This window comes from Felis catus, chromosome C1 (genome assembly GCF_018350175.1).
Source record: "Felis catus isolate Fca126 chromosome C1, F.catus_Fca126_mat1.0, whole genome shotgun sequence".
NCBI lineage: Eukaryota > Metazoa > Chordata > Mammalia > Carnivora > Felidae > Felis > Felis catus.
In genome coordinates this window covers 95180355-95284985 of record NC_058375.1, presented here as the reverse complement: position 1 = coordinate 95284985, position 104631 = coordinate 95180355, and the positions used below count along the sequence as shown (strand labels likewise).

Below are 104631 nucleotides of genomic sequence, written 5' to 3'. Positions count from 1 at the left end.
CCTTACTCGACTTGTCAATCACGCTGGCAGATGCCAAGGGGAGGGCTGGGGGGGGGGGGGGGACAGAGGCTGCTGTCTCACGCGGGGGGAGTAAGAGCAAGAGCAGGGGGAGGGTGTGAGGGTGGAACTGAGGGTGGCTGTATGCCCGCGAGGAGCCAAAAGGTCTGAGGGGGGCACAATCAGGTCAGAGGAACAGAGGAACAGAGTTAACAAAGATTTTTCTCTTCAATCCTCTCCACTACCTTTGTGTGCCCAAGTATTAATGCTGGTTCTCTGAGCTTTCAGGGCACCTGGGAGGTTCAGTCGGTTAAGCGTCCAACTTTGGCACAGGTCACGATCTCAGTGTGGGTTTGAGTCCCGCGTCAGACTCTCCTCTGTCTTCCTATCTCTCGGCCCCTTCCCTATGTGCACCCTCTCAAAAATAAATACACATTAAAAAAAAAAGTAGGGGCACCTGGGTGGTTCAGTTAAGCGTCCAACTGTAGCTCAGGTCATGATTTCAGTCTGTGAGTTCGAGACCTGTGTCAGGCTCTGTGCTGACAGCTCAGAGCCTGGAGCCTGCTTCGGGTTATGGGTCTCCCCCCCTCTAGCCCTCCCCTGCTTGCGCTCTGTCTCTCAAAAATAAATAAAAACATTAAAATAATTTAAAAAAATAAACTGAGCTCTTGTTTGCGAATGATCACAACCACATGACTCAGATCATTAGGGAAAGGGTTTTGGAAAACGAAGTGAGGAATGAAGACTGAAAAGACCATTAGTCCAGGGGGAGTTACTCTTGCAAATCCAGATGTCTTCTGAAATTTCCCTGTGCCCACCTTCTCGGTGGCACCTGAATGAACAGCAGGCCCTACTTTTCTAGCTCTCCCTACTGGACGGTCACCTTCTCCTTTCAAGGCTCACCACAACATGGTCCCGATCTACTTCTTAGCCCATTATCTCCACATTAATGTCAGCCGAAACTAGGTAATTTCTTGCTCCCGTATTCTGCAAACCTGCCTGTGACACTTCCCCACACTTACCTGTTGAAATTCTACCCTTAAAGGCCCACTTCAAACTCCCCTTCCTGAAGCATAGCAGCTGGCCCGGAACAGAAAGCATCAGTCCTTTCTGTCTCCTACTACTTTGTAGGACACTTCCTCGTGGTACTTTTTATCAGTTCTTTGTGACCTACCAGTTTCTCTGACCCCGTACTGTCTTTCCTCCCACCGCCATGCCTGCCCACACTCCCATCTGGCTCAGTCCCTGTACTTGTATGCTAGATTCCGTCCACGTAGCCTGCTCAGTTTTCCTCCTCAGTGGACCACTCCCATTAGCTCACCAACATGCGCGGTCTCAACCACCTTAACAGGGCAGTCCACACCTGATGTCTCCAATGACCTTCTTCCTGTCTTCTCCTATGCTACTCCAGTCCTGCTCCCCACTGCTCCACTGACAGCCCATCAAGGTCACCAGTGACCTTCATGTTCTCCTTTGCTAACTCCTCTTCATCTCCGAACCTCAATGATGGAGTCCCTGGACTTCTCTACCTACAATCAACATCATGATCCTGTTCAGCTCCGTGTTCTTGAACGTTCACTGTGAATCTCCTGTCCAGATCTCTTCCCCCCGGTTCCAGACTCCTATCCAACTGCCTACCGTGCAACTCTAGGATGTGACCTGCTCCTAACACTTAGTACGTCCAAAATGGAACTCCCAAGCCCGCTCCTGCCACAATCTTCACTATCTTGATTATTGGCAAAAAAATGTTGGCGTTATCCCGGACTCCTCGCTCACACTCCACTTTCTCCTAACTGGTCTCTCTGCTCCCACCCTTGCCCCTTCACAAGTTAGTCTCAGCTCAGCAGCCAGAGTGTCCTGATGATAGGTTGAGTCAGATCATATTCCCTATGCCCTTTGCTGAAATCCCTTCCATGGGCCCCGCTCAGCCCATGCTGAAGGAAATTCCTCCTCCCCCCACAACCCCGACCCAATCCTACTACCACTCCCCCCTTGCACACTCCACTCCAGCCATATTGCTGGTGCTCCAACATGCAGGCACACGTCCACCTCATGGCATTTGCAGACACTTCCCAATGCATGGAAGGCGGTTCTTTCCCCCAGGCAGTTGTGTGGGAGGCGCATTTCAAATATTTATGCAAATAGCAACTTCAGCAAGGGAATAAACCTCTGACCCACCACCACATTCTCTCTGCCCAGCACTCCTATCCTTTGAACTCCTCTCCGGAGCACTCAGCATTTTACACACACCACACACCACACACCACACACACACACACACACACACACACACACACACACACACAGTCTTTTGTGTCCTGCCAAAGACTCCCGGAGGGAAGAGACTTTTGTATCATTCACGGCTGTATCCCCAACATGCAGGTCAGCACCTTGTATGGAGTCGAAGCACTATCAATATTTGCTGACAGGTGCATAAGGATCATCTCTGCTTTATACGCCCTACAAGAATTTTTACATGGTTAGAAGCAAACACAAGAACTTGCACAGGGTTAAGCTTTAACAACAACAACAAAATATATTGAAAACAACAGCTCAAAATAAGAGTCACATCACTGGTAAAATGGGAAGGTTTATTAAGGTTTTTCCTCAAGAGGAACAGCCAAGCCCATGCTTCTTAAGAGAAGCAATTAGCAGGAAATGTATGTCACACCTTGGGCTCCGAACCACAGGAGGCTTCTTCTTAAAAAGCCAAAGAGTTGTATCCCCCAATACCCTTTTAAAGCTCTTCTTAATGTCTGCAAAACAGAATCCATGTTGCCTTTCCAGAAAGCAGAACCAAGCATCCAGTTCAAAGTCTCCAGCTGTTCTCGACAAGAATATTTAAGCAAGACACGGCATTAAATAAATGGACTGCGCATTCAGCAAACCCAAGATAAAACTACAGTAAAAAAAATATTCATATTCAATGTAATGTCTGTACTACATTTTCAAGAATAACTTGCATTTTTTACATTTTTGGGGAATAGAAACACTAAAAGCTTGGTGGTTGGACTACCTCAAAGCTTGCATTCATTTCCTTCCCTGCACAAGATGGGCTTTTTCCAGATGCTGGCCGAGCACCCAAACCACTCTGCCCTTTTAAGTTTGGAGCTGAGTCAAGAGGGGCTATTTTAATACACATTTATGTAGCACCTTAAATAAGTACAAGACCCAAATAAAACAAAAGGTTATTTTACAAGCTATTTTCCTCCTCCAAATACCTGACAATGTCTTCACACTTTGGTTTCACAACACACATATAATTTATAAGAGCATATTTTATGTCTTTTAACATTCTACTGCGATTGCTTATCAATGAAAATACGGAGGTAACCTTTCTTTCTGTCCCTCAGTCCTAAAAAGGAAAATGAGATACGTGAACTGACAAATATAGGTGTCCCTGATGAGGAAAATGAGGCAAAATACTGAAATGGGGCAGGTCCAATGATGATGTTCATATATGGAGAAGAATAGCTCCCGACCAAGTAACCTGTCTTAAATGATGCTGGTAATAAAATAAAGATCAGCATCTTCCCAAGGACTAACTTTTCCCAAGTACATTCTAATTTCAAAGAAACAGACCCTTTCACTGAGGAGTAAAAGGTGGCCAGTCATGATGGCAGATCAAGAGGCCAAAGAGAAACTATTTCAAAGCTGTAGGGGAGAGAGGATAACATGCCAACACCCATATTTCTCCTAACATTCCTAAGAGAACTAACTCTGTGACCACGGTTTAATAAATTACAGTATTTTCACATCTTTGATGAATTTCTTACTTCTCTCCCCTGCCCGGTAGATTTCAAATTCTTGAGGAAAGGCCTTTACACCTCTTTGTGAAGCAAGCAGTGTTTATTTATAAGAACAGATGGATTGAATTCATACTATTCATTCAAGGCTTGTAAAAGTATTAACTGATACTGAAGCTCCCCCTGGTGGAGGGTAAAATTATAGATGATGTATTTACTGTTTTGTTTCTAAAACTAGATTGGGGGGAGCACTAGAAAGCCATTAAAGTCGTTCGTGCTTTAGTGGGGAAAAACTATCAACTGGGACGTCAAGCCTCCTTTAAATGATATGTTACTCATATGACTAAAGCCATCATGCTTTAAAGAGTCACAAATACGAACATACCAGTTCTTGGATATTTAGCGTATGAGAGTCACAGAGAACATCCTTGAGGACTTTGGGATTTTTCAGCTATGTAAGATACACCAAGTACATCTTAGTTACAGGCACCCTCCTCCCTGGAACCAAGACTGCAGAGTCCACAGAGGGACCACATAAAAGCGCACCCAGCTCCCTTCCTGACAGGATGCCTTTCCAACCTGGCTCAGCAGAGGCAGGTTTTGCTGAGATAGTACTGCGCCTCTGATTTCAGCAGGCCCTGTTCTGCGTGCTGCCGTGTGCCGCCGGGGCGTTTTTCTTCGCGCTTCTGACTTCATCCCAAGTGGACTGGAGAAGAGGGTCACCAAGGAGCAGACTGGAGCTTGGGAGTTATTCTTAATGATCCCTATTGATCTGGCAAATAACCACACAATCTATGTAACAGGTAATGTTTGGCAATTTTTACTTATGTGTGAGATGTTTGTCTATGATTTTAAGTCGAAAGGAGTGTTTGAGAGGTGAGTTTTTAAGCAGAGTGACTCTAGAGGACCTTAATATATGCCACCTTGACCTGGACACACTGGCCCTAACACTTCACTTACTTATTTTCGATTTATTGCATTCATTACATTTTTGGCCCCTCAATCCCAGACCTACGTGTAACTGGATCAGTAGAAAGTATCAGTTAACTAAATGTATTAGAAACTCAAACTCAAAAGAATACAGTTTCCAATTTTCTTTCTTCTTCCTTTTTCTTTTTTTTTTTTCATAATATCTTAACATTTTCTCAGGTTGGTCAGAGCTTATATTTGAAATCTTATTCTTAAATCTCAACTTAGCAGCTTATGGACTGACCACATTCCTGGAAAGTCTCAGCGAGGCATGAACACTACTTCATACCTAGTTGCAACGAGACAGTATCTAGATCCCTGAGCAGTGATGCAGACTTTCTAGGACTCGTCTCCTCCTCAGTATTCAGGGACAAGGCACAGGGTTTCCTAAGCTGGTTTCTCTCCTTTGCCAGCACCTGACCGGCCCGAACAAGCTATTGTGCTCCTCTGTGGAGAGCACATCAGTCATATATGGTCACCCTAGATTCATGTCCTCATTAAGCGCCATCTTTGTAAAAACAGAAAATTGGGAAGGAAAAGAAAAGCACCACTATACAGCCAGCTAAACTTTTGACTTAGCAATCGTTTCCACACTATGACTACTATACTATTTCACATGTAGTCGAAGCAAAAGCAAACTGACAACATTCTTGACATGCTTTTTCACTTTTTCCTACTTCTTTCAAATTCTTCAATCTATCATAAAGCAAATTTGAAAATTCTTTCATAACATTTCGTTGGTGGGCCTCTACCCAACAAATTAACAATGACAAAAGGATTCCCCTGATGAAATGACAAGCTGTGGAAGATCTGAAAGAGTAAAGTTAACCCCTGATACAGTATTAAACTTATTTTTACATATAAAAATAATACACAGTGGGATATTTTATTCAATAAGATACAATCTTTAAGATCAAGAGAGAATATACAAAACTATTCTATGTAGTCTGATGTGATTTGCTGTATAGTAGGAACAAATACATCTGGAACAGAAAGTGTGATGTCTGTTCTTAGAGAAACCAGCAATTACTGAGGGGTTTAAAGCCAAGTGGTGTGCAGGTACCAGGCATAAAAGCACATTGAAACAATGTGACCGTTATAAAATAAAAGTCTTAAATCTATAAACAATAACAAAAACACACAAACCAAATGAAAATGTACTAAAATTTAATCATCCATAAAAGCTGTAATTTAATCTGACAGTAAAACACAAGAAGCAATATTAGAGTTGGTTTAGTATATTATATATTTTAGCTTTGAAAGCCATAGAAATCAGTTATCCCAGTTTTTTTTTCCTATAAAAGACCCATTTTTCCAAAGCATTATGCACAAACAATTTTAATTAGAATATAATGACAGAATGATATTTCATAATTTTTTAAATATAAAATGAAGTCAATGACTCAAAAAGTTATCTGCTGCAATGAGTTTGAGGGGAAATTTCATAATCTATATCATTACAGATATAAAGTATAATGGTTCAACTTTTTAGTGCTTGACAGGGAGGAATCATGATAAAAAGGTCAATATGAAATCATCTGATTATAGTAGCAATATCTAACATTTGAAATGCATCCATGCTCTTTTGTATAATCATATTAGAGTCAAGTATATTTATTTTCACATCTGTTATAACTGCTATTGCAAAGGAGAAATACTATTGTCTTATTTTCCAAGAGATATACACAGAGCAATTTTTTTTCTCCAGGGAGTTTGTGCAAACCAATACAAGATTTAAATTCTTCACATAATATATAAAACAGGAGAAGCCTCTTCATCAGATTTAATTTTTGAAGGTCTGGAATGCTGGCACTTCCCAATTAGGCAACAGTTCTTCATTCCTGTAATCTGGAACATCGAATAGAGATATACATATATATACACACATATATATGTATACATATACATACACACACATATGTATATACATATGTATATGTATACATACATACATACATATACGAATATACATATACATACGTATACATACACACATACATATATATACGTGTATGTGTATATATACGTATATATATGTATATGAATCTCTTGAGGTCAGAAAATGGTAGTGAACAAGCAGATATTTAATAATATACAAAGAAACAGACTTTGGCTGATTGTTACTTGACAAATTATACTAAACAGCTACAGTAACAGGGCTATTTTAAACTCCCTTTAAAAATGTTTAAAAAATAGTTTGATTGCTTTCACAATCTGACAGTCCTGTCTGTAAAGCAGAAAACAGTGATTACTATATTTCTATCCCATTATCATCTTATTTTTAAAAGTTCCTTTTCCAAAAAGGAAATGACACCTGTACATAAAATTTTAAAATTTTTTTTTTTCAACGTTTATTTATTTTTGGGACAGAGAGAGACAGAGCGTGAACGGGGGAGGGGCAGAGAGAGAGGGAGACACAGAATCGGAAACAGGCTCCAGGCTCCGAGCCATCAGCCCAGAGCCTGACGCGGGGCTCGAACTCACGGACCGCGAGATCGTGACCTGGCTGAAGTCGGACGCTTAACCGACTGCGCCACCCAGGCGCCCCCATAAAATTTTTTTAACCATTTCAGTACTATAGAATATTAGGATTACCACTTCTTTTTTTTTTTTAAGTTTATTTATTCTGAGAGGGAGAGAGAGAGAGAGAGAGAAAGAGAGATAATGAATAGGGGAGGGACACAGAGGAAGAGACAGAATCCCAAGCAGTCCCCACACTGACAGCACAGAGCCCGACACGGGGCTTGAACTCATGAACTGTGAGATCATGACCTGAGCCGAGGTCAAGAGTCAGACGCTTAACCGACTGAGCCACCCAGTCGCCCAGGACTACCACCTCTAATACTGGACAGAAGAGAGGACACAGAAAGAGCTGATCCCCGTGTGCAAAGGTGGAAGACTCAACGTTAGTGGTACTGCTCAGTAGAAAAAAATTAGGTTAAAGAAAGAATTTCCTGAAAATGAATTTCTTCTCTCCTAGTCTTTAAAAATGGGACATATTGAAAAGAGATTAACATGCTTCAATACAATCTTGCTTAAAGGGTAAAGCCAGATAAACTGCCCTCAACATTCATGTACTCTTACTAAACATATATAGAACTACTTAAATGTACCCCCAACCTTTGTACTTTTTAAATGAGATCAACATGGCACTTCCAGTCTATAACCACTCTGTGATTTCTTTGCTCTGCAAAGTATTCCGATCACTAAAGAAATGACTTGTTATTTGTTATTATCCAACATCCACAGAGATCTCAGGTGACTTATTGAATATATTGTTAAGCTGAATTATATACCAAAGCCTAAGAATTTATGCAACAGGATGAAAGTTTTGTTTCCAGATCTAGGCCAAGATCTCTCGTCTAAGGTAAAACACAACATATGAAGGAATTTTCACAACAGGCCAGGAGACGGCACCTCTTCCCTTAAACGTAAGCTAAAAGAGATTTTCTGAGAACTGGAAATTAAACTAGGGTCAGCTAAGGTAATGGCATCAACAAGACAGCCAACTACAAGAGAGTTAAAGAATATAGATCAGAACAGGAACTGGAGTCCTCTTTTTCCTACCTGTGTACCCTTACCCAAACACACACACCAGCAAATTTTAAAATAATCACCTTCAGGGAGCTAATGATTTATAGTTATTGAATCAAGATTTCACTAAGAGCCTAAAGCAAACATTCGACCAGAAGCTATCTTTCCCAAATCCAAGTACCGAAGGCAAACCCCTGCTGTTTCCTCCTTTCTGCCCATTTTCCTCTACCTTCATTTAAGAAGGGGATACAATTACTCAGTTGTTTCCCTGAAGAGAATGATTCAACCAAGTCTCTGAGGAAGCACGTGTTAGTTAATCTGGTGCTCTGAAAGAGGTAATCTGCTCAATGGACCCAAGAGACTTACAAAACAGTGTAACCAACTCTCAAGTGGGAACAGCAGACTTTCCTCTAACCTGACAAAGTTAGTAATAGGCACATAACCAGCATTAAATTACATCATAAATCCACTTCATGAAAATATTCTTTTATGGTATGGTTTAAAGAGTTCATGAAGACAAAGCAGAAACTGTTCAGGGGATTTAATATAAATAGAGAAAAAAACCCCAAATGGTCCCACAGGGCCTGGTTTCTCAATTGGTAGGCAGCTTCAATGCTGCCACTAATTTCTCTCCAATGGTTTCACTTAATGGAAACTTAAGTGGTACTTACTACTTAGAAGCCTACAGACAAAACATTTCAAAGAAGTCAACCTATACCTATAAAGAAATGACTACCACAACATACTACCACGTATCTAGTGGAACGGCTTGAGTTAAAAGACTGACAATATCAAATTTGGGGAGGATATGGAACTCACAAACTGCTACTAGACGCGTAAACTGGTACAACTACTTTGAAAACCTTTTTAGAAGTATCTACTAACACTATCAGTTATATGGTATTAGACTGGCCATTTCATTCATATATATATATATACATACACACACACACACACACACACACACACACACACACACACACACACACAAACACACCAAACAGAAATGATGCACATGTGAATAAAGACTCATGCAAAAATGCACAGAATTACCCATATTGGTTCTTGAAAAGAACCCAAATGTCCGTTAGTAGCAGAATATATAAATATATTGCTAGTACAGTTACATGATAAAAATGAACTACTGCCATATGCAACAAGGATAATTCCCGAAAACATATTTTTAGTAAAAGTAGACATAATACTGGCTTTTCTAAATGTTAAGTTCAAAGAGACGCAAAACTAACTATGATGTTATGTTAGGAATCAGGGTAGGGGTTACATTGGATAGGAATGACTTTTTTTTTTAACATTTACTTATTTTTGAGAGACAGAGAGAGAGCACATGAGCGGAGGAGGGGCAGAGAGAGAGAAGGAGACACAGAATCTGAAGCAGGCTCCAGGCTCTGAGCAAGCTGTCAGCACAGAGCCTGATGCGGGGCTCGAACCCACAAACCGTGAGATCATGACTTGAGCCGAAGTCGGATGCTCAACCGACAGAGCCACCCAAGCGCCCCATGGTAGGAATGACCATTATTGATACACACAGGGGTGTTCACTTTGAAATAATTAATCAAATGTGCACTTCAGCAATTTGTTTCAGAATGAACCATGTTCCACTTTAATGTGGCATGAATTTAGGAGTGACCCTGGATGGCATTCTATTCATTCAAACACTATTTTTTGAATTCCCATTCTGTATCTGGCACTGGGGACACAGTGGTGAACAAAACATACATGGTCCTTGCCCTCCGACAGCTTCTTCTCACAGGGAGAAAGACAAATTATCAACAGATGAAGAGATCTACGAGCTATAGGTCCCATTTACAAGTTACAGAAACTGGAAATACCCTAACAGGTGGAACAGGAAGTGGTTTGGGTTGGGGAAAGCCCAAAATAAGAGCATAAGAAAGGCATCTGTTCTGCTTTTGGTACCTTACCTGGCTCAGAGCTGCTGCTTACTGTGGGTCTAAAGCAGCAGACATGATTTCTTTTTAGGCTTCTTCTTTTCCACTGGTGTTTTTCTATTTATCTGTCTGACCAGGTCATAAAATATCTAAATAGAAACAAGAAAAAAAGTCTTATTCAACAAACATTTGAGATCTTGCTCACAAAACAATCCTGGTTCTGTTAGATGTTATTTTGCTCTTGGATGTTGTTTGCTGCTTTGTTTTTAATGGCAGGTTTCTTAGAGGCCCCAGGTGACCTCAGGGTAAAGCAGGACTCACCAATTTACCATAAGGGAAATACATGTACTCTAAGACATTCAATATCAACCTAAGAAAAAAAAATTAGTTGTGAAAAATATGGTAGTGAAGTTAAATTCTTCATGGAATCTCCTATGCTTCAAAACATAATTATTAAGGGAATAGTTAATGCTCAACTTGAATCTTCACATTTACTTTATGTTTAGAAAACTTCAAATTCACCCTAAGTTGCAAGAATAATACCAAGGACTGGTGTATATTCTTTACTCGGATGCACCAATGACATTTTGTCATGTGTACTTTATCATTTCTCTCTAGACATATTCTCTCTTATTTTCTACACCATTTGAGAGCACTCTGCATACAATGGGTCCTGAAATGGGTGAGTATGTACCTCCTAAAAACAAGGATATTCTTATATAGCCATGTAGGTATCATGCTTACTACATTTAAGCAGGGATATGTTACTCTGTATCATCTACACTGCAGATCCCAATCTTATCAGTTATCCCAATAATGTCTTTTAGAGTACTTCCTTCTCCTCACCACCGCAAATGGATCCATCATCGGATCCCATACATGTCATTTTAATCTTTTAAAATCAGTTCTTCAGCCTTCGTCTCTCATGACATTGTTATTTCTGAAAACTGATGGCTAGTAACTTTATAGAATTTCAGTTTGGGTTTGTCTGATGTTTCCTCATGATGAGATTCATGTTATAGATTTTGGGCTGTAATAGGACAAAAGAGATAATGTGTTCCTCTCAGGATATCATACGTAAAAAAGCACATGGTTTTCGTTTGCCGCTTTTTGGTGATGTTAATTTTGGCTAAAGTGAAAAATAAAAAAAGTGTGTGACCACAATTTGAAGTGACAAATACATCTTCATTAAAACATTTCTATTAATACATCTTTTGGGTTCATTCTGGATGAAAAATGCAAGGCATCAAAGACAAAAATACAACAGTACTTATTTCACAGAAGCAGACTATTTTAATTCTGATGTATTTCTATGTTTCATAGTGCTAAGTATGCCAAAGTGTTGGAACAATTAAACAAATCAGCTGGATTTGGTTCTTTGCTATGAAATGCAAATACTCACTAATGACCTGGAATAGAAGCAAATACCGCAGAATCTCCTTACTATTACTGATTTGTGATAAATAGTGCTTTGTAGAAGTGTATCAAAAGGTCCTACCTTTTAGGGGCATTATAGGGACAAATGACACAATCTGAATATGCACTGAACATGGGCTGTGTGAATAACAATTTTCTTGATTTTAATAATTGTGTTGTGGTTGTGTAAGAAAACGTCTTTGATCTAAGAGTACAGACACTAACATATTTAGCAGTAAAGAAGTGTGATATATAAACACTGACAAAATGTTAACTGGTGAATCTGGAGGAAGAGTAAACAGAAATTCTTATTGTTCTTACATATTTTCAATAAATTTTAAAATATTTTTTAAATCATTGGTTTCCATTTCTTTAAGATGGTGCTCAGATAAAACAATTTCTATTTACTTTTTAAAATGGTCCTCAGATTAGAAGACTAAATCGTTAAAAAGAAAAAAAAAAAAAACACTACTCAGTGATTTATCCCAAAGCTGTAAGTGATTCGTTTATATTTTTTTCTTTCTGCTTTATCCTCCCCACTCCCATCTTCTTCAAACCATTTAACTTCTCTATTATCTTATTTCTAAGAAAGTTAAAAACACAGGATATATGGACAAAATGGCAGTTTGTTTCACAACTCTGAAACCCTTTAAAAACCTAATGTGGAAAAGCCACAAACAGGTTCTCCTTTGTTCCCTAGCCTCAATGAAGAAGCTGTAAAATAAAAAATAAGTAAATGGATAAACTAAAATAGTCGAAGAATCAAAACCACACGTTTGTTCATGCCAGCAGTTCTGGGTGTCTGGGACTACACTGACTGATTTTGTAATAATATCCTCAACAACTTTGGCAAACACTGCCCACCTCACAGCCACGGCTGGTTATGTGATGAAGGCAAGTGCGAACTATAGTTAAGTATTTGGTTAGATATGCTCAGGGTCCTCAGCCTAGGTTCTTGCCCATTTCTCTGAACTACAGAAAAATCTAAAGGGAACACAGAGGAGTTCCTCAAACCCTCTGTCATTCTCAGTTGGGATGTCTTAATGTATTTCAAGATTATTATTCCAGCCTCAGCAAAGAACAATTAATTCTTGATTAAGACTGATGTGATTCTGGTATTGCTATGTCCTAGTTCCAGAACATACCAAAAATGGTGTGGATAAGAGTTAAAACATACATATATTCTGATGTAGGTATCAGAGAATTAGAGGGCTACTTAGCCAAGCAGTATGTCCCCGTGTGATTTCAAATTTTTAAGTCCAACAGAAATCACTCATATATTTACAAAGCATTAGCTGTCGGAGGATAGCTGTTTCTATCAAAGGAACTCTGTAGCTGGATTATCAGGCTATAAAGAGAGAGACATTAAAAGAAACTCAAACATTATACTCTAGCATGAAATTTGTATGTCCCTCAAAAGAGTTAAGATCCTTAAAATAGCTAATCTATTCCATTTTGTTTTACTGCTTCCATTTTTGTCTAATAAAGCCTCACGTCGAGGGCTGACTGGAACAAGACTGTCCTGAAAAAGGACCTCTGCTGCACTGGAAACTGCACCCAGAGAGGTGCAGCAAGCGGCACGGGGGTTCCCACAAACATGGATGCTTAAAAGGTAAGGAACACCTCCTGTCTGCTGTGCTCACTGGACCCTGGCCCAACCCAGCCCCAGCTGAGCCCTATGAACTTGGTGGGTAGGTACCAGTGAGAGCGAGAACAGGGACAGCAAGGAGCCAGATCTCTAAGACCAATCATCCTGCAGATGGTGACCCTGCTCTACTGTTTCCCTATCCAAGCTCATGCATCAATCCTAATACTTTTTATCTCAAAGTGCTTTTTTTGAGAAAAGACTGCACTAAAACTTAAAATTTTATGAGCCACATTTTTCAAAATAACATCTGTGAAGCTATAATTCCACAACAGAGAAAGTTGAAGCCAAAAGCATATCATACTTCCTTTTTGTTTACTTGGCAGTGAAAAAGAAATGACAGGTGAAGATCTCACTAGGACTTGTTCTCCACTAGGAGGTAAATTTTAGGGCAGGAACAGTGTCTGGATGACTACTACCCCAATGCCTAACACACTGCCAGACACAGAGGCACACAATAAATGAAATTTATCAATTCTTATGTGCTTATAAAAATTGGTTTTACCTGTAAGAGCAAGCTTTGACATTCTTGGTTATTTGAAAACAGGATTTGCAGCAAGCTTAATTTTTTTGCCTGTCAGATGTTGAAAGTAACTCAGTCATTTTAAAACTCAGACAACAGTGGGGCGCCTGGGTGGCTCAATCAATTGAGTGTCTTACTTCAGCTCGGGTCATGATCTCCCGGTACGTGAGTTTGGGCCCCGCACAGGGCTCTCTGCTGTCAGCACAGAGCCCGTTTCAGATCCTCTGTCAATGTCCCCCCCCGCCCCTCCCCCTGCTTGCACTCTCCCTCTCAAAATAAATAAATATTAAAAAAAAACTCAGACAGTAGTCCACAACTATAATAACATTAAGTCAACGAAAAGTGACCTACAGAAGCAAAGGCCAGAGAGGAATAGCAAACGCACAGGATGCGGATAACCTAATGTACTCTCAACTCTCACCCATGTTGTAAATAAACTGAATTCTGCCTGATTGCCTGTGATGCCACAAATGACCAGCAAACTGGCAAGTGAAGACTTTTGCACTACTGTGGAAGAAAGAAGCCTACTCTGGTTTTTGTTTTTTTAAAAAAGCTTATGTTAAAACTAACAGATGCAAAGACAATCTCTTAAATTTTGGTTGGTTGGTGGGGGCAGGTGGACCTGGGCTGATCTTTCAGGGATCCAGTAGGGTATTGGATTTACACCCAGGCAGGCGGGTGTACTTGTTAAGCATTCCTGTCACAGCTATGTTCTCAAGATAGTGGAAAGCTTGAGTCATGGACAAAAAAAGCCTTGTGCACCTGCTGTATCAGGCCTCAATGACTGGGTGAACTACAGTTCCATATCCATGCTCCCAAAACCTCCTTTTGAGTCAGAAACCAAAGGAAAGCAGGACTCAAAACACCCAACTCTGTGATATCCATGAGGTAATAACTGTATAACATAAGTTGATAAGCTCAATAACTACTTTGATTTTTGTATTTTCCTACTTGACTTTACAACCTCTTCACACACATGTGCATAGGTAACTGTTACAATACAAGGGTAATATGACACTTCTCACCTACTGCCTTCTGGCATATCATTCAGAAGCTTAGTGGGACTTTAAACACATTGTTTAACTTAAACTTTCTCTATGCCGATAAGGTAAACATAAGTGTCCTCATTAGTCATCAAAGTGATGTTATGCAAGTGAAGGAATATGGTTTCTAGCAATTACCTAGAGTTCTGTATACACTGACAGAATCAAGACTGCTTAGAACAAAATTTTTTCTTCAAAAAACTTGGTTTTGGCTGTTAACTTAAAAGAAAGGTAACTAAAAAGGCACTTGTTTGTGCTGCCTAGCAGATGTAGGTTACCTCATTAACGTTGATCTTTGACTTTGCAGAAGATTCTAAAAAGGCACAGTTACACCACTGTCTTGCTAAATTCTGACCCTGTTCTTTGCCAACTACTCGCTCATCTTCCAGGTCACATTTATTGCCAACCAAAATCATTGGAACCTGTGGGAAGGACAAAACATAATATGAGCACTAGCATACTTGTTACTCTTCTAATTAAGCAACTACCTGTCACCAATTGAAATAGATTAATTAGGATCGTAAGCTTCACCAAGTACTTAAAGAAATAATATGTACTGTACGCGTATTGAGGGAAAGAAGGTAGATGGAGGGAGAAGAGACAGAAAAAATATGGAAGAGATCCTACTATGCTCACTTGCTAAATTATTTTAAGGCTATAATCGCAACAGTGTCATGTGGACTACTACTAATAGCTGAATTCCAAGTACAAAAATCTGAAGGGAAAGGCAGCTCCTGCAATACAGAGAAGAATGTCTCCACTGGTCCTAAGCGTGGTTTAAGTGCTTCACCTCACAGGTCCAACGAACACCAGAAGTAGTGGCAAGACAACCCAAGCGACAGGTTCTACTTCTGTATCTGACGTCCAGATTTGAAGACCAGTTTAGGTGAGATGTTAAAAAAGGACAAACAATAAAAATACAGCCACGAACCAGCTATGCCTTCCCTTTCTCCCCATGCCAGAAATGCTGTCCCAACTGCCAATTAAACGAGTCGCTAACAAACTGTGCAACGTCCTTAGATAAAAGGTGGCCACAGAACAAAGTCATCTGTGAGGTGATGGACACTACACCCAAGAAAGGACTGAAGGCACACGTGGATCTTGTGTCCCAAACAGACAATCATCACAAGTCAGGCGAAACATACTAGACCTACAGCTCCATCTTTTTCAGTTATTACACGGAATAAAGAGGTTCACATTACCCGAGTTCAGTGATTTGCATGTAATTGCCTACGAAAACAGAAGTCTCTTCGATAAATTAGTCATGGCAAAGAAGAGAACTATTCATTAGGTTACGGTTGGTAATGAGTCATATGGTAGAAATCCCTTCCGCCTACAGTATTACCCAAAGTTGAGGTCCTGAGCAGGTGCATATGTTCCCATTAATAATGAGAACACAGGAAAACAGAAAGAAAGGTACACATGAAATTTTATATCCCGATTTAGACAACTGAAAAGGAACTCTCTGTAGTTCAAAACTGAGGTAAACATGTAAAGTATGTATTTCATCTTTGCAAAAAGGTACAACAGCAATGATGCCATTCATCAAATAAGAATTCTATAACAAAAATAAAATGTACAAAATATAAAAATGCAGCTAATGAAAATCCTCAACATAATTCAAAGGAAAACACTGTAAGTAAAAACTACCAACAGAATTTTAGAAATGGAACATACCACTATGGTTCTCACTAATGTTCTCTGAACACTGTTTCTGACATAACTACCACCTTTCAAAGCTCAACTCGAGTCCCCCACTTCTTCTACCAAGTATTCTGACTCCTCTTCCTTGCCTACTGCATTTATTAACACACAGCACAATGAGCACTTTACCATACATGCCCTCCTTTTCTAACTATCTTAGCATATAATTTGCAAGTAAATTTAGAAAGTTGTAAAAATTTTCTGATCACAGGGACTCTTTTAGGTATGTGGTAGATACCCTCCAAATCCTCTTAACAGAAAAACAGACACTTTTTATTTGGCCATAGAGAAAGAGCAGTATGTCTTATAGAGAGAAATATACTTACATCTTCTGTGTCCTTAACCCGTAAAATCTGTTCCCTCAGGTCCTGTAAGTCATTAAACGTGGACTGAGCTGTGATAGAATATACTAGTGCAAACCCTTGGCCATTCTTCATATACAAATCCCTCATTGCTGTAAATTGCTCCTATAATAAAAAAAAGTACAATTATAAATATGATTTCTTGATTGAATACTAGAACAATTTATATCAGAATAATCACAAAAGTGAGCTACTGAATTTTTTCCTACACGTTATCATGATAGGAAACCTAAGACCTATTTTACAGTTTCTAGAAACTGAGGTGAATGTTCTTGTTCCCTACTTACATGACTAGAAACCATGACAATGAACTGAAGAATCAGAAGGGAGATCTTAAACCACTTTAACACGGTTTTTCTGTCATTTAGAAAACTGTATGTAGGTCCCTTTTACATATAGATCCTAATTAAATTATTTTGATGCTACTAAAGATGACCTCCAAGAAGTATTGCTAGAAAAGAGAAGTCCCAAGTACTGAATCCTTAGGGGTCTCCAATACTAAGTGGTTGGGAGATGAAGACGAATCAGGAAAGGAGACTCAGGACTAACCAACGAGAGAGGGAGAAAGCCAACCAAGTGTTGCTTCCTGGAAGCCAAACGAATACAATTTGTACATAGGATAGTGATCAACTGAGTCAGAGGTTGCTGAAAAGTCCAAGGGAGCTGAGGATACATGCAGAGGGCGGATCATGAATAATGACAGTCCACCACAGACTTGAAATCGATGTGAAAAGGGGGTTAGGATATGAGGATGATCAAAGATGATGGGATAAACGTACTGCAGGTTCCAGGGAAGTTGAAGGTATAAGAGGAAGTGAGAAGGAAAAACAAGAGGTGGTGAGTGGAGAGGGATGCTTGAAAATAAGATGAAGGCTGTATCACAGTTATTGGTAATCACATAGTTTAGGGAAGACCATGGGCGTGAATGGCTGAAGCAGCACAGAGATCAAGACACTGATAGACCGGGGCACCTGGGTGGCTCCGTCGGTTGAAAAAAAGGAAAGAAAAGACACTGATAGGCCAAGGGAAATGGATCATCTATAATGCCATATAGATTCTATTTGGATACTAAAATCACCAAGAATTCTAACTGAAGCAGCGATGGAGAGAGTGAGCCAAAATCTTCAAGGAGTAAGGAGTAATCCAGGACACGATTAATGAACATCAACTACTTTCCAAGCTTCATGCAAGGCACTGGGGACACAGACAACTAAGATACTGGAAAAAGATATCTCCGGTAAAGAACTTCTTAATTTGGACAAGAGGAAGAAAAAAGAATCCTCGCACACTTGTGGAGGTGATGAATGGGGTAAGTATTCTTTAACTTTTGGGGTGTCTGGGAACACAGGGGAATGACTGCTGATTCAGAAGCTAAGGAAACTGGGGAGATGGAATTACAAAAGGGGGAGACAGTGAGTCAGCAGATCTAAGAAAGATGTAGTTCTAATGATCCCAAGCTTTCTCCTGGAATCAAGACCCATTTTCCCACAAAAGAATGGAAACATACAGTTTAATTAGTATTACAACTGCTCCAGCCTACTTACATGCTTTTCCTAATGACATGAAACTTTATCATCTACGAAATTGTTTGGAAAATTTGTGCTAAATTTTAAACAACTTATAACATTTAAGAATAGCATCCATTTTAAAGCTTAGAACTGCCTAACAGGGAAAGTCTATATATATGTATATGGAGAAAAAAAAAATCGCTTAATGTGTACATTCTTTTGTGGCAGTATAACAGGAAATCATCAGTAATTAATAACAAAATTATACAGGAGATGACAAAGGAAGGCAATGAAAATAAGAGCAAATTCTTGGAGCTCATACTACATAACAGGCATTGTGCCAAGTGATTTATAATCATTATCTCATTTGATCATTATAAGCATGCTATACTAATGTCATTATACAATACTCATTTAAAGAGGAGAAAAATGAGGCTCAAAATAATCCTGAAGATTTTTGTCAGATTTTCTGTCACCAGCCCCTTGGAATGTTAAAATACTAATAAAAAAGCAAAAACAATTCTGATAAAAAATAGTGACTATGGTGCCAAGAGACAGATTCCTACCTTAGGTAGGAATGAACCCAGAGAAATACCTCCCTTAATTACAATTCTGGATTTAAAATATCTTTTGTTAAAAGCAGTAATAGGATAATCTTTACCTCCATATAGGGAGAAGATACCCAACACACACATTTGGGAGGTAAACCTGACATACAATTTGAGAGTGATACGTGGGTATTAAGTACATGTTGGAAGCAGTTGTAAGAAAATCTAAGAAGCCCTACTTTTAGGTAATTTCTTCTTAATCAGAGTAATTACTTTTACTTTACTCAGAGGAACTATTCAGATGACAAAATCTGTTCACTAACTAAAATTTATCAAAAAAAGAGAAAACATCCTTACTGTTCCTGCTGTGTCCAGGATCTCAAGCATACACTGTTGGCAATCTACTTCAACTTGCTGTTGGAGAAGGGAGGAAAAATGAAAAGTATTATCAAATCAAAATGTCAGTCTGTTTTCCTGCCACCTCTTCACTCCAAGTACCTATTAACAACTACAAAGCCTTTCTCTAGGAGTTTGCTATACTGGTTGAGACTTAACTTAGTGGAATAAAGAGCAGGAGGTCTCAAGCATGTTCTATTAATACTACAGAAGCAGGACCGCTAATGCGGAGTTTAGATAGTTTCTGACCACTGTAAACTGAGTAATGATTTTTGTTACTATTAGAAGGCAATGGTTATATTCTCTGTTTAATTACAATAGGTACAGTTCTGACAGAAATAAAAATGTATAAAAATATGTATATTTATATGATCTTCGAAGAAAAAGTATTAAATAGCTCAAAATACAGATAAGATTTTAGAGTAAAGAAAATTCAGCCAACTTACCACATTCAAGTTGCTAAAGTTATACTAAAATATACCCTAAATTTAATACATTGGAAAATTTTAATTTAAGAGATAAGGGGAGGGGCACCTAAGTGGTCAGTCAGTTAAGACTCTTGATTTTGGCTTAGGTTATGATCTCACAGTTCGTGAGACAGAGCCCCACGTTGGGCCTGCTTGGGATTCGCTCTCCCTCTCTCTGCCCCTCCCCCACTCATGCTCTCTCAAACTAAATAAACTTAAAAAAAAAAAAAAAGAGGTAAGGGGAACACAGAGGTGCTAAGAAGAGTAACACTGAACTCATATAGTCCTCAAGACTTTAAGAAAAAGGTACTTCTTTGGAAAAGCTGTGTGCGTTAGGTGAAATTTTATATACTGAGTTGTATTTCCCGTGTTTTATAACCTAAAAGAAAGTTGGACTAAAGACAGCAGGAACTATCAACTGTGCAGAAAATTTTTAATCAAGAAAGGATTAAAAAAAGTGTTAAATCTTCAGAACTCTAGGTACAGATCTGTTTGTAGTTACAACGTTAGACGGCAACTTGTTTGGGGGAAATTTTAGTACTGCAACACTATCTTCTAAACATGAACGTATTAACCTAAGGCCTATTTTAAATGCTTCTGTGTCAGATCAGGGGTTGATGAGAAGCACCGCTTGGTGCTACAAACTCACTGTCCTACCACTAAACGGGACTAATGTGGCATAATCGGCATCATCAGTAAATGGGCATGCTCAATGAATAATGAATGAGGTCTGCAGTTTCTCAAGGTATCTAGAACACAAGTTTATTTCCAACTTGCAGATAATGAAACTGCTCTGGCCAGTATGGCTGGATGAGCTTACTTAATTTAACAAAACTTGTAACACTATTAAAGGTAAATTCTATAACATCTAACAACTCAATCCTTTCCAATTTGTTGAAAGGTACGTTTAATTCCCTGCCTCCCTCCTTAACATACTTGGGAAATAAAGTTATGAAAATTCCCCACAATTCTAGTCTTAGAATGAAATAAAATAGTATTTTTTGTCAAGACTATTTTTTTTTCCTTTTAAATAATCTTTATGTTTTAGAACTTGGGCTTTAGGTGCAAAACAAAACTGAGCAGAAAGTACAGTGTTTCCATATACCCTTCTTCTTGCTCCTCACTGGCCTCTCCTACCATCAGCCTCCCACACCAGAGTGGTACATTTGTTAAAATCAATGGACCTACATACAGACATCATTATCATGCAAAGTCCACAGTTGATGTTATGGTTTTACTCTTGGTGTTGTACATTCTACAGGTTGGGAAAATGTGCAATGACGTGTACCCACCATTACAGTATCATACAGAATCCTGTATCTAATTTTTGCTAAAGATGAATTATCTTTAAAAGTTACTATAAAACTAAACAAAAATAAAAACAGTCACTGGATAATTTCAAGCACAAAAGTGATCTTAATTTTAGTTCACAAAAAAAAGTTGTCAAAAATATACCTATATTCCTATGCAATTTTGCTATGTTAAAAAAAAACCCCGGGGCTCCTGGGTGGGTTCGTTGAACATCTGTCTCCTGATTTTGTCTCAGGTCATGATTTCACAGATCATGGGATTAAACCCAGCACTGGGCTCTGTGCTGACATCACAGAGCCTGCTTGGAATTCTCTCTCTCTCTCTGCCCCTCCCCTGCCTGCATGCATGCATTCTCTCTCTCTCTCAAAAAAACATTTAAACAAAATAATTAAAGGGGCGCCTGGGTGGCTCAGTTGGTTAAGCGTCCGACTTCAGCTCAGGTCACGATCTCGAGGTCCATGAGTTCGAGCCCCGCACTGGGCTCTGGGCTGATGGCTCAGAGCCTGGAGCCTGCTTCCAATTCTGTGTCTCCCTCTCTCTCTGCCCCTCCCCCATTCATGCTCTGTCTCTCTCTGTCTCAAAAATAAATAAACGTTAAAAAAATAAATAAATAATAATTAAAAAAAAAAAAAAAACAGGAAAATGTGCACACTAAAGAACACCTTACTCACCAGTAATCAAACACGGAGCTTTCTGTAGCTAAGTAGTATTCTATGAGAAATAGTCTGTCTTGGAGAAACTTTTATTTATTTTTAATTTTTTTTAACGTTCATTCATTTTTGAGAGAGGGAGAAAGAGACAGAGAGTGAGCAGGGAAGGGGCAGAGAGAGAGGGGACACAGAATCCAAAGGAGGCTCCAGGCTCTGAGCTGTCAGCACAGTGCCTTACGTGGGGCTCAAACCTACAAACTGCAAGATCATGACCTGAGCCAAAGTCAGACGCTCAACCAACTGAGTCACCCAGGCGCCCCTTGGTGAAATTTTTAAAACCAGATACAGAACATCTGTATCACTTCTCAAAAACTATTTTTGAAAACCAGTTCTGTGGATCAAGTTTTAAAGCCCTAAGGAACTATTTGTAAGCATGCGTATACAAGTTTCACATTTTACCTTTCTGTAGGAATCTTCTATCGTTGGGTCATATTTTTCAACAAAAATTCCCTGAACAAACTGAACTGTCTAGAAAAAAAAAGCAGAGAAAAGTTAAGAACTTAAAAATCAACTACTCTTGAATGCTACTTACATCCTTACAAAGTGGCAAAGATTAAATGAAATTATGTGAAAATTCTGGGTAAACATGCAGATGTAAAGTCTCATTATTTTCTAACACAAGGATACATCCACAACCAAGAGGGCACATTATGAAGGGAGGTGTTCATATCAAAAGCCGTCAGCAAGGCTGCTGCTAACTCATGTTGTGAAACTATATTAAGTTTCAAAATACAATGAAGATACAAATAAGAAGGACATACCTCCTAATTTATGAAAAAACGAAAATTAACCAGTATTTAAGCTAATATTCCTTCGCATTATCTATAGTAACTTTTATCTCATGCCCTTAAAGCAATGAGACAAAAGGGTCTAAATTTTTAAGAACCTTAAAACAGTTTCTCTAATTGTGGGGGAAAGAGAAAAAGAAATTTACAGGCACTGAATTTATTAAATTCACAGTCTCATTCGAATTTCACGTTCTCCCCAGAAGTAGTTATTTTTCCCGTTTGCCAGCTGAGATTCAAATATACAATCTTCCTGATTCCAAAGACTTCCTTTTTTCATTGGAAACACTTCCTGCTCATCTTTTTCAGATTTTCTACTTCTCTAAGATTCCTGTAAACACAGACTTATGAAACGAGGTATTTTATCATGTGGTAAATAAAAAGTACAGAAGATGGCTGTGAAATACTGCCTGGACAGATTTAAAACCGGTTCTGGTATATTGTTGCCTAAAAGCAAGGAAGGGTAAGAATATGGCCTGAGGTCACCTGCACTTAATTATGCACTAGTGTAGCTTGAGCTAAACAGATGAACCAAAATACAGTAAACTTCAAACTTCTTTCTCCTAAGCTCTTGTTCTTCAAAAGAGACTCAGGACAGAATTACACCACATCTTTTATTATTTTTATCAAGGATTTAATCACCTCATCCTCTTAGTACTACATATAATTCAAATACGGAAAACTTCCTAAATCCTTTATTCTAGAACAGAGGTTCTCAAAATATGGTCTAGAGCAGATGATTAGAAAAAAAGTATCTCATAATACCATGACATACTCTCCTTGTCTCATAAATTTACAGTGGAGTTTTCCAACGGGTATGTAACATATGCTATAGCAAGACACTGGATGCAGAAGCAGGTATGAGAACCCAAGTGCTTTCTATAAGCCGTTGTCAGACACTTGCAAAAATGAGAAACAGTCTCACAGGTTTCGTGTCCTTCTTGTTAAAGCAATCCTTCATCATTGCTCTGAATCTCATCCTCTCAGTTCTCAGGGACAGCTCATTCATCCATACTGACTTCTATTCTATTCCTGTAGTTTTTCTACCGAGCCCTCCTCTTCCTTCCTTACCTACTGTCCTTTCTGGGTTAAAATAAAAAACGGAGACCAACCTTGAAAATTCCCTAAGCAGATAATAACCAGTTGGGTCATACAAACAAAGCTTAATTTAGTTTATTTAGCGAAGCTAAATTGACCTAGGGATCATTTCTTGCTTATGCCTCTGGAAATCAAAGGCGAAACTTACACTGTTGCCCAAGGTGGGTATGAAGTAACCACTAACCAATTTTCAGTCATTGAAGAAAATTCTAACACTATAACCAGTCACTGTGAAGAATAAACAGCCACTGCTTTCTCACACAATAAGCTGCTTTATAACAATATACCCTCAGCCTCATTCAGTGTTCTGGTTTGAAGGTGTCTGGTATGGAAACTGTCTTTCTGGTGTGTGCACAATAAACTAATTACTACTTCTATGATTCATTAATTTTACTTCTGTTATTTCTGAACTTTTGACACCTGTGACAATGATTCCCTTCCTCTCCTGTGCTATTATTTTCCTTTCCACATAAGCTTATGGCCTCCGGCACACAATTTGCTCTACCATCTCCTACCCTGAAATAAATATTCCCCTGAACTCCATGACCCCTCTAGCTTCACTCCCCCCCACCCCCGACCCCTTTCTCTGTTCCCTCTCATCATCAAACTTTTTCAACTATCTATAATGGTGATTCTATTTCTTCAGCTCTCATGTACTCTTCAACCCACCTCAGGACGCTTACAGCACCATAACCTTACTGAAGTTGATTTCACGAAGCCCAGCTACCTCCATATTCCTTTACTGTCTCCTTCCTCTACTTGACTTCTGAGCAGTCAGGTAGAGATCCACTCTTTACATTTAAGTATAACACACTCTTCTCTGCTAGATCCTTCAATTCTACCTACTCTTTAAAGGTTGAGAGGTACTCAGAGTTCAGTACTGAGCTCTTTCTTTCTCTAGTCTCTCCCTAGACAATCTCATTTATTCCTATGGATTTTTATTTTTGATCATTTTATTTATTTTTGAAAAGGTAATTCATGAACACAGGACGAAATACAAAAGACACAACAGAGTAGGCAGTGGTGACCAACCCTACCTACCTTCCTTTGTTCTCAATTATACAATTCCACTCCCAAGTAACCAGTGTGTCATCTGTAAGCTTATTTTACTTTGCAGGGATAGTCTGTGCATTTTATACTATCTTCCCCCTCACCTGTTTTTTTTTTTTATAAACACAAACGGTAGTCTACACTGCTTGCTACCTTATTTACCCCTAAATAATACATCTTGCATATCACTACCTATCAGTATATACAGACCCGTTGCGTTCTTTTTAATAGCTCTGTATTATTCTACTCAAAACATTAGTATTAAAAGCTTATTTAACCAGCCCATACTGGTAGGCATTTAGGTGGTTTCCAAACTCTTGCCACTATAAAGAATGTTACTGTGGACATCCTTGACCATGCTATTTTGTACATATGAACTTATATGTCTAAAGAGACTTGCTGAATTGAAAGTTCTACGCATTTAAATTAGATATCCTCATTCACCTCAGGGGTACTAATTTACATTGCTAAGAGTAACGTAATTCTCATGAAATTAAATACTGTTGATATATTCATGGCACCCCAAATCCTATCACAAGTCTCTCCTTCAAGCTATTATCTTGAGGACCCAATTTCTTATGTGATGTATTTACTTTAGCATCTCACATATCAAATGTGACATGACTGCTGATTTTCACTCTCAGATCTGCTCATTCTCCAGTGTTTCCCTTCTACTTAAAGGATCCATCCATAAAATTAGTAGCTCAACTGGAACTATGGTAGTCATCCTCAACAGCTCCTTCTCTCCTAGTCCTCACATCAAACCAGCACTAAGTTATTTAATTCTCAAAACATCTACTTTTCTCTTCTTCACTGCCATGGCCCCAATGTAAGCTCCCACAAACATTGATCTGGGGTTTGGCATTAACTCCCAACTGGTCTCCTTGTGTCCACTCGGCCTCTCTTCTAAGTCACTCCACACATAGCAAAGTACTCTCTTTAAAACGTATATCCAATTCTGTCAATAACCCCTTCCCTCTCGTCCAAAAAAATAAAACTAACTTTCAATGGCTTCTCACTGTCATTAGGAATAAGTTTCAAGCTCTTACATGGTCTTCAAGTCATGGTCTGGCCCCTGCTTCTCACCTCAATTCCCTCTACTTTCCTTCCAGTTCATTCCTGCCTCAGCAATTATGACCTTAGTTATTCAAATGCTAATTTAAGTTCATTTGTCATGGGGTCTCTCTTAACAGTCTGTACTTTTCTTTCAAAGTATCTCTCACAATTATAATAAGGTAGTTCTTTAATTGTGTATTTCTTATATCTCCTCCACTATATGATAAGCTCTGAGGGATTGTGACTGTTTTTGTTCACCGTTGTAACCCTTGCATCTGACATCATATAAGCTCAATATTTACTAAATAAATACAGCATGTATACAAAAAATACATGTTTCACTTAAGTCTGGGCTGAGGGTTAGGTAGGTAGGACTTATTCCACTGGTATCTGAAATAATTAGTCTCCCCTACTGGAATGTAAGTTCCTTAAAAAATGAGAATGATCTTATTCCTCTTTGAATCCCAATCACTAGTGCTCGGCATATGGTAGGTAGTCAATAAATATTGGGTAAGTGAAAGAATGAGTGAGCCACTAGTTTACAACTACACATCTGTGGTTGCTGAATGAATCCCCGGCCCCTATGAGACAGATACTAGGCATATAAAAAATACTGTCACCTTTTCTCATTAGTGACTAAAAGTTTTAAGGCAAGCAAATATCAATGTTCTTCCTATACTATGCTAATTAAGTTAGAGTTAGGTGGCTAACTTACCAGAGCAGACTTCCCCACGCCTCCTGAACCAAGGACCACTAGCTTGTACTCACGCATGATGTGGTCTGTTTAAATACTGACAATCTGGAAAAAAGAAAAAAACCACAAAGATCAATAAAACATGCTAAGAACAGCCTTAGAATGTACAAATGTTACATGAAATAATATGGTATTTTGGATTTTGTTTGCTTTTTCCTTTAAGGTCATCAGGCGGAAGACAGGCTACATAGCAAAACCATGAAGATTCTAACCTAAGTTTATAATGACTACTACCAGGCATTTTAATTCATTAAAGATCATCTTTGACTAGGCACAAGTCATTCGAGTCTGTTCATGTTACTTCCAAGAGTGATCAGAAAATAAGGTGATTAGGGGCGCCTGGGTGGCGCAGTCGGTTAAGCGTCCGACTTCAGCCAGGTCACGATCTCACGGTCCGTGAGTTCGAGCCCCGCGTCAGGCTCTGGGCTGATGGCTCAGAGCCTGGAGCCTGTTTCCGATTCTGTGTCTTCCTCTCTCTCTCTGCCCTCGCCCGTTCATGCTCTGTCTCTCTCTGTCCCAAAAATAAATAAACGTTGAAAAAAAAAATTAAAAAAAAAAAAAAAGAAGGTGATTAAAACTAGTAGTTGTCTTATAATTACAATCATGAACCCAATTCTTTACAAAGCTATTGTTTAAATGACGTAACATACTTTTTTGAAAAGTTCACTCATGAGCTTTAATGTATATGCTATTTAATTTGCTTAAAATATACAGTAATTCATATACTATTTTGTTCATTATTCTATTACAGCTGAACCATGTAAAATGTTACCTTGAAAATACTTAGGATATGAAAGAGTATTGTTGATGAAATTGTTAAAATTTTATAGGTAGGTATTAGCAATATACTCCATAAGACACAAATTGCTAGAAAAAAAAAGAAAAGAAATACAAACTTTTTTTTATCTCCAGTTATGCTAAAAGGTAAAAGGGCAGGAAAGAATTTCCAATGGCCATGATGGAGTAAGTATGAATGGACTTTCCATCCCCTTGTCAACAGCTAAAACAACAGACAAAATACATGAAACAACTGTTCTTTGGATGTTTGACAATAAGCAGTATAGGACTGTGATTTCTAAGAGATGGGACAAGATAAAGTAAGACCTACATCTGTCTTGGCTTTCTGCTTGAAGGCACTTTTCAGAGTGTGGTACAGGGAGGAAGAACTCAAGCAGAGACCAGAAAGTATATCAAAAAGAGGGAGACACATACAAAAAATTCTAGGAATCTGCAAAGGGCTTCACTTGAGTCTCTGGCCAAACACTAATCATAGCATGCAGGATGAAACTCCATGAGGTAAAGGCAAAGAATAAACAGGGATTTAAAAGCTGAACCACAGTGCTAAGAAAGACTGAAGTTCTGATCAGAAAAGTTCTCCCATGGGGTGCCTGGGTGGCTTAGTCAGTTAAGCATCTGACTTCAGCTCAGGTCATGATCTCACTGTCTGTGGGTTCGAGCCCCATGTCGGGCTCTGTGCTGACAGCTCAGAGCCTGGACCCTGCTTCAGATTCTGTGTCTCCCTCTCTCTCTCTGCCCCTCCCCTGCTCGTGCTCTCTCAAAAATAAATAAAACTTGAAAAAAAATTTTTTTTTAGAAGTTCTCCTTGTTGAAAAACAGGCAATTCACTTGAAATCCCAGAAGATTTGTAGACTTCTTGAGAAGCTATGCAAGACAAAAGAAAATGGAGTATCTTTAAAATGCTTAAAAAAAAATGGTCAACCCAGAATGCTAAATACAATGAATCTATTCTTCCAAAATGAAAGTGAAATAAAGCTTTTTTTTTTTTTTTTTCAAATAGATAGACAGGAAGGAAGGAAGGAAAGAAGGATGGAAAGAAAGCAGGATGGGAGGGAGCGAGACAAAGTAAACAAAAGAAGTAAAGAAGGAGGAAAAGCAAGGGGAAAATGTTCACCAGTACACACTTATAAAAAGCAAAGGAAGTTCTTCAGGTGGAAGAAAATGATAACAGGTGGAAGATTGGATCTACATAAAGGAATGAAGATTACTAAAGGAATAAAAAGTACCAGAAATGGTGAGAGTAAATCTACAAGACTTTTTCCACCACTTAAAGCAAAACTAATAACAATGTACTACAAGGTTTTGCAACACATGTGGAAGTAAAAAGTATTAACAATAATAGCACAAAAAGGGAAGGGGACTAGAAGTATATTGTTCAAGGTTCTTACAGTGTATGTGGAGTAGTATAATACTATTTGAAGATAAACTGTCATATGTTAAAAGATGCATACTCTAAAACCTAGGGGTGGGGGGGGTTCTGATTCATTCAAAACACAGCAGAAAAGAATACAAACAAGCAAAAAGAACAAAGATGAGACAAATATAAAACCTACAGAACGATACAATTAAAAGGCAACCGCATAAATGTAAATCATCTATTCCAATATTCCAACATTCCAATTCAAAGTCAAGAAAGCAAGACCTAACCATATGTTATCTTCAAGAAAGAAACTTTAGGGGCACCTGGGTGGCTCAGTGGGTTAAGCACCTGACTCTTGATTTCTGCTCAGGTCATGATCTCATGGTTTATAAGATAGGCCACTCGCGGGTACGTGGAGACTCTTGGGATTCTCTCTCTCTCTGCCTCCCTCTGCCCCTGGCCTATGTATGCACTTTCTAACAATCAATCAATCAATATTTTAAAAAAGAAACTTCAAAGATACACGGAAAGTTAAAAGTAATATTTATTGGTGACAAAGTCATAGTTGCTGCTGATATTACTACTGTGGTTTGCTGCCTGCATTCAAAATAGAAACAAATATTAAATTTCATTTCAGAAGTTACGAAAAATAAAGATTTTTTTTCCTATGCAAATGTTGGAGGCCCTAGATTATAAATCCTTATCTACTCTAAACAGCATTTTTGGTTACTCTAATTAAACTTACACTTTTTTGTTTCACATCTTTTTTATACACTTTTACTTTCTTAAGAGCTTTCATTTATATGGATTCTCAGGAATAGATGTTAGATTTTTTCAAATATTTCTTCTGCACCTATTGGTATTATACAGTTTTTCTTTTTCTTCTACTGATACATCTGCTCTTTCCACTTCTATTCAACACTGTTCTAAGCTACAAATAGTAGGGTCTAGACTATGGAAAAGGAATAAAGAAAATTGTCTTTATTCACAGATAACATGATCCTGTGCAGAATATACAAAAAAACTACCAGACTAATAAGTGAATGTAGCAAGATTTCAGGATAAAAGGTTGAGACAAAAAATAATAACTATCATATGTCTACATACAGGCAAAGAATTGAAAAATGTAATTTTAAAAATACCATCTAAAATAGCATCCAATAAGACATAAAATACTCAAGAGATGAATTTAACAGAATATGTGTAAGGCTTATACACTGAAACTACAAAACATGGCTCAGAGAAATTAAGGACATAGTAATCAGAGAGACATGCCATATTACATTAAGATGTGTCCATATTACTGTTAACATGTCAATTCTCTCCAAGTTGGATCTACAGATTCAGTGCAAGCACAATCAGCAGGTTTCTTTTTTGTAAAAATTGGTAAGATGACTATAACCTTTTTTTTGAAAATGTTAACAGAACAGTTAACAGAGATGGAGAAGAAAAAAAAGTCTTACACTACCTGATTTTAAGACATAATCCAAAACTACAGTAATAAAGATACTATTATATTGGCATAAGACAACCAGATCAGTGGCACTAAATTAAACCCAGACATAAAACCGCATATACATATTCTGTTCATTTTTGATAAAGGGACTGTAGTACTCATCCTTCAAGATACCCCCCCGCCCACACACACACACAATGATCCTGGCCTCTTGGTATTCATAACCAGAACTGTTCCCTCTCAGTATTCATATCCTTTTGTGTAGTTTCCTCCTAAGACTGGTTTTCCAACCAAGAGAATATGGCAGAAGTGACCATATGTGATTTCCAAGATTAGCTCCTCATCCATCAACAAGATGGATGAATCTTAAAAACACCCTCAACAAGGGGCACCTGGGTGGCTCAGTCGGTTAAGTGCCTGACTTCAGCTCAGGTCATGCTCTCCTAGTTCGAGTCCTGCATGGTGCTCTCTGCTGTCAGCATGGAGCCCACTTCTGATCCTCTGTCCCCATCTCTCTCTGCCCTTCCCTGGCTTGTGCTCTCTCCCGAGCATATGCTCAAAAATAAATAAACATTAAAAAAATAAAATACACAATCGGCAAAATACACAAAAGGCACTGCAGCTTGTACCATGGTCTCTGGCATCATTCACTCCAAGGGAAGCCATTCACCAAGTCGTGAGGACACTTAACTAGCCCTGCAGAGAGGCCCAACTGGAGAGGAACTGAGGACCCCTACCAACAGCTAGCACAATTTACCAAACGTGTAAGTGAGCCACCTTCAGAAGTATATCTTACAGTTTTAGTCAAGTCTTACTTATTAATTCAGAGGATTGCAGTCTCATGATACCATGAATCAGAACCTTACAGTCAAGCCACTCTGAAACACCTTAGATCCACAGAAACTAAGATAATAAATGATTATTGTTGGTTTAATCCCAGTAAGATCTGTGTCAAACTGTTACACAGGAATAGATCACTTAATATAGGGGCAAAAGTAATTCAGTATGTAAGAGTCTTTCGAGTAAGTCAAGTCAGAAAAATATGAATGTCAACTCTTACCTTTGTTCATAATTGCCCAAATCTAGAAACAACCGAAATATCCATCAAGAAGTGAATGGATAAACTATGGTATATCCAATCAATGGAATATTACTACTATTCAGTAATAAAAAGATTCAACAAGATGGATATGAATCTTTTTTTTTTTAATGTTTATTTATTTTTGAGAGACAGAGAGAGCACGAGGGGGTAGGGGTGCAGAGAGACAGGGAGACACAGTATCTGAAGCAGACTCCAGGCTCTGAGGTATCAGCACAGAGCCTGACGTGGGGCTCGAACTCACGCACCATGAGATCATGACCTGAGCCAAAGTCAGATGCCCAACCAACTGAGCCACCCAGGTGCCCCTGGATATGAATGTTTAAAACACACCCAGCAACATACACAAAAGAGTGACTACTGTATGATTCCACTTATATAAAATTCCAGAAAAGACAAAACTAAGTTATAGTGCCAAAAAATTACCTGGGGACAGCGGTGGTAGGGCAGGGGTGATGACTATGAAGGAGCATAAGGGACTTTTCTGGGTGATAGAAATGATCTCTACCTTGATTACAGTGGTGGTTACCTAGGTGTTTCCATTTATCAAATCTTATTTAAAATAGGTACATTTTAGGAGCCCTCATGCACTATCAGGTGGGAATCCAAACTAGTGCAGCCACTGTGGAAAACGGAGAATTACCACATGATTCAGTAATTCCATTACTGGCTATTTGCCCAAAGGACACGAAAACACTAATTCAAAAAGAATTATGCACCCTTATGTTTACTGCAGCATTATTTATACTAACCAAATTATGGAAGCAACTGCAGTGTTAACTGATAGGTGAATGAATAAAAAAGGTGTGGTATATATGTGTACAATGGAATATTACTCAGCCATAAAAAATAAAATCTTGCCATTTGCAACAATATGAACGGATCTAGAGGGTATAATCTAAGTGAAATAAGTCAAAGAGAAACACCACATGACTTCACTCATATATGGAATTTAAGAAATAAAATGAAGAAAAAAAAAAAAAAAAAAAACCCCAGACTCTTAAATACAGACAACTGATGGTTTACCAGAGAGGAGATGGGTGGGGAGGGGTAACACTTATGATAAGCACAGAGTAATATACAGAATTGTAGGATCACTATATTATACACCTGAAACTAACAGAACACTGAATGTTATACTGGAATTAAAATTAAAAGATACAATTTAAAACATTTAAAAAGAAAAACAATTAAAAAAAATTTTTTTTAATGCTTATTTATTTTTTGAGAGAGAGATTGACAGAGTGTGAGCAGGGGAGGGGCAGAGAGAGAAAGGAAGACACAGAATCTGAAGCAGGCTCGAGGCTCCAAGCCGTCAGCACAGAGCCCGACACGGGGCTTGAACCCACGAAATGTGAGATCATGACCTGAGCCAAAGTCGGAGCTCAACCAACTGAGCCACCCAGGTGCCCCGAAAAAAACCATTTTATTACATGTAAATTATAGCTCAATAGAATTAATTTAAGAAAATCCAATGAGGAAAAAAGGAATATTTCTCAGAATGCCAGTTACATACATAGTTTTATAAACAATGTGTTTCCCAATGTGATAGTATTAAGAAGTGGGGCTTTTGGGAGGTAATTAGGATTAGATGAGGTCATGAGGGCATAGCCCTCACAACTGGATTAGTGTCCTTATGAGTCCCACGAGTTTGCTTCTCTTTGCTCTCCACCAAGTGAAGATACAGACAGCCATCTGAAAGTTAGGAAACAGGTCCTCAGACACCTGATCTCTCAGTGCCTTGCTTGGTCTTGGACTTCCAAGCCTCCAGAACTATGAGAAATACATTTCTGGTCTAAGCCACCCAGTCCAAGGTAATTGGTTCCAGCAGCCCTTACTGACCAAGAAACACAGTAAGGATAAATTATAGTAGACTATGCAACAGACATGGTGGCAGTTAGGATTGTTGTTCTGAACCAACAAACATTTACAAAGTATTTCTCAGGTAGGTACCAGTTCTATACCAGGTGCCAGGGACACAAAATGTTTCCCATCCTCAAGGAACTCGTGGAGGAGAAAAAATAAATAACTGCAATATGATGGGAACAACGTTATTACAGAGTGGAGATTAAAGGGTGGGGGAAGGATGGAGGAACAGAGGAGAGAGCAGGATAGTTTTTCAGTGGAGGTTACATAAGAACTTAGTGAAAAACTGAATAGGAATGTTCCAGGTAAGTAGGGAAGGGCATTCTAAGCAGAGGAAACAGTTTGAGCAAACACTCTAAATCACTAAATACACAAGATCCAGGGAATACCACACGGCTGGGTGTGGCCAAAACACAGGGTTTAAAATCAAGCTACAGAAAACGGAGCAGGGTATAGAGCCTGAGATGCTTGCAAAGGCACCATGTAAGTGTCTACAATTTATCTAGTAAGCAATGGGGAGAAAACAGCAACCTGTTTTGTTTTTTAAGTAATTCAGTCAGATATATAGTCTGGAAAGATAAGTGATAACAGTATATAAAATGGACTGAAAGAACCAGAGGCAGGGAGAATAGTCAGGAAGCTACTGAAATAGCTCAGGTGGGAAATGATACACGTCTGCACAGCAGCACTAGGGCTGAAAAGCAGACTATAGTTTTCCGAAGGTGAAACTGACAGGCCTCCATAGCTGGTTAGAGGTCATTATTTAGGGGAATGAAGAGGAATCATGGATAACTCCTAGAGATCTAGGTCTGGACAAATTGGGTGGCTAAAGGGAGTTTTAAAAAGTTAATACTCCTGCCCAAAATTAAGTTTGAGATTTCTATGAGAAAAGCAGGTAGAGACATATGATAGTTAAAAATCCAAGTCCGAAAGCTCAGTAGTAACCAAAGGGTTAGAGGGTACAGATTTTGGAATTGTTTTAAGAAATGTTAGTAGTTGAAATCACAGCAGATGAAATCAACCAAGGAGAATTTATTCAGTGAAAACAGAAGAAAGTTAAAGAATTGAGACCTGAGAAAGGACCACATCTATGTAGATGGACAGGAACTTGAGGAAAATGTGATTTAGGAGTGGTTTGTGCTGAACACTAATCATCCTATACCTCTATCCTACCCTCTACTTCTAACCTTGACTATTAAACACAAGAGCATATATTCATGCAAACAAATCTACATTAACTGCAACTCCCTTCTCAGGCCCCTGGTGATTCTTAGCTGGGGACTGCTGTCAAAGATGTAAATGTATCATCTCTAATCCAGAAATGTGGAACTTTCAAGAGGGAATCCTAATATAGCAAGACTAATTTATAGTCCCCAAATTGCCTCCTAGGTCCACAGAATTTGAGGAAAGCGCTCAGACATGGCCAAATTATTTTGGGTATTCTGCAACAACAAAATATTTGGCCCCTATTCCTCTACCCAAGTGGTAAGATATTCAAGTCGCAAAGCCATTTTTCAAAAATACTCCATGTACAGAAAATTTTCTTTATACCTAACAAATACCATGGGTCATGAATGTATACAATATGCACACATGCAAATACAAAAATAATACAGCTCAGATCACACACACACACACACACACACACACACACACACACACACAAATACCCAATAAGGAATAATGTGGATTAATATTTTCTTTTGAAAGGGGGTTAGTTCTAACTCATTACTGCCAAGTTAGAAAACCACTATGTTCTTCCAAGCAAATCCCATGCCTTTTTATGGAAATCTCTTGTGCCCTGCACTCCCAACACAGCACCAGAAAATTTCTCACTCTGGTTAAGATTCCCTGACGAATAAGGAGCACAAGAATAAACACTACGCTATGTTTAAATTTTAAGTCAATCTTGAGTTCCTAACATTATAGTCCAAGCTATAATGTAACAATTTTTCCATTCTTCCTTCAGCAAAACTACCTCTAAGTTTCACAAAATAACATAATTTGACTGTCTTTGTGACACAAATCAATCCCAATTTTGTTGTTTCAGTTTTTAAATATATAAACTAATTAATTATAAGATGAAATAGTTTCTTCTATATACAACCGAACCTACAAAACAAAATTCACTTAAGGAAATTTGGTTGTGATGAGAAATTTTGAAGAAAAAAAATTTTACCTTAAAGAACAAGTAGTTATATTATTGATTATATTTAAATATTTACAGAAGCCATGAATATCTTAAAACTGACAACTGACCACACAAAGGGGTGGGGGGGGGGTAGTGAATAAATATGGAAATCATGGTAAGATTTAATCTTCTAAAATAAAAAACAATGTTCTTCATAGTACATCATAATGGAAATTCAACTTTTTTTGTAACATAAAATCACATTATTATCTCAATGCAAGAATCTCTTCCTTGATACTTTCTCCTCTTGTTCTTCTCAAGATTAGCACTCTGGGGGTAGGATATAGGAATAAAGTGATAAGACGTCACATACTTGTAAATGAAGTTTATAAATTAGTCTTCACAGTCTAAAACCAGGTACATATCCCCAGTAGCATTCCTACCCCTTCCTACAATGAAAGGAGATAAGCTCTTATAAATAGACTAAGAGGTCATAGGGATTCTCAAGATGAGCAGACAATTATAGATGAGGCAAACATTCTGACAGAGGCATCACCATCACAAGAATTCCACAATCACAAGAACAAAAACCAAAGAAAACAGAGTTAAGAGGATCTATAAAACACTGTGAAATAAATGAAATATCCCTAAAGAAACTCCTGAGATTATCAAGTCTATGCAAAAGATACACTTGGAGATTTAGGAAATAAAATATATGATCATCAAAAAAAAAAAAATCAGTAGACAGGCTGAAGAGAAAAATGGATGTAGTTGAAAAGCAAGTCAGTGAACCAACATACTGAACCTACCCAAAGAGCGCAGCACAAAATGACGGAGAGATGGAATGTATGAAAGAAAGAGGTAAGAAAGATAAATCTCAAAGTTCTACCAGCTACATCTGACAGGAAGTCCAGAAACAGAAGAACTGAAGAAATAACAGAAAGACATTTCCAGAAGTAAATTAAGAAAATCAGAAATCTTCAGATTTAAAGTGCTCAATGAATGCCAAAAATAGTAATTTTAACAATGAAAGATCCAAAACTGAACATATAGTAGTTGAAAATTCAAGTCACTGAAAGTGAAGATAAAATCCTAAAAAGCTTCTAAAGAGGAAAAATGTATTCCCCTCCCTTTGAATATGGGCAGCTTTACTAAACAAAATATAGCAAAAGTGTTATCTGACTTCTGATGCTAGAAAGGGTGGCCAGAACAGAGCCTCCTCCTGGATCTCTCTTTTGGGAGCCAGGTGTGGGTCCAGAGCTGTCAGGCTGCCCTGAAGCCACCACTTTGGAGAGACCACAGAGACAGACTTGCCTGAACAGCCCTCCCATTTCAGTGCCCCTAGACCTGTAAATATAGAAGACTTTCAGACGATCCCGGACAGCCACCTTCTGACTGCAAGACCTTAAGAAACCTTAGGCCAGATCCACCCAGCTGAGCCACTCCCTAATTCCATAAATATTCAATAGGGAAAAAATGAAAATTAAAACATAAGGCAAAATATATAAAGTAAAAGTTGACACAACTAAAGGAAAACTAGAGAAATACACAATCATGATTAGATTTTAATATGACTCTCAGCAACTGATAGAAAAGTATAAAAACGGTAATGATATACATATAAGATTTGACCAAATAATGAATCAACTTAACCCAATAGCTATATATAGAACACCACACCCAACAACTGCAAATGACACATTTTTTTTTTTTCAAGTGCACATAGATCATTTACTAGTAAGGCCATGCTGGTCTCAACTAATTTCAAAGAACTGAAATCACACAGAGTATATATACTAACCACAATGGAATTAAACTAGAAATCAATATAAAAATATAACTAGGTAATATCAGAATGTTTGTAAGTTAAACAACCCAATTCTAAATACACAGGTCAAAGAAGAAATCAAAATGGAAAGTAAGCAATTAGAACTAAGCGACAAAAAATATATATCAAAACTTATTTGTTGGAGGTAGCCAACAAAACAAGGAAAATGATTCAGGAAATCAAAAGGCGTAAGAACAAGAAATCATGGCAAGCAAATAAATCAGTAAAAATTATGGTTAGAAGTCTAATGATCACTGTAAAATATGTTTAAAAACCTGGAAATAAAACTTCGTGATTATCTCCACACTTTGGTTTGAGAGGAATTAGTAGGGAAGAGTGAAGGCATGTTGAAGTTTTTCTCTTGCTTGGGAAAATAAAAGATTCTCTCTCTCTCTCTCTCTCTCTCTCTCTCTCTCTCTCTCTCTCTCTCTCTCTCCCCAGATTGAAAAAATATAAATCTAAATGTGAAAAATGTAACGTTAACAACTACATTATACATAATTTAAAAATCACTAGAGGAAAAATAGACAAAGAAGACTTGACCAATTCAACCAGAGTTAGAAAATGAAAAATAAACAACCGGAACAAAACGTAAACAAAAGATAGTAAGAGTAAGACAAAACAGATCAGTAGTCCTAATAAAAAGAAGTCTTCCTAAATCCTAGTCTGTAAACCACACATGATAAAAGCTTATTTTATGAAGTCTAAGATGACACATGTAAGGCTTGGAAAACAATAAACTTAACTTCCATGCAGCAAATCTTACATGTTGTATGAATAGCTGGTTTTGTCCTTTGTTTTTAAGTTTATTTAATTATTTTGAGAGAGAGAAACACAAGAGCACAAGAACGGGAGGGACAAAGGGGGAGAGGGGAAGAGGGAGAGAGGGAGAATCTCAAGCAAGTCCCACACTGTCAGCGCAGAGCCCGAAGGGAGGCTTGATCTCACAACTGTGAGATCATGACCTGAGCTGAAATCAAGAATTGGACATTTAAGGGCTGAGGCCACCCAGGCGACCCTTGCGCCTTTTTTTTTCTTTTTAAATGTTTGTTTATTTTTGAGACAGAGTAAGTAGGGGAGAGCCAGAGAGAGGGAGACAGAGAATCCAAAATAGGCTCTGTGAGGTCAGCGCAGAGCCTAACATGGGGCCTGAACTCACAAACCATGAAATCAAGAGTTGGATGCTTAACTGACTGAGCTACCCAGCTACCCCACCTTTTCTTGTTTTACATACTGTGAAGTGAGTATGTAACAATAGAATGCCTGAAATATAGTGTTTCGTTTGTGGCAACTCACTCTACAAACATCTCTAGATAAGGTCATCTAAGCCCTTTGAACTCTACCTTCACAAAATAGTCCATTCCATTTCTGGGTAATCTAACTGTTAGAATGTTCTTTACACCACTGTTTCTTAGTAGTGGCCACTTACTGGGTCTCTGTCTTTTGATGCTAAACAGAATAAAGAGAATTCCTTTTCTGAAGTCTATATTCCTCAAATATTTGAAAACAGCTATTCCCCCCCCCCCCCCACACACACACATCCTCTTTTTTTAAAAAAGCAGTCTTATTTCTTTTTTCAAATGCTAAAGTTTCAAGTTCTGTAATCATTCTGGTTTCCTCTGCAAAATATCTAGTTCTTACTCTCTCTTAAGATAAAAGCATTATGTGCTAATTAGGACTATTAGCAGGCATTACTGAAAAGCTTAAAACAACAAAAAAGCAGTCTCTGTATCCCCTTCACTTAAAACAGTTACTTCAAACTTCTAGCTTCTTTGAGTATTTTCTTCCATATTTTCTAAATAAGGTATTTATACTACTATCTCTTGGCTTTTAGTTTTAGGTATTGCTATTATGGTAGATGAGAATTTTAGTGCTCGTTAACACACAGCAAAGTAGTATATTAAGATTACATGTCCTTTTTCGTAGAACTTGTGTTTATTCTGGAATTCTCTATCAACGTAATTTTCCAACCAACTTGTCAGATAACCTATCAACTTCATTCCCCTCCCCTCCCCACCCCTCACCCTTCATAGAGCTTGTTGAAATCTGTGTCAGTTGCTCTCTCGACTTGCAGATGTCTGTCAACCTAGGACTGTCTTATGTATTCGTTTAGAACACTGTGCTTCAAAATGCCTATCCACAAAGTGCTATCACTACCATTTGCTACTGCTCCTCCAGAAAATAAGGAACTTGCCCCAATAAATCTTCTTAAATAAGCACACTGTTTAATTCAGTTGAACAGTATGAATATGTACTATAGGGCTGGTAACAAGTTTTTTATTTACAGAGAAAGAAAAGAAACACTCAATTACAGATCATTCTCAGTATTGTGCCACCACTTTCTGGTACAAGCATCCAAAACTTATCAGTAACACTTTTTAAAAAAACAATTTTACAAACACAAGGTTTCTACAATTGCTTATGTTCTTGCAATTCCTTACTGATACTTCCCCACTTCTTTATATATTAAAAACGAACATAAACTCTATTGTTTTAAAAGGAATTCATCCGTCAATCATCCCCAAGTAAATCTACCAAAATCTTAAGATTATATGACTTAAGTAAAATATAACTGAGACAACCATCCCATTCATTGCACCTTTGAAATTCTCCAAAAATTCAAGTAAAGGATTAAAATATTTAATACAAGGCCGTCTGGGTGGCTCAGTAGGTTGAGCATCTGACTCTGGATTTTGGCTCAGGTCATGATCTCATAGTTTGTAGGTTCCAGCCCTGAATCAGGGTCTGCACTAACAGCACAGGCTATGCTTGGGATTCTCTGTCCCTCTCTTTCTCCCTCTCGTCTGCTTGCTATCTCTTTAAAAAAAAAAAAAAAAAATTTTAATCCAATCCTCTTAATTCAGGAGAGCAAATTTGACAAGTGGTCTTGAAAGGCTTACTATACTACTGTGGTAACCTATGCAATCATCCACCATTTCAAATTATTCTGCAAACAAAAATTTATTTAGGTATACTTTTGTGTAATGAGTATCTGTGGTTGTAGCTCCTCTTTCATTCTTATTATGTCCCCCCCCTTTCTTTTAACAATCTTATCAGGTTTGTCTTCTAGCAATCAACTTTGGCTTACCATAAGCTTGCTTTATGTTTCCTCAATATCTGCTTTTATGCCTATTACTTCATTCTTTTCTTTATTCTGTTCTTTTCCTAAGTTAGGTTGGATGCTTGGCTCTTTAATTTTCATTTTTCTTTTCTAATTAACATCTCAGACCCTCCACCAGGGATCATTTTCCTTCTACCTGAAGTGTGTCTTTTCGAAGTTGTCTTAGAGATGTTCTATTGGTAGTAAAATCTCTTCAGTGTTCATTTATCTAAAAACTTTATATTACCTATATTCTTAGCTCTAAGAGTTATTTACTCTCAGCATACTGTAGTTATTATTCTCCTTTCTTTTGGTTTCAATTTTCTTTTTCATAAATTAGCCTAATTGTAGATCTTCTGAAAATAATCTGTATTCTCCCTCTGGCTCTTTTTTTTTTTTTTTTTTTTTAAAGATAGAGAGCCAGTGGGAGAGAGGCAGAGAGAGAGGGAGAGAGAAAATCTTAAGCAGGCTCCACGTTCAGCACAGAGCCCAATGCGGGGGATTGATCTTATGACCCTGAGATTATGACCTGGGCCAAAATCAAGCGTCAGATGCTCAACCAATTGAGCCACCTGGGCACCCCACTCTCTGGCTATTTTTAAGATCTTTCATTGTGTGCAATTTTAACTATGAAGTTGGGTTTAGATTTTTATTTAACCTTTATGTGACTTCTTACATTTGTATCTTTTTGCAGTTTTATAAATTCTCAAGCATAATCTCAAATATTCTTTCTACATCACTTTTCTTCCTATGTGGACTCTGCTTAGATTTGTTGTATTTTCTCATGCTCCTCTTCTATTAGGACACAGACTAGGCTGCTATAATAAGAGACCCTAGGGTGGCTTAAACAAAATTCAAACTTCTTCTCCCTCATATGAAAGTCAGAAGGGATATAGTCCAGGGGGCAGTTTACTAGTCAGCTAAGTTCTCACATCTTGTTGCTCTACTGTCCTTAGAGTATTGCCCTCTCCCACAAGCTAAAAATAGTTTACTACCATGTACACATTCCAGTCCACGGGAAAAAAAGGTATATCCCTTTCCTTTTATAGGCATAACCTATAAGGTTAAAACCTACGAGGGCACCTGGGTGGCTCGGTCAGTTAAGCGTTCAACTTCAGCTCAGGTCATGATCTTGTGGTTTGTGAGTTCAAGCCCCACATCAGGCTGTGCACTGAGAGTGCAGAGCATGCTTCAAATCCTCTGCCTCTCTCTGTCCCTCCCCTGTTCATTCTCTCTCTCCAAAATAAACAATTAAAAACAAAAAAAACCTATGCACGCATAACTTCCACTTACATCTAAATTAACAAAACTCTGTCACATAGTCAAACCTCACTATCAGAAAGGCAGTGAAATGAAAGCTCCTTTCACTGGACAGCAAAGGATCCAACTAATACATCCATAACTTAGTAAGGAATCAAGGAAAACTAGAGATATCGAATTCTCTTTTCTTCGCTTGCATATTTCCTCTCCCCGTCGCTTTATTTTGGTTGCTTTACTCTTTAGATCATCTTCCAGTTCTATTGACTCTCTAAACTAATCTGGTATTAAAGCTATCTATTAAGCTTGAATTTTTTAATTTATATTATTTCTAGAAGTTCCCCCTTCCTTTGTCTTCTGGTAATTTTTCATAGTCTCATTCTCAGAAGCAATATACTGAAATGTTTTAAAGCCTGAACTTAGGATCCATACTGCTGGCCAGAATTCTGCTCTACCACTTAGTGACCTCTGACTACATTTTTCCTCCTGAACATTTCCTACTGGAAATGCCTCTCATTAACAAAAGAAGGGAGAGTATCATAGTACCCAAAAATATCCCATTCTCTGTGTCTCTGGGTACTGATACGCACTGTGGCATCCAGGAGTTATTTTAAAAGAGTAAATGCCTCTCTTTTAGCAACAGCATAAATCATCAAAAAGAGCATCAACGGGAACCTCTTTTTACATGTATCACCATCTACTTAGTAAAACAAATATTCTTCAGCAACTCTTATCATAGGCAAATAACACGTTTTGCAAACCACGAAAAAAATGTTAGAGGCAGTGACTAGTATTTTCTAGGTTGACAAAAATTTTTTTTCCTGAAAAGAGAAGGTTTACAGATAAGGTTTACTAATTTATGCTAAGTATAGCTAATTACATCAATTCTGTAAACTAGATACATTTCCATAAATAGAGGTATTTATTCTAACATTATTCTCTTAATGGCACTGACACATAAATTATATAATCATAATTTAAAAATTTAAGACTAACCCACCAAAAGCAAGCCACAGCTAATGAAAAAGTATGAATTGCGAAAAACCTGTAAAGCAAAACAGCATAACTATCACTAAATTTCTGATATCTTTATCCTTTAAAGATGACTTCATTTCTTATCACCAGCTGAAATGTTATGACCTTTCACCGAAAGAGAAAGTAAAATGATGTGACCAACAACTAAACTTCATAGTATTATTTACAAAGCTCCTTCCTTTTATTGTTCATCAAAATCAAATCCATTATCCCAATTTTATTTTTATTTAAAAAATTTTTTTTCTTTAATGTTCATTTATTTTTGACAGGGAGAGACAGAGCATGAGCGGGGAAGGGGCAGAGAGAGACACACACACACAGAATCGGAAGCAGGCTCCAGGCTCTGGGCTGTCAGCACAGAGTCCGACGCGGGGCTTGAACTCACAGACCACGAGATCATGACCTGAGCCGAAGTCGGATGTTCAACCGACTGAGTCACCCAGGTGCCCCTCCATTATCCCAATTATAAAGATGAGGAAACCATACTAGGTTTAACTTGGATTAAATGACTTAGGCACAAAATAACTAGAAGGCTGTCCCAATTTTAAATGCCATTCTCTTTTCAATGTATCATGCTCTGTTATATAACAACACCACAACAATAATATAATAGCATACACCTACTGAGAGTTTACCACATGCCGTGCACTCTTTTAAGAAATCCTCACAAAAAGCTTGTGAGGTAGGAACTAGTAATTTGCCCAAGCCATACATCTAGAAGAGAAGCCATGATTCACACTTAGGCAGCCCAGTTCCAGAGTTCACACTCATTAACCAACATGCTAACTTGCTTCTATACTCACGTATGTACATGGAAACTTGTAAATGCATAGACTATCTTTGGAAGGAAACTTTGGAGGAATGAAGGGATATGGAAAGAAGGGAGATTTTTCACTGTATGTCTTGCGTGCATTTCTTGAAAGTCTGGCCAGAGGACGGGTAGAGAGTACTGCAGACATGGAGTTCCATTTAAAAAGGCAGACTCAGCAAAATGAAGAGTCTAATGAAAAAAACTATTTAAAAAAGGCTAGGTGGCTGAATATTCTCAGTGAAAGGCAGTGGGAAAGGAATGAGTATAGTCATTGTTTGAACAATAAGCTAGTAAACTACCAAAATCCCTGTTTGATATCTTAAGAACTTGCTTTCCTAACAGTGGGGGAAAGCCACCTAAGGCTTTTGAGAAATTTGAGGAAAGGAAGAAAAAAAAAAGCTCGATGAGAATTGTGTAGGTTGGAACAAAGGAATGAGAAACTGGAGCAGGGAGATCAGTTAGGAGAGCAAAGAATGGGCTGGGATTGGAGATAAAAGAAGGTTAATCTTAAAGGGCATAGTTCAGCAACGTTGCTGTGAACATCAAATAAGATAATGCATATATAGCCCTGGCAAATATATTTGCCATATAATGCCTGACAAATATTATCCACTAAAAAATAACTACTACTATCGCTGTTTTACTACTGTAACTAGAGTCTTACTGGTATTTTGACAAGAATTGTGGAAAGGTAATATAAAACAAGAGTGGACAGGGGCGCTTAGGTGGCTCAGTCAGTTGAGTGTCTGATTTCAGCTCAGGTCATGATCTCACAGTTCGTGAGTTCGAGCCCTGCGTCAGGCTCTGTGCTGACAGCTCAGAGTCTGGAGCCTGCTTCAGATTCTGTGTCTCCCGCTCTCTCTGCTCCTCCCCTGCTCACACGCTGTCTCTCTCTCAAAAATAAATAAAGATTAAAAAAGTAAATAAAGTAAATAAAATAAAACAAGAGTGGACAGCACTATGAGATTAGGAATCCCAAATGAGGAGGCAGAATAATAAAATTTATTGACTTTGAATTTTATTGAAGGGTCCACAGCTCTTTGAAAACCATAAACACAGAGGGGGAAGTAGAGACCAAGGAACCCAAATTAACACCCCTGATTGAAAGGGAAGATCTTTTTGCTGGCATATCTGGATCCAAAACCAAACTCTATAAATTGTGTGAGCCTGGACAAGTTATTTGCCCTGATTGATATGCAATTTTTGTATCAACAAAACAAATCTGGATTAAGATAACTTCACTTGTTTCTGATAATTAAACAATATGACATATTTTAGGTACATATAAAATAAAATACGTAGCATGGGACAGGTTAAATGCTTTTTCCCTCCTAAAGTGAAACAAATAGAGGATCAACATTCTGGTTTGATGAAAATATTGCCACCTTAGAAAACTACTGTTAGGATCCCAGTTTATTAGTTTGTTTGCTTTAAGAACTTTAATCTATCTTAGCATGGCTAGAATGTCATGAGTTTCTGATTCTCATAAACTGTGAAGCTCTACACAGTTTCCTGCTGTCAGAGGTTGCTGGCTTTGTGACAAGAAATAACACAGGCAGCCATCTTTGTCTTTTAAAACTCCTGTTGAGGACAATCTTAGTCCTAATCAACTTCTTAATTTTTGAGATAAGAGGAAGTCAGAAAAAATATAATCAAATTATTTAAATTTTTAAAAAATGTTTATTTTTGAGACAGAGACAGAGCATGAGTAGGGGGAGGGGCAGAGAGAGAGAGAGACACACACACACACACACAGAATCTGAAGCAGGCTCCAGTCTCTGAGCTGTCAGCACAGAGTCCGACGTGGGGCTTCAACTCACAAACCGTGAGATTATGACCTAAGCCGAGGTCGGACGCTTAACTGGCTGAGCCACCCAGGCACCCTATAATAAAATTATTTAAAGTCTTGTTTTCATGAGAGATGAATCAGTTTGATCAGGCCTAGAAACTGGCCATTCAAATAAGAATAAATAACTTAATTAGGGATCTTTGATTTTGTGCCTACCGTGAAGAAATCTACAAAAAGATATAAGACTGTTGATTTTCTAGGATTTGTTTTAAAGAGTTAAAACAATTTTATTTACTCATAATGGAATCAGATGAGATTTTATAAATGAGAGATCCTAATCTGGCAATAAGGAGTTACAAATTGCTGGCCACGTATGTTTATAAATGGATTTTTTCATAAGAATCAAACATTTCCAAACATTTTTTCTGTAGGCCATCAACCCCGGGTTGATAAGCTACCATCAGCTTATACCAGGATTACTGTAATAGCCTCTCATCTGGTTTCCCCACATCCAATTTTTCCCTCTCCAATCTTTTTTCCACAATGAAGCCAGAACGATCAGTATAAAAAGATAAATTTAATCATGTTACTGACCCTCCTCCCAAATCCCTCTAGTTAAGATACTTCAGTTTTTTTCCACTACCTTTAAATACAAACCAAAAATGTTAACATGGCCTACAAGGGTCTGCACAGTTGAGTCTCTAACTCCTACCTAGCTTCACCTCACAATACACTTCCTCTCATTCTCAATGCTCCAGCCAAACTGGCTTTAATATTCTCCAGTGTGCCATGCTCTCTCCTGCCAAAGACACAAGTTGGCTGGTAAAGTGTTCTGGAAAAATATTACAGAGGAAAAGGAAGACAGAGAGTTCATAGGGCATGGAGATTTACAATTAGAAAAAAATGGTATTTGGGGTGCCCGGGTGGCACAGCTGGTATAAGCGTCCAACCCTTGATTTTGGCTCAGGTCATGATCTCATCGTCTGTGAGTTCGAGCCCCACATAGGGCTCTGCACTGATGGTATAGAGCCTGCTTGAGATTCTGTCTCTCCTTTTCTCTGCCCCTCCCCAGCTTGTGCTCTCACTCTCAAAATAAATAAACTTAAGAAATTTAAAAACAGGGGTGCCTGGGTGGCTCAGTCGGTTAAGCGTCCGACTTTGGCTCAGGTCATGATCTCACAGTTCGTGGGTTCGACCCCGCATGGGGCTCTGTGCTGACAGCCAGAGCCTGGAGCCTGCTTCTGATTCTGTGTCTCCCTCTCCCTCTGCCCCTCCCCTGCTCATGCTGTCTCTCTCTGTCTCTCAAAATAAAGAAATGTAAAAAATAAATAAATAAATAAATTTAAATTTAAAAATAAAAAAAAGTGATACTTGAACAAACACCTAGAGGCAATGGGAAGTTAGACAATGCAGTTATGCAGATCTTTGAGAGGTCTGCTGACTTCCAAAGAGAAAGAAGGGCACCCTAACAGGAGTGCAATGTGATTAGTAGGAGATAAAGTAAGAGATAGCTAAATATAGACTTTCAGGCCATGGTTAAGACTTTGGCTTTTACTTGGTGTGAGATGGGAAATCACTGGCTGGTTGTGAGGAAAGGATGACAGATTCCCACTGAAATTTTGAACAGGTATCCTGCTGTTGAAATGAAGGAGGAAGTCAAGGACAGAGGTAAGAAGAACTATGTGAAAGCAAATGAAACAACCCAAAAGATGGTAACCTGGACCAAAGTAGTAGCGGTGGAGTGGTAAGAATTAGTTATCTTCCAGATACATTGTGAAGTCAGGGCCAAAAGGAGTGAGGAGTTGGAAGGAAAAAAAAATGAATAATTAACAGAAAAATAATAAGCAAAAGATAATAAATAATAATAAGACACCAAACCACAGATCCAAAATATTCAGAGAACATCAAGCAGAATAAATACTGAAAAACTTCACCCAAGCATATATTCAAGCTGCAGAAAATCAAAGACAAAAAGAAAATGTTGCAAGAAGCCAGAGGTGAAAAAACACTTTACTCAAGAGGAGTTAAGGATGAAAATTACATCAAATTTCTCTTCAGAAATTACACAAGTAGAGAGAGTGAACTATTTAAGGTGTTGAAAGAAAAAACTCATCAAGCTACAATTCTGTATTCAGCAAAATCATCCTTCAAATGAAAGATAAATACAGATGTTCTCAAATAAAAATTCCAGTAGACCTGCCCTGCAAGAAATGTTAGAAATTCTTTAGAAGGAAGGAAAATGAGTTAGGTCAGATTACATGGACACAAATATGAACATATAAAGGTAAAATAAAATCTTTTATTTTTCTTATCATTAATTGATCTAACAGATAACAGTCTGGAATAATAATAGCAACAATATATTAGGTGACTACAGCTTATGGATAAATGAAATGAATGACAGCAATATTATAAGAGATTGGTGGGAGGAACTAGGAATACTGTTATAAAGTACCTGTAATGCCTTGTGAAGTAGTATAGTGTTATATGAAAGTGGACTTGGATTAGCTATAAATGTGTATTTTAAATTCAAAGAATTTAAAAAGAATTTAAATTCAAAAAATTAAAAAAAAATAGTATAACTGATATGGTGAGAGAGGAGAAAAATGAAAGTACATAAAATGTTCAATTAAGACCAGAAGGCAGCAGAAAATAAAGATTAAAAAAGAAAAAACAAGAGCAATGAACAGAAAACAGTTAACAACTACGGTAGTCGTTATTTTTCTTAACGTTTATTTATCTTTGAGAGAGAGAGAGCGAGCATGAGCAGGGGAGAGGCAGAGAGAGAGGGAGACACAGACTCCGAAGTAGGCTCCAGGCTCTGAGCCGTCAGCACAGAGCCCGATGTGGGGCCCGAACCCATGAACTGTGAGATCATGACCTGAGCCGAATTCGGGCACTTAACCAACTGAGCCACCCAGGTGCCCCGACAGCTATGGTAGCTATTAATCCAGCATATCAAAAATCACTTTAAACATCAATGGTCTAAACACATCAGTTAAAAGAAAGACTGCCAAGTGGGCCAAAAAACAAGATCCCACTATATGTTGCCTATAAGAAACCCACTTTGAATATAAAATACAGACAGATTAAAAGTAAAGGAGCAACGGGGTGCCTGGGTGGCTCAGCTGGTTCAGCATCCAACTCTTGATCTGAGGTCTTAATTACAGGGTCATGGAGCCTACTTTAAAAAAAAAAAAAAGAAGAAGAAACAAGTGAAGGAGCAAGTAATACCATGCTAATCCCAATCAAAAAAAGAAACAGTTGGAGTAGCTATACAATTTCAGACAAAGCAGACTTCAAAGAAAGGAAAATCATCAGGGATAAAGAGTAATATTATATAATGAAAAAGGAGTCAATTCTCCAAGAAGACATAAAAATCCTTAAAGCATATGTGCCCGACAACAGAACATCAAAATATAGGAGACAAAAACTGATAGAACAGCATGGAGAAATAGATGAATCCACTATTACACCTGGAGACTTCGACACCACCTTATCAGTAATTCAGAGATTCAGCATGCAGAAATCAGTAAGGACGTATTTGAATGAAACAATACCATCAATCAATTGCATCTGATATTTATAAAATACTTCATCTAACAACAAAACACATTATTTTCAAGTGCACATGGAACATTTACCAAGACAGACTATCATCTATAATCGAGACTACACGTCTCAATAAATTTAAAGGCATTGAAGCTTGTTATACAAAGTATGTTTTCTGACCACAATGGAATTAACCTAGAAATCAGTAATAGAAAGACATCAAAATGCCCAAATACCTGGAAACAAAATAACATATCTCTAAATAATCCATGATTCAAATAAGAAATTAAAATGGAAATTAGTATTTTGAACAGACTGAAAATGAAAATACAACACACCAAAATTTGTAGACTAGGGAGCCCAGAAATCAACCTTTACATAAATGGTCAAATGACTTGACAAGGTTGCTAATACCATTCAATGAGGAAAAGGCAGCCTTTTCAACAAATGGTGTTGGGAAATGGGTATTCACAAGCAAAAGAATTAAGCTGGATTCTTATCTTACAGTTTATACAAAATTAATTCAAATGGATCAAAGACCTAAATGTAAGAGCAAAAGTATAAAACTTTTAGAAGAAAACATCAGGGGAAAAAACCTCATGACATTAGATTTGGCAATGATTTCCTGGATATGACATTAAAAGCACAAGCAACAGAAGAAAAAAGATAAATTAGAGTACATCAAAATTTAAAACTTCTGTGAATCAAAGGACACAACCAACAGTGTAAAACAGCAACTGATGGAGTGGAAGAAAACATCTGTGAGCCATATATCTGATAAGGTGTTAATATCCAGAATACATAAAGAACTCCTACAACTCAACAACAAAAAAACCAAATAACACAAATAAAAAATGCGCAAAGGACTTAAATAGACATTTTTCCAAAGAAGAGAAGATACACAAATGGCCAGTAAGCACATGAGACATTCAACATCACTAATCATCAGGGAAATGCAAATCAAAACCATAATTAGATATCACTTCAGATCCATTAGGATGGCTATTATCAAACCAAAATAAACGAAACAAACAAAAGAGGAAACCAGAAAATAATAAATATTGGTAAGAATGTGGAGGAATTGGAACCCTTGTGCACTGCTGGTGGGAATATGGAAAACAGTATGGCAGTTCCTCAGAAGATTACATATAGAATCATTAACATATGATCCAGCAGTTCTACTTCTTATGTTCTTTATTTTATTTTTTGAGAGAGCCAGTGAGCACGTGAGTGGGGGAGAGATGCAGAGACAGAGAGAATCTTAAGCAGGCTCCATACCCAGTGGAGCCTGAGACAGGGCTCAATCCCACAACCCTGGGATCAAGACCTGAGCTGAAATCAAGAATCAGCCACTCAGCTGACTGAGCCACCCAGGCGCCGCCCCCCTCCTCCCCCCGCCCCCCCAAAGCCAGCAGTTCTATTTCTGGGTATATACCCAAGAGAACTGAAAGCAGAGACTCAAACAGATATTTGTAGTACATCCATGTTTACAGCGGCATTATTCACAGAGGTCAAAAGTGGAATCAACCCAGGTGTCCATCAACAGATGAATGGACAAACAAAATGTGGTATATGCATGCGATGGTATATACATTCCTTCCTTAAAAGGAAGGAAATTGTGACACATGATACAACATGGATGAACCTTGAAAATATTACGTTAACTGAAAAAAGCCAGTCACGAAAGAGCCAATACCGTATGATTCCAAGGTACATGAAATACCTAGAGCAGTCAATAGTCCAATCTATAGACAGGAAGTAGAATGGTTGTCAGGGGCTGGGAGGAGAGGGGAATGCGGAGTTAAGTATTTAATGGGTACAGAGTTTCAGCTGGGGAAGATGAGAAAAATTCTAGAGATATATGGTGAAAGGTTTCACAAAAATGTAAATGTACTTTACTGAACTGGACACTTAAAAATGGTTACAATGGTAAATCTTGTATTATGTGTATTTTATCATAATTTTTAAAAATATATAATTCATCACACTAACTTAAAAAAAAAAACCTTAAGTAGAGCAGTCGGCAAAGGAGGACAAGCAACAGCCAGTGAGGTAGGGGAAACCATGTGTGCGGCTTTAGAAGACAGAGAAGAAAACGTGTGAAAGAAGTGATCAACTGCTAAATGCTGCTGCTGATTCCAGGAAGAGGAGGGCTGGGAACTGACCACTGGGGGTCACTGGAGACTTGAACTCATTTCAGTGGACTAACCTAGGGACAAAAGCCCGTCTGGATTCAGGAAAGACAGAGTGAGAAATCAGAAACAACTGTAGAAAAAAATTTTTAGGAGTTTGCTAAAAGAATAGAGAAATGAGCAGTCACTACTACAAGGGAAAGAGGATTTGGGTTTAAGAGGTCTTTTGTGTTATTTATTCTATTTTTTCAGTAGGTAGACAGTCAAATACATCAAACATTTGAGAGCTACTCAGTAAATGTTTGTCCAGAAGAAACTATTTATTCTCAAGACTTAAGTTTTCCCTTGACACTAGAGGTTAGTGCAATTTTGAATCATGCTTTTTTCCAAACCCTCCAAACATTATGTCATCTTTTCCCAAGGGCATTAAAATTTTTAATGAAACTCTTCAATAATAATATTGTAATAAGTGTATAATAATTTAACTATTCTTTTGGCTGGATATGTCCAGATGTTATTATAGATAATGATGCAATGAATATTTGTGCATAAATTTTTATCCAAAGTTATCATTTTTTTCCCTGGGTTACATTCTCCAATGGATCGTTACTAGATCTAAGATTAGGTTTTTCATGGAGACTACTAGGGTTTATCATTGACGTTTCCCTCAGAAATATGTGGTTCCCATTTCACTATATCCCTAACAGCAGAGTTTCAACTTAAAGTTTTAAATTTAAGTGTTCTTAGTTTAATTGTATTATCAAAAATGCATTACCCTAAACTTAAATTTCTTTGATTAACTTCTGAAGTTAACCTGTTTTTCAGATATTTATCATTCACATCTTTTCTCTTTAGCTAACTGCCTAGTCTTTTCTCATTTGTCTTTGAAAAAAAGTTATTTTCCCAATCAATCAGTCTTTTCTGCTTATTTATTAAGGACAGCCACCCTTTTGATTATTCCAGGTTTTCCCCCTAGGTGTGTTGCTTTTAATAGTTTATCATATCCAAGTTAATTTTTGTTACTATGTTAAATCTATGTTTTCCTTTGTCATCTTCCCTTCCTAGTTCATAATTTGGTTTATAAGTGCTAAGGACTGGGTGTTAGTGGATTAAAGTAAAAGACTGGATTTAGGAATGAAAGTTCTGTTGTAAAGGGCGTAGAAGAAAATCTCTTGTGCTATCGATACCTGGATTATTGTCTGGTTTGCACTTAAATGAAAGTTTAGAAAGTTTATAAATGTATGGCCAATAAATAAGTATATAATAAAATCTGGTGAAAGCACCTAGATAAACAAGACTTGGATTCAGAACACCAATAATTAAGTGCTGGCTCTACCACTTATTAAGCTGGAAGACTTTGGACTTCTTAATCTCACTCAATTCTCATGATCTATAGTAACAGCACAACACTTACTGAGGGCTTACTATGCATCAAGCATGATTCTAAGAATTTTACTTCTGTAACATTCAAATATCACTCTACAATATTACAAACACCATTTTGCATAAGAGAAAACGTATAACCTAGACAGGTTAAAATAACTCAAAACTCATACACAATTAGTAAATGGCAAAACCAGAATTCAAACCTAGGCATTTTGTTTGATTCCAGTGCCCCCATCCTGGCTCCAAATCACTCTATTATTATTATATGGCCTCTCGTCTTTAAAATGGGAATGATACTATCTATCTCACAGGTGTGGTGAGAGGATTAAATGAGGGGATATACAAGAAAGAACTTTATAAAGTATAAAGTGGCAAGTATAAGGAACCATATTATTAAGGATTTTTGTGAATAACAAAAAAATCAGATACTACGTATGACTTAAAATTGGTTACAAACAAAACAGGCAAAAAAGGAGAACCTTCTCACACTGCTGGTGGGAATGCAAACTGGTGTAGTCACTCTGGAAAACCGTATGCAGGTTCCTCAAAAAGTTAAAAATAGAACTACCTATTACCCAGGAACCACAACGGATACAAAAATACTGATTCGAAGGGATACAAGGACCCTGATGTTTATAGCAGCACTATCAACAACAGCCAAATTATGGAAAGAGCTCAGACATCCATTGACTGATGAATGTATAAAGAAGAAGTGTTATATATGCACAATGGAATATTACTCACCCATAAAAAAGAATGAAATCCTGCCACTTGTAACAACATGGATGGAGACTGAGTATTATGCTAAGCAAAATAAAAGTCAGAGAAATACAAGTACCATACGATTTCACTCATATGTGGAATTTAAGAAACAAAACAGATGGATATAGGGGATAAAAGAAAAAGGAGGGCAAACCAGAAAACAGACTCTTAACAATAGAGAACAAATAGGGTTACTAGACAGGAGATGGGCAGGGGAGGTGCGGAGGGGCTAAATGGGTGATGGGTATTAAGGAAGGCACTTGTTGTGATGTGCACTGGGTATTGTGTGTAAGTGATGAATCACTAAATTCTACACCTGCAACTAATGTTACACTACATGTTAACTAACTGGAATTTAAATAAAAGCTTGAAAAAGAAAAAAAAAAAAGATGGTAACAAATTCCTCAAAGCATATACTGAGAACTAAAATCCTTACATACAGTAACCTGTTAAAGGTACCATGGTGGATAGCCCTTAGGCTCTTGCTTTCTGGCTGGAATAAAAAAATTCCTGCCTTAGCCTAGAAGAATACACAATTAGTTCCATAAAAATGATAGTGCAAAACATGATCCCTAACAGGACAAATCAGTTAAATATGCCAGTTTACAAACCTCATGAAAACAAATTCAAGTGGTCTTTCTTCCTCTTGGTCTTGCCACTCCTTCATCTCCGGTCAAACACCAAGAACTCGGTTTATACCCCTCCCTAAGATCTGTAATGCCACACCTACCTACCTACCTTCCTCTGTTTCTATCCAAATCCTCCACGCCCTCTGAGGTGCATTTAAAGCCCCAACTTCAAAGTTGTATCAATCGATTCGTGCCTATAGTCTTCTCTTCTTTACCTGACCTCTCATTACTTCTTTTATAAAACTACTTAGTCTCCAGTTACATTTTCTTTTGTTGAGATATAATTCACATAACATAAAATTCACCATTTTAAAGTATATAATTCAGTGGTTTAAATTACACTCGCGAGGCTGTGCAATCATCACCACTAATTCCAGAACATTTTCATTGCTCTAAAAAGAAACCCTACATCCAGTGGTAGTCACTCCCAATTTCCCCACCCAGTCTCTGGCAACCACTACTCTATTTACTGTCTCTATGGATTTGACTACTGTAGACATTTCTACAAATGGAATAATAGCATTTGTGATAATTTGTGTCTGGCTTCTTTCACATACAATGCAAGGTTCGTCTATGTTGTAGCATGTATTAGTGCTTCATTTATTTTTAAAGCTGGATAATAATATTCCATTGTATAGCTATACCACATTTTAGTTATTCACTTATCAGCTGTGGACCTTTAGGCTATTGTGACTAATAATGTTATGAACAAGTTTTTATGTGAACATGTTTCTAATTCTCTTGAGTTTATACCTACAGTGGAACTGCTGGGTCATATGGTAACTCTATGTTTAACATTTTTGAAGAACTGCCAGATTGTTTTCCATAGTGACTATACCATTTTACATTCCCACCAGCAGACCATGAGAGTTCCAATCCCTCCACATCCTTGTCAACACTTGTTACCGTCCAGTTTTTGATTAAAGCTATCCTAGTGGGTATGAAACGGTATCACGTGGTTTTGGTCTGCCTTCCTGAATGTCTCTAGCTATACTTTATCTTATGTAATGCATATTCCCCTAATTCACAATCAGCAAACGTTTTCTGTAAGGAGCCAGATAGTAAATATTTTTTTTTTTTTTTTGCTCTGCAGATCACACATGGTCTAAGTCACACATTCTCCTGGGTTTTTTTTGTTTGTTTTTTTAAACAACAAAAGCAAATACCATCTTAGTTTGATTGCCATACAAAACCAGGTCTTATATTGTAGTCTGGCAACCTCTACTTTGTGTCATAATTAGTGTTACCTTCTCTTGTATCAATGTCAACTTTGTTGAAAGCAAGTTAAGAACTGTTTCATATTCCTTCATAGTGATTTGTATAGAGCTCATGAATACAAGAGCAGAAGATCTAAAATTACTTAAACTGAACTTCTTACACAAAGAATGTCCTCAATTTAAAAAAATATATGTATCTCCCCACAGGTATTTACACAATATAAAGTACACTAGTTTTTAAAATGATTCCAGAAAGTAAAAAGTCATTTTTTCTTTTGAAATTGGTCAGCTTGACTACAAGTACCATAAGAATCAGAGAAAAAAAGTCTTTCATAACGCCCTCTGTACTCAAAATTATATTTACAGTTAATTTACTTATTAAAATAACTTTCTAGCATCAAATGTATTTTAAGGGAATACTTCCAAATCAAGTATCTCTAAATCCTACACCTACAAATAAGATTAAAATTATAGTAATATACTTCGGCAGAAGTTGATATATAGTAAAAAAAAAAAAAAAAAAAGTGAAACCATAACAAAAGGTACATATTTCTAGCAAATGTGAAAATCCAGTAATTTCAACAATTTGAATTTGATGTTCTGGAAATTATAGGTTGACCATTATAGAAGGGATTGGTTCTACAAAGAAACTCTTTGATATAGTAGAATGAAAACTAATATAAGAGACAGCAGACATAACTATTTATCTCTGAGCAAGTCGCTGAACTTCTTCGGAGCCCAGATTTCTCATCTTTACAAGTAGGAGTGATTCCATCTGTCCTACCTTTTTCACATAACTGTGAAGATCAAATGAGACAAAGTTTATAAAAGTTTTAAAAAGCACTCTACAAATAACATTACTCATATATTGTTAGAAGAATTAAGCAAAACCAAGCTTTGATTATTAAAATAAGTACAAACAAGAGTTCTCTGGATCTTCATAGATAACAAGCAATTCTCCTAATGGTCCCAATGACATCAATGGACACTACGGTGACTCATTTTTTTAAAGACTAATAGAGGAATGGAAATCAGCACAAACTGGTCTCACATTCTGAATAGCATAAAGGTTAACCAAGTGCATAAAAGTATCCAGACCGGTTCCCCAGGTCTCAGGAATCTAACACAACATTTTGCATCTTTAGCTTATTCTAGCTAAAAGAAAAATGTACTAAATATTCCTTTAAACACTAAACAGCCTGCTAAAATTCAGTGGAAACCAAACAGTAACCTCAAAAATCAAGTCAGAATCCATAGTAAAGTTTTGATGAAGAGAAAAGAAGGGATAACAGAACAATGATAATATTTAATATTCCATGCTAAGTGGTTCATATGGACCATACCATGTGATTTTCATGGCCTAAGGTAGAGTTACCATTATATCATATTATAGCTAAAGAAAGTGAGGCTAAGAAAAGTATCTTAACCAAAGATCACACAGTAATTTGCATAGCTGGGATCAGAATTCAGGCAACATGATTCCAATGCCCACATTCTTAACCTCAACTCTATGCTGTCTTCCTAAATTGTTTACCAGATTTTATTTTCCATAGTAGAAACAAAACAAGAACAAAATTTTTAAAAAGGCAAGATTTCCAGATGTGTGCTTCATCTTATTTTCTTTCCATGTCCAACTACTACAAAACTGATAAAAAGTAGTCAATGGCCAGAAGACTATACAAAATAGGGTGATGAAATGAAGCATTGAGATAACATATCTTGTATGTACTCATTCTAATATCAGCTTCTATTTAATTTTAATTCAAAATTAAGCCTTGTTTCAGCAGGTTTCTTTGCTCACAGTGGCTAAATTCTTTTAAGAAAACCCATTCCAATGGGTCTGAAATGTGCTAGAATACCTGCCTCAGAGAAGGAGCACTTCCAATATTTGAAATACTGTTTGTTGACAGAAATGACCACCAGGAAATACTTATTATCACCCAGGTCCACCCACATTCCATCAGCATAACCAACTGATCCCACCTCCACTTTCCCTACTCCCATTTTGACTTATGTATATATATACATCAATGCAAGGTCTGGTACATACTGAGTCTGCATGTTTACAAGAAATCAATATATTACAACAATCTCCTTGAAAATGCAATTCTGATCAAAGCTTTAAAATACTTCCAACTCTGAAAATTACTTTGAGTACAACATTTCTGCCCAGAAAATTCTGACTAGAAAGAAAACTAATCCTGCTAAATATTTGCTTAATAGTAGTATCTAACTCTATTTTAAAGTTAGGGCTGAATGAATTACAGCTTTTATCTTTCTTTTATCTAAAGAATATCATACAAGGAGAAAATAACTCCCAAATCTTGCATTTGACATCAATATGTTGAAAGACAGCGACCAGAGGTCACAAACATGGAAACATTTAAGGATATTAAGAGTTGCCAAAGAAGCAACATTTAATAAAAAAATTAAAATTACAAAAATAAAATGCAGGGTTATGAGAACAATCTTTAAGTTGTCATAAAAGGAATATTTCCATGATATATAAAATTTCCAAACAACCACATACACAAAATACCACAAATAAATGGAAACAATAGCACAGTTAAGCAGTGCCTTTGTCATGAAACACCAGAAAATATGATTAGAGGAATTTCTATGCAGAATTCTTTACAAGTATACCAGATATTTTCACTGAAAAACAGAATTCTCAATATAGAGCAAACTAAAAGACCGATAGGTTACCTACAACATTCATACACATTCACAATGATTAGAAATTTCTCAGTATCTAGACTGATCTTAATCCTTTGGTAGATATGAAACTATAAGAACAACAGCATATATAAATTGCGAAATCTGAAAAATGCTACATACAAGTAAATTACAAAATTACCAACTTTTTTTTTTTTAATTTTTTTTTTTCAACATTTATTTATTTTTGGGACAGAGAGAGACAGAGCATGAACAGGGGAGGGGCAGAGAGAGAGGGAGACACAGAATCGGAAACAGGCTCCAGGCTCTGAGCCATCAGCCCAGAGCCTGACGCGGGGCTCGAACTCACGGACCGCGAGATTGTGACCTGGCTGAAGTCGGACGCTTAACCGACTGCGCCACCCAGGCGCCCCCAAAATTACCAACTCTTAACATTGTGTTTGAGTCTAATGCTTTTGGACTCACATAATTTTCAATGTTCTTCAAAAATGAATTATTATAATATTTTATTGATAAAAATTTACCAATTTAAATAACTTCATATTAGTTAAAAGATACCAATCAATAAGAACGATTAAAATTCTCTGAGTATAAAAAAAACTTAGAGGCCTAGATCTGGACTAAGCTTGTTAACTGGGAAAAAGTATTTAGAGACAAATCAAAAACCACTTGAGTACAGGAAAAACATTAAGTATTACTAAAGTCTTGAGGGTCAAGGTTCAAAGGCAGATACTACAATTAAACATATATGACTAAATTTCCTAGAGGCTAAAATCTTAACATTTAGATCTAGAGCCCTGTTTCTAACAATGCCTTTTACTGGCTAGACGTAAATAACTGATTTATTTGCCTAAATCTATCTAAGGCATACTGAGCCCAGCAAACATCAAACTTAACTCAGTATCTGGATTAATACCAGGAAAAAAAAACAGTATTACAGTGGTCCCTAATCTTACAAATATCCATTATGTTGATCTACTACGAATACATGGCAGTGATAAAAGAAAATAAGACCAGTTGACTAAATTTAGTAAGACAAAAATATTATAATGCCTTTGTGCAAAGTGTTAGTTTGATTAATTTATCAATTGTATGGCCTCTAGGTAACAACAACCATTGGAAAAAGCCAAACATTTTCCCAAAAGCCAATTCTATGTTGAGAAGTGGCTCTACTCTGAGGCATGCATTCATTTTTTATTCCTTTAGTCTGCATTTGCTGAAATGTATTTACAAATTGGGCACCAAGTTCGGGGTGCGGGGGGAGGGTGGGTGAAGGAAAGAAAAGAAAATCTGAAAGACAGACACATGCTGTCTCTCCAAATCAGAACAAAACCTCTCTAGCTCTAACTGGCAGGGCTCCCCTACTAAACAGCAGCAGTGCAGTGGATGCAAACACACTGGAGTGAAAAAGCCTGCCAAATTAATGTTATGGGAGCAAAGAGAAAGAGTAGAAAAAATCTGGTCACTTATTAAAGGTTCTGTCAAAACTAGGGTAATGAAGCATACAAAAGGAAACGGAGAAGTTTACTTTCACAAGAATATCTTGTTATCAGCACACAAAAGTGAAGCAAAAAGAACTGGGCAGTCCAAATACAATTCATGAAAAAGGCTCCTGATCATTAAGAATTATTAGTAAATGTCTAAACTAATTTCCTTTTTTTCAATACCTGGCCTGGTATAAATCGTTGTGTCTGTAATCCGAGGAAAATCCCACAGCACAGGTTTCCCACCGTACTAAAATAAAATCTCAGACACATCGATCCCTTCATCATCTCCCAACCTATCAACTCCTCTCCTTCTCTCCTAAATCTAGATTCCAAGAGCGGTCATCAGTGTAGCTTAGTAGCTAAGCATAGACTTTGGAACCTAACTTCTGGGTCTGAAGTCCAGCTCTGTCACTTACTTGCTCTGTAATCGTAGGCAATGTCTTAACCTCTCTGTGCCTCAGTTTCATCATTAGGATAACAGTGCCTACTTCAGAGGGTTACTCTGAGTAAATAAGTTAGTATCTCTAGAGCATATGCTATAAATGTGCCTAGCACAGAGTATGGGCTCTATATGTGTCTGCTCTTCATCATAATTATACCCTTTTGAGTTAGTCTTTGACCAGCTACCTCTATTCTGTGTATTCCTCTGTTTCCCCCCAAATCAGCCAATGTAACATCAACCATGAATGAATCTTAAAATCTTTCATTGCAGGAGACAACACCATTATGTAACTGACATCACTACAACACATTCCTGGTCTGAAATCTCACCTGGACCTTCAGTATTGCACATCAATCCTCTTACCGATCATTGTTATACTTCCTCCCTCATTCCCTCCCCCCCTTACTGGTATCAAGTCCAGTCACTATCATCTTTTTTCCTCAAGTCCCACTCAGAAGATAAAGTCCCTCCTCACATTTAAAGGTCAATCCCTCTACCTGCTCTCTACTAATCCCTCTGCAATCTTCTGTCACGCAAGCTAGAAACATGCATGCCCATGTACAATCTGTTCCCCAAATAAGATCGATAGCTAAGTCCTGTGGATTTTACCTCCTAAATATTTCCTAAAATTGTTTACCCTTTTCATCCCTATTACTTGTTAATCAAAGCACTCATCATCCCTTAACCAAGTATTTCCATGAGCAATCAGAGATTAAGGAGAATCAAAAAACCGCAACATCAGAAGCTGAGGGAAGAGCAGTAATACTGACATTCTTTTTTAGCCTCCACCCAGCCTTACACCCCTTGAATCCATCCTCCAGTGCAAGCCAGAACGATTTATTTAAAATGCAACTCTACTGTGGTTCCCCTGCCTAAAATCCTTTAACAGTATATACCACCCTCTCCCTATGAATTCTTAACCATTCAGGTTAAGAGACTAGCCCTTCTTCCCACCAACCATGGATGTACTTCAAAAGATAGGAGAAAAAAAAAAAACTTTTTTTTTTCTTAAGACTAAATATAATTTTCTGAAGAATAGAAGAGGATCCAAAATTTGGTCCAAAAATTTCAATTCTCATGGAGTCTACGACTCCAAAAAGGTCCACTCTTCTAGAGGACTTAGGACCAAGCTCATTAACAGGGCCTGTAAAGTTCTCCATGATCTGGCCCTGGTCCATGTCAGCTTCACCAGCTGTCCCTCTATGTGGGCAGATATCAAGAATTGGTGAAGTAGACATCTGTTATTTTTGCATGTCTAGTATCCCTTCCTCCTTCTTTTGGTAACAGCATCCTGACTCTCTGTTGGGAAATAACCCATCTCCCTCACTGCAGTTTTGGTGGAACTGTCAATCAAGATGCCCCACCCTCCAGTGGGCAAAGGAGATCTCTTACCCAAACTCAAGGTAGGCCATTCAGGCAGATTTTCCTAAGAAGCTGAATCTTGAGGAGAGTGATGTAAAGGGAAATGGTTAAAGTAGATTCATTCTGACTGTGCTACGCTAAAGACGCTGTTTATTCCTGCTACCTAGGTCTCAAGCCCTGCACACTGACTGCCCTGGTGCTTCTTGAGGCTTCCTGAGGCCTGCATGCTTATTTTTTTCTTACATTCTATTATTCAACATCCTTCAAATACACGTCTTTTTCTGCTTAAATTAACCATTTTAGCCATTTGTTCATCCTTTTACTGGAAAAATATTTATTGAATTACGTGATGGTTAGTTGTAGGTGTCACTTGGCTAGGATACAGTAGTATCCAGTTACACAAACAAACACAGAATCTAGGTGTTGCTGTGAAGGTATTATGTAAATGTGGTTAACATCTACCATCAATTGACGTTAAGTGAAGGAGATTATCAATAATGTAGGGAAGGCTCCATCCAATCAGTTGAAAGCCTTTAAGGGCAAAACTGAGGCTCCATGAAAAAGAAATTCTATCATGTGGCTGCCAGAGAGTTTCCAGCTGCCCTACCCTATAAATTTTGGACCTGTTAGGCCCCACAACAACATAAGCCAATTTCTTGAAACATACCTCCCACTACACACGTGCGCGCACACACACACACACACTTATTTATGCATACGTATGCATAAATGTGTGTGTGTGTGTGTGTGTGTGTGTGTGTGTGTGTGTTTGTATCCTACTGGCCTGTTCTTTGAGACCCCTAATACACACACTTACTGGTGCTAAGAACAAGACAAAGTCTGTTCCTGTTGCTTGCAACCAAAGAACCCTAAGTACTGTTATATACATGACTGAGGACAGAGTTCACAAAGAGCTCCCTGTTTTATCCATGTGCTAATCGTTTAAGCTATGAGTACAATTTTTAAATTCTAAACCTAATGGCAACAAAAATAATTTTCTAGATTCCTCCAAAGTACAGGAATTAAAGAATGAAGGCATACTTAAGAAAGAAAGAGTGTCTAAAATAGGCAGAATGGGTAGGTTCCTTTACTCTAGTTCAGGAATCAGTATGCTCTGACCTGTAGGCCAAATAGGGCTCACTGCCTATTTTTGTGTGACCTATAAACTAAGAATGGTTTTTACAGTCTTAAACGTCTTTCTTTTAAATCAAAAGAAAATTAGTATTTCATGACATGTGAAAATTGTATGAAATGTAAACTTCAATGTCCATAAATAAAGTGGACACAGTCATGCTCATTTGTTTACATATAGTCTATGGCTGCTTTTGCCCTACTGTATTGCAACAGAGACCGTATGTCCCTAAAAACCTAAAATATTTCTTATCTGGCCCTTAACAGAAAAAAGTTTGCTGACCCCTGCTCCAGTAAAGAAATTCAAAAAAAGTATGAATTTTGGCAAATGGGCAAGAAAAGGGTAAAACTGTTAGAAAAGAAGACACAAGAAAAAGAATATATTAATTGTACTACTATTTATTGAGTATTTACCATACACAAAACACTGGGTTTGTTTTGTTATGTTTGAGAGAGACAGAGCATGTGTGTGCAAGTTGGGGAGAGGAGCACAGCGAAAAAGGAGAGGTGGGGGGGGGAGAGAGGAGGTGGGAGACAGAGAGAGAGAGAGAGAGAGAGAGAGAGAGAGAGAGAATGAATCTTAAGCAGCCTCCATGCTCTGCACAGTCAGATGCAGGGCTTGATCCCATGACCCTAGGATCATGATCTGAGCCAAGATCAAGAGTCGGATGCTCAACCAACTAGGCCACCCAGGTGCTCCTACAAAATACTGTTTTGAGCATTTTACATATTAATATTTCTAATCTTCACACCATTCCTATGAGGTAGAGACTATTATCCCCATTTTATAGATGAGTCAGAGGCTAAAACAAACTTGCCCAAGCTCAATAGATATAAATTACAGAACTGGGATTGCAACCCAGACAGTGTGGCTCTAGCATCTGTGAGGTTAACCAACACCACCATACTGCTTTACCACTGACCTTCTTGTCTATCTCATCTGCACTGCATTAATTTAATGAGTTGATTTTCCTTAGAACTGAAATATTACAAACTCTGTAGATGAATCAATACTAGAATAAATGAAGAAGTTTGTGGCAGTACATTCCTTTGAGAACATGAGAGATTTCCAAGACCTATGCCTATCACCCTTCTTAAAGATAGGAAAGTGAGGAAGACACTCGTTGGACTCAATCATCACTTTCCCCTATCCCATGCTTGAACTCAAAAGTTTAGGCAGGCTTCCATACTGAGGCTAAGATAAAGCACATTCTCTTCTCACATATCTTGCCTCATCACGACCAATTAATTAAGAATCTCTGGATGGTGGAGCTGCCTGGGTGGCTTAGTAGGTAAAGCGTCCAACTCTTGATTTCAGCTCAGGTCATGATCTCATGATTTGGGAGATCAAGCCCCACAGTGGGCTCTGCACTAACAGTGCAGCACCTGCCTGGGATTCTTGCTCTCTCCTCTTTCTCTCTGCCCCTTCCCCACTGGGGAGCACTTGTGCACACACACTCTTTCTCTCAAAATAAATAAATAAACTTAAATAATAAATAAAAGAATTTCTGGATGGTGGAGCCAGGATGTGGTTATTTCTCAAAGCTCCTCAGTTAATTCTAACGTATGGCCAAGCCAGAATGGAGACCCACACATCAGTATACTTCTCTCCTTTCAAGGAGAAGAGCAGTGATGAAAAAGAATCCAGGTAAGGGGAAGGGCAAGGCTAGAGATGGGAACTTGACAAAACCTGTCTTTGAAGAATGGAATTTTTATTTAGTGCTACAGTATGCTAGTAAAGAACATTTCTAGTCTTCTTGCCTCACCATCTGAAAACTTTATTAAAAAAAAAAAGCAGGTATGAAAACAAAAATATTTGTATATATGCATATACATATGTTTACACAAAAAAATTTCAGTAAGGGTACACAGCAAATTGTTAACTATTATTTTTTTGCCTTATCTGTACTTTTTTCTTGATCTGTACTTTATATGTTACCTGTTATTTCTTCTCATAATGCATGACTTGTTTAGTTCAAAATAATGAGCTTTTTAAAAACAGTGTGACTAAAAAGATCTTCAAAGATTACTTTAATTATACTTTGAATAGAAAAATATATAAAAAACTAGTAAAAATTACTTGGTGCTTTTTACTGAAAAGCAGTTTACTTTTTGTCAGGGCACAAAACATAAAATCTCCCTACTTCTCTGCAGTGGAGATCTATATTCTAACAAACATATTAATGAATCTTTCCCACCAAATGGCTATTACTAATTAAAGTCTTACTAATACTAATTTATAACAATACTGAGTGTGAGAAGAAAATATTTTAGATAAGAATAAAACGGAAATATTTTGAAGTTTTACTAACACAAATGTCTATCACACAGGCTAATTTTTACAATATTTACAGTAGTCTCAATTTAGTTAAAATAGCCTCCTTATATGGATTACACATTTAAATGAATTTTAAGTTTTTCATATGGCTTCCAGCTTCAGAAAACAAAGAAGTAGGCAATGGGGGTGGTAAAGCAGTACCCAAGCAATCACAGGGCTTGGCCAAAGGTCTAAAGCCATAATGAGTTAATGCTCAAACGTGTTGTCATTTGTTTGCTGTTGTGATACTTCGGTAAAGGACCCAGCTTCGTGTATATTCATAAAGCATAGAATAGAATAGAATCACCAAAGAATAGAATCTCCAACCTGGTTAAATGGTAAGCCTCAAGAGACAAAATCACATCAGCAATGCTGATTTTTTAAAACACAGCAGGCAAATAGAAAGACCATCACCATGAGGGAAAACAGATGGGTTTTTCAATCCGCTGGAGAAAAGAACCGTGACCCAAAGCAAGGTAAACCTCTGCAATGGGCCGGGGCTAGCTGTAGACAAGTCAACGTGGAGAGGCTACTCATAGAAAATAGCCCTGTCTGAACTGCCTAGGTAGAGTTAGCATTTATTATATTTATTATGATTAGCCTTCATCCTAGTGGCGAGTGTAGTACCCACAGGAGGGATTTTTCATTACAAAGGTAAACTAACTCTCAGAACACTAAGAGCATTTGGAAGTCTCACTCAAGAGTGTGTCTTAAAAAAGAAAATTAGCTCATATAATTATAGTAGGGTCAGGACCAACATTTAAAGATTTTAGTGATGGTGTCAGCAGTTCAATTTAAATTTAAAGGTGAAAGTACCTGAGAAAAATTAGCACTTTTTGTAAAAAAACAAGAAAACATTTCTACTTTGAAAACCAAAGCATAATTTTTTTGCAATGTTAAACGGCTTCTCATAAAGAAACCTACCTGAATCCAGCAAAAACACTAAGATTAAGATTCTATAAAAATCAGGTGTTGGTTCACAAGTGTTACCTAATATAATAACTATTCTGATATATTTTTAACTTTATGAGACTCCAACCCTCAGAAAAAATGTATGAATAACTCTAAAGATGATATATAATGGAACTCTATAAAAATAAGCAGGAATAGCATAGTGAGAGATATCTAAAATACGTACCAGAAATATAAAAAGAGAAAGAGAATGTATCTCCTATATATAACTATATACCTAGTTACCAAGTTTAAAAGGAAGGAAAGTTGGATTGCAAACAAGAACATGCCCGAGATACTTCAATCAATAAACCAAAGATTAAAAGGCATATTTGACAGAAATGTTCCAAATATTCCAGAAAGCTCACAGCTCAACAGCTTTTTTTCTTTACTTTGCAATTCAGAGGCACTTTTAGAGTTCTAAATCACTGCTAGGCACCTGAAAGTTCTCAAGCCTAAAACTGTAAATCTTCAGAAATCTATAATTTTCTAGTCTAGTTAAAATACATATGCTTGGCTTTTAAAAAACAATAAAACAAAAAAGCTAGCCAAACTGTAACTTATAATCTGAAAAATATACAGACACATTTGCCTACTTAATGGAACATTTTACATTTCCAGGTATAAAAGCACAACACTACAAAGTTACAGTAACTAAAATCTAGTAGCAACATCAGAGTAGGCAAATAAAGCAAGCCTAAAAACTAAAAAAAGAAAAAAGAAAAAGAAACTCAAGCATGTATTTTATTTCCAATTCTTAAATGATCCAGCAATTCTAACACAAATGGGAATTTTTGATACAGAAAAACACAAGCAAACAAAGGTGTATGCAAACAACAAAAACAAAAAACCAGGAAACACAAGGTTTTCAATAGAAGAATGGATAAATTACTACACATCATTAATGGCGGTTGTCCTTGGGGAAAGGGATTTTCACCCTCTAAACTATACCTACCAAAAATATTTAAATGTACAGAATAAAATAATTCTACTGCTTGGAATTTATCCTAAGGAAACAATTAAGACTGCATGGAACAATTCAACTGCAATGATTGATATTCAGACCAGTTCTTACAATAAAAAAACTGAAAAGTATATGAAATCATTTAAATGATGGCAAATTCATATAACAGGATACTATGCACTGATATTATTTATTCTTAGATATTATTAAAATATACTCATTTTTCGGGGCGCCTGGGTGGCGCAGTCGGTTAAGCGTCCGACTTCAGCCAGGTCACGATCTCGCGGTCCGTGAGTTCGAGCCCCGCGTCAGGCTCTGGGCTGATGGCTCAGAGCCTGGAGCCTGTTTCCGATTCTGTGTCTCCCTCTCTCTCTGCCCCTCCCCCGTTCACGCTCTGTCTCTCTCTGTCCCAAAAATAAATAAACGTTGAAAAAAAAAATTAAAAAAAAATATATACTCATTTTTCACAAAAATTCACAACATATTTTTGTTTTTTTCACATTTGTTTATTTTTGAAAGAGAGACAGAGCATGAGCAGGGGAGGGGAAGAGAGGGAGAGTCACAGAATCTGAAGCAGGCTCTAGGCTCTGAGCTGTTGGCACAGAGCCCAACGCAGGGCTCGAACTCACAAACCACAATATCATGACCTGAGCCAAAGTCGGACACTTAACCGACTGAGCCAACCAGGCACCCCCACAATATATTTTTAAAAGGAAAATGAAACATTATGCTTCTGATCTCCTTTAAGTTTATTTATTCATTCTGAGAGAGACACAGACAGAGAGCCCGCAGGGGGAGAGAGAATCCCAAGCAGGCTCGGCACTGTTAGCCCAGAGCCCGATGTGGGCCTTAAACCCACGAACCCTGAGATCATGGCCTGAGCCAAAACCAAGAGTCAGACACTTAGCTGACTCAGACACCTGGGCACCCGTGATCTCATTTTTTAAAAGAAAAAAATACATATGCATTAAAAACCACTGGGAAAGATATATACCAAAATACTAATAGGCTGAGAAGTAAAATTAAGGGTTTTTTTTTTTTTTTTTTTAGCTTATTTCATGCACTCTCAAAAGGGACATTATCACCCCCAAGGGGATGAAAATTGGCTACTGAGGGCAAAAGAAAAAAAAGGAAAGAAAATGAACATTCTTTGCTTATAAAACACAAATTAATATATAATACATAAACAGAGCAGTATTAAAATTTTATGAGGGGGTACAATTAGAAAAATAATATCTAGGGGCGCCTGGGTGGCGCAGTCGGTTAGGCGTCCGACTTCAGCCAGGTCACGATCTCGCGGTCCGCGAGTTCGAGCCCCGCGTCGGGCTCTGGGCTGATGGCTCGGAGCCTGGAGCCTGTTTCCGATTCTGTGTCTCCCTCTCTCTCTGCCCCTCCCCCGTTCATGCTGTGTCTCTCTCTGTCTCAAAAATAAATAAACGTTAAAAAAAAATTAAAAAAAAAAAAAAAGAAAAATAATATCTAAAAACACTGGGGCAGGACGAGCGATAATGATAAAAAGGTTGAGAAACACTGCCTCATTGGTACTCTCAATTTTTCTACAATGAACTCGATTATTACTTGCGCTTGAATGGTAAATATGTACAGTTAACTAATTAAAAAGAGAGATACGATGAAAGTTAAGAAAGCATTAATTTTCATTATTGAATATAAAATTTATTCCTATACTGTCTTTAAAATAGAATACAGAGTTTTTAAAATATAATACTAAAATGAAAATATAAAGAAATTGATAAAGTACTGCATCAGAACATCTGGATTCACCTGAAGAAGTAAACTACAGATTCCTTGGCCTTACTGCAGACCCATCAAGATTTCTATGAATGGGGCGAGTGGCTTTTATTAAATGAGGCATATTTATATCATCATCCCACTCCATGGAAATATGAAATGCAGATAGATTTTAATTTAAGACTAAGAGATTTTTAAATTATGTACTAAAGTGATAAAATTAAACTAAGAGCCTAGAAATCTAGGAATCCCTGCTAAACTCCTCCCTTTCCTTTAAGGAACTTGATTCAAATTTCTTCATGAACTCTCAAACACACCCTATTATTCACTATCTCTACTGGGTACAAGGCACTGTGAAGAATATAAAACAAAAAAGGAATATTGATAAATTTTGCCCCTAATTTAGGGGCAAATAAACTCACTTAGGCCAACATTAACCATTGGCTTTCTCAAGGCACCATTAGTCACAAAGAAACACAGGTTTTCTTTGCTCTTATGATGCAAATTAAACAAGGAACAAAAGTCACTGTTGGATAATAATAACTAAGATGCAGTCAGTCACACTCAGTTCTCTAGTTAGTATACTTAACTTGGCACATCGGCCTTGAAATACGCAGGATTCCAAATTCTGCCTACACCAAATTCAAAATCTCCCTTGTTAAATCCTCCAGGTTTAAAATGTTAAACCACAATGCCAAGATTTATTGCATACATAAAAAATGAAACTACCCTGGTGCATAGCTAAGAGTCCTATTTAACTGACTGAGAATATACCTGGATTAGTCAAAGTAGTGGATACAAAGTGTAAGATATCGCTCCAGTCCCTAGCAATCTTCTCCAATTTCTTATAGCCACCAAAGCCAACTTTCGGTGGTGGTAATACAAACAGTGTCAGCAATAATATTTAAGCGCTTTTTGTATGCCACACACACTTATTTAGTCTTCAGACATGTCTAAGAAATAGGTATTGTTCTTTTTCCATTTTACAGATAAAAAAACAACAACAACAACAAGAAATAAGGAGGTGAATTTGCAGCTGGTAGATGCGATCTGTGATCTGCAAACCTTCACTGAGTGTTTTGCCTGCTGACCACAAATATGTTACTACCAAATGACCAAATATTCAAAGTGAGATTTGGTGTATCATCTCTCTATATAAATAAATTTAAAACTTGTAATTAAATAATTATCCATAAAACATCATATAAATGTATGTGACTGAGGCAAACCTGAGTGAGAAGAATTGAACAAAAATTGTCCAAGTTATCATACCAACAGTACAATACTCTTCCCATTTCTCTTGCTCCTTAAACCCCATAAAAGGCAACTTAATTTTGCTTGGTTTTAAAGTACAAATTTTAGGGGTGCGTGGGTGGCTCAGCTGGCTGAGTGTCCGACTTCAGCTCAGGTCATGATCTCATGGTTTCAAAGTTTGAGCCCTGCATCAGGCTCTGTGCTGACAGCTCAGAGCCTGGAGCCTGCTTCAGACTGTGCCACCCTCTCTCTCTGCCCCTCCCCTGTTTGTGCTCTTTCTCTTTCTCAAAAATAAACATTTAAACTTTTTAAAAAAAATAATGAAATACAGATTTTATCATTACAGCCTTTAACTCATTTTATCCCATAAGAATCTTCATCTTTAAAAGTTTTACTAAATTTCATTTCCTATTCTATAATGAATTCATTTTAGAACTTTCATTTTCCTCTTAATTTTTTTTAATGTTTACTTATTTTTGAGAAAGAGCGGGAGGGGCAGAGAGAGAAGGAGACAGAGGCTATGAAGCGGCTCTGCACCACGAGTGGAGAGCCTGATGTGGGGCTTGAACTCATGAACCGTGAGATCATGACCTGAGCTGAAGTCAGATGCTTAACCAACTGAGCCACCCAGGTGCCCCTATTACTTTCATTTTCTTATTATAAAATATATGATGTATAAAAATTCAGAAAATAAAAGGTATAAAGAAAAAAATAAAACCACCTATAATCCCAACTTCAAGATAACTTTAGTTCTTTTGGTATTTCCTTTACACCTATATATGAATAGGTATTTTGCAAAATTTAAAACTGAAATTATACTATATAAACACTGGTAGTCTGTTTATTTCTCTCCTAACAATAGAGAATTTTTTAAAAATCGTGCAAATACAATTCTGATTGATTTTCTACAAAACACTTCGGCTTATTGGACTTTTTACATAAAGTGTTCTCTCTCTTGCAAGTATTTGAATGTTTTTAAAAACTCGTTGTTAAATTTTACTGATTAAATAAGCATTTTCTTTGGACTACTAAAAAACGGCACACATCCATCTTCGGCACATCAATGTATCGAAGACATAGTTATGGAAGTGTTATGGCTGCAAAAGATCAAAACCGTGACAATTCACTCTAGACACAAGCTCAGCCCAATACACTGGAACCCAAGCAAAGCCAGCTGAGAACACCACAAAGCGAGGATTCTTTATATCCAGTGTTGAAGGCCTAGTGCTTACATACACATGCAAGCAGATGGTACTGAGTGGTGACACAATCTCAAGCTTGTCCCATTGATGACAGTAGTCCAAGTCTAAAACAAAATGGGAATAACAGAATGACTACATCATCTAAACCACTCTACTCATGGTTTCAACTGCAGATTTTGGTTGGTTCTTGAATTATAATACTGTCCTATTACAATGTGAAAACTATGACACTGGAGTACTATGAGAAGTCACTGAATATTTATTTAAAGTTCAAAGGAATGTTTTACAATGAAGTTTGTCCTAAGTGTGAAACTATTCAAAATACACAAAAACTTTTTAAAAAGAGTATACTATTCAACCAATTTGAGTTACTCAAATTCCAGACTTACCATTTGGATGTAAAAGAAACACCATCCAAGTAACCTACTACCTGAAAATCTAAACAAACAAAGGTGAGTCTGAGACATAAGATTCACCGTCTAAACTCACTTGCCCGTGGTTTTTCTTAATCTGATATTCTCAAGTAATTAAATTAATCAAAGTCACCCGCAATTTTTAGATATACACATCTACAGGGCAAACTGACACTTCTACTTTATATGCAAAACAATGTCCGGAAGCATGAAAATTTCATACCAGGGGTTATGTATGTCATTACTAAACTGATTCTACGATTAGAGTGGAAGAGTGGAATGTACAGAAAGCAGTCTAAAAGTTGTCATGCAGAAATATAGCAAAAAACCCAAAATAACAAGAACACTTCAAGGATACCAAGAACCAAAATGTCATACAAAGTTGTATTTTTTACAGACCAGTCATCTTACAACCTTAGTCTCGGACAACTGGAAACAAATTTTAAAATACGTTCCTGCTTCACAAAAACAACCCTGTTCATTCTATCTACATTTATTGTACTGTACTTCCAACTCAAATCAACATGACAGATCCCACACTCCATGAAATAATGTTACTGCCACACGTGGTAAGGTTCATCATATCCTCTCCGAAGGTCCCTATAGGCCACCATCTCTAAACTAAGTGTTCTTTTTACTCATTCAACATTAATTTATGTCCTTGCAGCTCACATTTCATCGATTTTGGTTCTGTTTCGGGGAAAATAAATTTCTTTTCTAATCATAGCAACTTCCATGTGTTATTTATTCTCCTATGGTTAATCCTGTATCACAATCCATTCTCTTTTGTAATCTTCATCTAAAATAGTTTCACTCCCCAGATGACCTGCATCTGTTTTCATCTCTTAGGCATCCATTCCTATTAGGTATTCATTTGAAAAAACTCTAAGCTTAAATTTATTAAGACATTAATTCATTTAAAGGATTAGAAGCTTTATAAATACACAGTTTAGAGATCTCATACTATCATTCTGCCTAACATCAGTTGGAATAATGGAATATAGTTTTCAGAAAACTATAGTAAATTTTTAAAGTTAAAAAAAAATAAGAGACATAGAACCAAAAGATGGTATCTTGAATATGAATACAAAAGATGATATCCTGAATGTTTTAAAAACTAAAAACATTATAGACTACTCAGTTAAAATCAAAGTGGAAATTATACTTTCCCAAGTTTTTAGTCTTTATTTCCCTCCTCAGGATTTTTACTGTGTGATTTATTTTAAGTAACTTAAACTTCGGGGGGGGGGGGGGGTGAGGGGAGATTTACAGAGGAAAAAAGGTGAAACCAATTATTTCTGAGGAATTTTCTAGACTCATTTGGAAGAAAAATGATGTGTTACACTAAAGAAAGGATTATAAGAATATAGGGATTCACCTACTTGTTCATTTATTCATGTTTGGATATAAGTAAACTATAAATATTTATTGATCACTTGTGTGCTTTGTAACTGTGGTAGTCTCTTCTGGAAGTTTGCTGTCAGTATGATCCTTTATAATTAGAGTTTGTTAATTGTCATAAGTTATATAATTACTTTGAGTTTTATCATCTGTAAAAAGTGAACAATATTTCGCAGATTTGCTGTGTAGATTACGTGAGATACAGTAATTTTACCTTCAAAAAAACATTACTTCCCTTCTCCCTGTAGATCCCTCTAGAGATTAGGACACTGATCAGTGGTTCTCAACCTTACTCTGAAAAATCTCTTCTTTTGTCCACAGATTCCACATCTTTAGATTTTTGGTAGATTTTTGTCTACCAACTGCACTGACATTTAATTAACCAGATAGGTAACAGCTAATCAGAAGTCTCAAACTGCCAAAGGCATAATACTAATGAAACTCAATGTTAGGTTCTTGAGGTGCAAGCGTGTTTTATTTCATTAACGGCTTACAAATCACAATATATGATAATGATTTGTGATAATCAGTCACAAAGATTTGAGTCAATACAGTTATTGGTCAAAGCAAAGATATACAATATTTCACCTATTTAAATCTATTGAGAAAACATACATAATTTTCATAAGGCTTTTTACAATATGGGAATAATCTGTTCCTTTCTCTGCAGACCCCTAGGAAAAACGTAATTTATTTACCAGGTTAGTGATTTTCTATGTCTAAAGAAACTACTGGTTACCCTACAGATTTGTTTTAAGCCAGTATCATTAGTAACACCACCTTCAAATTCAAAAGTTACATATATTTATCCATAAAGGTAAGTAGGTAGTGATACCCTGTGTCTTCCCTGGTATTTATAAGAACAAAATCCAAACCCTTCACCAAAGCCTGACGTGGTTTGATTCTTGCCAACCCCATCCCATCCACCAGTCTCTTCTCAGCCTATCACTATGGACTTCTTAAACGTGACCTACTGGTTCCCACTTCAGGGCTTTTGTACCACGGGGGCCCTCTGCCTACTTCACTCTTCTTACAAATCATCACATCTAGCTTTTATTCATTCAGGCCTCAGATTAAATGTTACCATCTCAGAGCTTTCCCTGCTATCACTCTACTATCACTCTAAACCCTCCTATCACTCTACTACTTCACCCGTTACAGCTTCCTCGTGGCATTTGTGACCTCTGAAATTACCCTGTTCCCTTATTTGCTTATTATTTCTCTCTACCACCACCAAACCCCACCAATATCAAGAGTTCCATGAGAACATGTTTTATTCACTGCTCTATCTCTAGCTCCTAGGATACTACAAGGCACCCAATGATCATGCAGTTACTGTTTGCTGGATCACTGGCCAAGCTGTTTAAGACTATTCTGGAGAAAGACTGATTTCTTAGTAAAGAACTTACATTTAGCATTCAAAATTACTGATTCAAAAGAAATTAGAAAAAAAATGTTTTTGACTACAGAGAATAAGAAAAATGTATACAACATTCTATTCAACAAGTGAGCTTTCTTTTATGTCTATCCTTTCAGACAGAAAATATTTCACATACTTCGTATGTCACCTCATGTAAAAAGTAAATGAATTTTGGGTGCCTGGGTGGCTCAGTCAGTTAAGTGTGCGACTCTTGATTTCAACTCAGGTCATGATCTCACGGTCTGTGACCTCAAGCCCTGCATCAGGCTCTGCACTGACAGCACAGAGCCTGCTTAGGATTCTCTGTCTCCCTCTCTCTGCCCCACCCCCCCAAATAAATAAACTTTAAAAAAAGTAAATGATTCTTTTAATTTCAGTTTTATTGAAGTATAACTGACATAAAATTGTGAATTTTCTTATAAAAAAGTATGCCATTAGTTGCTAGCCACTCAACCTAATAACTTATTTTTCCTGCCAAGATGCCTGCAGGAAAGCTTCTAAGAATATAAAACATACAGACTGAGAAGGCCACAGTTGCCCTAACAGCAACAGTGCTGGAATGGCCCAAAACAGGGAAGATCCTGCTCTCAGCTATGGCTGGGAAGGAGAGAGGGGTAAGAGTGATCAGACCTAGGAGAATGAGTATAGTTCTGATTTCTGTTGAAAGATCTTGAAACCAATTCAAGAGAGACTCAACTGGAATCTTGTAACTGTTTTGAATACCTGAGGTCTCTTTGGCAAATGAAATCTCATTTGATTGACAATACATGGGCTTTTGCAGTTACACATAAGAAAAACACAGTATTTGTAGTAAATAACACACACAATCTCTAATACTATGTGCTACATTTGCTTACTTATTTAAAAATATTTTTAAAAATACTTTTAAAAGGAAGAGCTTTAAATACAAATAACTAATGAAGAGTTTATTTCAGAGTTTAGAAAATATTTGAAAACTAAAAGAAACATTGAGAAAGGTGTAACAACTCAGTGGTTTAGAAAATGTAAATACCTTAAAAGTTATCACAAGCCTCTATTTATTTTTTAAAAACTGGGGGTTGCTTCTTTTCTCAACTGGTGGTATTAAAAGAAGACAGGGAGCAGATAATCCACAGCCCATGTGAGTTTACTTACCAGTCACAAAGAAACATTAATATCAGTCTGTAGGCTAACTTTCTTGCTTATTATTCAGCCAAGTGGAAAGTACAATTTAGCACAGAACTAGAGCCAGGTACCACAATGACTAAGAATGACATTTGCAAATATTTTTTTTAATTGAGAAATTAAGTAGGGAAGGACAGAATATTAAAAGTATTATTCTCTCTGAAGATTCTATACTCAATTTCCCATTTTTCATTGCTCCGTATTTCACTGCCCACAGCATTCTAAGTGTTTAACGAGAAGTCTGCATTTCACTTTTCTTCACTTCTGCTCACACAACTGATGCTTCTAAAGTCCAGTTGCATTGACAAATGCTGAAAGACCACATTCCGAATTTAACCTTACAATGAAGTATTTTAAGATAATACCTCCAGAAATATAATGTCTAAAAGTGAGGGGTCCTTTTTAACTAAGAACTCCAAATGCTAAATAAATAACATTTCTGCAGACTATCCATTGGTCGAAGAAAGCTTAAACATATGCTTTTCACACATGAAATAATAGGAATCTTTTACCCTTCAGTTAAAAAAAAAAGTAGTTGGGGTGCCTGGGTGGCTCAGACGGTTAAGCGTCCCACTTTGGCTCAGGTCATGATCTCATAGTCTGTGAGTTCAAGCCCCGCGTCTGGCTCTGTGCTGACAGCTCAGAGCCTGGAGCCTGCTTCGGATTCTGTGTCTCCCTCTCTCTCTTCCCCTCCCATGCTCATGCTCTGTCTCTGTCTCAAAAACAAATAAAAACATTAAAAAAAAAAAAAAAAAAAGTAGCAACAACCAAAGCATACATAGTGAGTCCTATGTTCTCTCGGGGTTCCTAATTCTTCATCATCTATCCATTAGGCTCAGACTGTTCCTTTTGAATTTCATCTCCAAACTGGGTACACTTGAAGACCCAGAGACTTTCACAACAATGACTCCTAGCAACTCTTCTTAAATCCTTCCCTCTTGCTTTCCGTTAAACCCTCAGATATGCCTTACCTGTATTAAGCCAGCCTCCTTGCCTTCAGTCCCTTTCTTCCTCAATTTATTCTGTACTCTGTAGCTAGATTCATCTTCCAAAAGATAAATGCGCTGATTGGGTCACTTTCCTCATATCAAAACATCTTGTGCTCCTGAATAAAGTCTATACTTCTCAACCTAGCATTCAATGACTTCCAAAGTCTAGCCCAATAAATCTCTCTAGAGCCTTATCGCCATATTTTCTAATAACACAAGCTTAGGCTTCTGTCAAATCAACCCCCTGTCCTCCAACTTGTCCTGAACTTTCTATCTTGGCTCATGCCATTCCTACCATAAAGAATGTCTACCACTCCCCTCCAGCTGCCACTGCTCATGACCTTCTTGCGTCTCTGCATTTATTCATGTAAACAAGGACACACAGATGATATCTCCTGCCCTACCCGCCCCCCCCCCCCAATCGGGCAAAAAAAAATTAACAACAGCTAGCTTTTATTAAATGCTTGCTTTGTGCCAAGCAGTTTTACATATTATTTCTAACGCTCTCAATAAACTTAAGAAGTAGGCATTATTATTCTGCTTGTAAAGATGAGAAAGCCAACGTTCAGAAACACCAAATCATATATTTAGGAAGTTATCTCAAATTAAATTTGAGTTAACTCAGTAAGTTGCCTCAAATCATATACTTAGTAAGTGGCAAAGCAAGGATTTGAACCCAGGCTGCCTAAGTCCAGAGCCATTGCTCTAAACACTAAGTTGCGTTGCCTTTTTTTTTTTTTTTGTCTGAACCATGTGACTATCTGAAATGATTTAATTTTACATGACATTTCCACTTACTGCTTCTTATACAATAAGCTTTCTCATGTTTGTCAGTTTAGCAAAGGGAGAACATGAAAATGCTACTTCTTTCCAATAAAAGAACAATGCTCAAATTGCAACTTCAAGGAATGTCTTTTCTTGTCACAAAGATTACTTTCACCTAAAATATTTTCAAAGAAATTCATTCCAGGCAACTTTTTCAAAGATGATTGCAAATTACTATTCATACACTGTGATGGTTTTACAGATTATTAATAATAAGAGGATTTTGCGATTACCACCCAAGAATTGTAACAGATATCTATCAAATTGGCAAAGATTGTAAAAACTGACCTACTCAATGCCATTGAAGGTGCAGTGAGACACACACTCTTATACACAGGGTAACCACCCTCTGATCCAGTTATCCCACTTCTGGGAATCTATCCTAAAGGAAGAAAAAAAAAAAAAAACAGAGATGCAATCAAAGATAAATGTACAAAAATGTTTGCCCCAGTGTTATTTAAAATAGTAATATTATAAAGAATCAACCGAGAAGTCCCACACTAGGAGACCAATATCCTGTTCAGAGAAAAACGTAGGAACAAAACAATGTATATAAAAGTATAATTCCATGTTTTAAAAAATTAAAAAATGTGTACATGCAACGGAAGAACTAGAAAAATGTACATTAAAATGTTAGCAGTAATTATTTTTAGGTGATGAGTTATAAATGATTTTCCATTTCTTTACAATTATGTTCTTTTCAAAATTTGCCACGGTGGAACATGAATTACTGCAAACAGGAAAAAAAAACGTTTAAGTGGCTATAATTACTGAAAATGATCCTGAACCTAACAAGGGCATATTACTTGGAAAAGAAATACTTCCTAGTGAGAAAAAAAAAAAAAAAAAGTCAAACTGGTTTTGTTTCCAGCTTCTGTTATACTCACACTTACTTTTAAACTGTGTAAAGAATGTCATCCAAAATTCAGTAGTATTCACACAATTGCACTAGGCTCACTATCTAAAAGTCAGCCAATGCTTCAACAGAAAACACCACAGTTAAATGAACTGTTTTATTGTATGTCTACTGAGAATAATAAATGTCCAATTAATCCTAACTCAAAACATGCAAAATGGAAAAACCAGAAAAACTATTCTGGTTTTGCAAATTAACTATGTATACTGTTGTTCCCTTATAAGCACATCACAATTAAGTCTGGAGGGGGGAGGAACTTGAAAATAAAGCTGGCAAACTACCAGCATTCACTAAAAATGCACAGTGATGCATTTTATCTACATGAACATTTCTGTTCTAGGGCATAGTTAACTTTAGTGGCAAAAGATGATTTTTATCGGTGTAGAAAAAAGATTAAGCTGTTCTATAAAAAAACAAAACAACAATAAATAAACATTCTTGCATTAAACACAGAATTAAAACTGCCAACTGAACTGGGGGCAGGGAGGGGGACTTCACTACAGTTTGGCATATATGCAGAGAGCGATTTGCCCCCCCCCCCCCCAAAAAAAAGGTCTTGGAGTAAAGTAAAATAGACAGTAAGGAAACAATTCTTATTTTACTTTACTGTATTTTAAACTGGGAAACTGGTTTTCTTGTAATAGTAAGCTGTCAGAAAATAACACCACGGGTGCGGGGGAATAATACCACAGAAATAGGTGTTGAGCTACTAAGAAAATTTTGAAAATATCACACTGATTTTACTTAGAAAAAGAGTATCATTCTATTTCCACTCTACCGTGAAAATACAACATTTATTTATAAAACATGTGTCAGGTCCTGGCAAACAAATTATTAGACTATAAATTCCTTATAGTAGAAACTACAGTGTCACATCTCAGTTTCTATCAAAGAACTTAATATTGGGTCATGCAAACATCTGCTCAATGACTGAATCTGAAATCTATTAATAAAATCATGCAACATTTTTACATGCATTCAATGGAATGGAAAAGGTCGATCAAAAGACATCAATGATTTGGGCTAGACACTAAAACTACATAAAATCCAAAGATTAGTGTTAAATTTCAACTGCTAAAATAATTAAGTTATGGTTGCTTGCTTAATGTTCTATAATACAGCCAACCTGTCTAGAACAGAATGATCCTGTTTATAAATGCATTTTTAAATATCACTGAAAACACAGTGAATGAATTTACTCTTCAGCTTACACATCTGAGCAATTTGAAATGTTCAGTTTGCAATAGGAGATAATTTCCTACTACTAATTTAGAACCTTACAAGCTACATTTGGGATTTGCCCAAAGAAACAATTGCACCCAGTTCTTTGTGCCTCTCTTACTTTTACACTTTTGTGGTTAATAACTATAACAGTTCTATCCTGAGCAAAGTGATTTTATACATCCAGAATAAATGTACACTGCAAACAACCATGAATGTTACAGGTATATATACTTGTGAGTTCAAAGTAAGGTACTTCAAGTTTTAATTAATCCAACAGTACCTTTTACCAGTTACAAAGTGTAGCTTCGTATATTCCTATTCTTATGAAATATGGACTAACTTGAATAAATTCTGAAACCAAACACGGGATTACATATTTAATTCCAAATTCTGTTACCTTTACCATTCTACACTTTGAACCAATCTCTATCAATGGCAACTAAATAGGCTAGAAACAGAAAACTGAATATGTAAAGTAATTTTTTCCCAGACTTATCTGAAATTAGCCTAAAAAAATAAGTCATCAGTACCTTTAAAAAAAAGCCATTAACTTCTCTAATGATTGAAGTTAACTTAAACATATTTATTAAATTTATTAAACATATTTATTAAAATTCAATATTTTAATATATTTAAATATATTTAAAATTAAATTTATTAAAACATATTTATTAATTAAAACATATTTAATCCACCATGTGCATAGCATATACTTCTGAAAATTATATTAAAATGATTATTTTTAGACCACTTATAAAAGTACACTATTTCTTGTTTCAACTCCACCATAATCATCACACACAATTTCCTTTTCTTGTTGGTACACACATTTACTTTCTACCTCTAAAGGCCTATTTTCAAGCGGAAACAAGAGCATGGCACAGTTCTCTGTTAAACTGCTTTGCTGATCAGTACATCATGATAAGCTAAGCTTATAGGTTCAATACTCTTCTGGATCATTTAACTTTGAAACAAAGTGCCCTCTTAACCACTCATCTCAAAACTGTGAGAAGGGGACTGTAAAGAGTGTGTGAAATCATTCAGTGTCCATAACCGCTATTACAAAAATGCATAACCTGAATGGGCCAATATTAACTCTGTACATGAAAGACTGAAAAGCACATAAAAATTATCACTTGTAATCCCCAAAATTCACGCGCAAAAAGAGGAGAGGGGAGATGGATGCTTTATCTCAGTAACATATGAAAGCTTAAATACATTCATGTTTAACCCTGATCACTTTCATAAGATGTGAATTTGGCATTAAGTCATGCAGCAATATATGACATCAGAATGGACAGGATATACTTGGAAATACGCCATAACTCTTTTTAAAACTGATGAGTTTAATCTGAAAAAGAACATTAGGAGGAAGTAATTTTAAGTTCACAATTTTAAACTCACCACAACATTAATATATAAACCGTTTATACAATTTTTTTTTTTTTTTTTTTTTTTTTTTTACTGAACTTCTAAAGTATGAGAATTTTAGAACTGGGAACTCAGAGGTTATTTGAGGTTGCAGGAACATTTGTTGGGTCCCTAGCATGTGTCAAACACAGAGCTAGGTGCTTGCAGGTAACTCAATTATTTGACTCACTTCAGAGGTGGTGAAGTTCTCTGCTTATGCCAAATCGAACCATCTAGATTCCAGAACTAGAAACTCTGAGCAATGCCCTCACAGTGGTATAATTTCTATCCAAACAGACTGGTATCATTCTCCCTTTGAAACTCAAAAAAATGTCAACGATGCAATGCTAACCTTATTTAACAGAAACAATGGTCTCTGTGTTCTGAGTAACCGTAAAGAATTATAACAATCTAAAAATTCAACTAAGTACTAGTTGCATAATTTATTGCAAAGAACAAAACATGGAGCTGTCAGTTTTAAGATTATAAAGACATGCAAAACAGAAATTACACAAATTGCAGATATCATTTAAAAATCCCTTTGTAGGGGCACCCGGATGGCTCGGTCAGTTAAGCATCTGACTCCTGATTGCAGCTCAGGTCATGATCTCACAGTTTGTTTGTGAGATCAAGCCCTGCATTGGGCTGTGCTGAAAGCATGGGGCCTGCTTGGGATTCTCTCTTTCTTCCTCTCCCTCCCTCCCTTCCTCTGTGCCTCTCCCCCATTCGTTCATGCTCTCTCTCTTTCAAAGTAAACATTAAAAATAAATTAAAACTCCCTTTGTAAGAAAAAAAAGGAATTATCAATATGAAGAATTAGATGCTTCACTGGAAAGTCTATTTTATATAAAAGATTATCAGCCATATAATAACAAAGTTCACAAATGATAGTAAACTTTTAGCAAGATAGCAAGATTTTAAGTTATTTAACGATTCGAATCTAAGTTACAACAGAATGTAAAACTCCCTGAGGACAAAGACCCTGTCTAATTCATCTCCATATCCCGAACAATCAGCACTCTCTTGTTAAATGTTGAAGAGAGAGGTGAACAAACATATGAACTCTAAATTCAAGCTATTGGGAAATTCAACCTAACAATCTAAAAGATATTTTTTTTATAACTCAAATGACTTTTTAAGTAATAAATAATAATACTCAATGCCAGTGACAACTGTTTTGATACTTAAGACTGATGACTGTGGCTATCACTTTAATTAGTACAACGTATTCTTGGAAGGAATTCACGGATACATCAAGAAGACAAGTAAATTCATATACTTTGATTCAGCAGTCCTTCTTCCGGAAATTAATCCCAAAGAAATATTCCAAAAGAAAGAAAATGTTGCATATACAAAAGTGTTTATTTCATTGTTATTTCAGTTAGGGGAAACAAACTGCCTATAATGCCCAACAAAGGGTAGATGAACTACTTTGCAACCTCCGAAAAAGGTTTAAACTAAAGATCAACCTCCTAATTGGTCTTCCTGCTCACACTCTTGCCCACCTCAACTCCCTGCCAAGCTGATTTCCACACAGAACGATTCTCAGAAACTCTTCTCCGTAAAATCCTCCAATAGATGGTTGCTCATCTCCAAGTAAAATCCAAAGTTCTTACAATGACCTATAATGCTCAGTTACTTCTCTAACCTAAACTCTCACTCCCTCCTGCTCATTGTCTCCCTAGCCGTTCTCAAAAAGGCCAAATATACTGAGGGGGTCTTTGCGCTTGTAGTCCTCTCGGCCTATAACCTTCTTCCCTAAGGCAGCACACGTAACTCGCTTCTTTCAGGTCTCTGCTCCAGTCGCATGTCTTCCCTGCCACTGTTTCTCTCTTTCCCCTCCCCTACTTCATCTTCTCCATAGCTCTTATCGTCTAACGTGGTCTGTGTTTGTTTGGTTACGGCCCATCTCTCCTGATTAGACTATAGCTCTACGACAACAAGAACTCGATTTTATTCACACAATAGGCGTTCAAAAAGCATTTGTTGAATTAATATTAAATGTTGATACAATAATTTTTAACTACATGAAAAACCATGCATATAAATATGATTGGAGGAGAACAGGAAAAATGAATAGTTTGATTTGTGAAAATGCTCACATGCTGATCATATTATTAAGCAGTTTATACAATAAGAATTATGTCAGTTGTGATTATGATTTTAGGCTGCCAAAAGTCTCTATAACAATCTTATTTCTTTGGAAGCCACTAGTGTATTGATTTAAAACTGACTAGTACTAGTTATCAGTGACAACTTTTCCTCCTAAAATTGTAATAACAATTACTCCAAAATCTTGTTCCTAAAGACCCAAAGTTTAGTCTGTAAGTGTCAACACTGTCATTCTTGAGGCCACACAGAAAGTGAACAGTTTTAAACAGTTTTAACATGGAACTGAATAATACTCAGGATTCCAGTTTACTTTTGAGACAGGTATCTATGTTTGGCTTCAGAGTGTCCCTGAAACTGGTCTAGTACTTTTTTTTTTTTTTCCTGGGGAAAGAGTCTATATATTTCATCATAGTCTCAAAGGTGTCAGTGGCCTAGAAAAGGTTAAGAACTACTATTTTATATCGGAAGTAAAATGCAATATTCTAATACAAGCCATCTCTCAAAAGGACAGAATATGGATAACACCTAGACACATCTTTGTAATCATTCAATTCATCCACAAACTACTGAGTGCCTCCCTTGTGCCAGGCACCGTGTGATCCTCAATACCTCGCACCTAATCATATTTTGCAGTGCAGAATTCAAAATACCAAGCAGACAGGATTCAGTGAAACGCCAGGCTAAAAAACAGCTTCAGCCGATGCAAATATAATGTCAAAACAGAAAGTGTTGTAAGAAATCCTGATAAAGACAGAAAGAAAGGGGCTCCGGGCCTGATTTAGTGATTATGATGTCAAAATACTGCAGATATCAATTGCACGAAAAGAAAAGAAAAAGTACACGTACACATGCCCGCCCCCACACAGACAGGAAACCAGAAGAAAAGTTTCCAAATCCTGTTTCCAGCAGCATCCCTTCTGAGACTGCCCTACAGCATGCTTCTGAAGGTAGGAGCCCCACCGTGAAACCAAGAGCTGATACCTCACTCCTGACTGTGATGAAAACGGAAAGAATCATCATCCCACATCCAGGAAGCAGAAAACTGTGGCCACCTGTAAGGCCCTGGCCCCTTACCCTCCTACCCTGGTATCCCCTTGTTTCTTATACTCTCCTCCCTTCAAAGCAGTGACAACACCATCTTCCCTCCCAAAAAGGAATACATAACTCAGTCATAGTTCTTTTTTCCAACAGGAGGTCAAAAGGTCCCCCAAACTCTCGGTGCTTCGCCCTGCGAGGAGATCCCAGTTCTCGGGCGCAAGAATCTTCCCCCTCACCTTCTCCCTTTAGCAGTAAGTTACACAGTTCGGCTCAAGACACTGTCCTTAACTTCCTGAGGGGGACAAGTGACACTCCTGCCGGCCCCAGTCTGAAGGAAGACGAGAATCACACGGTGACCCCTTCCCTCACAAAATTCAGGGATGAAGCCGAGACCCAAGAAGGGCAACGCCGAAAAGGCGAACACATGGCAGAGCTACGGAAGACGTGGGGGAAAGAGGGCGGGAAAGGGGCAGGGAGGTGGAGGGGGGCGTAGAGATGTCAGCCCTCGGCACGGGTGGTGGGGGGCAGGGGGCAAGGAAGGAAAGGGAGACCCCGACCCTGCCAGAAGTGAACACAGGGAGGGCAACGCTCCCGCCTACTCTCCGCACCTCTCTAGCAGAGGAGGGAGGACAGAAAATTCACCTAACCCTCCAGCCCCCTCTTCGCGTGCCCCCCAAGGGGAGAGCTGGGTTGGAGGGAAGGTCTGACCCTAGTCTGGGGACATGCACGAAGAGGGAAAAGGTAGCGATGTCCAAGCTTCTGCATCTCTCGGGCAGTGAGTGGCGAGGGCACTGTGTCCGAGGAGATGGCGAGGGAAACGGGCTTGTGCCATGACACCTCGGGGAGTTGGAGGGTGGGGGACACAATGTCCTCTTTCTCTCCCACACCCGGCCCGGGCCCCTCCCGTCCGTCTCCCGCAGGCCCCGCCACAGTCGACCGGCTCGGTCCGCGGGCGTGGTTGGCTCTGGCCCCGGCGGCGGCGGCAGGGCCTCCCGGAGTCCCGGCCCCTCCCGCCGGCCAGGCCCCCGGGCCGCCGCCCCGGACACCGAGGGAACGCGGAGGAGGAAGGGGGAGCCAGGGGACTGACCGGCGACATGAGCCACCTCAGCCTAGGCTCGGCCGACCCGCGCCCCCCGCTCCCTCTGGGGCCGGCTGGGCTCCCCGCCCCTCACTCACCCCCCCCGGTCCGGCGCCTCCTCCACCTCCTCCTCCACCTCCTCCCTCTTCTCGGCCGTGGCTCCTGCTCCGGCTCTGCGCGGCGACGGCGGCAGCGGCGGCAGCGGCCTCGAGAGCGGCGGCGGCGGCGGCGGCGGCGCCTCCAGAACGCGCACGCACGCAGCACGTTGGCCCCGCCCCCAGTTCCACCCCGCCCCTCTGAGCCGCCGTCAGCTAGACTTTGGCCCCGCCTTCCCCACGGCTTTCCGGAGTCCGCTTAAAGGAGCCGCGCAGAGGAGCGTGGTGAGAGCTGAGGATCATGGGGAGGAGCGAGGTGTTGGGGTATTGTGAAGAGCTGAGTAGGAGGTTGCGAAAGGCGGGAAACAAAACGAAGGAGGGTCCGACGATTCAGGAGGAATAGAACTTGGAAGGGAATGCAACCATTCAACAAGTACTAACTGAGCACCTAGTAAGTGCCAGGCACTGTCTAGGCGCAAGGGATAATGCCCTAGGCAAGCAAAGGCCCTTGTGAAGCTTGATTCTACTGGGTTGGGAGAGCGGAGACAGACAAAAAACTAAACAAAAATTTCAATCCGTATTATGTAGTGTGAAGACAAATAAAACCAGGAATGGAATGACTTTATTGCTGGCCAGATATTGCCCCACAGAGGAGACCTTTGAGCACCTATCATATACATAGGATATGAAGGAATGAGCCTAGCAAATGAGTGTGGAGGTGTGAGGGAAACAGCCTTTTCAGGCTGAAAGACAATCAGCCATAAACTCAGAGTTGGGAATACACCTGGTAGGTTACAGGAACAGCAAAAGGCCAGTGTGGCTGAATGGAACCAGCTGGCCAGAGAGTAGCAATAGTTAAGTTGAGAGAGGTATAGAAGGACCAGATCCTATGGAGCCTTGTGAGTTGTTATAAGAGCAAATGAAAACCATGGGAGGATGAGCAGAGGAATGACATCTGATTCACGTTTTAAAAAGTATTCTTGGGGCGCCTGGGTGGCTCGGTGGGTTAAGCGTCCGACTTTGGCTCAGGTCATGATCTCACGGTCGGTGAGTTCGAGCCCGTGTCGGGCTCTGTGCCGACAGCTCAGAGCCTGGAGCCTGTTTCAGATTCTGTGTCTCCCTCTCTCTCTGCCCCTCCCCTGTTCATGCTCTGTCTCTCTCTGTCTCAAAAAGAAATAAACGTTAAAAAAATTTTTTTTAAAAAAAGTATTCTTCGGGCACCTGGGTGGCTCAGTCGGTTAAGCATCCCACTGTTGATCTTGGCTCAGCTCATGATCTCCCGGTTGTTAAGATCGAGCCCCAAGTTGGGCTCTTCACTGACGGCGTGGAGCCTACTTAGGATTCTCTCTTTCTCTGCCCTTCCCCCACTCACAAGGACTGGAGCTCTCTCTCAAATAAATAACCTTAAAAAAGTGTTTTTAAAGTTATTCTTGCTAATGTGTGTAAAATACACAATAGGGAAGCACAAATGTCTGCAGGAAGACCCCTAAGGATGTTGGTGGTGGTAGGTAACTTGTATGGCAGCAGAGAAACGGTGAGAAGGCTTTTCAGATATATTTTGGAGTGGATTTGGCAGAGAGTGTGTGAAGGAACAAACATCATGGATGATTCCTAGGTTCAAGGCCTGAAGGATGGGTTAATGGTGGTGCCATTTAATAAGATGGGGAAGACTCAACAGGAGAAATTTGGGGATGGGGGAAATCAGGAGTTCTGTTTTGTACATGTTACATAAAGTGCTTGTTACGCACCCACATGGAATATTGAGTACAACAATTGGATATATATTTGGGATTCATCAGCATAGATGCTTTTTAAGCCTTAAGTCTACATAAAAGCACTCAGGGAGGGAGAGTACTGGAGGAGAGGACTAAGAGGAATCCAACACTTGGAGATTAAGTAGAAAAGAAGGAAGGGCTACCAGTCAGATCAGAGGAATACCAGGAAAGGGTGAGTGATGGAAGATAAGAGAATTGTTTCTGGAAGGTGAGAGTCATCACTCTTATCAAATACTGCTGAAATAAATAAGCTGAGGACAGAGTTTGAACACTGGATTTGGCCGGATGAGGGTTACTAATGTCCTTGATGAAAGCAGTTTCAATGGTTCACAGGGGAGAAAGTCTGATTAGGGTGTGTGAACAAGAGAATGAGAAGTGAGGAAGAGAGAGTGTGTATAGCAAGTCTAAACAGCTCTTGAAGAGCTTTGCTGTCAAGGGCAACTGAGAAAAGGGCAGTACCCCAGGGGTATTTGGGATCAAGGGAGAGTATTTTAAGATGGGAGGAACGATCCTTTAGAGAGATAAATATGATAGCACAGAAGATAGGAGACAAGTGGAGAAAGATTGTCCTCAAGAAGAGAAGCAATGATGTCCTAGTGAAGGGAATGGCCTCGGGTAGGAATAAGGACTGTATGTTCACACACTATTTTTGGAGAGAAGGCAGTCTGTGGGTGCAAATGCAGGTAGGTTAAGTAGTCCATTTGGTGATGGCATGCTTAGGCCACTGCAGAGCAGAAGGGGACAGGTGGAAGCTAACACGCAGCCCCTGTACTGCCAACCAAGCAGCTATGAGGCCATACCAATCTGGAGGAAGCAGGGGTGGGGAGGGGCACCTCTTCTAATTACTCCAGCTGGAGGGGGTGGTGCCTTCTAGCAATTTGACCCACCCTCCTACACACACACACACACACACACACACACACACACACACACAGTGTGTATATTTTCCCAGTTTACACTGAGTACTGTATGTGCTAGCTACCTCACTGGATCTGATGAGATAGATCTGGGCTATATGCTTTCCTTTACTCTATGCAATAAAAACTGTGAATGGGAGGGGCTATTGGCTATTTAAGGAGCTAAAAGAAGGTGAGCAAGAATTCTCTTGAAGCATTGAAGAGTTATTAGAGAAGTGTGGTATAGACAACACTGAGGAGGACCCTCTTGAGCTGGTGGTCCTATATTCAAAGCGAGACCATTAGGCAAAGTTGTATGGTTCTCTCCAGCCACATTCCATTGCTTGAGGGATTGAAGGAGAGTTGGATTTGACCAGGGCTGGGTTTGCTGATGAAAGTCAATGAGAAGGTGAGGGAGTATACACCAGGGAGTGGTTGTAGTGATAGCCCCTTGGGACCTACGCTGGGAGGGAAGAGAGGCAAATAATAAAACAGTGGGGTCAAGGGTTTGGTGGTCCCTGTGAGAAAGAAGAGTTCAAGAGGAAGCAGTGAAATAAGTGGGGAAAGGGGACTTTCCAAGGATCAAGCATGGGGAAGGGTGAGTGAGGGGGTTGGGAAAGAGGAAGTGAAGGTATCTATGAGAAAAAATGGGTTCAGGGAGGAGCCTTGGAACCTAAGAACCAGCAAGGCCCTCGGGCTCTTGCCCTGTGGCAGCACACTTGAGCCACTGGTTGGGAGCAGGTTGAGGGAGCTGCACGAGCTGGGGAGAAACTGAGCACAGCAGGGAATAAGCCACCTGGATTCTGCCAGGTCCCTTTACAAGCCTTTGGGGAGCCGACTGGGTGCTTTGCTTTACTTGCCTTTTTTTTCCACCGAGGACACCCACGCATTCGTGTAGACATTTTATTCTGCCTGGTGTTTGACAGAAACCAAGTGACATCTTTCCTCCTGATATCCCTTTTCTGCTTATGACACTATCTTTTTCAGTTACTCAACTGCCAAGCCTCAGCTGCCTTTAATCTTCCCCATCCCTGTGTCCAGTTAGTCCCCAAAGTGTAGCAATCTGTGCCGTCCAATAGAACATTATGCCATGTTCTTTATCTACATAGTCTGGTACAGCAGCCAATGTGGCTATCGAGCACTTGAGATGTGGCTAACATGACTGAGGAATTGGATTTTAAATCTTATTTAACTTTAACGGATTTAAATTAGGCTTAACGAGGCACATATACCTGGGGGATACTGTATTGGACAGATGGGTAGAGGTCCTTCCTACACAATGTCTCTCCTTTTTATTTTTTAAATTGTTTTTTAATGTTTATTTATTTTTGAGAGAGAGAGACAGAGCATGAACGGTGGGGGTGGGGGAGACACAGAGAGAAAGGGCGACACAGAATCCGAAGCAGGCTCCAGGCTCTGAGCTGTCAGCACAGAGCCTGACGCAGGGCTCGAACTCACAAACTGTGGGATCATGACCTGAGCCCAAGTTGAGTGCTTAACTGACTGAGCCACCCAGGCGCCCCACAGTGTCTCTTCTGCTTCTCTCCACCTCTGCTGCCATGCCTGACTACCTCTAGTCCAGACTTTTCCCGTAGTCTCCTCTTTGGTCTCCTGCTTAGTTACTTCCCCTGCCATCTGTCATGTGTTCTTGCCAGAGCCACCTCTCTAAACGGTGGCCACATTGTGACCCCACCCTATTTTTAAAATGATTGCTATTTCTCTGTCAATTTCAAACTGGCATTTGCCCCGTGATGTGCGTCCATCCCACTTTTCCAGCCTTCCCTTGCACGGCGCCCTTATTTAGAAAGAGCTGTTCCTCAAGCAAAATGGAACCACTGGGTGTAATTCCTCCCAACTTTTTTTTTTTAATTTTTTTTCAACGTTTTTTATTTATTTTTGGGACAGAGAGAGACAGAGCATGAACGGGGGAGGGGCAGAGAAAGAGGGAGACACAGAATCAGAAACAGGCTCCAGGCTCCGAGCCATCAGCCCAGAGCCTGACGCGGGGCTCGAACTCACAGACCGCGAGATCGTGACCTGGCTGAAGTCGGACGCTTAACCGACTGCGCCACCCAGGCGCCCCACCTACCAACTTTTTACAGAGGAGCCAACCTGTTTGCTTAAACTGTCTCCGCCTGGAATAGTGCCCCCCATTCCCTCTTCCATCCCCCACATCTGTTGAAATCCTTGGAGGCCTGTCTCAAATTGCAGCAGCTACCTGGAACCTTTTCTGATTTCTCCTCTCCTCTGAAATCCCACAGTTTCTGTGTTCACCTCACCTGTGGCACCTGCAAGCTGCCTTGTCGTATGTATTGTGTTTTCATTTTATTCCCGTCACTACATTTCCCTCCTTGCCGATCACTGTGTTTTAATCACGTTCGTGTCCCCTTGTCAGTCTTGCACCTTATATGTATGAGGTAATCCTCAACTAGCCACTGCATTGAATTACACGATTTCATGGAAGGTGAAGCGAATTTATGCCTCTCCCTGACTGCGAGTACTATCACTAACCCCCAGAGAGAATGTTGTTATACCCTCGGAGAAACAAAACGGAAAAGAAGCAGAAGAAACCAAAAAAACCCACAATCACATGGCACTTCTGTTACAATTGAGAATTTATTAGGTCAGAACGCCAGGTTTGGGGCAGAACTCTGGGAAATTAAGAAGAAATGAATGAAAGAAGAAGAACAAGCAGGAAAAAACCTGAGAAACAGGTATTTGAAATAGATCATAGTCATGACACATCTGGTAGCCAGTTTCTAGAGCATTCTGGGAACAACGTGGAGGTAGATGAGTCTTTGTCCCAGGAGTTGGATGACTTGGGACTGAGTGGTGAGGACAGTCTTACCTACAACCCCCTACCTTGACCGGCAAATGGACTCTTCTGTCTGCTGAACTTGACTGCCACAACATCTGTGTCTATGCTGTGCTGACAGGGTGTTGATTTGCCTTTCTGTTTTTCTAGGAAAAGATAATTTTCAGGAGAATATTCTTTTGATAGCTTTCATCATTGGACTCAATGAACTGACCTTAAAATTAAAACAAAAGCAAACACATAACCATGACATTTCCTAACATGAGATTCAAACTTTTGAAGAGAAGTGGACTGTGTTTGTTTTCATGCTACCGTTTGCTGAGAATTTCTTCCAAGTGCTTTCCAAACTTAGGGTGCTTTTACAACTCAGTTCTATTTTGTAATCCTAGGGAGCGTCGTCAGCATGCTTAGAACTGGCAGGGCCAGCATAGTTAGCAACTCCTAGGGTCAATTTATGGAAGACGTCTTTAAGAAGCATTCAGATTGTGATACAAATCAGTAAGAAGAGGCTTCCATCCAATATATGTTTAGAAAATGTATTTTTAGACCGGGATTCCTGGGAACCTGTAACCCAACAGAATTACATATGCTAAATCCTACAATACCTAATACGCTTTTCTTGTTGGTGCGGTGGTTTAAAGGATTTGAAAAGCAGACATATTTTACACAAAAAAACATACCTCACACATATAGGACCTTACACACATTTATTCAACAAGTTTTAACTGAGTGCTTGCTACTTTATGCTTGTTGCTACAGATATAAGTGACCGGGCATTGGTATACCATTTTACAGTTTTCAAAATGACTCCACAGTGCCTAACTTAATCCTACAAACAAATATCATTAAAGTAGGTTTAAGTCTCATTTTGCAGAGGGGAAAACTTGCTCAAAGGGATTGAATGAACTGCACAGAAGCCGAGCTATTTATTGGCAAGCTCTCAAACTGGAACCCAGATCTTTGGGTGTCAAAACATTGGTTGAATTAGAATATAAGTTCCCTGAGGGTGCAGACTTGATCCGTTTTGTTCATTACTATATTCTCAGAGCCCAAAATGTACCAGGCATATTGTGGGTTCTCAATAAATGTGTGTGTGTGTGTGTGTGTGTGTGTGTGTGTGTGTGTTGTGGAGAGAGGGCTGGGGAGAGAATATAAGCCAACCATCTAATTCATTAGCATATTTTAATATTTAATTAATTACATGCTAAGCTGATCTTTTCTATATTAGTGCTATTCAAAGTATGGTTCAAAGACTGGTACTGGTCCATGAATTTTTTTATTGCCAGGTGCCTTAGCCCATTTTGGGCTGTTGCAACAAAATACCACAGACTGGATAGCTTATAAGCAACAAATTTATTTCTCAAGTTCTGGAGGCTGTAAGTCCGAGATCAAAGTGTCAGCAAGGTCACGTTCTGGTTAGAGCCTGCTTTCTGGTTTATAGCGGTGCCTTCTTGCTGTGTCCTCACCTGGTGGATGGGACTAGGGATCTCTCTGGAACCTTTTTTTACAAGGGCACTAGTACCATTCATGAAATTCCACTCTTATGACCTAAGCACCTTCCAAGTCCCCACCTCCTAACACCATCATCTTTGGGGGTTAGGATTTCAACATATAGATTGGGGGGGGGGGGGTGGATACAAGCATTCAGATCTTAGCACCAGTTGGCCTTGATGACAGAAAACGAGAGTGAGCATTTAGAATCCTTTGTGGCAACTTGACATCGCTGTGACATACAAGAAGCAATCAGTAGGCTTGTCCAGTTGAGCAGGGCAGAAACCAGTTCAGGTGTTGCCCGACTGCCTTGTGTGGTGAGTCACGTGGTATGAGCTGGATACTAGTTATAAAGCATCCAACTTTTTTTTTTAACCTTTTGACCCTCTTCACCCATTTTTCCTCCCCTCCCATCCTCTGGCAATCACCGATTTGTTCTCTGTTTCTATGAGCTTAGAGTTTATTTTGGTTTGGTTTTGGTTTTTAGATTCCAAATATAAGAGACATTTTATGATATTTGTGTTTCTCTGTCTGACTTATTTTACATGTATATGTGTGTGTATATATCTCTATCTATTTCTTCATCCATTCATCCATCCACGGACATGTAAGTTGTTTCCCTATTTGGCTATGATAAATAGTGCTGCAATGGACGTGGGGGTGCAGGTATCCTTTTGAGTTAGGTTTTCGTTGTCTTTGGATAAATACCCAGAATTGGAATTACTGGATCATATGGAGTTCTGTTTTTCATTTTTTGAGGAACCTTCATACAGTTTCCCATAGTGGTTGCACCAATTTACGTTCTCACCAACAGTGCACAAGATTCCCTTTTCTCCATATCCTCCCCAACACCTGTTGTTTGTTGTTATACTAGCTATTCTGACAGGTGTGAGGTGGTATCTCATTGTGGTTCTGATCTGTATTTCCCTGATGGTGAGTGATGTGGAGCATTTTTTCATGTACCTGTTGGCCAGCTGCATGCCTTCTTTGGATCTTCTGTCCATTTTGGGGGGGTTGTTTGGTTTGTTTATTTGCTTGGTTTTTTTTTCTTTTTTTTTTTGGCTATTGAATTATTTGAGTTCTTTATACACTTTTGATAATAACCTCTTTCAGATATAGGACTTGCAAATCTTTTCTCCCAGTAAGTAGGTTGCCTTCTTATTTTGTTGATGGTTTCCTTTTCTGTGCAGAGTTGTTTTAGTTTGATGTAGTCCCACTTGTTTATTTTTGCTTTTGTTGCTCTTATTTTTGGTGTCAGATTTTAGAAAATTATTGCCACTCTATGTTTTTCCCTAATGGGGGGGGGGGAATTGTAAATGGGATTGTTTTCTTAATTTCTCTTTCTTAGGGTTTATTGTTAGTGTGGAAATTTTGGTGCATGTGCATCAATTTTGTATCCTGCGGTATTATCTAGTTCATTTAATACTTTTTCAATAGAGTCTTTAGGGTTTTTTTTATATAATATCTTGTCATCTGCAAATAGTGACTGTTTTACTTCTTCCTTTTTAGTTTGGATGCGTTTTCTTTCTTTCTTTCTTATGCCTAATCTTCGAGGAAAAGCTTTCAGATTTTTACTATTGAGTATGATATTAGCTTTGGGGTTGTCCTATGTAGGCTTTATGTTAAGGTCTGTTCCCTCTGTTCTCTCTATACCCTCTTTGTTTTTCTCATAAATGGATGTCGAGTACTGTCAAAGGCTTTTTCTGCATCTGTTGAGATGATCATATGATTTTTATTCTTCATTTTGTTCATGTGGTGTATGACATTAACTGATTTGCAGATGTTGAACCATCCTTGCATCCCTGGAATAAATCCCACTTGATTACGGTGTATGATCCTTTTAATATATTGTTGAATTCAGTTTGCTAATATTTTGTTAAGGATTTTTACTGTATCCATCAGGGATATTGGACTGTAATTTTTTTTCCTGTGACATCCTTGTCTGGTCTTGGTATCAGGGTAATGCCAGCCTTGGAAAATGAGTTTGGAAGTATTCCCCTCTTCTATTTTTTTTTGGAAGAGTTTAAGAAGGATTGGTATTCTTCTTTGAATGTTTGGTAGAATTCACCAGTGAAGCCATCTGGTACTGGACTTTTGTCCATTGGGAGGTTTTTGATTACCAATTCAACCTGCTTACTGGTAGTTGGTCTGTTCAGATTTCCTATTTCCTCATAAGTTAGTCTTAGTAGATTGCATGTTTCTAGGGATTTAATCGTCTATTTAATCCTAACCAGTTTGGCTATTTGTCACCCACCTTCTTCTCCTCCTGGATATCCTTTGCTTTTTTGGAAAGAGAACACTTCATGCCTTTGGAATAAAAGAGTTAACAACAGATTTGAAATAACAAAACAAAACACACAAAACTGCTTTTCACCACAGAAGCTGTATCTCCTGATCTTATGCTGTGGAGGCATCATTGCTCAGGAATTAAATATATGGTTTCTGGAGTGAGACTTCTTGTGTTTAAACACAGGTTCTGCCACTTACCGACTGTGCAAACTTGGGCAAGTTGCTAAACCTCTGGCAGCCTCAGTGTTCTTATCTGTGGTATAATAAAAGTACAGAATTTCACAGGGTTTTGGTAAAAATTATGTGGTCAGACATGTACAGTGGTTTTCACAGAGCCTGTCACATAGTGACAAAATGCTGCTTTATGTTATAAGAAATATTATCTATCATTTCATCCTGGGCTCATAAATATTCATGCTGCTTGAAAGATTTAAAAAATATTGACTATGAAGGTGATTCTGTAACTATCCAGGCTTGTAAATAGATGGTCGCTTTTCAATTATTCACATTATTAAAAGATAATGAACATCAGCTAATTCCAAGGTCCTTTATATTTGCTTTTTAGTACATTGGGGGACATTTGTCTTTTTAAAAAAATTTTTTTAAGTTTATTTATTTTGAGAGAGACAGAGACAGCAAGCGTGGAGGAGGGGCAGAGAGAGAAAGGGAGACAGAGAATCCCAAGCAGGCTTTGCACTGTCAGTGCAGAGCCTGACGCAGGGCTCAAACTCACGAAACCACGAGATCATGACCTGAGCTGAAACCAAGAGTCAGATGCTTAAGCAACTGAGCCACCCAGGTGCCATGGGACACTTGTCTTCTACGTGGCCATTAGATGCAATTTCTATTTCTGCAGCACAGGTTGCTCGGGCGGTAGAAGAAGGCAGGTGCGTGTCCTGAAATGCATGAAGTACATCCTAGTGGAGAGTGCACACACAGGTAAGCAAGAGCTGTTTGCTCGGTGATGTGTGTATTGCCTACTTATATGTTTTATGCCACAGACTTTATCTGCAGGGTCCCTTCCTGCTAAGTTGTAGCCAGCTCATTCTTTTCCATTTCCTTCTGGGAACACCGTCATCTAGAAGGAAGCAGCTACTCAGCCATGAGGCACTGTAACTCCTAGGAAGAATCAAGGATTTCTGCAGCAAGGAAATTGGATACGGATGAGCACCAGGGAGGACACTGCTGGCCACTGAAGGGAAAGCCCAATGTAGGCAGGAGGCCAGAATGCGCCAACGGTAAGCCAAGTTTTTTCTTATCAGAAGAGAAAAGCTTGCACTTAACTGCGCTATCAAGGAAAAGACGGTCCCCAGCCTTCAGTAAGTGGAGGGAAAAGGAATCCAGGAGGGCTTGCCCTAGCTTTGTGGATATGAGTTAACATTATTTATTCTGTAATAAAACTCAAGCACAAGTAAACCACTGAATGAGGCAACCTGAATATATACAGAATTTATAGAAAGCAGGATAGTGTGGTTAGGTTTGCTAGATTTAGCGAGTGAAAAGGCAAGATGTCCGGTTAAATTTGAATTTCATATAAACAAACATGTTTTTAGTATAACTGTGTTCCATGCAATATTTGGGGTTTGTTTATCTGAAATTCAGGACATTCTGTATTTTATCTTGCAACTCAAAGTGTGATTAAACATGTAGGCTGTGGAACCATACTGTGTAAGTTCAAAATCTGGTCCTGCCGCTCATCCGCTATGTGACCTTGGTCATGTTACTTAACCTCTCTGAGCCTCGGTTTCTCTGTGTATAAAACGAAAACAGCATTTACCTCATTGAACTGTTGTGAAGATTAAATAATACATAAAAATTCATAATGGTAACTGACACATAGTGAATGCTGATAAAAATACTAGCTACTTTTGTAGGAAGCATAAGTGGTTATTTACTACCTCCAAATGTTTTCTTCAGTTGACATTATGATTCCAAGTACCTCTTACAAAAAAACCTAGGTGGAGATGGTTTTTTCTCCTATTTTCATGTTACTTTCAATTTTGTTTACAGCCAACGAAATTAGTATAACTTTTAGGACCGCTATCTATCGCATAAAGGAGCACACAACCAGCATCTTATCATCAGGCTTCCTGTTTTTCCCTGGTGGCCTAACACATCAGCCCAATCTTAAAGGTGTCCTAAAGGCCAAATATCCTCTGAGAAATGTGTTGAAACTTTCGTAAAGTACTACTTGAGTGTTTACTAGGTGAAACTCAGGAGCCAATGCAGCTCTAGTATGGGGTTTGTCAGAAAGGTATTTGCTGTAAGGGGATTTCTGTGCTCTGTAGGTTGCTTAAGAGCAACCACTTCGTATGGAGTTACGGTTCTTGCATATAACAGGATTCTGTTAGCACAAAGTTGAGAATCAGACAGGCAGAAATATTACTACAATAGTAGACCTAGTATCCAAAAATCTGGTTCTACCACTCAACACGAGTCGCCTGGTACTTTTGAACATTTGCTTCCTCATTTATAAAATGAAAACATCAATACACCTTAAAAGGCAAGAATCAAGTTAAATGAGATAACGTAATGGACAATACGGTACTAGGAATAACAGAAGTGCTCCGTAAGTATTCTTAACATGAATCTGCTTATTCATTAGAAGGAAGACTGAACACCAGAAGACAGAAAGTTCAGAACACTGAACACAGAAAGACTGAAGCCTGGGGTTTGTGCTACTTTATATGGCTGAGCTAAAACAGTAACTCCTTGCTTTGTCCATGTCTGCTTCTGGATGAGAACCAATAATTTCTAAACAATGATACAACCTAAGGGGAATTCAAGCAAGGACTGCATCTTTCCCATTGACAGTAACTCTGTGTGCGTGTGTGTGTGTGTGTGTGTGTGTGTGTGTGTGTGTGTTGGAGGCAGGCAGTGGTGAGACAGGGAAAGGTCAGGGAAGAAGTTGGAAATTTCTTTTTCATTTAATAACTAGGTTGAGCCAGATACTGATGTTTGTGTGTGAAAAATATTAGTTTGAGGCCAGAAAGCAGAAAACACACTTCCAGTAAATTTACAATATTAATTTTGAGTTTCAGAAGCAAATCCCAAATGCAAACCAGATTCAGAAATTATGACCTCAGCTTTTCCAGAGTGTGTACTGATTAGGCTTTTGCAGATTAACCAGAGGTAGAAGGTCTTAGGGGAAAAACCTAGGAGAGAAAAATAGAATTCATGAGAACATCCAAACTCAGAGAGTGAAATTTCCTGTCTTCGCGTTTGCTGCTGACTGAAGGAGTATGGGCTTTTCTAAGGAGGAGAGGGGGTAAACTTAGGGTTTTGTCAAGGGGATTACCAAGGGAGGTAGTTGTTTGTGGACTGGAAGGTGGTAAGGAGTCCATGGCTTTGCAGGGCAATACATGATGGCAAAGTAGGGCCACGATGCTGGAAGTTGCAGAATGAGCTAGATGACTACTTTGAAAGTCAGTTCATAAACATTTATATATTAAGTATCAACTATGTTATTAAGCTTTCAGGGGATACAATGACACATAAAGCACAGACAGTGAGACCTGAGAGGAAGAAGATAAAAGGAAGGCTGTGGAACCAGTGTGTTAAGAAATCTCATAGCTGACAATTTGCTAGCAAAGAACAGGATGCCTACAAAATTCGTTAAGTGTCAGGTATGCTGGGGACGTGGCTGACGGCCTTGCCTGAGCTTTGAACTTGGCAAAGGGTAGAGGGGAAGCATTTCTCGAGGCCTTCCCTTGCCTCCTGTAGAACAGAGGTGCTCGGTGTAAAGGAAGAAAAGCCAGAGCATGTGCATCTCTGGCCAGGGGTCTGAAATGAATCATAATCTTCCTGGGGGAGAGGGGGAGTGGGGGAGGGGAGTCGTAGGGTCTCACCGCCCCTCTCTTCATCCCCTGAGCTGTCATTGCCAAAGTGAACAGATTATCACAATTTCAGCCCATGCAGCTATCTCGCTAATGTTCATTTGCTGATTTTAATGAGTTCCAGAACCAATTTGTGATCTTATAATCAGCTCAGGTTCACCGCTGAAAGAAAGTGCTGTAAGTCTTGTTAGAGAAGTCAGCGCTGCAGAATGCAGATACATTGATATGAAAATGAATTCAAATGAATTCTTCGGGGCATTGTAAGGCTTCCAAGTTCCCCGATACCATTCAGCACAAAAATGTTAGGTGTTGGATGTCCTGATGAGCCGGCTGGGGTACAATACCTGTCTTTGCAAACTACATTCATCTCCTTTTGTTCTCTCTTCAGATTTCACAGCTTCCTCTGCTCTGCCTAAAAAGGAAAACTCACATCTTCAAGCTGTTACAATAAAACTATTGGCAGTATGTAAAGTGAGAACAGAGCCTTGCCTTAATTTATTGCACCATGTAGATTTATTACACATCAGGGTAATAATAACAACACCGTGACTCGCCGCCTGATAATCTCCTGTGCTCCAGTAGGAGTGTGGGGGAGGGAGCCCGCGGGCCCTGTAGACTCCCTGTATGGTGCTAAGCGATCTGGGCACGCTCCTGGCCCAGTGCCACCAGATGATGTGGTACTACTGGACCGCGTGGCGTCAAGATGTGTTGCAGAGCTGGTGAGGAGATGTAGCCTTTAGACAGAAAACACTGGAGGCCATTGGCCAGGCCTATAAGCAGAGTGTGTCCCCAGTTGCTCACTGCCAGGGGAGTAGGCATCCCAGCTACCTTCTTATCAGAGGCTCCTCTACCTGAAACCTGATGAGATCACAGGTTAAGAACCTCCACGGGGCATTTCGCCTGCCTTTAGAGGGCACCACACTTAGAATCTGGGACCTTCCAAGTTAAATATGTTCCGTGTCTGAGGAACAAGTTGACCAAATTCAGGGTTAAAGACAATCACGCCTCAGGCCACGGGTCTCTCCTTCAGAGTGCTGGCCTCGCTTCTGGGCTGCTTCTCTTGTCTTTTCATGACATCTGAGTCCTGGGGGTGCCCAATCCGTCTTGGCTGCTTCCAGGGAAACTGCTCCCAGGCACTCAGGCACTCAGCCTGCCCACGGTGACAGTGACATCCTCACAGAGGACAGCGGTCATCAGAGGTGCCCCCCTGCTGCTCTGCTTGCTCTGGAAGCCTCTCATTAGGGTTTCTAATTTTTAAGATAATGGGAACTTAATGGGGATTGTTTTGATTTTCTCTCGCCAGCCAATGTTTTAGCCCTGCTGCCCCCAGCTGCACTGCCTGAACAAATTGCATTCTGAGCAAGCAAAAGCTGTGGCCCAGGAGACTGCTGACATGACCTCAGAAACACACAGTCCAATCCTACTGCCTGATTTTCTTTGCTCTTGTACTGAGACCTTTGCCTGTAACAGTATTTGGGTTTCTGGCCATCTTGGTGACCTCTTTGGACCTGCCTTCCCCCTCCCCCCCCCCCCCACTGAATTTTAGAGGGAAACATCTTTAAAACACACCAATGAACGAATCGGTTAATTAATTCTCAGCATTGGTGAGGCTCGGGCTCCTATTCCTCTTCTCCTCCTCCCTCCATGTTTTGTAAAAATTGAGAATTTGATCGACCCATCAAATCTGTTACCTGGCTATACTCTGAGACAGAGAGTTGCCCTCTGAGACAGACAGTTCCAAGACTGAAAGGAGGGAGAATCATGTATGATTAGCCCTCAGAATAATCGGTGACCTCGATAATTATATTTTGAAGCCATTAGGTCCTGGGGATCCCAGAACGTTGTCCCTATCCTCTCTCAAAGCTTTGGTTTTCTTCTCAATAAACAAACTTAAGTGTGTTTGTTTTTGCATTGGTAAGTGGTGGCCATTTGGGGTAAACGGACCCTTGGGGATGTTTATCCTGTCCAAATGATGGCAAAAATACAAAGATGTGCAAACCACCATCCTTAGTAGGCCAACTGTGCCCAACACTTCACTGGATAGGCTTATTTTGGGTGTCCCCTTCCTCTGTTAGCTGTTAGCTCTGAGGACCACTCAGCAAATCTTGAGTCTTGGAAATCACTCCACTCCCACGTTTGCTGATTTCTGGCAGGTAAGAAACCACGTCAGCCGTCCGTCTGAGGTTAAACGGAGTATTATTGCTACTAACTCGAACCTCTGTCAGTAGCTCTTTGTCTCACAACTAACCCCAAGGTAGCCTAACAGCATGAAAACCAGAGTCAGAGAGGTCGATGAGTCAGAAAATGACCCTAGGTCTGTTCAGAGAGGTGACAGGCCTGGATGTTTCAAAGCACATTGCTGACCCCTTTTGATAAAGGGCCCAAGGTCGTTTTAACTACACTTGATTTAAGGATAAGTTTATATAAGACAGCGACTTCACTGCTCAACCATTTTGTGGAATGGTTGTCAATGGCTTGGCCCAAAAGGAGGAAGAAGGAAAAGGGCCAGAGGCAGCAAGCGTCAGCGCAAGATGGGAAGTAGGTAGGAACTGTAGCATTGTCAACACATCCAGAAATCAAAATTATGTCAGGAGTGGGGACCCATTTGTATTTGTTTTGATGATTTTGCTTTCATTTGCTTTTCATTTTAAACCTTGGCCACTCTGGCCACTGGGAATTGATTTCGAGAAGCACCCGCATGGAGCAGGGACCTCCAAGAAGAATCTGGATTCAAGCCCGGTGCCGAGGGAGAACGTGGACAAGAGCATGAGGCAGAGACTTTAGGCCCACGGGAAGCAGCCTCCGGGCTTCAAAGGATGTCTGTGTCGCTGACAGCAGCGAGGAGTGCAGACGGTGTGCAGGAATTGGGCTCGACAGCCCCTGATACCGACTGATAGGCAGTTTCACTGTGGGGCACCAGGCGCAGGTTCCTCTGCTGTCTTCATCAGTCTGTAGGTGCTGACTTTGCTGATGGTCTGCACCACAGCCACCGGGCCTCTTCCCACTTCCTCCTTTTCACACGGCTCTTGTGAGCAGAGCAGCCGAGGCCTACTCTCTAGCCTGCTTTGCCCTCTCTTACTTACATCAGAGGTTTGGGACGGCCGATTACAAACGATCGTTGCAATCTTTTCCTTTGTGCTCTTGAAGTTTGAGTAGAGAGGCAAGGAAGAAGTGGCCCAGGAGCAAATAAACATCTGCATTTCCAAAATGAGCGTGAAATGAAGCTCGTCTGAAAAAAGCAAAGACAGCTTTTGGGGCAAAAGCTGAACGGGAGCAAAAGCTGAATAGAGTCTCAACCATGAAATGTTTACTCGTTTTGTTAAACAGAGAAGGAAAGAAAAGAAAGAGACGCTAAGGGGTGCCTGGGGGGCTTGGATAAACATCTGAGTGTTTATCTCAGCTCAGGTCTTGATCTCAGGGTCGCGAGTTGAAGCCCTGTGTTGGGCCCTGGGCTTCATGCCCAGGAGGGGCGCCTGGGTGACTCAGTTGCTTAAGAGTCCGACTTCAGTTCAGGTCATGATCTTGTGGTTCACAAGTTCGAGTCCCACATTGGGCTCTGTGCTGACAGCCTGGAGCCCAGTTCGGATTCTGTGTCTCCCTCTCTCTCGGCCCCTCCCCCACTTGTGCTCTGTCTCTCTCTGTCTCTCAAAAATAAATAAACATTAAAAAATTTTTTTGAAAGGAAAAGAAAAGAGGGAGGGAGGAAGGAAGGAAGGAAGAGAGGCAGGGAGGAAGGAGCCAGGTACTATCTCTTTAGCAGGCATGGTATGAAGAAGAATTGGAAAGATGTTCACTATTTTTTAAATTTCGGTCCTGAACCAGTCACCTGGGAGGGGCGGGTTTGGTGCTCCAACACAACCGTTCGCGCCTCGGACTTGGAAGGAGTGAGGTTGAAGTATCTCACAAAGGAAAATAAATAAATAAATAAATAAAACAATTGTTATCTAAAATGTTCTACCTTAACAAAAATTAGAGTTCCATTGACAAGCTAAAGGAACCGCCTGTCAAATCTTCACTACAGCCTAGCTAACACCCTACTGCTTGCCTCCGCCCCGCAAGGTAATTTTGGCACCTTTTATCTCTAAATACATGGTAAATACTCATTAATCTCCACAGCAGTCTGAAGTTGGTCAAGTTCTTCAAACTTCGAGTGATGACAGGTGGGGTAGTAGGTAGCAATTTGCCTTGGCTGTCATTACCCTTCCCACACATGCTGGGAAACAGGCACGGAAGGCTTCGAGGTTCTGGACCAAATCAGAGGTATTCCAGGAACCCAGCACTGGGTCCCTCTGTCATCTCTGGGAAGTGGCTTCTGGACTCAGCAGCTGTACTTCTCCATGTCAGCTCGTGTATGTGTCAGCAGCAAAGAAGACTCCCATCCCAGCGGCCCCAGGTCCTTGGCCTCTGCTCCCCCTCAGAAAAGTTCTCTGGCAGTTGAAGAAAATGGAGCAGGTGCGACCGTAGGGGTGAAGCATGGGTGAGTTTGGCAGTTGGGTGCCTGAGTGGATCTGAGCTCTGTGATTGTGAATTAATATAGCTCGAGGGGACTGGCGGCAGACTCATCTTTGCCCTTCACACTCTAGTAATAAGCTAGCAGGACTTGTACGACCTCCTCCCTTGCTGATGCAGCATCACAGCGCCGTGGCCGGGCCTGACCCCTGGCCTCCCTTGTCCCGCCCCCTTGGATGTTGCACACATCCTGCAAACTTTCGGAGGGGCCATATGGGGGTCAATTTTCTTTTTCTTTTTCTTTTTTAATTTTTTAATGTTTATTTATTATTTTTGAGAGACAGAGTGTGAGCGGGGTAGGGGCAGAGAGAGAGGGAGAGACAGAATCCGAAGCAGGCTCCGGGCTCTGAGCACAGAGCCTGATGTGGGACTTGAACCCCCGAACCGCGAGATCATGACCTGAGTTGAAGTCGGACGCTTAACCGACTGGGCCACCCAGGCGCCCCTGGGGTCAATTTTCTTGAGACCTGATTTGTTTCCACCTTCGAGAGAGATCAACAGGACACTTTTTCCTAGGTTGCTCAAGAGGTCTTAGAGCAGGTAGATAAATTCAGGATCGGCTGAACTTCGATCATTTTTGTTAAGGGCTGGAAGAGACAGACGGACAGTTTTCACCAGGTAGAAAAGATTAGAACAATGGGTTCATGTTTTCCTCCCATCTTCACGATCTCTCGCCTCTGATAAGTGGGAGAAAAATAAACTGCCGCATTATTTGATGACTGCTCCCTCCCCAGCAGGAAACAGGGCGAGAGGAAGTGGGAACTGACACTTACTGAGTGCCAACTCTAGGCTGGTCACGTTATATAAAGAATCTAATTCTCCCTCACGATACCCTACTTTGTAGGTATTATTATCCCCCTTCCGAAAGACAACTCTCTTGGGCTCTTGTAGTTAGGAAGCCATGAGGCCAGAATTGAAAACCCAGGGCTTCTTGACTCCACATTCCCTCGGTGGGTATCGTGTCGCTGATGTGCCCGTTTTGAACGAAGACTGACCTGATCCTGAACTCAGTCTTCAACAGAAAAAGGACAGTAGCCTGGTACTGTCTTCTTACACAACATGGTTATCAGAATGTCCAATGACAGGAAGGGTCAGGATGTCAAACTCATTTTGAAACCCTCTTTGACTGAAGGCCACACCAGGGTGTGGAGTACAGGTCCCTCTGAAGGTCACTGGCCTCTGGAGGGAGATACTCGAAGACTTGTTTGGTGAAAAATCTTATTGGAGTTTACCCTCGGTCACTGTTCAGCACCTTTAGGGATACCTTAAACTGGAAGGACCTGCAAAAGGATACTTTTTATACCCTTGTCAAAAAAGTAATCAAGCCAAATTGAATGAGGGCTTACTATGTGACAAGAACTGTTCTTTAGGCTTTATATGTGTTATTTATTCCTCTAACAATCCTATAAGGAAGGTACTATTAGTTTCTCCATTTTACAGATGAAAGGACAGATGGAAGTTACAGAGAGGTTAAGTAACTTGCCCGAGGTTACACAGGAAGGAAGTGACAAAACCGGGATTTGAACTCTCCAACCTGGGCACCTATCAACTACACTTTCTGCAGCCTGTTTTCAGGAAAGATTGTACAGAGATAGGAATTGTCACTCCTGCACATGGAGAAGAAGAGGCTTCTCTTCTCATTTTCCATTTATAGAGTAACGGCAGGCTTCTGCCACACAGAGCACTGGGTTCCTTTACCCACAGATGTGTTAACCCTTTAGAGGCCTGCTGAGGCTGATCCCTCTCACTGCAGCCTTGTTCCTCTCCTTCCTTCTCCTCAGGGGATCTCCAGCACCTTCCTCTTGTGATGGGAATGATGGATGCCTGGAGACCCAGATCTTCATTCTCAGCTGTGGGTTACCACTCTCTGGTGGTCAGTGTCCCGGACAGCCACAGGCAATAGAAAGTGGCTGCAATTCTACTTTTTGGACCCAGAGGATGCCACCATCATCACCGACTCACCAGAGACAGGCAGGCAGGCAGGCAGGCAGTTTACCCACACTGAACACGGTGGTTGAGGTTAGTGAACGTGTTCTTTTTTTTTTTTTTTTTTTTTTTTTTGTAATCTATACCCAGTGTGGGACTCCAATCCACGGCCCCAAGATCAAGAGTAGAATAGTGTACCGACTGGGGCAGCCAGGCTACCCATTGAAGGTGTTCTCATATTGTCTAAATATAAGTATGTAGACCTCACTGGGGAGAGACCAGGTCTTCAAAGAAAGGTCCTGGGGATTGCACCCTACTCCACTGTGGAGGAGGGAGGGAGTGAAGCCATGGGAGCCTCCGCTTTTGACTTTGACTGCTGAAACTCACATCTGCTTACCCTTTCATGTGTAAACCAGGATTCACAATTACTCACTCCACTCAGATGTGTAAAGAACACATAGTTTCTTTTCTCTCTGAATCACCCTGATATCCCTTATGATCCTACACCTGCTGGGTAGCTGGAGGGAAAAACTAATTTTAGTTCAATAGGTTTTAAAATTCAGTCATTCAATGATTTAAGCGGCTCCTTTAGGCCTAACTCGGTATCTTTGGGTTAAGGCGCAGTCTCAGTTTCCTCCCTTCTTGTGCTTGCTTCTCTGTAAGTGGTACTTTTGGTTCTGAGACCAGGCCCCTGGCTCCCTCTCCCCACTGCTCTACCCTTTTAAACATGGCCCCCT

At 38.9% G+C, this 104631-nt stretch overlaps 1 protein-coding gene and 1 long non-coding RNA gene across 6 annotated transcripts; one reads left to right on the top strand and one right to left on the bottom strand.

The window, feature by feature from the left end:
• Positions 1 to 5862: 5862 nt before the first annotated feature.
• Positions 5863 to 76870, bottom strand: RAP1A (RAP1A, member of RAS oncogene family). 2 transcript variants are annotated; one of them, XM_006934999.4, is made up of 8 exons: positions 76773 to 76870; positions 26491 to 26574; positions 22186 to 22254; positions 19260 to 19316; positions 16811 to 16951; positions 15059 to 15202; positions 10187 to 10302; positions 5863 to 6560 (listed from the first exon to the last, which is right to left on the bottom strand). In XM_006934999.4, the coding sequence occupies exons 2-7, from the start codon at positions 26545 to 26547 to the stop codon at positions 10216 to 10218; spliced, it is 555 nt and encodes a 184-aa protein (XP_006935061.1). In that variant the 5' UTR covers positions 26548 to 26574; positions 76773 to 76870; the 3' UTR covers positions 5863 to 6560; positions 10187 to 10215. The 2 variants fall into 2 exon arrangements, with proteins under 2 accessions (XP_006935061.1, XP_019693174.1); XM_019837615.2 differs by having other exon boundaries at positions 26544 to 26574; positions 76773 to 76801.
• A 6151-nt stretch (positions 76871 to 83021) lies between these two features.
• LOC102901955 lies at positions 83022 to 97934 on the top strand. Of its 4 annotated transcripts, XR_002161175.3 has the most exons (7): positions 83022 to 83200; positions 83338 to 83435; positions 94480 to 94562; positions 94706 to 94861; positions 96229 to 96294; positions 97096 to 97249; positions 97848 to 97934. It is a non-coding gene; the product is annotated as an uncharacterized LOC102901955 (long non-coding RNA). The 4 variants fall into 4 exon arrangements; XR_002161174.3 differs by having other exon boundaries at positions 83022 to 83435; XR_440972.4 differs by lacking the exons at positions 83022 to 83200; positions 83338 to 83435 and adding an exon at positions 84053 to 84642 and having other exon boundaries at positions 94485 to 94562.
• Positions 97935 to 104631: the final 6697 nt, after the last annotated feature.

Excerpts from the sequence above, each read along its gene's own strand:
- RAP1A (XM_006934999.4), bottom strand. The coding sequence starts at position 26,547 with ATGCGTGAGTACAAGCTAGTGGTCCTTGGTTCAGGAGGCGTGGGGAAG. Across the intron at positions 19,317-22,185 it reads TAGAAGATTCCTACAGAAAG|CAAGTTGAAGTAGATTGCCA; the intron begins GTAAAATGTGAA and ends CTTCTCCAACAG. Across the intron at positions 16,952-19,259 it reads TCCTGGACACAGCAGGAACA|GAGCAATTTACAGCAATGAG; the intron begins GTAAGGATGTTT and ends TTTTTATTATAG.